Here is a 142749-nt window from a genome sequence, read left to right as displayed (position 1 = left end):
TCACTAACCCCAGATGGGTTAACTGTGCAGGTGATGGTGAAGAGGGCAGTGCTGGAGTGTGTCATTCTTGTATTTTCAGGACATCATTTTGGCTATGGCAGGACATGACCTTGGAGTCTGTGTCCTATGCTCGATATTCGAGAATACTTCTATCCCTGTGCATGAGTCACCTGCACCCAGAGGTGGGCTGAGGTCTCTCAGTCTCAGAAGGAGCTTATTAAGGGATCTTTCTCTCTCTCTCTCTCTCTCTCTCTCTCTCTCTCTCTCTCTCTCTCTTTCTTTCTTGCAGATGGGCACTATAGCTTTATTTTATTTTATTTTTATATGGTGCTGAGGATCGAACCCAGTGCCTCACATGTGCTAGGTGAGTGCTCTGCCACTGAGCCACAGCCACAGCTCCTGTTCAGGAATCTTGAGGGCCCTGTAAGCAGGAACCAAAGAGGTGAGGTGATGGGTGTCCTTCTGCCCCAGTTCAGGCTCCAAGGCACTTCAGGTTTTTTCTAAGCAGGCTGGTGAGCACACAGGGCCTCTGCAGAAACTCAGGGAAGGGGAGTCACTCAGATGGACGCCATTGCATTGGACAGGAACCCCTGTGGATCACCCTGGAGTTGCTACTGCCCCAGGTGAACTCTGCCTCTGGCCCAAGTTAAGCCATGGCCCTGGTGCTCTGCTAAACCCACACCTGCAGAGCACCCTCTAATCCCTGCCCCTTGACCTACCCAGACACAAGCTGATCCCACATGTCCCTTTCCTGATAGTCTCTGGGGAGCCAGGGTGGGACTTGCCATCCCAGGCACCCTGGGCTGATGATGGTAAATCACGGGGAAGGAAGAAAAACAATCTCGGTGGGGCCCAGCCCTATTTTTAGGAGATAATCTCTCCATGGCTGGCAGATTCTGTGGGATGGGGGCCAAGGCTAGCCAAGAGAAATAGAGCAGCATTCTGGCTGGCCTGCAGGAGCCTGAAGATGTATTAAGAGACCACCCTGTACTCAGGGACCATGCCACCCCACCATTGGAGGTTACACTGCCCACCCCAGCCCAAGCAAGGCTTTCCTGCTGCTCTCAGAGGATTGTCTGTTTGGCTCAGAAGTCTTCAGGGAACAAAGTTCCTTGGAGGTTGCAGCTTATCTAATCTTCTCATCAACTTGCTAGGGTAGATTATTGTTCCCATTTGCAGTGGAGGATCTTGAAGGTCAAGGAGGTTAAGGGCTGTAGTCAGAGTCTTGGAACCAGATCACAATGCAAAACTGTGTGGCCAAGGTCCATATTACCTCTCTAGAAGTATCCACAGCCTTCAGCTGGTCTCTGCTTCCACAGATTCCCCTAGAAAACCATTCTAGAACACCCTGGCAGCTTCTTCAGGTAAAGGTAGAAATTTGGATCACAAAAAGATAGAAGGACCATCCCAGTTTCATCCAACCAGTGAGATTTGGCAACTAAGCTAGAACCTCCCTGCTCTCTGGGTCTTTGTTCTGGATGCATGGGTAGGTGGCTGGATGAGTGAGTCAGGTGGGTGCGTGAGTAATAGTTGCATGGGTAGGTAGCTGGGTGGGTGGATAGGTTAGTGGGGGGGATGGGTTGATGAGGAGGTGGATGGGGAACCAACAAAGGAAAGGGTAGATAACCGGATGCCAGGGCAAATTGAAGCGTCTGCCCCAGTTTGAGGGTTTCTTCCTTTAGCCTGCAGACCCTAGGCCACTCCCTGTTTGCATCAGTGCTAAGGGCCAAGGCTCAATTTCCCTGAGCACCTATGGGCATACATTTCTGAGCCTCATTCTAAAGAGGAAGGTGAGGGTCATCAAGAGAGAGAAACATTTTAGCAATAGAGCAGTGCATGTTTGTAGGGATTCACACTAGTGAGGCGGGCCTCACGCTGTAGGCAGAGCTTAAATCCTAACAGAGCAAGGTGGAGTACCAAGAGGTACTCTCTGGGTAGAACAGCATGCAATCTGTGCCCCATTTCATCCTTGCTTGTGTTCCTAGGTAAATCACTTTGGTTCTCCAAGTCTCAGTTTACTTATTGGTAAATGGGCCTCAATTCATGGGGCTGTTTCGAGAACTGCATGAGAAAAATTCTTGCAAAATGTGTTTAGCAGAGTCCAGGAACACTGCAGGAGCTTAACAAATGTGGCTTTCTCTAGTCCCCAAAATGCCTGCATCTCCACACTCCCTAGAGGCCCCATAAGGTCCAGGCTTTGGGGAGGGAATATGGAGAAGGGTCCCTGCTCCAGCCCCAGCTGGCCTTGCTGGGCGACCCAAGGCACTGCTTCCTGCCTGGGCTCCTTTCCAGACCCTAGGCTTTCTCTGGCTCTGTTGTTAAGGGGTCTCACGCATCTCTGACTGGGCTGGAGCTGGAGGGGTGGAGGGATCAGCCCCAAAGTGGGGCTCATGCTCTCCTTCTCCCAGGCCCCTTCCAGAAGCACAAGGCCAGATCAAAGAGACCCAGCACTGAGGACCAGGAGGCGTACTGGGAAAGAATGTAAACATGAGGATATTTTTAAACTTTTTCCAGCCCCAGTGATAGAGCTCTTGAAGCAAGAGGCCTGGAGGTCAGTCCAGCCCTCACCTCCAAAGAATGAAACAGTCTGGGGACCCCAAAGACCCCCCCACCCACACCTATATCTACCAAAGGACTCTAGATTGGGGCCTCAGGACAGAAATTCTTCCTGGGATCTCACCTCCAGACGTCCTGCTGCTGTAGGATAACATGTTTCCTACTGAGAAGACCTCAGAGGTGTGGAAGGATTCAAGGATGCAGGCATGGTGGGAGCCCACCTGGAAAGCTAGTTGGGGAACTCAATTTGGGAGACTCCCTCGGCAGCTTTTCACTCTATCAGGCATGAGTGTGCACACGTGTGTTCCCGTGAGTGTGTAAGTGTGCGCAGCAGTTTCGCCTGTGTGCTATTGGAACGTGAGCTTGCATCCCTCCACCTCTTTCCCTAGCAACCCTGACCTCCTTCCCAGGGCCCTGTAGGTGGAGAGAAAAGAGGCAGCAGTGAGGGCCAAGGGAAAGAGTCACCTGAGATCAGGGGCAGATGGGGAGGGCAAGGGGGCTGGGGCGAGGGCAGGGAGGGGGCCTGGGTCCCTGTTCATGATGTGAGTCAGTCTGTGAGAACTGCAGGGGCCACTGATGTGGGGACCAGGGAACTTGACTCCCTGAATCATGCCCAGGTGTTTGCAGTGACTCAGGAACATGAAGAGAAGGCTCCCTGGATCTCTCCACTTCCGGTGTCACAGTGATGCCCACCAGGGGTTCCATGACAACAACCTCTTCCCTGAGTGACGACGTGGCAACCCTCTCACAGTCACAGCTGTGTCACAAAGAGACTGGTGCAGGGAAATCAGCCATGCTATGACCCTTTCCACTGTGGTCATATCATGGAGACCCCTACGCATGGGACATGGGGGCCCTCACCCTATCCATATGCCCACTGACCAGCCCTCTCAGGGTGCTGTTGCCAGAAGAGTGAGGGCCCCATCTCCTGGAGAGCCTTAGCTGGCTCTTTCCCTTGCTTCAGTGAGCCGCTTCCCCTGCTTAGGGGCTCAGAGGGGGACTGCACCGAGCTCCAGGTCACACAGCTCCTCAATGGAGGTCAGGGTGCAGTCCCCTGGCCAAGATCCAGAAGGCTACAGCGTTGTCTACCCCAGATCCCCTGCTGCCCTGCAGGGCTGAGGCTTGCCCTTGACCATACAGTGTGGGGGCACTTCCAGCCCAGAAGGACAGTGGGAGCTCGGCAGGACTGGGCAGGGAGACCCAGAGACCTGTCTTCCATCTGAGGGCCAAAACTGCCCTCCTGAAGGCATTGTTGTGTTGTCCCAAATTGTGGTGTCCCTGTGTGTGCTCCCCCCAGAGCTGTTGCTATTCTTACTCACTTGGTGGTGGCAGTAGGGTCAGAGATAGTGGCAGGGTGGGAAGGAGTCATGAGCACCCGCTCCTTATCTGACACATTCCCTGGAAACTTGGCAGGGGCTGCCAGCCTCTGGGGGCCTGGGCAGGGTGGGGGTGAGGTGGTCACAGGGCTGGGATGGGGGCTGGGCTCACTGCAGTTGAGGCCCTGCTCCAGCTGCCTCTGCTACAGCCGGGCGAGGTCTGGTCAGAACTGGTCTGGGGATTCTAATGGGATTCCTTCCCATGCGTCCTTCTCAGTGCTACCCAGTCCAACCAGAATGTACCACCATTGTTCCCGTCTCTGAGCCTCTGACACTCCAGAGGACAATGCATTGCCTGTCGACAGTGAACAGCACTGGACTGGGGGCCACAGAAGCCCAGATTGGCCATGGCCCTCCCCATTTCTTAGCCGTGTGACCTTGGGCAAGTCACCTTTTTTCTCTGAGCTTGTTTCTTCATCCCTTTCCCAGGCTCTTGTAGGGATCCCAGGGTCCAACATTCAGAAAGGTGGGCTAAGGGATGGAACTTGTATCTATGTGTGTGTGTACTCACTTGTGTGTGCATGTGCGCACACACATGCATACTCAGGGGTGAGGGGCCAGAATGGGAAGAGGGAGGCACACGGGTCCCCCACCTCGGAGACTCCCGCCCCATGAATTTTCCATTGGCACGTCGGCACTCTCTCCCTCAAAATAGGCCCTACCAGCCGTGCGCGACAGAGCCCAGACTGAGGGGCCTTTATTTAGCTGCCCTTTGATTGTCAGCTCTTGAGCCACTGCTATTTCAAGCCCCAACGCCTAGAGGAGTAGGGCCAAATGGGGGGTTAACTCAGTGGGTCTGGCTGGCTCCCTGAAGGCATCCCCAAGGGGGTCAGCCCTGCCCTCTCTCTCCTAGCACGGCTGGCAGGGAGAGCGCAGCCTCCCTGAGGCTCAACCATCCACCTCCAGGGAAGCTGCAGACCTGGCAAAACCAACCCTGGGCCACACTCCACCCTCTCACCCAGAGAAGAGCAGGCTGTGGAGATTAACTGAGATAATACAAACAAAGCCCTGTCTTAACACAGGGGCTAGCACATAATTGGCCTTCAAAAAATGGAATAGGGGCGGGCTGAGGATGTGGCTCAAGCGGTAGCATGCTTGCCTGGCATGCGCACGGCACTGGGTTTGATCCTCAGCACCACATACAAATAAAAATAAAGATGTTGTGTCCACTGAAAAACTAAAAAATAAATATTAAAAAAAAATCTCTAAAAAATGGAAAAGGAGGCTCGGGTGTAGCTCAGTGGCAGAGCACTTGCCTGGCATGCATGAGGCCTGAGTTCCATTTCTAGTACCAAAGAAAGAAGAAGAAAAACAAGAGCTACAACTCTTATTGCCACAGTCAGTCTTGGTTTGTTGTTTTAGCAACTTTTTTTTTTTTTTAATTAGATTTCCTTCCAGTCTTTTTTTCTGAGCATTTGTCTCATGCTGCTGGGCTCAGGACATGACCTTCTCCCACACTCCCATATACACAGACACAACAGTTTTCAGCAGGGAGGAACCCAGACCTGCTGGAGTGTCCCTCCACAGATCTGCCGGCTGCTCCCTCAAGGATCACCCACTCTATAAATTTAGGGTCCATAATTCCTGACATTATACTTGACCTTTAGAGTATCTGTGGTTGTACCCATAATTTATGTCATCTTCTCAAACGTTCCTACCCACACAGGATTTCAAAGCCACAGATTCTGAAAGTCAATTTCTAGATGTTGTAGCTCCAAGTGGCCCCTGCACCTGGATTCTAGAATGAACGCTCTAATTAGAACCCAAAGAAACGGGCTCATTCAACAGCTGACAGGAGAAGGAATTTTCTGGTTGTTCAGGTGCATAAGATTCGATGATGGATCCTAAGGACAAAAGCAGATGCTCTGGGCTTCCTGGTCAGAGTGTGCATGTGTATAGAGGTGTGGGCTGCCAGAGAGGACCATATGTGGGAACAAGATTCTAGGAAGTGGCTAGGAAGAGAACAGGAGTGTGGCTGAGCCAGGCCTTCCCCTTCTCAGTCAGGGTCATTTCCCAGCAGGGCAGCAATGTCAGTTGGGGTTAGGGGGTCACATGTTTTACTCTTCCACCAAATGGTTACTGGACAAGGTGAGATTTCCTTGTTACCCAAAGAACAAAAATAGGTCCCAGGTGATGATTTGCAATCCATGCCCAGAACTACCAGGGTTTATTCTGAGAGTGACAGGCACAGGGCCAGGTCAGGTGGGACAGCTGGAAGTGGCATCCTTGGCCTGTGGGTGGACACCCTGCCCTCTTGGGGATGCTGAATGGGGGTGGGGGACTGAAACTGCATACCAGCTGACCCTCAATAGTCCAATCCTGACTCAGCCATGTGACCTCAGACGAGCCACTTGGCATGTCTGAGTGTCAGATTCCTGCACAAATGCTGGAACCTGGGTCCCTACTTTTCAATGAGGCTGAGAATTTGGAGAATTTGAGAGATGGCTCAATAGATGGGTGAATCCCCACTTTAGCTGTCTCAGAGCCAGGCCTACATGTCCAGAGAGGGCAAGAACCTTATCACCCAGAAGAAGAAAAATCCTTTCCCCTCCAATTCTGAAGGAGCCAGAGTCTGACACTAGAGCACACTTCTGGCAGGGTTTGTGGGGATTTTCCAAGAACAACTCTATCTGATTTCTATTCCTAGCCCTGCTGCCCAAAGCTTAGGCTAAGAAAGAGACACTGGCTTATTCCAGTTCTGTCCAGCTCCTGCCGTTGGCCTACTAAGCCTAAGCCAAGGTGCCCACACCATGTTTTCTGGCTGAGTGCTAGGGTGTCTGAAGCGCTTGGGTTTTCTAGCTACCCCAGGTGGTCCTGTCACAGAGCAGTGCTGAGCGCACAGTTGGTCCTCTCCTGACCCCCTATCCCTTCTAGGGGCCTGCCTTTTCCTTCATCTAACAGGTCCAGGAATTTTCCCTGGATCCAACCCCTGACCTCAGATGAACATGGGCAAGCTGGCAGGATGAACACTGACTGGGGACAGATGGCATCTGACTCAGCTCAGGGTAGGGAGTTTTGGTAAAGGCAGCTGGAGAGGGGAAGGGTAGCTGGGCTGGGACAAGCGCCTGGGCAAAGGTTCAGAGATGTGATTAGGCTCAAGGATTGGGACACACTGCAGTTTCCTTGAGGCTGGAGCTCAGGTTTAGGGTAGGCTAATCAACACTGAAGCTGCAGATTCAGGGTCCGGGGAGATTGAACTGAACTTCATCTACCAGTCAGAAATTAGATCCCGATTCCTTTCCCAACTCTCTTTCCCTCACAACTACCCCCAGCAGGGTTTTGGCCAGAAATTGGCGGCTGGGTTGGGCAGGTCTCCAGGGAAGGCCAGACTGGCCGATTGGAATCCCAAGACCCACCAGGTGTTAGAGGCAGGTGTTAAGTACCAGGCCACCAGCTCTGCACTTCACAAGGTGGCTGACGTCTGGGATAGTCTTATACCCAAAAAATGCACTTTCTGTCCATCTTGGTCTCTGGGGAGTGACACGACACCCAGATCCTTTGGGAACAAAGTTCATACCGAAACCCAGTTGAGACCTGGAAATGCCCCCCCTCCCCCACTTTGCCACTCTGAACTTCAGCCCTGTCTGGTGGCCAAAAAAGCTTTAGCCACTGTCGAGAGCCATCCATGAACTACGTGTGGACCAAATCAGCATGGAGCCCATTGAATAGGAAAATCTGGTATTTGGGAACTTCCAGTGGCAATCCTGCTGGTAAGATCACTTAGGTACATGTGAGTCCTGTTCAGCTCTGCCAGGTCCCACACAGCACCAGAGATGGGGTGCTGTAGCCACACAGCCTCTCAGAGATGGGTGTGACCTACCAAGATGCCAATCAATCAGTTGACTGCAAGATATCATGAAGCAAAACTCCACCCCTGAAACCTTATCCCTGACTTTGATGTACCCCCTTAAATAAAACCACTAGAGCTATTTTCTAATTGTACTGTTCTAGCTCCTACAGGACTGGAAGAATCTATCTATCAGGTCCTCCCTTAAAATTTTAATTCTGATTTTGTCTTTTATTTCTTTGCTAACTATTTCAGACTTTATTTTCTCAGGTGGCTTATCCCCTCCTGTGCAGGAAAAATTACCCTGGGGAGGTGCTGGCCCCCTTGCAATAGGCCACCATCTTCATGCTGGGGAGGGGACACATGGCTCCACTCCTTCCTGAGACTGGCGCCAAGGTTTATGAGCCAGTGCAGAAGTCTCTGAGAGCCATATGGGTGGAAAAAGTTACCCTGTTCTAAATCAGCCAGCCTTCTGGTGATCTCATCCCCTTCCCAAGATAGTTCCACTCCCCTCCCCCACCCGCCTGCCCGGGCCAATGGGGTAAGTCACCAGGGGGGAGCCGGTGAAGGAGTGTGTCTGCAGGCGGGGGGAAAAGTGTTTCAACTTGGGGTCACACTGTATATTCTGTTGATTTCCCACCCCCACCCCCCATTTATAATATTTTACAAATAGCAGTTTCCTGTCAAATAAACAAAAAAGATCTTCCGCCATGTTTTCTTTTCACATGTCACTTTTTAAAGTGTGCCAGGATGGATGTAACAGAATCTCTGTGTCCAATCTTGGAGGAGAACGTGTCAATAATGTACAGTTTCTCTTTCTTGCAAACACCAGTGCCATGACCATTTTTGTTCAAATCCCCACCTAACACCCTCAACCTCCAATGAGTACTCACAGGTGTTGGGTGGGAGGGTAGGCTTCATTGTGGGCCTGAGGAGTTGTGGGCCCTTCCCCAAACTGCCAGGCCCAAGGTAGGGCAGGACCAGCAGACCTCCCTCCTGCTTGTTCCAGACCCACATTCCCCAACTTCTGCTTACTGTTGCCCTCCCAGCCACAGAGGCCAGGCTGACAGGGGACACAGGGAAAAAGGCATACACAAAGTCTCCTCTAGCCTAAGCTGGAGGCTGTGTCCACACAGTCCCCACCCCCGACACAGACAGTTACCAGTCTCAAGGGGGACCCCTCCTAATCCATCCCCTTCACATCTTGCCAGGCACTTACTCCTCCAGTTTTTGCTAGAACATTCCTATGGATGGATAGCTTACTCCTTCCTAGTTGCTGCCAAGCCAGTGGGGAGCAAGTGGAACTTTTCTTTTAATCAAATGAATAAATATTCAAAAGAATTACATGAGTGCTAAGAGGAAGTTTTGGAGTCAGACACCAAGATTTGAAACTCAGCTCTGCATTTACTGGTTTTGTAGCCTAAGGCATAGCATTTTACCTCTCTGGGCTCAGTTTCTTCATTTGTAAAGTGGGTTAGTAATACTTACATGATTGTGTGAGGATTAAATAAGATAAAGTCCTCCAGCACAGCACTTGGCCAGAATATGTGCTCACTCAATGTGGCCTAGTTTATTATCTTAAATTATCATAAACCAAGTCCCTGCTGTGGCTCCTCCCTGGCTGAAAGGAGATCAGAGTGGCCAAGAACAGAACTGAAGAGATAGGAAGTGAGGTGGGCAGGGCCAGATCACACTTGACCTTGCATGATGTATAAGAAAGGGACTGAGGTATTTTGGACTCTTTGGAAGCCAGAGAGGATGAAAGGGCCAGGGTTGGGAGCATGTCACTGAAGTTTTGTTTTGTTTTGTTTTTTTTCTAATAAAAAAATTTCTAGAAGCTCTAGGGAACATAACTCAGTAATAGAGCATATGATTAGCATGAGAAAGACCCTGGGTTGATCCCCAACACCAAAACAATAAATAAACTTCCAACATCAAAAATAGAGTGGGCTTGTTCATTGCTGGTGGGACTGCAAATTGGTGCAGCCAATTTGGAAAGCAGTATGGAGATTTTTTGGAAAGCTGGGAATGGAACCACCATTTGACCCAGCTATTCCCCTTCTCGGTCTATTCCCTAAAGACCTAATAAGAGCATGCTACAGGGACACTGCTACATCGATGTTCATAGCAGCACAATTCACGATAGCAAGATTGTGGAATCAGCCTAGATGCCCTTCAATAGATGAATGGATAAAAAAAATGTGGCATTTATACACAATGGAGTATTACTCTGCATTAAAAAATGACAAAATCATAGAATTTGGAGGGAAATGGATGGCATTAGAGCAGATTATGCTAAGTGAAGCTAGTCAATCTTTAAAAAACAAATACCAAATGACCCCTTTGATATAAGGGGAGTAAACAAGGACAGGGTAGGGACGAAGAGCTTGTGAAGAAGATGTACATTAAACAGGGATGAGAGGTGGGAGGGAAAGGGAGTGAGAAGGGAAATCGCATGGAAATGGAAGGCGATCCTCAGGGTTATACATAAGGACATATAAGAGGAAAGGAGGTGTAAGACAAGATAATACAAATCGAAGAAATGATTTACAGTAGAAGGGGTAGAGAGAGAAAAGGGGAGGGGAGGGGAGGGGAGGGGAGGGGAGGGGGGATAGTAGAGAATAGGACAGACAGCAGAATACATCAGACACTAGAAAGGCAATTTGTCAATCAATGGAAGGGTAACTGATGTGATTCAGCAATCTGTATATGGGGTATAATTGGGAGTTCATAACCCACTTGAATCAAATTGTGAAATATGATGTATTAAGAACTATGTACTGTTTTGAACGACCAACAATAAAAAAAAAAAGAAAAGAAAGTAATAAATGAAAGATGTAGAGACTATAAAACTCATTTATTCCGGTGATAGTATATACTATGTAATCCTACTGTTATTAAATGGAAATCATGCAAAAATTAATTTATTTATGATGCTTTACAATGTACTAATGGACCCCCTGAACAATATGGTGTTTTGGTCTGGATCTTAGATGTCCCACAAAGATTCATGCATTGAAGGTTTGGTCCTCAACTGATGGTGCGTTGGGAAGTGGTGTAACCTTTAGTGAAAGGAAGTGAGGTCCCTGGAGGTGTAACCTTGAATAAATGATCAGAGCAAATATTGAGACAAAAAAAATAGAGTGGGTAGTATAATAAAGCTACGTAAATCATGTATCAGAGTCACCAATTATCAAGACTTTGCCACACTTTAAGATTACCAACCCCCAGTGTCGCTTTTACTATATTCTCTTGGTTGTAAGCAAGTGGCTAAGGTCAGCCCAGATTAAAGGGGAGGGGAATTAGACCCCACTGCTTGATGGAAGAAATGTCAAAGAATTTGAGATATCCTTTAACCCATAACTGAAGAAACAAAAGGAAGAGGATTTCAAACTCCACCCCGGAATACTAAAAGGCTGGCCCAACTGTTGGAAGAGGAAATTCCAATTTGTGGGGGAAAATCAAGACCTTTTTCTTTTCTCACTCTTCCTTCCCTAACATTTTTTTAAAAATTCTTTTGCAACCAAAAAAACAAATAACCCAATCAATAAGTGGGCCAAGAAACTGAACAGACTCTTCTTAGAAGATAATATACAATCGGTCAACAAATATATGAAAAAAATATTAAATATCTTTAGCAATTAGAGAAATGCAAATCAAAACTACTCTAAGATTTCATCTCACTCCAGTCAGAATGCCAGCTATTAAGAATACAAACAACAATAAGAGTTGGCGAGGATGTGGGGGTGGGGAAAAGAAGACACTCTTATATTGCTGGTGGGACTGTAAATTGGTACAACCAATCTGGAAAGCAGTATGAAGATTCCTTGGAAAACTGGGAATGGAACCACCATGATCCAGCTATTCCACTCCTTGGTTTATACCCAAAGGACTTGAAAACAGCCACATCAATGTTTATAGCAGCACAATTCACAATAGCTAAATTGTGAAACCAACATAGATACCCTTCAGTAGATTAATGGATACAGAAAATGTGGTATATATTCACAATGGATATCACTCATCATTAAAAGAGAATAAAATCATGGCATTTGCAGGTAAATGGATGGAGTTGGAGAATATCATACTAAGTGAAGTAAGCCAATCCCAAAAAACCAAATGCCGAATATTTTCACTGATATAAGGATGCTGATTCATAATTGGGATGGGGGAGAGCATGAGAGGAATAGATAAACTTTAGATAGGGCAAGGGAGAGGGAGAGGAAGGGAGGGAGAATGGGGGTAAGAAAGATGGAGGGAATGAGATGAGCATCATTACCCTAAGTATGAAAACACGAATGGTGTGACTCTATTTTGTGTACAACCAGAGACATGAAAAACTGTGCTCTATTTGTGTAATATGAAGTGAACTGCATTCTGCCATCATATATAAAAAATTAGAATAAATTTTTAAAAATTTATTTACCCAGGGTCTCCTGCATGCTAGGCAAATGCTCCACCACTGAGTTATACTCCCAGGCCCCACCCTAACATTTTTTTTTAAGTTTTTTTTTTTTTTTAAAGAGGGGGGAGAGAGGGAGAGAGAGAGAGAGAGAGGAAAGAGAGAATTTCAATGTTTATTTTTCAGTTTTCGGCGTACACAACATCTTTGTTTGTATGTGGTGCTGAGTTTCAAACCCGGGCCGCACGCATGCCAGGCGAGCGCGCTACCGCTTGAGCCACATCCCCAGCCCTACCCTAACATTTTAAATGTACTTGTTGAGTGCCTACTGCATGCCAGGCACTGGGCTGATTCCTGGGGATCCAGAGGAGAGTCAGACCAGGTCCCTGCTGCCAGGAGGGTCAAAAGACATAAAGACAGGAAACACCCAAGGAGATATGATGGAGAGTTCAGTACATGGGAGGCCTAGAAAGTCAGGAACGTCTCCTCAGCAGAATCTGACTCAATAAGTAGGTATAAGCCAAGATTTGGTGAAGAATGGTGCAAGTGTTTTGGCAAGAGGAAACAGCAGGACAAAGGCCTGGTACATTCTAGGAACATAGTGCTTTGTGTGACAGTTGGGCCCATACAACTGGGGAGGAGGGGGAGAGGTCAAGGAGGCCAGTAAGAATCTGAGCTCTTACCTTAAGGGTGATAAGGAGCCACAGAAGGGTTCTGAACACAGGAGTGACAGAGTTGACTGCAGTGTGGTGAGTGGAAATGACTAGAGGAGCAGTTGTCATTTGGGGGCAGGGGAGGATAAAGGTGGTTCGGATTTTTCTTGAAATTGGGACAGGATGTTGGCAGGAAGGCATGGACCCCAGGGTTGCTGGAAAAGTGGCTGTGGGAACTGGCTGTAAGGAGTAGAGTAGGGAGGATGGGATCAGAAGTGTAAGGTAGTCTACAGAGGAAAAGCCACACTGTCACCATAGCAGCCACTCTCTGATCACATGTGATCTACCACCTTCTCTGCCGCAATCTGGGACCCTAGCAGCCCCTTTCCCATAAATCTGAGCTGGGTGATCACAAATCAGAGTCCTTCTCCCATCCCACACTTGTTTCTTGCCCCAAAGACTTCTGAGACTTTCCAAACTTGTTTCAGCTTGCAGTCACAGAGAAAGCTTGCTCAGGCTGGGGCTAGGCCTCAGGAACACACTCCTCCCACCCTGGCTGCATCTGGTGTCAGCATGGCTGGATGGTGACATCTAGAGGCAGCCTCTGGATCTCACATGGCCTCGGGCTTTCTGCTGATGTTCCACCCATCACACTACTTGCAGGATTTAGTGATCAAGCCACTGGGCAGAGGTGGGAAAAACCCCGTCTCCTCCATCCTCAGTGCCAAAACTCTGTTCAGAGTCAGCAGATTCCCTGGGACCCCAAGTGCCCCATGGACACTCTCCCCTCCCACAAGCCAAGGAGCACACTGGTTTGTTGATGATATTCTTTGTCCTCCCACCCTCTGTACCACTTTGTTTCAGAGGTAGGGTCCTCCCGGCAACTCAGCCAAGCCTTTTCTCAGAAAGTCAATACCCTGTCCTTACCTCCATCTCTCTATCCAGGCCCATCCTCTGTCGTCATCCCCAAGTGAGATTACAGAATGGTCTGCCCCTCTCCTGCAGCAAATCTTTCTTAGCTAATTATTCATTTCCATCCAGCCACATGCATGGCATTTCTGGATCTGGACCCTCTTTGCCAACTCCCCTTGCTTCTTTCTGCTTCCAGGCCACCACTCTTCTCCTCCTACTTCTCTGAGCCTCCTGTACCCTAGTTCCTCTTCATTTACTCCTCCCTTATCATCTATCCATCCATCTGTCCTTCCATCCTTCTTTACTCATTCCACATTCATTCTGAGCATGCCTGGAGCAGGACAGGGCCAGGCCTGAGGCTAAAGGGGTGGGGGTGGGAGGAGAGTAACACCACAGGATATTGGGGAGTTAAGGCAGGATTCCCAGCTCTCCTCCCTACCCCAGGCTGATGCCAGAGCAAGCCATGCCCATAGCCCTTCCTGAGGCCACTACACCACTTTTCTCATTTTCCCATCCTAGAGGTCCCCTGAGGGCTCATCCTTGCCCAGCCAGCCACATTTAGCTAGTTTCCCCTCCCCCTTCACTGCAACAATGCTCCAGGAGCTCTGTCCCCAGACACTGGGCTGGACCAGATCCTGGGCTTCAATCCATGTGCTCTCTTCCCTGGACTGGCCCTTCCCGTTCCCCACTATGGCTGTGTCATAGGCCTCTCAGCCCCTAGCTGGATTGGGCCATTCCTGGACAGCTCCACATGACCGGCTCTGGGGCATGCAAGGCTCAAACAGAGGTAGGCAGACATTCCTTCTGTTTATCTGCTATAGGGAGAACAAGGTTGGGCAGATGAGGGTTTTCCAGAATCCTGGGAAGGCAGGAAGAATTGAGATAGGAAATGAGTGGGTTCTGGAGTATCCCTCCCCAGACCATTTATTCTAGGCTGCTTATTCCCTTGGCAGTAAAAGCTGACACTGGAACCCTGGCCTCCTCAGCCCTGAAGTCCCAGCCCGGCCATTTCTCAGACCAAGACATGCTTGGAGAAGACAATAAAGCCAATGAGACAAAGACATTCTTACCCATCCTCCTAGGGGAGCCACCTGAAGTGCAGACTCCACAATTCAGAGGTTCTCCAGACTGAGGACCATTTAAGGGCACTTAGTAGCATCAAGTAAAATAGAAACAAAAACACTAAGGGTGAAAACTGAAACTTAAATTCGTAAATTTAATTTCCCTCTCTCTGGGGAAATTGAGCCCAAACAGTTTTAAAAATGTACTTCTTTTGTGTTCTTTCTATTTTTATTGTCTTTCAAAATGATTAGATATTGGAATGTCTAAGGTAAGTATATAGAGCCTAATAACCAAAGCAGTATCAAGAGTTAACAAATCTCTCTATTTTATTCTTGGCAATGACCCTAAAAAGCCTTCTGGCTCCCTTTCAGCACCAGTGACCTCTTCTCCTGGCCCCTCTACGCTGGTCCAAAACTGTGCAAAAAGAGGTTTTCCATGAAGTATTGTCCCTTTCTGAAAGTTCAGTTCAGGGACAATATTTAAAACTTGGTTCAAATCTTGTCCGTACTATGGTATCATGGGACATTTTCTAACTTGAGCCTTTTATCAAAGAAAAAAGGGGGATAATATATCATTATTCTCCAGTTTTACCTTCCATCTTTCCCTCACCAAAATCTGCTAAAAAATGATAAAATGTTAAGGTGATGATATACTAATTACCCTGATTGGATCAATACACAATGTACACATGAGCTAAAATATCAGATTGTAACCCATAAATATGTACAATACTTCTATGTCAATCAAAAATCTGTTCCTTGCCGGGTGTGGTTGCGCAGGCCTATAATCCCTGTGGCTCAGGAGGCTGAGGCAGGAAGATCATGAGTTCAAAGCCAGTCTCAGCAACAGTGAGGTGCAAAGCAACTTAATGAGATCCTGTCTCTAAATAAAATACAAAATAGGGCTGGGGATATGGCTCAGTGGTTGAGTGCCCCTGAGTTCAATCCCTAGTGCCCTCCCAAAAAATTTGCTCCTTCTAAAAGCCCAACACACACACACACACACACAGAGAGAGAGAGAGAGAGAGAGAGAGAGAGACAAAATCAATATCTAAAATCCCAGTAGGCCTTGGCCCTAAATGTATGGAGACCCTCACAGCACAAGTCTATTCCCTTTTCCACACATGGTTAACATAAATGAGGACTTCCTGGGTACTCAGCAGCCACCAAAAATTTGTAGAACACCATGCTTGTCTTTTGGGTGGACTCTTGGAGCCTAAACTCTTCCTTGGTCAGATAAAGGTGGTGAAACAAAACATAGTGTCCTAAAGGCTAGAAAAATTAGTGTTCACACCAAAGGAAGCCAAATTTCATTTTGCTTCTTTTATTTACAAGTTTTGATTAAATAGCACTAATGGTTGGAGAAAATCAGTGTCAGATATGAACATTGGTTACAATGCCAAAATACAGATGCCGGTAATTATTAAAGAACATGGTTAATAATTATTCCAAGAGAATGTTTAATAAATATTTTCTGGGAGGCAAGTTAGACATCAGATGCCCCAGAAGGAAGGGACAGAGCCTGGGTCGGCTCAGGAGATGGTTAAACAGCAACCAAACATACCTTCCCCTCAGGTCATGCACATGGCAGCTCTATCACAAGCTTATTGAGGTGTCATAAGTCTGGGTCCCCCAGCTCCAAGGCTATACCAGGGCTTTTTCTGTCATGGGGATCACATTTCAGAGACAAGTGAAGAATCATTTTCTGATGAAACCAAGTTGACTCAGTTCCAGGATGTTATGGTTTGACCTGGGAATTACTTCCCAAAAGTTGTCAAATAAACATGGGCCATTATGGGCTGATGGACTAAAGAGTCCAGCCAGACTCATTCTGAACACCTTTTTTTTTTTTATTCCACATAATTATATTCTTCTTTAACTAATTCAAGTTGTTTATGTTTCATTTATGTTTAAAAAGTGTCAATTTGTGTCTCAAACTGAACCTTCAAGACCTATAACATTTTAGGCCAAATGTACTTCAGGGAAAAATATGTTCACACATTAATATACCCCAAGGTTTATATTTTCATTATAATAAATTATCTTTAATATGCAAATAACATCTCAGAAAGCTGAATCTCAGTAACAATCTAGCAAACCAATTTGAATTGAGAATACCATCTTCTCTATCCATTTTGACCCAGAATTGACAGAGCTATATTATTTATATATAAATAATATCTAAATTACGCCAATATTATCAGTTTCATACCTAAAATAATAAATAATTTTAAGCACCAAAGCATATTTCCTTCAAAGTTACATCTAAAATATTACATGGCCAATCTCATTTAAAAAAAATATTTAAAAAGCCTCAAAATTGAAATCTCTCTATAAAAGGAATGACAGGTGCTTTGCAAAATTTGACAAAGACCTCTAACCTCCTTTCCAATTGCAGTGTCCCAAAGCAGTAGACCATGTGCTTTAGGAAGGCTGCTAATAAGAACTAAAGTCTGGAGACAGACACACTGGAGTTTAACCAGAAGGTTAGACTCCCTGGAGCACTCATAGTAAGAACTGACAGTTCACAGCAGAAAAAAAGACATAAATGGGCCATTCTTCCCTTTCAATATGCCAACTAGATAGGAGGGAAATCTAATAGGCAAAGGAAAAAAACAGGCTTGGAGACACAGGTGGGAAACCTGTGTTCTATCAGCTGTTACTCAAGCTACTGAATCAGACACATTTATGAACCATGTATCCAAAGTAGGATTCAGACGCTCTAGGCCAGTTAAGGTTCCAGGGTATAGCTGGCATGGAAAACAAAGGACAAAGAAAAACAGTAGGCAAGCAGAGTCCTCATCTCAGTTTGAACAAAGAACCTTCATGCTAACAGAATGGTAGTGATTCACATTTTATTTCTGAGTTAAGGTCTAAGAGATCTAAGAGAATAATAATGGTTTCAGGAAAAAAAGGACCAAGACTTAAGTACCTAAAAGAGAATTTCTTAGATGAAGCCATGTCACTAAACAAGTGTCCTGGATGATATACAAAGAAATGTCCCCATATTAGACATATCCCAACGGTTGACTGAATGTCAGCTGGGACACAAATAAGAGGAAAACACTCAGGTTATTAGCTTTTCGTTTCAGGGGGATGGCAGGGTGAGTAGAGAGGGATCAACTAATGCAATTTGACTACGCTGAAGAATTCTGCCTGATGCAGTACAGGAAAACCAAAATGGTCAATTTTGTGGAATTATATTTGTGTTTCTATTTAGGGACACATTTCCTGTTTAAATGCCACAGCTGCACATGACAAGAGGAAATTCATCCCCAAAAAGGATCCATGTGGGTTAATTTTTAAGTAAACAGTCTCTGTGGCCCATGGAAACCATGACAAGTTAAATTTTTATTTTTGCCTTAACTCCTATACTAAACATGGTCTAATTTCTGAGAAGTAACAATGGTGATTGATCGCATTCAAGGGTAGATGTCCCATCTAATAAGTCTCACTCCTCCCTCCTCCTCACTGCCCTTCAGGATGCAGAGTCTCGGACAATACCTGTTCTCTCTAGACCCTTCATGTTTTCACCTCTCCAGATTCAGACTAAATCTTAAGTCCACTAAATAATTCTGTCTCCTGCCTAAATGTCCATCACAACTATCACACATGCTCACATAGCCTCCTTTCCTGAAACCCATTTGAATAGAAAACAGGTGAAAGACTTTCTAAGATACTCTTGTGTAGTCAGCAGCTGCAGGGCAAGACTGGGCAGAGGTAGGACTGTGTCAAATGGAATTAACAGAAGAATGTTTGAGAGATATAATCAAAAAGGCTAAATGCTGTAAATAATCCCCTCAGGAAGTGAAGGGGGGTTATTAAATAAGTCTAGAAGGACATTTTCTAACACAAGAAAAAGGCCAGGAGTTAAGGATTAGACATAAATTACCCCCTAGTATGGCTCAAAGGTTCTGGAGTGAGACTCGTTGGAGGAGACCAAATGCTGTACAAGTAAATTTAGCTGGTCCAGAGGCCTAGACTCTCTTACTCTCAGCTAAAAAACAAAACATGCTTACAGTAGGCCTGCTTGTAAGTTTGAGGATTAATCTGTAAATAAGCTAAAACAGAACTAGAATGTAGTATTACAGAAGGTCTTCACAAGAATATTCACAAAAAAGTTAGAATATTGCATAGAAAAGTGTACTGTAGTATGCTTTGTAACCCTAGGCTTTATTAATTAAACAAAACAAAACAAACAAACAAACAAAAACTCTTCATAAGCCTAGAATGCGTGATTGTGAATTCAGAATGATCAAATCTGCAGATTTTGCAGTTGAATCTCAGAAGATCCTGAAGTTCTTTATGCTTAGAATCATGATTAAATTTGCCCTTTGAAAGTTCAGGATGACACAGTTTAACAGTGTCTTTATAAGGATTTGGGCTATATGAGCCCAGGGCCAATTCTATGGTCCTCTGCCCTCTCTGCATAGAAGAGTTGACCAGTACATTCAGACATATGAAATCACTGCTACTGTTTTTAAACCTTAGCTGTTTTCCTCCTCTTCTCATGTTAGTCAAATATTCAGCAAGCTAATATCTGCCTGTCCTTTCAACAGTGATATTTGCATAGCTCATTTAAAAGTAAAAGAAAATGTTTTAAAGAGCATTTATGTTAACTGGGCAATAGGATGGGAAACTCTTAATCCCCCTTATAATACGCATCAATTGAGTCCGAGTTAAAATACACCACAGTGACAGTGATATCATCCCTGTACATCCTTGCCAGGTCCTCTGGCAAGGTCAGCATTGCTGTCAGTCGCTCTGGCTCCATCTCTCCATACTCGTTGCTCCCAATGGCATGCCTGATCAGGTGTGTGGCTGCATTTTGGTCAGCTGCATGGAGCCCACTAACTTTCCTCTGCAGCAGCAGACTCTGCATGAGCCCCAGGTTGGCGGGTCTTTGGGCCAGGTCTGGCTTGTGGCAACCTGCCTTGGACAGGTGCCCCACCACCAGTCTTACCACATCCTCATTGTCCAGCATGTCCCACAGGCCATCGGAGGCCAGCACAAGGAACTTATCCTGGGGCCTCAGCCTGTGGTATGTAACCTCAGGTTTGGCAGTCAGGTAGGGTGGAGTATAGTAGTGTGGGGGGGTGAACTGGTAAATGTTGAGGGCCTCAGTATCAAAGCCCCTTTCTAGGACGTTGCGCTGCAGCTCTTTACTCCACTTCAGCTGAACATCCCCAAAGGCCCTGCAGGGCATGAGGACACCCAGCAATCTGTCATCTATGATGACTGTCTTGTCCTCTGACTCAGGGTGTTCCCTTTTAAGCCGGGATAGCTCAGCTGGATTCCAGGCATTGTGGTCGTGGGTAAGGGGTAGACAAGACCACATACCATTGTCCTCCTGAACACCAAGGATGGCCCGGCAGTCACCAGCATTTGCTACATGCAAGTGAACTCCGTTGACATGGGCCATGCAAGCTGTTGCCCCAGAGAAGGCAACCTGGAGTGATAGGTTCTTTGTCACTTCATCTTCCAGGGGAGCCTGGATTTCCAGTGAGATATCAGAATCCAGTCTCTGGAACGAGTACATTAATGCTTCCTCAATGCTCAGTCCCAATTCCATGTGTAGGTCAAGTAGCTCCTGCCAATAGACACGGAGGTGGTCAAGATGCACTGAAGTGATATCTTTATAGATACTGTCCCCAGGATGTTTGAGCCACTGCAGGATGGGCAGCAGGGGCTTCATGTTCTCCATTGCTCCCTCCATCTGCTCCAAGGTTTGGTGGGACATCAGGGACACTGCCACATAATAGAAGAGCCTCTCGCTCACTGCTTGTGCACATGCATGGCCACCATGTCCATCAAAGATGCCAAACATCAGTCCACTGGTCTGCAAGCAAGAGGCTATACCTCTCCGGTCCTCCACTGGGGAATTGGCAGCTAGCTGATTGCTCTCAAACCGCAACACTGAATTTGGGACTCCACTGTTGAAGTCAAGGATCTTGTGGGCTGATTCACCAGCGCGAAGCACTTCGTTTACCTGCTCAGGACTGAGCTGCAAGTGGAAATCCTCTTCCTCCGTTGATGTGTGTCTGTAAGCTTTCTGTAGAGCGAAGCTACCACAAGGGGAACTGTTTTTCAGCGTTGGTGGCACCCAGGAAAAGAGCTTCCATTTCGATTGATTCCTATTTGAAATACACCTTGAGTATAAGCGTCTTCCCCCTTGGAATGTGGCAATGTGGTTCCTTGCAGAATTTAAGATCCAGTAGGACACAGTACTTGACATTCTGAATATAAACTAGCAAACGGGAATTTTTTTTAAGCCTGAAAATTAAAGAGTTTAAGAAAGTTTCAAAATTTCTTAAAAATATCAACTTCTGAAACATTTAATTTGCTAGTATCCTAAACAAAAATGATTTAAGCAATTTAGAAGAGTTGATTAAATTCAAAAGGCTAAGTAAGTGTCCCTATTCCTCATTATAACACATAATCACATTCTACAAATTTGAGAAACAGGTTTTATATATTTTCTGCTTTTACAGGGTCACTGAAGGCCTCCCTTCTCCCTACTAGCCAACTCAGGGTCTCTTTTTCCTCTCCTTCCCAAATTCTTTCTCTTGCTAGACCCTATTGTCTAGCTCCCATGTACACAACCTCCCCAGCACTCAAAATATTCATTTAGATATCTGCTTCCTTACTAGTCTATAAGCTCCATGTGTTTAAAAACTATTAACTATCTTACCATTAGTTCTTCAGTGTCTAGCCCTGTACCTGGCACACAATAAGTTCTTAAATATTGGCTAAATGTGACATTTTCAGAGGCCCAGTAATTATCTGTCTAGCATTGGATATACTGCATAATCTGAACTCCAGTTATCCATGGGTGGGATGGTAATAATGCCAGTCTAACAGAGTTTAGTGAAGATTTAATAAAATATGATCCTTTTGCTTAGAAAAAAGCAGTTATTTTTGTCATTAAGTATATATTCCTCCATGCTGTTCTTGTAACTTTGAATCTGGCTTTCCTGTTATGAGCATTTTGTGTGTGTGTGCGTGTGTGTGTTCTAATCCACTGAATGAATATGTAATATGCCTCAATTGACTTATCTAATGCTAAGGACTTAGAGGTTGTTTCCACTAACCTGTTATTTGTAAAACACCTAACCACATGGCCTTATGCAGCAACCTTTTTCTTACTTAGGTTTTAATCTACTTATTCCCAAATGAGGATTCAGTAGATCAAAGGGCTTGGACTCATTGCCAACACTGATTTCTAAAAAGCTTCACATCTGCCTCCAGAGAGGCATGAAAGAAACAGTTTCATAGTGCCTTTTCCAGCCTTGGTGGTATTTTTCCTTGGGCAACGAGGAAAAAAAAAAAAAAAAAAAAAAACTGCTCCAGCCATTATAATTAGCTTCTCTCAGATGACCCGGGAGGGAGGAAGGGCATTTCCCACGTGTTTTCAGATTTCATTATGAAATCTGCCCTCTCTGAGTTTGTCCGGATTTCGAGAGCCCCAGCACTGAGGACAGTACCCACCCCGCTAAACTTGGGGACAGGAGAGGTCAGTCAGGAGCACAGAGGGCTTCGGACACTTCCGGGCTCAGCAGAGCCGGCAGGCAGCAGCTGGGACCCAATTTCACGTCTCTAAAAAAAAAAAAAGACAGGTCTGGAGTTCAAGTCTATGATCCCTGCCTTATAGCCCGGGCTCCAGAATCTACTAAGCCCGATGCCCCTCAAACCCGGGCGCGGCCACGTCCCAGCTAGATGCTCCCAGCCACCCCACCGACTTGGTGCCTCTGAGTCTCCACTTCCCAGGTTGTACAAGATGGGAACTCGGTCAGGACGCCAAGCTCAAAGGGTGCTGCAGGCATAAAACTGCTAGTGTGGGTGTCGCGGTCCACAGCCGAGTGAGTCCTCGGCCAGCCCGCAGGCCCATGTGGCGCGTGCGTGCGAGTGGGGTGACCGTGACCGTGGGCCCAGCTTGTCCCTCCCGGCTACGGGCCCGCCCTCTAACCTCCCCTCACCCCATTCGGCTCTCCGCCCCAACACCTAAGGCCGCGCCGAGCGCGGGAGAGAGCCAGGCGCCGGCGAGGGCTGGCAGGAAAGGAGGCGTCCACATCTCGGGTCATCCCCTTCCTTACCTCGAACCTCCCTTTTCTCACCAGCTAGCTCGCTGCCGCCTTCTCGGTCACCTCAGCTGCGCGCTTGCGCACAGTGCAGCGGCAGCAGCCTCTCGGGTCCCACTTCCCGAGAACCGGCCCTAGAAGAGAACAAGCTCCAGAAGAAAGCCCCGCCCGAAATTCCTGATTGGTTTATCTTCGGAGGCGGGTCCTTGACGAACAGTAATATTGCCCAATGACTGAAGAGGACAAGAAGCCGGCAGAGAGGCGTGACTGGGAGGAGCTAACACCGCCCTCCACCTTATCCGTCCGGATTCTGACAGTACCTGAGAGCTGGGCTACCTGACCCGGCAGTCACGAGACTGAGTCCCGCCACTACGTAACGGCTGCGCTTTGCACACCCCGAACCTAGCGGCCAATCCGGTTCCTTACTGTTAATATCCCCTGGCTTCCTATTCCTGTGTCGACCCCTCTCCTAAGTATCGCACCTGTAAAATATTCAACAACTTGGACACCTGCTCCATGGGTGCCTTAAGCAAAACTTGCCCTGAACTTAACTTCCTACCAAACCCTCTCCTCTCCTAACCCAATAATGGCCTCATCATCTGCCCAGAGATCCAAGTCAAAAACCCTGGGGGTAACCTCGAAGCCTCCTTCTTCCTCCCCACAATCAGTTACGAATTTTGTCAAGCCCACTTTCTAAATACCTGTCCACCCATCCATTTACCTCCAGCTCCTCCATCCTATTCCAAGTCCTGGTCTTCCTACCAACTTAGTGATTTTTCTTTCTTTCTTTCTTTCTTTCTTTCTTTTTTTTTTTTTTTTTTTTTTTGGACTGGGGATTGAACCCAAAGATGTTCTACCACTGAGCTACATTCCCAGGCTTTTTTATTTTTTATTTTACCCAGGCTGGCCTTGATCTTGCAATCCTGCCTCAGCCTCCTGAGTCGCTGGGATTCCAGGAGTGTTCTATCCCTAGAACACTACCACAAATTTTGACTACTCATTCTTTACAGAGCAGCCAAAATAACCCTTCTTAAAAAACAAAAACAAAACAAAAAAAAAAAACACCTGCTCCAAAATCTTCATTGGCTCCCCACCAACCACTGCCTTGAACTCACAATTACACTGGCCTGTCACTGACAAGTATAACAGCAAGATTAGTGGTTGGCAGGTTAAGAAAGGCAGAGAACATCAGATATTCCCCTCAGGCCCTTCTGGTACTAACATTGTGAGATTCCTGTCATTATCTGCTTCCTTACAAATTATTTTAATAAAACTCTACTAACTGTGGAAAGTCAAATGGAGTCCTTCCTTGCAGGCAGAGGAAAGGTTACTTAGAATTCTGAGAATGGGATCTTCAGGAAGGAAGTCACAATGGTTTACCTGAGGAGCCTGGCCAGCCTATCTGGACCCAAGGATATGCCTGCAGGAAAACTTGTCCTGGATGATATTTGTACTGCCACTCAGGCTTTTCTGGAAATACTAAGTAGGGATTTACAATATCTATCCTCTTGGGGGTGAGGGCTGCTGTTTCAGACTTGTACTAAAATAACTCTAACTCTAAAAATGGGTGTGAGGCAACCAGGAAGCACACTTTTGTTGTTGTTTTTTGTACAAATAGTTCATTTGAGGTTACAGAGGGTTATCCTTCAGGACAGATGCAGCAGAGTATAATTGCTCAAACTGCAGGCCCTGGACTGAGTCCTAGAGACACACAGATGGTCCCCACCACTTTCCTGAGAAATATCACATCACTCTACTAAGCCTCAAACAACAGAGTTTTTCTAAGTTACCACATACCCCACTTCCAAATAAAAATGTACCCTTGAGGATATTATATTGTCTTAGCTTCTTTGCTGCTGCAAATAAAAGGACCCAAGCAGAACAACTGTAGAGGAGAAGTTTATTTGAGGGCTCATGATTTCAGGGGTGTTAGTCCATGGAAGGGGCTCCATTCCTCAGGGCTAGAAGTGAGGCAGAACATCAGGGTGAAAGAGTGTGGTAGAGGGAAGCCACTCACATGGTGATCAGAAAGCAGGGAGAGCAACTCTACTTACCATATACAAATATATACCCCAAAGCCATGCCCAATTCCTGTTTCTTCCAGCCACACACTACAACTTCAGTTACCAATCAGTTAATCTCTATCAGGGGATTAATTCACTGATTGGGTTAAGACTCTTATAACCCAATCATTTCTCCTCTGAACCTTCTTGCATTGTCTCACACATGAGTTTTGAGGGACACCTTACATTCAAACCATAATATTCTGCCCCTGGTCCCCCAAACTCACAACCATCTCACAATGCAAAATACATTTAGTCCATCCCCAAGAGTCCCCATAATCTCAACAGTTCCGAGATTGCTCAAAATTCAAGTCCAAAGTCTTCTCTGAGGCTCAAGGCAATCTCCATGTGAACTCTTGTAAAATTAAAAGCAATTTACGAGTATCCAATATATAAAGGTTCAGAGTACAAACAAGTCCTGTAGCTCCACCTCGGCATCTAGGGCACATAGCCTTGTGAGGTTCTCTCCACAGGGCTTGAGTAGCTCTGCCCCTGTTCCCCTGTGGCCTTGTTTGTTGCAGCCCAAGTGGTCTTTCCGTTGGCTTGTGTCTGCTCAATTTCTGTAGCTTTCCTAGGACAATATCCCACATTACTGGCATTTCTTAATCTTGGGTGTCTCCACTGCAGCTTTGGCTTCCTCCTCACTTCTCCACACTTGGACTTCTCAGGAGGTTCCTGCAGGGACTGTAACCCTCCTGCACTTTGTCTGGCCTCCCACACCTTCCTTTGAAATCTTGGTGGAAGCCTCTTTGAATCCCTAACTCCAGTATCCAGCATTCCTGCAGAGCCAGAACCACGTGGTTGACACCAAGATCTGCTGCCATCTCAAGCAGTAGACAAGCCTGTAGGGATCCTTGCTACAGCAGCCTCTGAGTGTCTGGATAGCTGGACAAAGTCTTTAGCATTTCTTTAGTGGCAATAAGGTCTTTAACAACTGTAACTTCCTTAGCCCCAGTTTTACATCTGCCTTTCAAGTCTACTTTTTTCCAAATCTTTCTGCTTCTGATTATCACATAGTGCCCCCTTGTCTTCAAAGAGAATGGCTACCCATGCCTGCAGAGCAGCAAACTCAGGGAGTACTGAGCAAACTTTGAGGTTGTGTTAGTAACAAACACTTGGGAATTTTTGAAAAATATAAGTCCTGCCTCAGTCCCTTTCTTAATTAGGCTTTGAACCAACACTACTAACAGGTTTACCAAGGTGTTAGGAAGCCTTAAAATGATTGTGTTAAGCTCCTAGAGCTTAGAGTCAACACTTGCTCTTCCCTAGAGGAGAATGGGCAGACTCTTTTGGAAAAGATGATCTGACTTTCTCAGGCTACCACACACACACACACACACCCCTACCTTTTCCCTCTACAGTTCTGGGATTTTTCTTTCTTTCTTTCTTTCTTTCTTTCTTTCTTTCTTTCTTTCTTTCTTTCTTTCTTTCTTTCTTTCTTTTTTTTTTTAAGTTATAGATGGACACAATGCCTTTATTTTGTTTATTTATTTATATGTGGTGCTGAGGATTGAACCCAGTGCCTCATATGTGTGGCACTCTACCACTGAAGCACAACCCCAGCCCCCTGTTCTGGGGATTGAATCCAGGAATTCACAGGCAGAATATATCTCTACCACTGGGAAATATTCGCAGCCCCTACTACTTTTTACTTTGAGACAGGGTCTCAGTTGCTGAGGCTGGCCTTGAACTTGAGATCCTCCTGCCTCAGCCTCCCCAGTTGTTGAGACTACAGGCATGTGCCACTGCACCCTGCTCTCAGTCTCTTTAAGGCTTTTCAAAACATGGGGCAATCTCTTTCGCCAACCATACAGAGAAGATGCACCCAAGGCTGCACCTTCCAAGGGTCCTGGGGGCAAAATAATCACTCCCCTTGCTACTACCATCTCACATCCATCCTTACATTCAGGCCATATTTTCTGAAGGGTCCAGAATTCCCCATCACCCTGAGGATCCCAAGCCTGAGGCCTACCATTTCTGCCACCTTCTTGCTGTATGACTCTGGATCAGTCAATTTCTCTGAGATCCTACGAAACTACTTGGAAGGGCAGAGTGTGTTTGGGGGCTTTGTGATTGTCATTTACACCACAGGTTAAAAATGACTCATATATTTTCATAAAAGTAGTTTAGAGAGGAGTAGAAGAAGACCCTAGTAAACTGGTGTATGAAGAGGCAAGAGGGAGGGACCTGGGAGAGGTGCCTCCGAGCCGTGCAGGAAGCGACTGGCTGCAGGAAGGTTGCCAGTAGGAAGCGCTGGGCACCGCCCTCCCCAGTCTCCCCAGGGGCTGTGGCTGAGGAAGACCGAAGTGTCGGCTGGGTCAACAAATAATGGCCCTGGATCCCAGAATGTGCAGCCTAATGAAACAGAAGCTCTGCAGGAAACCGCAAGCGCCCAGCAGTCCCTCCCTGCACCTCCCGGGGAGGCCTTAACCGAGCAAGTGTACAGGCAACCCCATGAGAACCGAGGGACCAGCTCGCAGCCTGGGTGTGCACAGGGATGTGGTGCAGGGTGTCAGAGTCCTTCCCCTGGCAGTGACTGCCCCCACCCCCCACCCCCACCCCTGCCTTGGCCTGAGGAGGGGCCTCCCCACACTTATCAGGACGAAGAAGCATCGGGTTGAAAGTAGCCAGGACCAAATATCCAGGGTAGGACCACGACATGGGGTTTTGATAACAACAGTGACATATTTGTTTCTCCAGCGCCTCGCACCCAACAACCACCACAATTGTGCATTCCTGTTTTGCCTGAAGAGAAGTGTTTCCTAGGAGGACACAAAAGCCAATAGTTAAAAATGTTCATCTCTGGGTCATAGGACTCTGTAAGAACTTTCACATTCTTTACCTTTCCATTTATTTCTTTACTTAAAAAAAATGTAGTTATAGATGGACAGCATGATTTTATTGTATTTGTTTCATTTTTATGTGGTGCTAAGGATCAAACCCAGAGCCTCACACCTTAGGCAAGCGCTCTGTCATTGAGCTACACCCCACCCCCTATTTCTTTACTTCTTAAACAGAGAAGCATGCTTTTAATAGTCAGGGAACCCCCTCCCAATATCTCTTCTTACACACAGAAGAGTGGGAGAGAAGAAGGCCCAGCACAGGGCACTGTCTCTGGGGGCTCAGAGGCAGCAGGAAGGAGGACAGAGCTCACCCTTGGGCCTGGGGCTGGGCACTGGAGATACTGCTGTTTTAGATCAGGAAATCAGGGAAGGCTCCTCTGATAAGTTAGACTTTCATAGACATCTGAAGGAAGTTAGGGAATGAGAGAACATTCCAAGGGGATAAAACAGCAGGGGCAAAGGTCCTTGACTTGTGGGCAAAACGAAGGACTTGGAATTTATGGCCAGGGCTGCCTGCCCAGTCACCCATTGGACCAGGTCTGACCAGGACTTGAGAGCATTTTTCCCCGCTGCTTTCCTGAGTGTATTTCCTGGAACACCATCTCACAAAGTGTTCTCAGATGAAAGGGCCACAGCCCACTACCCACCCCGGAAGCAAATCACAGTGCCCAATAGCACAATTCAAGCTCTGAAAAATCCTGAAGAAAAAGGAATTCTTCCACCTTTAGTGCAGCCATTCCAAATGTTTCACGATGACTCACTTCTTTGCTGGAAAAGCTGGTCACATGTTGCAGAATTCATATGATTTGTGAGAGACTCACACGTACATTTTTTGAAATATAAAGTCCAGAGGCCTGAACTGACTGCTCCAATTTCCTCAGGGTCTTAACTTTAAGTTTGTGGCTAAGATGGGTCTGGACCCTGCCCTCTGGTCCTCCCAGGCAAGCCCTTATCCTGGAAACTCCTTTATCTACATTTAGAAGTCTGGGGGTTGATTTGGGCACCTCTGAGGTCAGATGGAAAGCTGCATGGTGGGAAAACAACTAGCCCCACTTCAGTGCTGTGTTTTTGTTTGGTCATCTTAGATAAAGACTATAAGTTAAATAGGGCCTTCACCTACTCGGTGCTAACAGTGTGTGGGTGTTTTCTGAGCCTGGTCTTCATTGGGAAATGCAGGACAAATGTGTTTCAAACACACTCCTGGAAAACCAATAGCAAGGATCAAAGCCTGCATACCCCTAGTCTCAGTGGTGCACGCCTGGATTCCAGTGACTCACTGAGGCCGGAAGATCACAAGTTGGAGGACAGCCTTGGCAATTCAGTCAGACCCTGTTTTTTCTAAACGAAAAATAAAAAAGGGTTGGGGTGCAGCAGCTCAGTAGTAGAGCAGTCCTGGCTTCAATTCCCAGTGCTGGAGGGAGAACGAAAGAAAGAAAGAAAGAAAGAAAGAAGCCTGCAATCTCTACCTGAACAACCCACTTCTCTGAAGGAGACTGAAAATTCAGACTGGATGATTTTTTTTCTTCTCTGCTGAGGACTAGGGTGGCGCTATACCCTTGAGGTTTATGTATGAAGTATCAAGTCCCAGCCATTCTTTATATCTGATTTTCCAAGAGACAAGAGCCTCCTCTGGCACAGGTACCCAGTGTAATCTGGTGCTTTCTGAGGCTGGGCCTTGAATCAGACAAACATGAGAACCCTAGCACTGCCATTGCCCAGATGTGTGACTTGGACAATGGACCTCATCTGAATGTAGAGCCCCATTTCTCCATCTGTTGAATGGGGCAGCTATGCCCATAAATGTCGTGGGGGTAGACCCCCCACCAGCTATCTGGGGACAGCAGAATGAGGGCAGTGCTGGAGTGGAGCTGGCCTCCTTTCTTTGGCTCCAGAGCTATTTCTGTCTAAAGAACTAGGACCTGTGACTATAATCAGGGCACCCCCATCCCCAGGCTATGCTGGAGACTGGGTCAAATTTAATCCAGCTTTTTCTTACACTGTCCTTCAGTTCCATAGAACTACCCCCAGTCCTTTGGCTTTGCTGACCCTCTATCTAGAATGTTCTCCTCTATCCTCCAGGCCTTTGAGGAACAGTGAGGTCTCACTGTCCCAGTCATCCATGCACACCCTTTCCCCAGCAGCCCAGTGGCACTAGTGATACTTCAGTCCTGAAGCCCTGGCCAGCAGAAGAAGCAAGAGTTTAGTGCTCCAGAGAAGCAAGAACACAAACAGCAGCAAAAATATGTTAACTAATTTAACAACTAGTAACCTGCTGGTTACTTTCCACTCAGACCCCTGACTAGGATGAACCAAACCACAACTTTGCACATGGCCACCAGAGGGCGTAAACACACCGTAGGAAGCACCTGAGCCCCTCTTGCTTCCTAGAGCAGGTGGGTTGGGACAGGGCTGGGGGGTTACTTACACAGCCTGGTTTGGCACTGTCCTAGCACCACATAGCCAGCGATAGGGAGGCTTAACTCCTTTTTTAGGAGACTAGAGAATGGTCCAAGCTAAGGCTTGGCTCTGAAGTAAACCAATCTTGGCCCCAGTAACTTCTTGATACGTGGCCTAGAGCAAGTGTCTTAACTAATTTGATACCCCCACAACAATTATAGGCATAGGTGCCCCATTCAACAATACCTCATCTGCAAAATGGGAATAAGAACAGTACCTACCTAAGAAGGGTGTGAGTCCGATTAAATGAGTGGATTTGTAAATCGCATTTGCTGATGGGTCACCCCACAGACACATGAAGCATGTTATTAGAAGCACCAAAGAAAGATACTTTAAAGTAATTTATTTTACATTTTACTAAAATAAAAGCAGCAGGAGAGACATCAGAACTGTGTTTACCTTCCTTATAGTTACCTGTCAGTGAGTATCATTTTGTACTATTTTTACATTTAATTACACATTTGGTGTGTGGATTTAGGTAGATTTACAGCCACTGGAGGTCCCTGCAGGGGACTGCAGATGATGAGGACCCCACTGTCTTTTGGGGGCATATTTCCTGGGGGGGATCCTAGAACAACGAACAGGAAATGTCTATGAAGGACTTAGAGAAGTATAGGTCCTGGAGGTTCCTCTGCAGGATGCACTGATCAATAGGCAGCAAGGCTCATGTAGGGTTTTCCTAACCCTTCACCCCCAGAGACCAGCCTGCTCCCTGGAGAGCTGGCTGTAAGGCGGCCTCATCATGAGTATTCTACCCTGCTCCCTCCTCTGATGATCTTTCCCCACCCATGCCTCTCATCCCCTAGACCTGTGGTACCATCCTAGAGAGTATTTGGGGAATCTGGGGTGGAAGTTGTCACTGGCTGGGAAAATGCGGAACTGTGTGTAGTCAGGGGTACTAGGAGACTTCCAGGGCAAATTTAAACAGCAAAGAATTGTCTGAGTCCTTCCTGATATTCAAATGTCCTACCAGGATGTTCAGACAGGTGAACTATCTATTTGTCATCATGTAAGCCTATGATCTTGCTCCATTTTATTTGGAAACAGAAAATATTTCTTCGGTTTGAATATATCATGAGTTTTCCAAGAATATAGTTATCACGTACATTGAGGGAAGATTGCCCTTTTTGTTTGCTCTGGTTTGAATATGGCTTGTCTATACCAAAACTCATGTAGAGGCTTAATTCCTCAATGTGAGGGTGTTGAGGGGTAATAATATCATGGGGCTCTATCCTCATGAAAAAATTATTAAAAATCTGGGCACAGTGGCACACGCCTATGACTCCAGCAAGTTGGAAGACTGAGGCAGGAGGATTGCAAGTTTGAAGCCAGCCTCAGCAACTTAGTGAGTTGCTCAGCCTCACTAAATTGCTAAGGCCGGCCTCAAAAAAGGTAGGAGGCTGGAGATGTAGTTCAGTGGTGGAGTTCCCCTAGGTTAATCCCCAGTACCAAAAAAAAAAAAAAAGAGAGAGAGAGAGAGAGAGAGAAAGAAATAGATAGATTACTGTAGTTTCTGGGAGAGAGGGTTAGTCATCCAGAGAGCAGACTGTTACAAGGCAAGCCTGACACCACCTCTCACTCTGATATACATACTCCCTTCCACACTTGCCTCCTTCTCCTTCCACTTTACATTGTGAGTTGAAGCGGCATGATGCCCTCAGAGGCTCTTGCCAGCAATGGAGCAAAAGCTGGCTTTGGATCTTCACTTTTCCAGGCTTTCGAACTATCAGCCAAAATAAACCTCTTTTCTTTATAAATTACTCAATCTCATTAATTTTGTTAAAGCAGCAGAAAAAACAGACTAAGATAGTGTTTGGAATTTTATTAGGAATTATTCACTATCTAGGAAAATCATACCATGGGGGCAAGCATACTTATGTCCCTTTGCCTGGGAGCTACTGAATATGGGTACAAGCATCAAAAGATTTCATCACATCTTTAGTGTCCTTATGCCTCAGCATTTTTATACTGACACATGTAGTATCTTTATTAAAAATTAAGGGGTTGGGGTTAGAGCTCAGTGGCAGAGCACTTGCCTAGTATATGTGAGGCACTGGGTTCGATCCTCAGCACCACATATAAATAAAAAATAAAGGTACATCAACTACTAAAAAATAAATTGTTTGTGCCAGGCATGGTGGTGTAGCCTGTAATCCCAACAATTCAGGAAGCTGAGGCAGGAGGATTGCAAGTTCAAAGCCAACCTTAGCAACTTAGTAGGATCCTCAGCAACTTAGAAGGATCCTGTCTCAAAATTTTTTTTAAAAAGGGCTGGGGCTGGGGATGTGGCTCAAGCGGTAGCGCGCTCGCCTGGCATGCGTGCGGCCCAGGTTCGATCCTCAGCACCACATACCAACAAAGATGTTGTGTCCGCCGAGAACTAAAAAATAAATATTAAAATAAATAAATAAATAATAAAATAAAATTAAAAAGGGCTGGATATATAGTTCAATATTTAAGCAGCCTGGTCCAATCCTCAGCGCAAGCACACGTGTGCATACACACGTGTGCACACACATGCCCACAAAAATTACATTGTTTGTATATATAAATATGATTTTAATTATGTATATATAAATAAATACATCTTATTATGCATACTAAATTACTGTCTTTGCTATCACAAATAAAGCATTAAATTGACCTTTAAAAATTGTGTACAGATCGCTGGGCCTCTTCCGGGCGTGGGCGGTGGGATTGGCTGGCGGGATTCCACCTAATGGCAGTCCCTAACCTCCCTGCTTGCTAATTAATGGCTTCTCTGAGGCGCCACGCCTTCTGTAGCTGCGGGGCAGGCCGAGCGAATCAGTTGGCCTGGATCTCCGGGGTCCTGCTGCTGGCTGTTTTGATGTTACAAGCTGTTGGAGAGTGGTGGTGTATTCTTCAGCTTTCCCGGATGGTGGCCACTGACTGCCTGGATGGAGTGTCCGCTGTTTTGATGTTGCACTCTGAAGGAGAGTGGCGGTGTATCCTTCAGCTTTCCCGGATGGTGGCCGCTGACTGCCTCGGTGGAGTGTCCGCTGTGGGGGATGGGACTGTACCGCTTTCTTCCCCTTCTGAGAACCCGAGCTCGGCCCAAGGGTCCGTGTGGGCTTGGCTGGTGGGATTCCACCTAATGGCCTTCCCTAACCTCCCTGCTTGCCAATTAATGGCTTCACTGAGGCGCCACGCCTTCTGTAGCCGCAGGGCAGGCCACGCGAATCAGTTGGCCTGGCTCTCCGGGCCCTGTTGCAGGCTGCTGGGATCCCTGGCACTCTATCACTTTGATTTTTTCTGCTTGCCCCTCCCCCAGCGCTGGCTAGCCAGGTTTCCTTTTGGCTGCTACTGGGAGGAGGGGTTGGAGGTCAGGTGTCTCTGGTTTCCCCCTAGCCTGTATGGAGGCTCAGCTTGATACTCCCTCTCCCGGCAAGCCTAGGAGAGATTTTATGCGAATTCCCGCTGTCTGGGGGGTGAGCTGAATGACACCGTCCTGTTTTGATGTCGCACTCTGAAGGAGAGTGGCGGTGTATCCTTCAGCTTTCCCGGATGGTGGCCGCTGACTGGCTCGGCGGAGTGTCCGCTGTGGGGGATGATGTTGTGTCCGCCGAGAACTAAAAAATAAATATTAAATAATAAATATTAAATAATAATATTAAATAATAAATATTCACCTTTAAAAATTGTGTACATAGATAAGTCATATTTCCTTTGAATTTCACTTCAGGGTCCTACTGAAAGGCATTGCATTTATTAGTATAAAAGTAATTTCTGAGACTCTCACAAGCACAATATGAGCAAAAAAGGCCAGAAATTAAGGAGATGAATGAATTAATGAATGATTTTGTTTACTGGGAATTCAAACTTAGGCAAATGTAATTGATGATGTTAGAAGTCAAGATGGTGGTTACTTTGAGAAGGCAGTCATTTAGCAAGGGTTTTGGGGTTTTGAGGTGCAGGAAATGTGCTTCTGTTGATCTGGGTGTGTTTAGCTGTAAGGTGTGTTCAGATTGTAAATGTTCATAAGGGTACCTATTTTTTCTGTACCTAAATTAAGCTTCAATTTTAAAAAAGTAAACGTGAAGTTAACGTCACCAGTAACGGAAAAAATCAACACTATGTACCTATTGATCACACAAAACAACACAGGATCATTTTTCTCATGTTCCTATGAAAAGTAAGTAACCAGAATCTTTTCATGAGAAAATACCAAACAAACCCAATTTGAGGGCCATCTTACTATCCAAGTGGCACTCTTCAAGGAGACTGGGGAAGTGTTCCAGAGAAAGGGCCACATAAGACCCTTGACAGCTGAATGCCCTGGGTAATCAGGGATTTTGTTGTTTAAAAAGACATTATTGGGGCAAAGAACAAAAATATGAATAAATTATGTGAATTGGATAATACAGCGACAATGTTAATTTCCTGATTTTTGACTCTTGTATTGCAGGGATGTAGGAGAATATCCTTGGTTTTAAGAAGAAACATTGAAGTATGTAGGTATAAAAAAGTATCGTAGCTGTGACTTATTCTCCATTATTTATTTATTTATTAATGGGTACCAGGAATTGAACCCAGGGGTGCTTAACCATTGAGCCATACCCCCAACCACTTTTATTTTTTAAATTTGAAACAGGGTCTTACTAAGTTGCTGAGGCTGGCCTGTATCTTTCTATTCTCCTGCTAGGGAGGATCCTGAGTCTCTGAGATTATACTTGCATGCCACCACAACCAGCTTCAGTTTTTTAATGTATATTGTTTAGTCAGCATTCAGTCACTATAACAAATGCCAGCGATAATCAATTTATAAAGAGAAAGAGTTGGGGCTGGGGTTGTGGCTCAGCAGTAGAGCGCTCACCTAGCACGTGCAAGACCCCGGGTCCAATCCTCAACACCACATAAAAATAAATAAATAAAATAAAGGTATTGTGTCCAACTACAACTAAAAAATAAATTAAAAAAAAAAAGCGAAAGGTTTGCTTTTAGCCCACAGTTTTGGAGGTTTCAGTTGGCCTGTTGTCAACCAATCCCCTGTCCCCCAGGTTGTGTGTGTGTGTGTGTGTGTGTGTGTGTGTGTGTGTGTGTGTATGAGAGAGAGAGAGAGAGAGAGAATAGGGTAAAACAAATGTGATAAAATGGGGAATCTGGGTGACTTGTCTATGGGCTTTTATTATGTTACTCTTTTAACTTTTCTCTAATTATGTTAAAATTAAAAATACCTCTTAAAAAATCTGGGTGAGGTGGTCTGGGTCTGATAGCAGAATCCTAAATGCTGGCCTTTCTTTTCTGTTTCCACAGTTGCAACCCCAGTTTTCCTGAGCATCAGTGTGAATAGGAGAGGAAAAAGAAGGAACCTAAGCCAGACGTTCCCCTACGCGGGAGGGTCTGCGTGCTACAAGTTCTGAGGGCCCATCTCTAGGCGTTTCCTTTATACAAGGGCTCACTAAACTTGGCCATGCTCTCATCTGTTGACACCTGTTTTTCACCTTTGCCTCAGAACCCCTCTGCTTAGTCTTGCTTACCAGGACATCTCCATACCCCTCCAGCATGACCTCTGACCTCAGCAAGTTCCAGTCTTGTGTCAGGCTCCCCAAAGACTACAAAGTAGGATGCACTGCCCTGACCTGAACCCTCTGGACTCTCCCTGGAGTTGCTGGAACTGCCACTGGAGCCAACTAAAAGCAACCAGGTTGATACTGAATCTTTACCCTCAACCTGGGGCCAGAGGGCTCATGCCAATATCTCTGCACCCCTTAAACCAGAGCTGCATAGGGGTGAGGAGCTCCCCTCCTGGTCCTTTCCACTGCCCCTCAGAAACCACAGGCTTCTTGATTTAGTACTGAGGCCAGGTCTTCAAAGGATTGGCTGTCCCCAAAATATCTTTTTAGTTCACCTGCCCCTGACTGAAATAATACCATTAGAGCTTTGCTCTCCAGGAAAGAAATCATTTCCAAGCATTGACTTCTCCCAAGGCACAGGCCTTATTGTTGCACAGGTCACGATTCATGAACTTGGATATGTGAAAAACAACCAACATCTTTATTTTCCGTGAATCAATTAACAGGAGCTCTGAGCCCCCATTATATCAGGCTGGTGGGAAACTCAGAACCCCTGAGTAGTCAGGCAGTCTACCCTCACAGTGATGGGCAAAGGGCTGGAGGTCTTGGCAACTCTTCTCATTATCAGCCCCCACCTGGTTTGGCCCAGCACCATGGCCCCTTTCAGTGAGAGGGGCACATGGGGGTGATTCACAGCTGAGATTCCGAGCTGTTTGCACCCAGCTTGGCTGCAAGTCTGTCTGTGCCTCTGGAAACTCTGCTTTCTCTCCAATCCCTACTGTTCAGGCCTCCCACTGACATATTTGCAAATGGGGAAACTGAGCCCTAGAGAAGAAATCACAAAGTAATCTGAAAAAGAAGTGCAGAATCATCCCCTGAGAAGGTTTTACTATGTGCTCCTCCTAAGGGCATTCATTAGAGGACCATGACTTCACTGAGAACAATGAAGCTCATACGGTAGCATTTCAGGCACTTTGACAGGCAGGCAGGGGTGTTTCTTGAAACATAAGACTCCTGATGGAGTGGAGAAGGAGTGAAGAACACCAGACAATTCAATGTATAAGGCGTTTCCCTTATACAAGGGCTCAGTGGGTTTGGCCATGCTCTTATCTGTTAACAGATGCCTGTTTTTCACCTTTGTCCCAGAACCCCTCTGCTTAGTCTTGCTTATGAGCACATCTCCAGACCCCTCCAGCATGACCTCTGACCTCAGCAAGTTCCAGGCTGTGTCAGTCAGCTTGGCCATTGCTCACTAAGATTTTCCAGAGGCACAGGCAGAATTGCAGCCAAGCTGGGTGCAAACAGCTCTGTTCCTCTTTGACCTCAGTTGTTCATTGGTATAGTGGGATCAGCTTAGATGCCCTGGAATCCCCTAAGGGGCTTATTGAGTCTTTTCCCTCTGGATGAAAAAGTTAAACTCCCCAAGCCCTCCTCCCATCCTGGAGTAGCAAAAGCAAGGCTCCATTTCGCAGTCTCCCCCACCCCCCACCCCCCACCCCCGCCTTGGTGACTAAAAAGACAGGGTAGGGTACCCTTTGGAGACACCTATGCCCAGAGCAACATAGGACTTAGCACTCAGAACAAGAACTGAGACAGGAGAAGGAGAAAGCGTCCTATGTTCTCCTTCCTGAAACTCTGCAGGACTCCTGGGAGCCCAGATGACCCTGGGGGCACATGAGCCTTTCTCATGAGCCTGTCCCCAGAGGGCAGCTCAGTGGGAATAAAGGAGATATCCTCTCAAATTCCTATGGCCTGAAGAAAAAAAATACTTAGGGTGCCACTAGAGGGATTTGTTTGTTTGTTTGTTTTTGTGATACTGGGGATTGAACCCAGGGGCATTCTACCACTGAGCTCCCTCCCTCCCCAGCTGTTTTTGAGATAAGATTTCACAAAACTGCCAATGCTGGCCTCCCCAGATAGCATCCTAGAGGTGAATGTCCACAGCCAGCCCTCGGGCTACAGAGAATTCTGGGCCTCTGCAGCAGCAGCAGCAGCTATCATGGTAATCATGAGATTGGGAGCAAATCCTCTGCAGAAGCTCCAGGGGGATTGGATCTACATAGTCACCCATCTCCTGAAAACTTGCAATCCTACCTCAGTCTCTCCAGTTGCTTGTATTACAGTAATGCATCACTTATCTAACTACTGGTGCGATTTATTTATTAGTTTATTTATTTTGGAGTACTGGAGATTGATCCCAGGGATGCTTTACCACTTAGCTATAGCCCCAGCACCTTTCATTTTTTATTTTGAGACAGGGTCTTGCTTAAGTTGCTGCCTCATCCTCTGGGATTACAAGGTGTGCGCCACCATGCCAGCTTCTGGAGGGATTTAAGCTAGATTCACAATCTGCAAAACTGGAAATTGCAAGGGCCCAGGCATGAGTCCATATTATTGGGCCAAGAAGAGGCAGCAAGAAGAGCTGGTGGATGGCATCTGCCAGAATTTGTACAGGAGCCCTGTGTTAGAAGGTAGATGTGGGCCAAGTGATGCCTGGCGTTCCCTGAGCCTCAGGAGAAGTTCCATTCCTTCAACCTAGGAGCCCTCAGCACCTGCTTTAGACCTCTTAGAACCCCTATGATCCTTGGATGCAAGGGTAGACCTCTACCTGGCATTGGAAATCTCTAGAACTAGGATTCCCTGTGTCTCCAGCCACATATTCCCATTTAGTCAATACATGCTGAGCAAGAGCCTGCCAGTCTTTCCTTCTGTCTCTCTGGTTCCCTTCGGCTGAGGCTCCTGTACCTCTCCTGGGATGTCAGCTACTTTGCTCAGGGCTCTTCCTCTAGAAAACCCTCCCAGACTAATCAAGTGCCCTTAACCCAGCCAGGGCCCTACTACCTCCCCTGACTCTTGACAGCCTCCTATGTTCGATTCCTTGCTGAGAGCCTTGGCCTTTCTAACTGCAGGTTGACCAGGGCAGGGCAGTCAGGCTGGCGTGAAACAGATTTAGGGACATTTCCTGGAGGAAGAAGGCCTGGTGGAGGAAGCCAACTTGGCATGAGTGTCGGAGACAGCTCTTTTGGAGGGGACAGAGGCTCAGAGCAGATCTGACTCCTTCCTGCCACCACTTTGCCTGGCTGCAGGCCCAACCAGAGAGCCTTCTCAGACACCTTGTCAGCACATGGCCCTGCAAAAGAGTGACTTCTGTTTAGGGCTGCACTGTCCGATACAATTCCCACTGGCCACATAGGGATCCTGAGCAATGTAATGTAGCTGGTCTGCATGGACATGTACTGTAAGTGTAAAACACTCCTGGATTTCAAAGACTCAGTACCAAAAAAAGAACGTGTTAACTTTTTAATGCTATTTTTATATTGGTGACATCAAAATGGATATATTTTAGTTATAATTGGTTTAAATAAAATGTATTATTTGATTTACTGATTGCCTGAGGCTCCGGGTTCAATCCCTCATCCTGAAACAAAAGATATTTTCTTTTACATTTTTTAACCTCATTTTTTTTTTTTTTTTTTTTGGTACCAGGGATTGAACAGGGTCACTCGACCACTAAGTCACATCCTCAGTCCTATTTTGTATTTTATTTAGAGACAGAGTCTCACTGAGTTTCTTAGTGCCTTGCCATTGCTGAGGCTGGCTTTCAACTCATCCTCTAACTCGTTCTCCCGAGGTGTGATGCTGTACCGGCTAACCTCAGTTTTTTAAAAATATTTTAGTTGTAGACATACACAATATCTTTTATTTTGTTTATTTATTTTTATGTGGTGCTAACAATGGAACCCAGGGCCTCACACATGTGAGGCAAATGCTCCACCACTGTGCTACAACCCCAGCCCCTCCTTTTACATTTTTGATACAGTCATTAGACATTTTTAAACTATGGACTTGACTTATACTATGCCATTTTCTTTTTACAGAGGAGGAAACAAGCTTTGGAGTCTTGAGTGACATGAGCTGCAATGTCTGCCCTAGAGTTGGTGACAGGTAAGGCTCCAAAAGAAATGCCTTCCCTAGGCCCTGCCTCTGGCTGTGGGACAAATGCCAGAATGTTTCATGCTCAGAGTCACATTCTTCTCCTTCTCCTTGAATCTTGACCAACCAGTCGTACATTCTGCCTTTTAAGGTGGCCTCAGTTGGTGCAGGGACCCATGTTTGTGCGAGGCACCCCAAGATTCCCAGACGGGACAGATATTCTCATCTGTCCTCACTCCCACCTCCTGGCTGCTCCAGCTGCAGTCAAGAGGCCTCTGTCCAACTCTAACCCCTGTCAGCTTGGACATCAGCTGTGACCTGCCTCCCAGGTAATTTTGTCAAGTTACCTTAGGGTTTCCTCCCCAGATAGCATCCTAGAGGTGAATGTCCACAGCCAACCCTCGGGCTGCAGAGAATTCTGGGCCTCTGCAGCAGCAGCAGCAGCAGCAGCAGCAGCAGCTATCATGGTAATCATGAGATTGGGAGCAAATCCTCTGCAGGAGCTCCAGGGGGATTGGGTCTTCATAGTCACCCATCTCCTGAGCCCCACCCCATAGAAAGGAGAGCCTGGTTCCCCCAAGAGGTACTTTGGAGGAGAGCCTGTGCCCCTAACCTGGGAAGACTCAGCATGCTGTGGTTGCTAGCCTGGGTCTCTCTAAAAGCCCTCTTGGCTGTCCAGGCTGGGGCCTCTTTGGGGTCTTGGGAGCAAGAAGAGCCCATCTTGCCTTGGATGCCTCAGATGTATCCAGCATCACTTCCAGAAGACCTTGAACTGAATGAGGATTCAGAACCCAGGCTTGGGTCCCTTGAGGCCAGGTTTGCTGGAGGCATTTGAGATCCAGCTGGGACATTCCATTTGGATATAATAGAGTCAAACCCTGGGTTGTGATTATAACATAAGGAGGCCACTTTGGGTTTTAAAATAGTTTTAAATTTTAAAAATGTATTAAGGGAAAGGATTTGGGGGAGTGAAAATTCTTGGCAGACTTGGGATAATTATTATAAAACCAGCTCCCATTTTCCAAGTGCTCCTCAGTGCCAGACCTGTGGTGCTACCATCCCTGGGAGGGGCTGGACAATGTCCCTGGTACATCCAGCAGCATTGAAGCTATTATGCCACCTCTGAGCGGCCACATTATGCTATCCCTCCTTTCCTTGGGCCCAGCTGCTCTGGCATATAGCAAGAAAGTTCCCAGACAGATCCCGTTCAACTCTAGCTCTGCCACTTACCTACTTAACCTCCCTGAACCTAATTATCCCATCTGTAAAATGGGATTAATGACAGTTCCTGGGTCTTAGGGAGAGAGCTGGATATCTTACGCAGGCCCTTCACAGGGCCCTAACAGTTCACACTGCTAGTACACTTCCCTGCTACCAAAGCCATCTGCCCCCAAGCTGAGCAAACACTATCCTCCAGACAGCTCCCCCACCTTCTCACCCCTCCTGAAACCCAGAGGAGAAGATAGCCCCTAAGTCAAGCCAGTGGGCGTGCAGAGGCAAAGTTGTCTGGTCCTGCACTGGGGCAGATTTTGCTGAGATATCCTGTCTCTCCTGTCCCCCCACCTTCACGTATTCTGGGGACAGGTTTGTCCTGAGCATGGGAATGGGAGGGGGGGACCAACAGAGCAAGACTTGCCCTTCCCTGCCTCCCTGAATTCAAAACTAGAAGATCCAGAAGTACCCTGTGGCCTGGGAGTGGACTTCTGGTTTAGTGACAATGACAAAAGCTATAGGCATCGACAGTCAGCATGCCTCACCAGCCCCTCTCAGTCATGAAGCTAGCACTTTTTCCCAAGGGGTTTGGTCGTGCCCCTGCCTCCTCACAGCTACTCAGCTGTCCCTTTCTTTCCCTTCACAACTAAACTTGCACATGTGCTCTCCTGGCTTCTCATTCCCCCTCCCTCCTCAGCCCCCCTCACTGTCTGCCTCCTGTTCCATCTGGGTCAAGTGCTCCCTGGGTCTCTAATCCCAATTGTGAGCTTGCCTCCCTGAGCTCTCTGGACTTAGGATGGGGCGAGGTGGAGGCCAGCAAGGTACTTAGGGTGCAAATTTAAGACAGCACTCACTAAAGATTTGTGCAAATGAAGGGTTGGGGCCTAGAGTTTGTGCCTCAATGGTTTTCTTCCAGGGCCCCATCAATACTATGTGTCCAACTGATCAGCTCCTCCCAGGGTTCCCAGTCCGTGAGGGGGGTCTTCCCACTTCCTCTGGACAATTCTCCCTCACACACAGCCAAATGCTGCCTTTGAGATGCACCTTTAAATCTCACCTAGTTCCCTCTTCCCCTCCTCCACTACCCTGTCCTTTTACTCCTGACCACCCACCGGGCCCCACTTCCTCCCTGCTGCCATGTTCCACAGGGATCTTCCCCATATGCACACGTGGCCCTGCCCCTCCTCTACTGCCAACCCCGTGGCTCCCCACTAGCTTAGGGAGAAAGAAAGGCCCAGGCCCTTCCCCGGGGCTCTAGTCCCACTGACCCTTTTCAGTCCCCCAACCATTCTTGGTTCTCACCTCTTCCCTCTACCTCAGCACAGCATTCTCTTCCCTCTGTCTTGGAGTACTGGCTGGAATTTCATTTTCTCACAAAACAAGGTAGACTACCCTTTTCCTCTGTTCCCATCACCTCTGTCCTGCCCTTGTTATAATCTCCCTCTGCCCATTACAAGTCCCTCCCAAATGTGCCCCACTAACCACCACCGACTCCCTAAAGCCTAGAACAGTACTTGACATAGCATAGGCACTCAGTTGTGTTCCTGCATGGATAAATGAGTTTATTAATTAATACATCCATGGGTTATCATGTAGGGAGCTTTGATGGCTGGGTGGGGACAAGGGGAGATAGATAGTGTATAAGCTATAGCCAGGGCCTGCCCGTGGCAGCAGATGGCTGGAGGGAGAAGGCCATGTCACCTCCAGCAGGCTGGGTGCTGATTAAATGGCCTGGCAGTGAGGTGCGTTCCTGGTGGAGGCCTGCAGTCGAGGTAATGCCGAGAGGGCAGCTCTGCCCACCTCTAATTATTGCTTGAGTCTTTCTGGCAGTGCCAGCTGCCTGCCCCAGGGAGCTCGGTCTTGTCCATCACAGTGTGAGCTCAGAGTGGGGCTGCTGCCACTGCCAGTGGGGAAGACAAGAGGAGGTTCCCAGGGGCCTTTGGGTCTTGGAGAGCAGAGGCAGCCCCAGGCTTGGACCCTGCTCAGCGCCTGTTCTTCTAGTCCCCAGGGCAGCTGCAGGGTGCCCTCAACTCCAGGGTCCCATCAAAAACCCTCCAGAGTGGTCAAGGAGCAAGCTGGCTGAAAGGGGGTCCACAGCACCCCCAGGCAGGGAGCCTCAGATGGTTTGGTGTCTGCTGACATGGAAGCCCTTGGGAAGATGGTGCCCTTGTGGTCAGCTGGGCAGGTGGGCAGCTCAGGCCCGGAAGGAGGCTTTGACCACGCGGCCCTTCAGTGGTTGTGGTGGCCGGAAGTTGTTCACCATGTGGATCCTCTCATCATCCTCTGAGGTGAAAAGTAGGCTCCGGAACTTCTCCATCTTGAAGAGGCAGAAGGGTTAAAATGGGGATGGTCCCAGACCCAGCAGCTGGCATATCCTCTTCAACTGGTCCGTCTCATCCCCACTCACTCTCCTCTTTGAGACCCAGCCCCAGATACTTACTCCTAAAGGGCCTGAACTCCACTTAGTTCAAGTCCCAATCCTGTCCAGCTAAGGTGTATCAACAAATGCAGCAGTTCAATTCCAACACAGTAGAGGTGGTCCCAGGATCCAGGTGTCTCCCCCTCCCCCAGTACATGTCTAGGTCCTAAAGACTAACAATCAAGCTAACCCCCAACCAAGAATCCAAACTTTACTAGCAATATGGTGGGGGGCACCCTACTTTGGCTGGGCCCTGAGTGCCCCCTTAACTGGGGCTCTGGGAGGACTCACCTGCCTCTCAGAGATGCTGATGGGCTCTCGGAGTACAATCCAGATGACACTCTCACTGAGGGGGGGTGTGGTCAGGGAGCCTGGGTAGGTCCAGTAGTGCCGGCTGGTAGGCAGGAGGCACTTGGGGTTGAAGCAGCTAAACTGGGCCTTGGTGCCCTGGGGAGCAGGGTATGGGGGACAGACCTGGAAGTCAGCACAGACCTCCCACCAAGATCAACCCAGCAGCTTCCCCACCCACTTCTATCATCGGGATTCAGGCTTCTTCTTGGCTCACTGATGCAAATTATGGGCAAATGTCTATGATCCCAGAGGCCACCTCCCCGGCAGGACTGGGCCCTCAGCACCCGTTTGCTTGTATGTAAAGGTTGTGGTTCCTGGGCTCTTGGTCACCGTGTTTACTCCCTTGCCTTCAGCTTTCCTCAGTGGCACTGTTTGTCAGACTACCATTTATTGTGACCAGCATCTCACAAATCCTACTCACTCCTGGGTTGCCTGGCAGGCACCAATGGGGCAGTGGACCCTAGTGAAGAGGAATCAAAGGTAGTGTCCTTTGCCCTTGGTGTCAGCCAGAGTTTGCTGCCAGAATAGAGGGCTGAATGGGCCCACTCATGAGCCAGCTGTTTCTTCTCTTCTTACTAAGCTGCTCAGGATCAGGGACAGGGAGCCCTGGTCTCACCTTAAACCGAACCATGTAGAGGGCATCCGTCAGACGATTCATGCTAGGGTGCTCATCCCCCGTCTGTTAGGGAGAAAGTGGTGTGAGCCCAACACCCCTGCACTCCAGAGATAGAGGCATGCCAGGCCTCCCTTACTCTTCCTGGTCCCAGGGACCCACCACTCACCTCCAGGAAGACACTGACCACAGCCAGGCCATCGGGTGCTGAGGCTGCCTCCCCAAAGGTACTATACTTCTTGGCATTCCAGTGAACTAGATGTAGCTGGAGGAGCAAGAACAGGCCAGGCCAGGCCAGGGCTTAGCACCTTGTGGACAACAGAACTCTGAGCCAGGCTTCCTTCACTTCTACCTGACTTCTGCCCCTCTGCGGGGAAGACTATCAAACTTTCTAGGCTTGGGGTCCTGAAGTGCAGGGGAGCCCCAGAAGTTCCCAGTAAGCATCTACCCATGTTTGGGCCCAACCCTTCCCCAAGCCCCAGGAGACCCAAAAGGAATCTGACTCGGGTTCTGCCTTCCAGTGAACTAGCTATGAAATGAATGATGGCCATCCCTAGTGACATTTGGAGGTGGCCCCTGCAGCGAGTTCAAAGAAGTAGAGGGTTATCAGATGAGAGCCTTGGGGAAAGGCATTCCAGGCAAAGGGACCAGGAGTATGAGGAGCAATAGGGAACCAGGTGTGGACAGGTGTATGCATTCATCACATGCAGCCCAATGGGGGAAGAGGGCAGGGGAAGATGAAGCCAAGCCTGGTGAGTCCGTGCAGGGCCATGAATGCCAGGTTCAGCTTCTGAAGGGTTTTCAGCAGGGTGTGGTAGGACTGGGCAGGACCTTCAGAAAACCTATGCGCAGACCAGGACAGCAGTGGGCAGAGCTCAGAGGGAGACACTGTGCTGGGGGCAGGCAGAAGGCATCTCACCTTAAAGTCCCCTGGTGTTCCCCTCACCCTCTCCAGAGCTCTACCCGGAAATGCTCAAGCCACTGACTGTGGCGTCCCTATCCCTTCCCCAGGCCGCAGAGGGATACAGAGGGCCCTCACCTCGCTGGGGAACGACTTGCCGTCCACAGTGTGCTCTGAGCCCGCATCATGCTTCTTTCCCCAGTGGAAGTGGAACTGCCTGAGGCGGTAGGGCCCTTCCAGGGGGCCCCCAGTCACCACTGTGGGTAGAAGTGGGGTTTGTGGCAGTGGGCATGGTGGGACCCACACTGCCTCATGGTGGCGGTGCCAGGTCCAGAGCAGCAGCCCAGGAAGGGGATATGTGTTTCATGTGGAGAGTCCACTGGACTGGCCAGGCTGGGGTGAGTCTCCACCGACCATCACAGCCCGTAATCTGGGTCAGGGCAGAAATCCTGACAGCCTGCAGTTTGGGACTGACAGAGTACTGCCCCCTCCTTGGGGCCATTCTCTTCACTCCTTCTGATTTCCTGTGGGAGCTGGGCCCCTGCCTCCAGGCCCGCCTTGGCACTAATAGTAGACCTTCCTGGTCTGGCTCCTGACCTAGGCTGGCTTGGAAGGATTCGTTTGTTTAGTCCTCATAGTAGCCCACAAGGGCCAGAACATATTATTATTCCTATTTTATAAAGGAGGAAACTGAGGCACAGAGAGGGCAAGGCATTTGCCCATGGTTACATAGCAAGGCACTGAGGTATGGTATAAACCCGTATTTCTTGAATTCTGACCCAATCTCCTGATCACCAGGCCATACTGCCTCCCTGCCACCTTGAGCCCCCCAGAACTTGGTATTGCCCCAGAACAGGAAGCCAGCTCCCGAGAGTCCTTACCCTCCTATTTGACAGGCTGTAGTGCCCTCAGTGCCATCTGCAGCACAAATGACCTCTCTGGAGGGTCCCACTTGTTCTGAGCTTGTGACTTTCTCACCTTGATGGTTGGTGAGCTGGGGCCATGCACAAGGCCTCCTGGGGACTGATAGAATTTCTAGCTGAAAGGGATCTGGCAGCAGAGGGGGCCCCAGCCAGGCCTGAATGTGAGCCCCTAGATCAGGTGACGGCCCCAGGCTCAGAGTTCCCCTAAGGCCCTTCCACGTTGAGTGATCAGGGCAGGTCCTTGTCCACATGGGGGCCCCTCAAGGAGTACAGGACAGTCCAGAGGCCCCTTCTTGCTGCCCAACCTGCCTTACTTGAGAAACACGGCCTGTCCAGGGCAAAGATGAAAGTTGAGAAAGGGAGTCTGGGGATGGGAGGCAGGAAGGCCACCCTATTCCCAGAAGTGGAAGGAACAGGGCTTGCAGGCCGAGCTTCCAGATAGGTCTGTGAGCGTCCACCTCTTTGAGTTTGCTTCACCTGGGACCCCTAAGTATCTCTAACCCTCATTCTCTAACCTCTCTCCCTGCCCACCCTCCTTCCTCCCTCCTCAGCATTCTGTTGGCACCAACCCATTCGACCTCCAGAGTGAACTGTGCTAGGTGAGTGGCAAAACCCCCCTGGCTCACTGCCTCTTCAGGTCTGGGTATTCTGTCATCTAGCCCCGTGTGTCCTCTTCCTAAAGTTTTTCAAGAGTTTTTTCCTTTCTTGGAGCTCAGTGCAAGGAAATGCTTTTCCTCTCTCTCTCCTGAGGATTGCTTGACTTCCTCCCTTACGCAACAAGAACTATACCCACTCTCTTCCCCTTTTCCCTAGCCTACCAGGAACTCAGGATTAAGCAATTTAGATCAATCGCCTCATGAAAATTCTGGCTTTCCTCTTCTTTTGTGCCTTTTGAATTTCTTTTCTTTTTCTTTTGTGGGGATTGAAACCACAGGCACTCTACCACTGAGGGACATCCCCAGTCCTTTTCTTATTTCATTTTTTATTTTGAGACAGGGTCTCTCTAAGTTGTCCAGGCTGGTCTTGAACTTGTGATCCTTCTGTCTCAGCCTCCCAGGGTGACTCTTTTGTTTTTCTATTTCAATATGTGTGTGGAAGGGTAAGAAGTGGGGGGTGAGGGTTCAAAGAACTGGACACTTCCTAAGAAATTCTAAGAAATTCTCCTCACCCAACTTCCTATCCCACAAACCTAGTCATAAGGACAAAATCTCTTCATTGAAGAGTACTCCTAAAGCCTCTGCCTAGGAATTTATCACGAAAGGACCTGGACTCTAATCCCAGGGCAAAGAGATCTAAGAAGGAGCTTCTGTGAGTTCCCATGGGCCTATCTGTGGCCCAAGGGAGTTGAGACCTTTAGTGAGTTGGAGAGAAAGACTTTGGGGAGCAGAACCAGCTTGTTCTGGCACTCCCCAGCTCATTGAGCTTCTGTTCGCCCATCTGAAAAGTGGACTCTTGAGAGGAACAAATGAGCTAGCCCAATAGGGTTAAGTCCTAGCAGGGACAGGTTCCAAGTTTTGGCAGGGGCCACTTACCTGTTCGATCATCGCTGTCATTGAAGTCTACCTGGACAGAATGGCCATTGTTGGTGATGCTGAGGGATGTGCAGACCTCATAGGAAAGCTCCAGTGGCTGCAGGCTGGGTGAGTACACAGCCTGGCTGGATATGATGTTGATGGGTGACTGTCGGTCTCCCTGGGCAATGGGATACAGCTTGTGCCAATTCAAGGGGCCTGCAGACAGGGATGTGGCAAGGACTCAGGATAGCCAGGATCTCTGAGCTGCAGGCTGAAGTAAGTCCTGGGGGTCGATTCCCAGGAATCCATTCAGTGAGCCTCTGCTTTCCCACTCTGCCAATTCCCCTTCAGCCTTCATTTCCTTGTCTGGGAAATGGCTTCACTAAAACTCCCCTCCCAGCATGCTAGGAGGCCCAGAGAGGAAAATGAATGAAAGGGAACATCGTGCAGCTACAGACTCAGAGGTGGTTCCAGGTAGTGCATCTCATAACCTCCAGTCCCCAACACACACTCAAGGAGGCCCCAAGCATCTGAAGTCTCTGATCTTAACAAGTATTTAACCTCTTCCTGCATCCTGAGTAACTTAGTGCAAACTTGATGTTTGTGATACTGATAACAAAAACTCACATCAACCTAACTTTGGCTCTGTGACATGTATTTGCTCCTCACAACCATCTTGTGAAGTAGAAACTAGCATGATGCCCATGTCACAGATGAGAGGAACAAGGGCCATGCATGCATGTTCACACACACACACACAGTATAAACACAAGGTATGTACCTGTACCATCTCTGGTTTCCCTCTCCAGGCACATGCCCAGAGGTCCACTGAGATCTTCATATGTGTGCACACATGTGTACCTGGGTCACCAGGACAAGCTCAGAACAACGCATGTGCTCAAACACACACACAGCCCTACTGACTACATTTGACACACATCTATGCACCCTCACACACAAACACCTCCTGTTGGAAAGCCAAGTTCGCACAAGAGGACCACAGCAAAACACATGCCCATGCACACACATGCACTCATACACACACCTGCATGCACACCCACAGGCGCCCACCACCTGCCTCCCAGAGGCTCCATCTGCAGCCGAGAGGCTCAGCATCTCCCTGGGGAACATCCTGAGATGCAGCCTATTTTTAGAGCCACTGCCGGCTGGTGCTTCTCCCCCTTTTTGGCTTCTTAAGTTTTCCTGAGAAAACAGCAGCAGGTGCCGACAGAGCTGTGTCCCCAATGGATGACTCAGAACTCCAAATCGTGGCCCGGCCCCACTGGGTTATTTTTGAAGCCCTTGAGAGTGCTGCCGCATGCCGGCACCACTGTCTTCTGTCCTTTGCTTCTTCATTGCCCCTAGACAGAACAACCCATGTCTAGTTGGGTGAAGGGCAGCTGCCTGTGGGTAGCAGGGCCATGGGACAGGCCATTCAGGACCCTGGATGCTCAGAGCTGGTGGGCAGGATTAACAGGAAAGGCTGATGTCAGGGGACTCAGACTCTGGTAGAAGCACCCAAGAGCTAACTGCTGGAGGAAGATGGTCTCCAATGTGTGCTGTCAATCTGCCCCTTTTCTGCCTTTTCCTCCATCTTTGCTAGTCTCAGTTGCTTTTTGTTTGTTTGTTTGTTTGTTTTTTAATGTCTCTGTCCAATTCCTGCATGTCCAGATCTAGGGTTCCACTTCCAAAATAGGCTCCTTTATCCTTGGGGGTTTGAGGGGACCAGAGACTCTGAAGCACCTCCCTGATTCCCTCTGTTCCACTGTAACTTCATGGCCCCAAAGACTGTGGCCAGGGACCCCTACCTACCCTCATAATGGAGCTGGAGAGTTGGGTGCCCCTTCCAACCTCCATCTGCCCTACTTGGGTTCCCCTACCGACAGCCTGGATCTTGGGGGTACATCGCTCATTTTAGGGAAATGAGGAAGCCCTTACTCCACACCTCCCTCCCTGCTTGCTAAGAAGTAGCCTAAAAGGGAATTGTCGTGTCCCAGACCCACACAAAAGCCGTATGGCTCATCTTCTGCGTCTTTCTCGGTTTCTGCATCCTATAGCAACTGTGGCAGGGTACATCTATTTTCCCGTTAGACCAGGAGGCTGGTGTCGGCCAGCTCCCACCTCACACCGGACGTGCTCAGACACCCTGCTCAGTGTGGACACTCGACACATGCATGAGCACCCTAAGTGCCCCTTTCCATCACTTACCAGTGGCCACAGCAGCTTGGACGCTTCCACCGGGAAACTCTTTCCCCGGGGACACGGCGCCCTTGCCTTCGCGGAGCCCAGTTTCCCGGAGGTCCCCGCACACACGCCGTGCGCGCACCCCGTACAGACACCCGCGCACAGCGCTCCGCCGCGACCGCCCCCCGCCGCTGCCCTGGGCCATCTCCACGCGCGGTGCACGCCTGGGGCGAGTCAATGAGTGCCCAGCCGAGTCCCAGGAGCGCGCGGCAGTCAGGGGCGGCGCGGAGGTGGCGGCAGGACGCGTGCCACCACTGGATCCCTGGCTGGTGGCAGGGGACCTCCCGGCTCAGCGCGGACTTTGCACTGCCTGCAGGGGAACCAGGGCTGGGGCCCCGTAAGGAGGTCAGGTTCTGGGGGCTGGACAGGAGAGGGGTCCAGGTCGATCTAGGAGCATGGGAGTTGCGCGCTCGGGAAACCCAGCTGGGCGCGCAGGTCTGGGGCGAGTCCAGCTGGGTCAGGGCTGGCAGGGGTCTGCGCCTACCGTCGTCCTGGCCGTAGCCCCAGCCGTGGTGGCCGGTCATGCCGCTGCTGTCCCCGCAGCCGTGCACCTGCCGGCTCGGCTTGGTCCGCTTGCTTGGTCGGGCTGCGGCTCCAGCCCCGATCACTGCCGCGGAGCAGCCTCTTAAAGCGGCGGCGGGCGGGAGGAGCAGTTCCCCGGGGACCCGCCCCCCACCCCCCAGCAGGGCGAGAGAGGCCGGCCCTGCTCTGCCCCCGCCCGCCCGCAGGCCTTTAAGTCCCCAATCGAGATGGGAGGTGTGTAGGGGGTTGGGGGGATGGGGGTAAACCTATCCTCCTATCTTCACTCCCAGACCTGACAAGTCTCCTTCTTTTCCCCCAGCACGTGTATGGACTCTGGGACAGGAGAAACCACCCACGCAGAGGGACTTCTCTACTTTGCATCCCCAACCCAGTCTTGTCCCTGAGCTGTAAATGCCACCAATGAAGAACTGGACTCTGGGCTTTGAGTCTTCTGGGGGTGAAAAGTCCCTCTTCGAAATGCAAACTGCGCTGACCACCAAGGGTCCAGATCTGGAACTTTCCCTGTTGGTCAGATACCCTGGCAGTTGCTAAGCCAAGCTTTGGGTCCTTCCTGTGATATAACCCTCCACTATAATGGTGGAGGGCTTACAATGACTCTATATGACAGAGCAGGAGACTGAGGTCAAGAGAGGTTAAGTAATTTGCCCAAGGTCGTCTGATCAGGGAATGAGGGATTTATTCCCAGTTTGTCTCACTTTGGATGTGGTGGGCTTTACCACTTCCTCCTTGGCACTGGGGGTCAGTGAGGGTCCAGGAGCTCTGGGGTAAATGGGGGTACAGGATGGTCAATTCACACCCAGGTGAAACCAGAGCACTAAATTGGGAGTGGGGCAGAATGGCATCAGCAATGGGCATGGGGTCAGACAGACTCACCTTAACTAGCTTCCCCCACTAATCAAGTCTGAGGCCCTGCCTCCCACCCTCCTTTTCATTCTCTCTGCTGCTTCCTTCTTCCTTCAGGGACCCTTTGCCTGTGCCTCCACAGCCTGCTGTTTGTGTCTCCTCTCCTTGCCTCCCCATGCCCCTCAGCACACCTGCCTTCTACCCTGCACTCAATCTCAGTGTCTGGTTTGCCCAAACATTTCCCCACCCACGAGCCCTGGACCTTGCTTTGCTGTGCCCTCCTCCTGGTGTGTCCTCTGTCTTCCACCCACCAGCTCCAGCCGGCCCAATCTGATTCATCTTAGCATGTGGCCTTGTGCCAAGGATAGGGCTTGTCTCTGGCTAGGCCTCAGCAGGCAGTTTTGGGAAGATAAACAGATGGATGGATGGAAGGACAAGACAAATGATCCCACCCAGGGCCCTCTACCCAACAGGAGCTGAAGAGCCATTTGTGGAATGTCTGCTGATCAGACCTTGACCAGGGGACACTATTTAAGGTCCTGTCCTTGGGAAGGAAACTCATTCCTTCTACCTAGCTCCCCTGTATCTCTGGGTCTGTCTGTTTCCCTCTCCCAGTTCCCCAGATAGAATAGTGGAGATTAATTGACAGCTAGTTAGCTTGGCCAACACCAGTGACTTTCCAGTCCTGCAGAGACATCCTTCACTGACTCAAGAGCAGAAAGGCCCTCTCAATATAAATCTGACCTTAGAGTAGGGTCAGAGGACTCATGATAGAGATGTAGGGGGTGTTCATGACCAGCAAGTGAAAGAGAATATATCATTGCCAAAGCCCCAGGTCTCCAAGCCAGAAACACCACCTCCAGATCAAAAAAACAAAGGCATGCCTCAGGGAAGGCCTGGAGCCTCTCTCCTGGTGGATCCAGCCACTGTTCTTGCAGGGGAGATGCAGCACCTAGGGATCTAGGAATGGCCCAAACTCCATTGACCCACATATTCCTCACAGCAACCCAGGCCTTTTCCTTATTTTTTAAAAAAATAGTGCTTAAAAATAAAATTTGAATTCTTAATATAGTTTTGCATCCAGCTTCATCCACACAGCAACCCTAGGGACATTTGGGCCCCATTTTACAGAAGACAAAAACAAGGCTCAGTGAGGTTGAATGTTGGGCTCTAGGATTCACAGTAAATGACAGAGCAAGGATAAAAACCTACGGTTCACTCAACATTGTCTAAAATCACAGACAGGGGAGGACGCGAATTTCAAATGTGTTTCTCATTTGCATGTATATTCAAGTTCTCTCAAAAAGGAATTAGAGAAACAAGGGAGAATGTTGTGCTTCCAGAGAGGCGATCAGAGACTAGAAAGGGCAGGGGAGGGTACTAAATGTGTACTCTCTACACTTCATCTTAGCCAAAAGGTCTAGAAGCAATCAGAATGTATATTTTTTGAAAGAATTAAAGTATATACAGTGTATTGCCTCCTCAACAACCATTAAAAATTGATTCAGTTCTTCCCTTTCTGCAGCCTGTCTTTAGCAATTTTCCCTGGGTGCTGGGAACTCAGGCAAGTGAAAGGAGCCAGTGACATCTGCCCTTATCAGGCAAAGCTCCAGTTGCCCCAGCAGCCCACTCAGGTCAATTTGGGCGGAACTATACCCCCATACAGACGCCTCCACTCTCAATTACATGCTGTCTTTCAGGCTGAAGTGATTTATCTGCTTGAGAGTTTACTCTTTGGTCTCACTGATATCAATGGCTCTTGGTTTTCATTATTTATGGGGGAGGAAAGGGAATGAGGAAACTATGATGAGTAGCTTGAAAAGCAATGGGCTCACTTATCAAATAATCTTGGCCAGATTTCAATTCCTTTCAGAGGACAGTGGTTTTGCTCTACAAAACAAGGTGATCAGGGGGTTGTCCCTGCCTGCTCACTTCATGGGGATCCCTTTGCACATCCATTGAAATGACAGGTGTCCAATGCAGAAACAATGGGCAGAATCATGCCTCCTCCTTGCTGTTATGAGTAGGGCCAGTGGGTCGGGCTAGAAATCTTGTTCCCTGTACTTAAAATTGTCTATATTGAGTTTAATACCCATTATCATATGTGCACACATGTGCACGCGCATGCGCGCAAATGTTCCACTCCAAGTATATATGTGTATGTGTACATGCAGGGATGCAAGGAGACTGAACTGTGGATTCAGAGAGACCTGTGATTGACTCCTAGCTAGCACCACTGGTTGTGTGACCTGGGCAAGTCTGCTTCACTTCTCTGAATTTTGGGGTCTTGTTTTTTTTTTTAAATCTATGGGATAGGGCTGGGGTTGTAGTTCAGGGGTAGAATACTTGCCTAGCACACGTGAGGCACTGAAACTAACAGACCCGTAGGATGGTCAGATGAGGTGATAATCTGTGAGACTCCTGGGACCAAGAATGTAATCCTCTGATCCTAGGTCCTCTACTCTTTCCCCTTCCCCTTCACTTCTTGGCCACATGTACAACTTTAAACAAATAGACATGGTGGCACATGCCTATAATCCCAACTACTCAGGAAGCTGAGGCAGGAGAATCACAAGTTAGAGGCTAACATGGGCAATTCAGCAAGACCCAGTCTCAAAAAAAAAAAAAAAAAAAGTCCAAACATTCCTGACTATAGTAATGATGGCTATTTGTTGTAGGGGGAAAAAAATGTAGGAAACAACTTAAAAATACAATTTAAATCACTAGTTATGTCACTAACCAAGAATCATCACTGTTACCACTTTAGTAACCATTCTGCCAGGTTTTTCCTGCTATGTACAGAACAATCAGTACTATATATATAGCTTTGTGACCAGTTTTTTTTTCCCCCTTGCTTGATTAGACTTGGAAAACTTGACACAATTTTCTCACATTGCTCTGGTACATGCATTATTTCCAGTTTTCACTAATGTAGATAGCACTGCAGTAAACATCCTTATTTATACATCTTTGTATCTGATGATTTCCTTATCCTTGGGATAAATGCTAGAAGTGGGATTATCAAATTAGATTGTATACAAATTGTCAAGTAACTTATTTTATTTTGCAGTACTAGGGATTGAACCCAGGGACATTTTATCATTGAGCTACATACTCAGCCCTTATTTATTTATTTATTTTTAATTATTTTGAGACAGGTCTTGCTAAGTTGCCCAGGCTAGCCTTGAACTTGGTGCTCCTCCTGCCTCTGCCTCTCAAGTTGCTGGGATTACAGGCATGTACCACCATGTCTGGTGCCAAGTAACATTTTAAAGTGTAGGATATATGGTGGAATTAATTTCAGAAATTTATTCTTTCATTCAGTGAGCATTTATAAAAATTTATTAGATGTCAAGTGCTGGGCCAGGCATAGGTAATACAACTCTGAAGACTATAGACTCACTGCTGCCTCAGGGAGTTTATGGGACAGGGGAAAGAGGTGAGAATCAGTCAATGAGCACAAGAGTGACAAGGGCTAGGTTGGTCAAGGACCGGCAGGGAGGGCTATTGGTCAAGGCCCTCAAAGTGTTCTGGGTCATGACTCATTTTTCCTGACTTGCCTCCCATAGCCTATGCAAACTTTTGGGATCCCATAGATCCAGGTTTCCTTGGATGAGACCATAAGGATGGATACAATATCAGACCTGAGTAGGGGTCTGGCCAGATCTGTTGGAGTATTTGTTTCTCATCCCTTAATTTTTAATATTGCCCTCCTCTACTTCATGTCTCTGCTGTCTCTGTAAAGCAGGGTTAGCAGCAGTATCTATTGTATTGGGTGAGCACAAGAGTTGATGCAGGTCAAAGGCCAAAGGCCTGTTTGATATATCTATGTACCTATATCTATATCTATCTATGTGGGGGGAGAGAGAAAGGGAGGGGGAGAGGAGGAGGAGTGGGGAGAGGGAGAGAGAATGAACTACATATTCCTGGGCCTTAACCCAGAGTTTCTAATTTAACAGGTTTGGGATAGGGCAAAGAATTTGCATTCCTAACAAGTCTCCAAGTGATATGTTGATGCTGTAGGTCCAGGATGACACTTTGTAAACCAATGACCTAAATGAATTAGGCCATGGGGTCCTGGCCTGATACCTCTGGTTTGCTGCACTCCACAGCAGGAGAAACACACAAGTAGGCCCTGAATTCCCAGATGGAAGTGGTTGTATCTAATCAGCCTCCACAGCTCCAGTGAAGAAATCTTTAAATGCTCCAGTGGATTGAATTGTATATCCCACAAAAGTTATTTAAATAAGTCCTAATGTCTCAGTGCCTGTGAATGTGAACTTTTGGAACTAAGGTCTTCACAGATGTAATCAAGTTAAGATGACATTATTAGATGAATCCTGATCCAATATGACTGGTGCTCTTATAAGAAGAGGCATAGAACAAGACACAAGGGAAAAATACCATGTGACGAGGGATGCAGAGATTAGAGCGCTACAGCAGCAAGCCAAGGATTGCTGGCAAACCCCCAGAACCAGGAAGGGGCAAGGGCTGCTCCTCTATAGGTTTCAGGAGCATAGTCCTGCCCACATCTTGATTTCAGATTTCCAGCCCCCAGAACTATGAAAAATACATTTCTCTTGTTTTAAGCCACCCAGTTTGTGGTACTTTGCTATGGCAGTCCTAGGAAACAAATTCCCTGAGGTATCTTTTTACAGACACCACCAACACAACCCTTTTCAAAGTCATGCATTCCTTCATAGGCAGTATGACTCCCCCTGTCCCCTCCTCCCTCACTCACCAAATTAGGGAATGTTTCTTCTCATGCTTTCCCTGACCGAACTGAGCCTAGGAGGCTAAGTGGTGGACTTCCACCTGTCACCTTTTTGACCTTCCTTCATTCCCTGAGTGTATTTTATTATCCTTTATATTTTACCTGTCCAAATGGAGAAGGAAATGTGATTACATAAGCATATGATGATCTGGGAAAGCTTCACGTCTCTGTCTCTCATCAGTTGTGCTCCATGAGGGTTGGGTAGGGACAAGGGAAGTCATGGGAGGGTGTGCCCCAGGGAAGGACATTCATCATCTTGAAAGATTACTGTCAAAACTGTGCCCTTCCCCTGTCCTCAGTGGGGATCTGTGCTCATTTTCTTCTTATTTCAGGCAATTATTAACCTGAAGTTGCCTATAGGGTCTGGGATACAGAGAGGGAAGGATCCTTATCTCCCTCCCTGCTGGTCATGGAGCCTCTAGCCCCCTCCCTCTACCAGTTCCTCATGTCCCACAGCACAGCCAAACTCTTCCTGAAAAAGTTTTTCAGGAAGTAGAGCTTCTCTTTCCGTGGTCCTTCACTTGACTACATTTCACTTGTACCTAAAGCCTACCTTGCCTACTTTGTCTCGTACAGATGACACCTGCTGTTCCTTCTGCTTAAAAACACACTTCCATCACCACACCACAGGAAGAATTCCTGGAGAGGAGGAGTGGGGTGGGACTCTTCTGTGCACCCCCATCTTGCTTCAATGGGAGGACCACATTTTCTGGTGAGCGCTTGTTTTCTGTCCCTCCCTGCTCACAGGATTGTGCACTCTCCAAGAACAGGACCCGGATTTATTATTTTCTTTGCTTTGCAGCCAGGAGCAGCTAGTTTGTGGTTCAAAAACCTGTCCTCAGGTGTGGGCTTGTTGAATGACAGGTTGAAAGAAATGGGTAAACCATGACGTACATTATAATGAAAATTATTTTTCATACAAGATTCTTTGTGAGTCTGGTCCTGTGTATTAAAAAATTTTCATTTAAGGCTGAAAGACCCCTCTCTCCAAGACCCATTCATTCCCATTGCACAGGTGAGCAAACTAAGGACCGCAAAGAGCAATGCTCACAGCAGGAAGTGATTAAAATCCAAGTCCGCCTGATTCCAAAGCCCGAGTTCCCCACAATTACTGCACCGACAGAGGGTTGGGCTGGCGTATTAGCGGCACTGGGGCATCCAGGCAAAACCGACCACCAGGTTCAGCCCGGTTCCCTGCAGTGGCTGCGGTCGCACGGGCGTTCCGGTGACGCGTGCGCAGTGCAACGGCGGCGCCCCCTGCGGGCGACGCGCAGGAGGCGGTGGTGGCGAAGGGCGCTCGGTGCGCCTGCGCGCGTGTTGAGCCGGCGGCGGCGCTTGGCAGCGGCTGGGCTGGTGGCGCGGCGGGCGCGGCCATGGCGCAGCCGGGGAAGCTGCTCAAGGAGCAGAAGTACGACCGGCAGCTGAGGTGAGACGGGACTCACTGAGCCGAGCGGGAGGGCCGGTGGGCTGCCCCGCGTCCGGGCCGGGCCTGAGCGCGCGGACCATGGGGGCGGGCCTCTGGCCAGGCCCGGTCCGGCCGTGCGGGGCGCGGGAAGCTGGCGCCCTGGGCCCTGGACCGGGGTCGGAGTGTTACTGCAAGGCCAGGACTCCCCTGCTCTGAGGGGTGCGCCCACTTGCCACGTGGTCTGCGGTTCCAAGTGCGCGGTCTCCAGGTCAGCTGGCTTCCCAGCCTCTCATTTTGCAGAATGGGGTGGGATCAATTGTACCCCGTTCCGATTCGCCGAGAGCAGCACCGACTGTCAGGCATTGTCCTAAACTAGCTCTGTCCAGTACCAATATAATAATAGTCTCTCATGAGGGCCACTTATAATTTTTTAGTAGTCACCTTAAAGTAAAAAAAAAAAAGAGAGAAATAAATTATTATAGTGTAGTTTATTTAACTTAGTATGTCCATAATATTGCCCTTTCAACACGTAATCAATATAAAAAAATTATTGAACTATTTTACTTTTTCTTTCATATTATCTTAGAAATCAAATCAAAATGCTATAAATCAAGTATTTTGCTGTTAGAGCACACCTTAATTCATGCTAGTCTCACATCAGGTGCCAAGTAGTCATGTATAGCCAGTAACTGCCTTAATGGATAGGGCAGAATTAAACCATCGGGCTCCTTCTTCATCCTCCTGTTTTCCTTATTGCTTTCCCACTTCTTATTAAGTATCTTCTATGTGTTGAGTCATTGGAGGTAATAAAAATATGTGTCCTCCCCTTCCTGGAGCCCCCAAGTCAAAGAGAAGTTAGGACTGAAACTTCCATTTGGACCTACAATCTAGTATTAGGGGCTTTGGGCAGTTCTGAGAGTGTTCTTGAAGGTAGACATTCTTGTGTTTTTACAGAGGGGAAACTGAGTATTGGAGACATTAAATAACTTGCCCAGAGTTCTCCATATTTTAAAACTCAGGCCCTCTGACTTTTTCAGAGCTTGTACTCAGTTTTATCACTACTCCCAAACTTCTGGGGGAAGAAACAAAGTGGCAGAGCCCTTGTAACCAGGTGTTTTCTTTCAAATTCTTGGAATACCTGTGTTTTGAATGCAGATGTCATCATATATAATCAAGCACCAAAAGAGGGTTTTTAATCAAGTCCATTCCTTGAAAGGACCAAACTTTATTTTTTATAGTGAGAACTGCTTATTGGTTTACAAGTCTCAGAGGGAAGCAATTAGAAGCAAAGTTATGTATTAGTCATCAAGGTCCTGGCTCTCAGGCCAACTGAGATAAAGAGTGTCTTTTTGTTTGGTTCCTTTCTTCAAACATAGAACCTAGAGATACACCATTATTCTTAGACCCATTCTCCAATTACTAAGGTTCTATCAATTAAATATGTCTTTGTGCCCTACTTTCCTGGAAAAAACAGATGTTTTCCAGTCTGTTTGGTTCTTCAAGGCTATTCCTCCATTCATTTGACAGATGTTCTGTGATCTGTGGTAGGCGCTGGATTACCAGTAGTGAACATAGAGGGGTGGTCTGGGCTCTTATGGAGCTTAGGATGGAGAGATGGATGCTAAGCAAATAAAAAAAAGAATGGGGCATTGGTTATGATTTGCTCTAAACAGTAAGAGGAATTTGCTTTATATCAGGTGACATGGAAGGCACATCAGTCTTTCTCAGTCCTCTGGGCTGCTAGTACTTACTTGTTTGACTTATGGCATTTCTCATGGTTTGACCTCCCCCATGTTGACAAAAAAAGGATAAATTAATTAATAAGAGTTTTTAATTTTTTTTGGTGGAAGTAACCAGGTTGGCCTGGAAGCCATGACACATGTGTGATCATGTACCTTGCCCTGTTAATGATATGCTGGTGTACATCATTTCATAACATACATTTCTAATTCTTATTACTTATTTGTTTGTTAATGCATCTACTAACCATTAAAGTGTTTGTCAGGTATTGTATTTTAAAGCACTTTGTAGAAGTTGGTGTGAAGCTTTTCAGATAGTAGGTTAGCTTTCTTGGTAAAACTTTTGCTTATTTTTGCAGATGTCCGGTGATAAGTCATATATTAAGATCTTAAATGTACTTGGATCCACTTTCTCCACTGGGAGAAATGACTAGGGAACAGATTAGGCTTTAGGTGCAAGATGTATTTTACTTTTTTAAGAAATGGCATCTTGCTGTGTTATCCAGATTATTCCTGAGCTTGACTCAGGGATCCTCCTGCCAGTCTCCTGAGTAGCAGGGATTACAGGTACTCATCATTGCATTAGGTTACAATACATTTCTTTAATGTTGATGAGTATAACTATAGACTTTCTGTACTATAAGTTATCTCACTTGAAAAACTTGATGGACAAGGAGCAAGGAGACCCAAGTTTCTAGTTCTGATTTGATGCTTCTCCTTGAATTATGCAAAATATAACCTGTCTGAATCTTCAGTTACTCTGCCATATAATCCTGCAATCCATTTCTGCCTGACATAGTGCTGTGGTTATCATATCAGTTATTCTGTGTAAAAAACATTTTAAATCACTGTTCAAGTGAGAAAGGTTTATTTTTGTGAAATTTTTAAAATGTTGAATTGTGTCTTGTTTTAGGTTGTGGGGTGATCATGGGCAAGAAGCTTTGGAATCTGCTCATGTTTGCCTAATACACGCAACAGCTACAGGAACTGAAATTCTTAAAAACTTAGTACTTCCAGGTAATGTAATTGGGTAGTTGTGTTCTAAATTGAGAACACAATCTTCTTTTAAGTTCTGGTCTAGAAATATATATTCTTGATTAACTTGATTTTATCTCCCAGGTATTGGATCATTTACAATTGTTGATGGAAATCAGGTCAGCGGAGAAGATGCTGGAAATAAGTATGTTCTTTTCTTTTCAAACATATGTATGTTAGGGAAAGGAGTGACTTGATCAGTGATTTGACTATATGGTGGAAGTCTTCTATGTGTTTAGGATTATAGGGAGGAGGAAATGAGTTAATACAGTTCAAGTGCTAGTTAGCACAGTGTCTGGAAAGTAGACCATTAACAAAAGATACCCATCATCACCACTTTTGTTGTTATTAATTCAAAGGAATAGTCATTATTCCCTTATTTGCGAAATCTGTGCACTTTCTAAATCTTCACGTTGATTCTTAGGTATTAGTATATAATTCACAACCACTGTATTTGGGGATTATGAGAATAATGAAAAATAATACTGTTTTGGGGGGATGTCTTCTGAGTTTAATCCAGGTAAATCTTTCACCATAATACACTACCTCTATAAAAATAGTTTTAAATATGGTCTGTATATCATTCTTTGCAGATTATCATAGTTAGACTTTCAGAACCTTCCCAAATTATATTTTAAGCTCACTCTTTCAGGGAGTCTGGGATGTCATATTGTATTTGTTGGTAGACAATAACAATGAGACAATACAATGAAAACCAGAATTTAGTTCATATTTAGCATTGGTATCATTTCTTTGGGTAGTAGTTTCAAGTTTCTGGCTATCCATAGCATAACTCTTTATTGGTATAGGTTAAAAAAAAAAAAAAAAGTCCTGTTTTCTTTCTTATTTGGTTGATCAGTGATGTTTTAGTTAGCTTTTTGTTGCTGTGACCAAAAGACCTGACAAGAACAGTGTGGAGGAGGAAAAGTTTATTCTGGCTCACAGTTTTGATAGTTAAGTCCATGATTAGCCAACTTCATAGCTCTGGGCCTGAGATTAGGTAGAACATCATAGTGGAACAGTGTGGCAGAGGAAAAGTCAGGACATGGCAACCTGGTAGCACAGAGAGAGAGTGCTGCTCCTCAGAGACAAAATATAAATTCCAAAGTCACACCCTCCAGTGACCTACTTCTTCTAGCCACACCCTACCTGCCTACAGTTACCATCCATCTAATCCCTCTCCACTGATTAGATTGCAACTCTCATAATCTAATCATTTCTCCTCCTCTTGTATAATTTCTTGCATTGACTCACATGTGTGCTTTTGGGGGACACCTCCTATCTAAACCATAATAACCAGCCTCACATCGGGCTTTGGGACATGATGGGAGTATGTGTGGGAAGAAGCCAGAATAAATCTGTTTTAGTTTCTTGCAGAAGCAAATGGTTCGATATAGCATTTTCCCAGGGTGGTCTCAGGAACATTGGTCTAGGAAATGTTAATAAGTGTTAAATGGGCCAGTGGCTTCTATGGTCAAAGAATTTTGGGAAGTGGGTCCAATGAAGTTAAAATTTCTTTACTATAAAATTTTAATATTATGTGTATAATGTATTTTATGAATTTCTAAGAAGGAAATACAGCATATAGTATCCCCCCCACACCATTTTCTTTTTCTTTTTTTTTTTAACCTGGGAACTCTTTTCTCTCAGAGCATTTTGTGAAATTTGTATTCTGTGGTACACACTTTGGGAAACACTGATTTATTAGCTCAATTTTGTTTTTAAGTTTCATCTGATTTTCTTCCTCCAAGAAGACTGTTAACAATGTGTTGTCAAAATAGTGTTTGTTTGGGGACTGGGGATGTGGCTCAAGGGGTAGCGGGCTCGCCTGGCATGCGTGCGGCCCGGGTTCGATCCTCAGCACCACATACCAACAAAGATGTTGTGTCCGCCGAGAACTAAAAAAAAAAAAATATTAAAAATTCTCTCTCTCTCTCTCTCCTCTCTCATTCTCTCTTTCAAAAAAAAAGTTAAAAAAAAATAGTGTTTTTTTGGGCTGGGGTTGTGGCTCAGTGGTAGAGCGCTTGCCTAGCATGCACAAGTCACTGGGTTAGATCCTCAGCATCACATATATGTAAAATAAAGATATTGTGTCCACCTAAAAAACTTAAGAATAAATATTTAAAAAATAGTGTTTGTTTTATATTATAAATGCAATATACATGTTATTATAACTAACTTTTCCTTTATAGCCATATAAGCCTTTAATTGTTTTTTTTATTCTGTCCACTTTAGTTTTTTCCTTCAAAGAAGCAGTATTGGCAAGGTAAATACTTGTTACAGAATACAGTTGTGTATTAGCATCTAATAATGCCACTATGTCTTGATTACCTGAAAAGTTTTGACTTAAAAAGAGCTTATTTTCTGAGAAAAAAGTTAGCTTATTTTTCTAATCTGATAAGTCTTTTTATATATTTGGTAGTTTAAGAATTTAGAAGTATTGTATTAGGTATATATGACAGCAGAATGCATTTTGATTTATTGTACACAATTACAGCACAGCTTTTCATTTCTCTGGTTGTACACAGTATAGCATTGCACTGTGTGTACAGTCATACATGTACCTAGGGTAATGATGTCCATCTCATTCCACCATCTCTCCTGCCCCCATTTCCCTCCCCCATCCTTCCCTCCCCAAAATTTTGTTCATGAACTTAGTTTAATATTCTGAATGGAAGTGACATTTCTTTGAAGGATTGACCACTTGTATAGGATTGCAGATGTGGGTGGATAGAGTGAGTCTGAACTTAATCCGGGATATCCCTCCCTGCTACCTAGGGTTTTTGGTTATTTGCCTAATCAGAAAAGTCAAGGGCAAATAATGTGGTTATTTAAGAACTCTGGATAAGGACAGTTTAGCTCTCTTTAAGTAGTATTCAACTTGAACTGTAGTTTTAAACACTGTGAGGAGCAGAGTTGTCATACTATGCATGAAATTTTGATAGTTTCACAGTCTGTTTTGCCTGATCTGTAAATAAGGGGTTTACATTGTAAATAAGTATTTTCTAATTGAAGCCAAATGCTTTGTTTTTAAAAAGAACCGAGCTGAGGCTGCCATGGAATTCTTACAAGAACTAAATAATGATGTCTCTGGAAGTTTTGTGGAAGAGGTATGCACATTACTATTTCTGTGCTGGAAAATAATTTTTAATAGTTCAAAGCCATAGAAACTTAGAATTTTGAATCTTTGTATCATTTATGTTAGTTGGAATTTGCTGCATATTTATTCTACAAGAGCTTGTGTTTCTGCTATGTTTAATATGATTGTGAAATTATTGGATTTTTTTCCCCTGTCTCATTTAGAGTCCAGAAAATCTCCTAGACAATGATCCTTCATTTTTCTGTAGGTTTACTGTTGTGGTTGCAACTCAGCTTCATGAAAGGTAAATTTTGATGTTAAAAAAAAAATATATATATATATGTATATATATTACATATATATTTTAATTTCAATCTTACTAGATTTGTATAGTTTTATTTTCTCTATACAGTCTAAGATGTGGTTTCTGAAATTCTTAAATTTGATGGAAATCTTCAGTTTGAAGCTCTTATGTATATTTTAGTGTAGAAAAGATGGAAAAGAGAAAATGCTCAGATATGAAACTTTTTGTAGATGTATTTAGAGCACTTAAAATGAACATTGGTTACTTTTTAGTGATTAAAAACTAGTTAGAGCTGATTATAGAAATTACCAGAGGTGTGTGTTCCTTTTTTTTTTTTTTTATACTGGGGATTGAATGTAGGGGTACTCTACTACATCCCTAGCCCTTTTTATTTTGAGACAGGGTGTCTCTAAATTGCCAGGTTTTATAATTTTTTTTTCTGTCATAGAAATATTTAGGAAGTGTTTTTCAATAATATTCTTCTTAATACAAAAGACTAGGGTTTCATATCCCTCTAGTTCAAGGTATACTTTGACTCTGCATCCTTGTGAAATTGCTTGCTTTTTAGTGTATTCTTGACTCGCTTATGCAAATGCAATGTGTCTTTGCATTTATTATTTCTTAAGAAATTTGCATTATTTTAATGTATTTTCATGTTTCGCATGTTTTATATTTGGCATATATTCATTTGCTTATGTTCTATTTTGTTTTCCTTTATAGTACATTGCTACGTTTAGCAGATGTCCTCTGGAATTCTGAAATTCCTCTTTTGATCTGTAGGACATATGGACTGGTTGGTTATATGAGGATCATTATAAAAGAACATCCAGGTAAAATTGTTGAGCATATGGGGCTTGCTATTGGTTGCTTTAGTTATGGTTTTAGAAACTTGATAATTTAGAGAGTCTATTTTAAATATGAAGTAAATTTGTAGCAGCACAAATTATATTTATATTATTTATATTATTTATAGGTTCAAAGTGGCAGTCTGACTCAATATGCTTGTTTTTTCCCCAGTATGCTCTAATCTACTATTGCTTTACATAGCGTTACAGAATGATACAAAGCAGAGATACAATTGTATATCTGCTGCTTGTTAGGAGGTCCAGCAATTATACAAGTACCTAAATTTTTTTTTGCCCCCTAACCCACATAGGGCATGTGTGGCTGCCACAAGAGATATGTGAATCACCCTGACACAAAGAAGACACACCACCTTTTCTCCTACCAGTCGTCGTCTTTTTTTTTTTTTAGTACTAGAAATTGATCCTAGGATTTTGCACTTGCTAGGCAAGTACTCTGCCACTGGGCTACATCTGCAGCCCAGCACCAACCTTTTATTCCATTCTCCTGCAGTTTTCCCAGTTTATGAGCAATTCCATATGACAAGAAAGGCATTTACCTGACTATTGTTTCCAAGGAAACAATATTATATGAGACCAAAGTAATTCATAGGTAGGTTTACATTGGTTTAGGGCTGATCTTAGCCCTTTACTTATAAAAATTGTAACCTTAGATTTTCTAAAATTTTCTTTCAGTGCTCATGCAATGTTCCATATTTACTCAAGAAAAAGTTTTAATCCTATGCCAATTGTGTGCCCATCTATGGGCAGTTAGGGAGTGGTTTGTTGATGGTGGGCTATTTAAAAGTTACAAGTGGGAGAGTGACAGGGTAAAATTTTTTATTTTAAATGAATCACTCTGAAGTTATGGGGAGTGAATGGGCTTAAAGGGGGCAAAGATTGGAGACAGGGATTGATGTTTGTAAATGTGTGTGTGTGTGTGTGTGTGTGTGTGTATTTATAGATGGTATTGGAGATTGAACCCAGGATGCTCAAACACTGTGCTATATCCCCACCTTTTAAAAAACTTTTTTATTCAGGTTCTAAATTGCTGAGGATAGCCTCAATTTGTGATCCTTCTGCCTCACCCTCCCAAGTCACTGAAATTATTGGCATTGCTGTCAGTGAATTTCCAGTGGTCTAGGAAAGGGAGAGAGAAAGAATGAGAACCCCTGAACTTAGGGAAGATGTTATAGGGTAGAGAAGAGGGAAATAGGAGGTAAATAATAATGAAGGTTAACATTGCTAGTTGTGTGCCTGCCTTCATATGGATTATTTCATTTACTCTTTCTAAAACCTTTATGAGATAGAGTCTATGTTTTTTATAGTTGAGACACAGATTGTTATTTGCCTAAGTTCACATAGCTAAGCTGTCAAGTGACAAAATTGTACCTTGTTCTAAACATGCACTGAAATTGAACACTCTTGTACTTCCCCACATAGAGAGCAGTGTACAAAGTGAGGTTAGGAAGTGGGTAGCAACTGATGTTGGGGCCAAGGAAACAAAAACTCAAGTTGACCATTGGGTTTCTAGGGAAGAGACATAGGTAGATAGTAATGTTATCTGATTTTTAAGACTACAAGAGGGGCAAGAGTAGGTTGTCAGGTATTTGTACATATACATTGTCAGTTTTGAGTTTTTTTAGTCATCATAACAAATTCTGTTCTAAAGGAATCTTGGTTTTACTTTATTAAAATTTATATTCCACTTAAAATTTGTGCATTTTACTATTTATAAATTGTGATCTCCAGAGCTGGGTTTGTGGCTTAGTAGTAGAGTGTTCACCTAGCACATGTGAGGCACTGGGTTCAAACCTCACCACCACATAAAAATGAAATAAAGAAATTGTGTCCACCTACAACTAAAAAATTAATATTTAAAAAAAAAATTGTGACCTCCATAACATGGTGAAAAAAAATCTGTAGGTTCTATGACCATTTGAAAATTATAGATTTCTTAAGTTCTTATAAAGAATGAAGTTTTTCTTTTTGGATTATTTGTTTCACAGTAATAGAATCTCATCCAGATAATGCATTAGAAGATCTACGACTGGATAAGCCATTTCCTGAACTGAGAGAACATTTTCAGTCTTATGATTTGGATCACATGGAAAAAAAGGTTGGTTAGTATTTATAAGGTTAGTATGTATAACCTTACATTTATAGGTAAACTTAAGACTTTTTTTTTTAATCTAAGGTTTTTGAATTATACCAATGTGAGACAATACTATAAACCTCCATATTCCTGTCATCCAGATCACACAATAACATTTTATCTTACTTGTTACCAATAAATTTATTTTCCACAAAATAAAAAAAAAAAACTTCTTTATTGAAGAAAAGAATATAAACTGAACATCTTTGTAATTACCACCTAAGTCAAGAAATGGGACATTAACATCCCAGAAGTCCTCTGGGTTGGGGTTGTAGCTCAGTGGTAGAGAACTTGCCTAGCATGGCTGAGGCACTGGGTTTGATCCTTAGCACCACATAAAAATAAACAAAGGTATTGTGTCTTATCTACAATTAAAAAATTAAAAAAAAAAATCCCAGAAGGCCTCTTCATAACCCTTTCCTAAATAAATATTTTTTAAAAATAGTTTGAATTTGGAGTTATGTTTGTTGAAATTGAGCCTCTTGAGACTTATTTTTGGTGTCTGAAAATTACCAAGGAAACTATATAATATTTATAACAGACTATATAATTTAAAGAACATATAATTTAAAGAACACCTACATATTAATTAAAATGTAGGTGTCTATTTGGTTCATCAAAAAATACAGAGAATATTCCATTTTCTTAGTCTAGGATTGGGATCTGAAATTTGAGATTTGAACTGTTGTTGAGCGGCAGCCTCTGAAGCTTTTTTTCTTGCTAGAAAAACAGGAACATAATACCTACCTGACACAAAAGGGGTTACATTGGACACGGCCTCTAAAAAAAATTTCTAAAGTAGCCAGGCATCCAAGTACACGTTTTACATTTCTCAGGAAGTTGAGGCAGGAGGATCACAAGTTTGAGTCCAGTCTCAGCAATTAATTGAGGCCCTAAGCAACTTAGTGAGACCCAGTCTCAAAGTAAACAGGGTACCATCAACCAATCAATCAATCAAATCAATCAATCAATAAATAAATATTGTTGAAAACAAGATGGTAGAATAAAGACTTGATATTAATAATACTGATATTTTCTTTGATTTGTCTCTTATTTTTAGGACCACAGCCATACTCCTTGGATTGTGATCGTAGCTAAATATCTAGCACAGTGGTATAGTGAAGTATGTCCTTTAAAAAAAAAAAAAAAAATTCCATATGTGACTAATTTCTATTTATTATAATGGGTTTCCTTGGAGGGAATGGGAGATTAATTTTTTTCCTCATGGGGTATTAGGGCAAGTGGGAGCTTTTAAATTTAAATCTAACAGTTCCTCTTTTAATATTGATATTTTTATTAACAAATCAAAATTTGAATAGATGTCATTTTGAAACTGGCAGGGGGAATGCATATAATAGAGGAATGGCCTGCAGTTTCTGTTTTCTATCAAGTGAGCCTCTGATTTCACTGAGGTATATATTTGTCAATGAAATCTCATGGCAAATGGGGGAACTTTAAACTCTCAATTTCCATATTTTGAGTTTTTATAACTAGATTTTTAAAATTTTTAACCAATTTAGACAAATGGACGAATACCTAAAACCTATAAAGAAAAAGAGGACTTCAGAGATTTGATTAGACAAGGTAATATTATGGGGTGTGGTTAAGTATTGTATAAAGTTTGGGAAGCAAATTGCTTGAAATAGATGTTTAGTGGATTTCTTCTAATACTTTTATCAGATGATATCATCAGAACTTTTATTTTACTTTTCCTCTGGGGAGGTGAAGGAGCCCATTCTTTGTATAGTTTAAGGGAGGACAAATGATAAGTCATATTTTTACTTAAAGTTCGATATGCTAATTCTCCCTTCAGACTCTGACAGGATTATTTCTGTGGTGTTGGTGGAGGGTGGACAGGAGTGAGAAGAAAAGGGCTATTGTTTGTTAACCATTTCCTATTTTAATAGGAATTTTAAAGAATGAGAATGGAGCTCCAGAAGATGAAGAGAATTTTGAAGAAGCTATTAAAAATGTGAATACAGCACTAAATACAACTCAGGTATTAAAAGAATCGCAGAGTGATTCATATATGAAAGATGTTTTCCCTACTCAGAAGGCTGAGACAGGAGGATTGCAAGTTTGAGGCCAGGCAGGCAACTTAAACCCTGTCTGGGGGAAAAAAAAAAAAAAAAAGAACCATCTGGGGATGTAGCTCAACGGTAGAGTACTACTGAACTTTATCCCTGTTACTGTAAAAGAAGAAAAAAAGGATAGAAAAAACTGTTTCCCAAAGTCCTCAGATGTAAAAGTTGATTTTAAACAATTTATTTAATTAATATTTCCTAAATGTATAGTTAAAATATCTATAACACGACTTGAGGCTTGTTTTAATAAAAATTTTGTGGGTTGGTGGTAGAACACTTGCCTAGCATGTGGGAGGCCCTGGGTTCAGTCTCCAGCATCACAGGGATAAAGGGAAAAAAAAGATTTTGTATTGTACTTGTTAAAATGTTATGTGCATACTTTATCCTTTAATAGTGATAAAAACATCCATACAATAACTTATATAAATTATGTGAAGTATATAATTTGTGAATATCAATCGTTTTGGGGTAGGAATTATATGACTAAGGTGGTATTTTGCTGGTCCAAAATAGTGTTGCCTGAAGAGTTAAATTTTGTTACCCTGCATTTTCTTTCTTTTTCTTTTTTTTAACTTTATTTTTTATTTAGTTATTTTTATGTGGTGCTGAGGATTGAACCCAGGGCCGTACACGTGTTAGGCAAGAGCTCTACCGCTGAGCTATAACCCCAGCCCCTACTCTGCATTTTCTTCTGACAGTAATTAGTTGGATATAATGGAATATGTTCTAAAATAACATTATAGACTTTAAAAATTATTTGGAGGATAACTTAGGGGCTTTTTGTTTTGCTGTTTTATTGTTGAAGTCTGGCTTGTGAAGTTTTTGGGAATCTTTGGAATGACAAACCTGCTAAATTAAGTTAGAATTTTCTTATAGTTTAAAACAGCAAAAATGCTGCTTTATAGCATTAGGAAGGTCCTTAAACTATCATTGCAGACTTTTTGAAGACAATGAAACAGTGTTGCTGAGTGATTAAAGTTTATGCTTTGTGAATCAATATTCTTGAGTAAAGGAAATTTTCTATTTCCTTTTTGGTGGCAGGTGGATACAGAGGATTGAACTTGGGGGCACTCAACCACTGAGTCACATCCCCAGCCCTATTTTGTATTTTATTTAGAGACAGGGTCTCACTGAGTGGCTTAGTGTCTTGCTTTTGCTGAGGCTGGCTTTGAAATAGCAATCCTCTTGTCTCAGCGCCAGCCCCCACCCCCCACCCCTGGGATTATATGTATGCACCACCATGCCTGGTAAAATTTTCTATTTCTTAATTTCCTAATTGGAGTGATATTGAAAATACATATGTATAGTTATTAAGATACATCAGATTATACATAATCTGTGCATTTCACTGAATAGAAAATGAACTGCAATTAAAAGAAAAATAAAGTTCTAGTGGTTGGGAATACAGTAAATTTAATAAACAGATATAAATGTACTGGTTGCTTTTAACAAAAATAAGAACAGAACAAAGGGCAAAAGCATGATAGGCCAGAGGTGGTCTGGGTTCAGGAGGCAAATTTTAGATGGGGGTCAGGAAAACTTTTGAAGAGATGCATTTAAGCAGAAATATGAGTGAAGTGATATGCAGAGTTCTGGTGGAAACTTTTCAGGCAGAGGAAACACATATGCAAAGGCCCAGAAGTAGAGAGAAGCGTGGCATTGTTCAAGGGTCATTAGGAAAGCCAGTGTAATTGAAGTGAAGAGGGGGAAAGTGGTGGGAAGGATTGAGTTTGGAGAGGCAGAAAGAACTGGATCACAATAGGGCCTTGTAGTCCACTGAAGGATTTTGAGTAGGGAAGTGGAATGATCTGCTTTGTATTTCTTAAAGTTCATTTTGATTCTTGTGAGCAGACTAGAATGGAAGGGACTGAGGCAAGAAGCAGAAAGATCAGTAGGGGGTTTCCATCAAGAAATTTCTTTTTTCCATATAATAGTAGAATCAAAGCCTGTAATTTGTATAGTTTTATTAATATTTGATGATCTTACTTGCAAATAAAATAAAACATCTTAGTTTTTTTCAGAGTGGTTGTCTCTTTTAGTAGTCTCTAGTTAAGGTGCAAGGATTTCAAATTTTTTTGACAAGCAGGAAAACCATGAAGAACTATAAATCTGATTTAGTACAGATGTCTACATTATCTTTGTCATCTGGAGATGTTAACTACAAAAATGGGCTCCTTTACTCCATTTCAGATGTAGGAGAATAGACCAGCCTTGAATGCTAGCAGTGGGCAGGAGAGGACTTGGTTTCATTCTTTCTTCCCCATCTGAGCTCCAGCAGGTTCTGATTTGTTTATTAACTAAACAAATCAGAAGTTGGTATTTTCTACACTCTGAGAATTCAAAGTACTTGAATAAATAACATTGAAAATAAGGTGGGCAAGTTCTTAGTTTAAATAAATGTTTCATGTTCTTTTGTTAGATTCCAAGCAGCATTGAAGATATATTTAATGATGATCGCTGCATAAATATCACCAAACAGGTAACAAGTAAAAAATAATGCTATCTTAACCTCTAGGTCAAAATAAAACACTACTTAATGTTAACTTTTTTCTTATTCTGTTAGACTCCACCATTTTGGATTTTAGCCCGTGCCTTAAAGGAATTTGTGGCCAAAGAGGGTCAAGGAAATTTACCTGTTCGAGGCACAATTCCTGATATGATTGCAGATTCGGGCAAATATATAAAACTACAAAATGTGTAAGTCACTGTTTCCAAACTATGTAACAGTTTAACCTCTTTATATTAGAGATAAACATTTTATCAGAAATCAAATGTAAGTCTATTATAACCTTGCTGTTTTAAAAATAAAGAATTTAGGGAACAATTTTTTTTTTGTTTGTTGCTTGGTTGGTTTCTTGATAAATTTTATTTTTAGAGCAATTTTTGGTTCAAAACAAAAGTAAATGGGAAGTACAGAGTTCCTTACTGTGGGGACAGATTATTTTTCTTTCAAATTTCAATATTAAACCTACCATTTGATTACTTACTCTGTACTGTGAACTATTCTATGCATTGATTCATTTAAAACAATGATTCACAACAACTTTATACAGATGAGGAAACTAAAGCCTAGGAAAGGTAACTTATTGAGAGTCAGACAGCTGGTAAATGACAGAACCATAGATTCGAACACTATGAAACCCAATTTCGGAGCCTTAACTCTTTTTTTTTTTAAGAGAGAATTTTTTTTTAATATTTTATTTTTTAGTTTTCGGCAGACACAACATCTTTGTTTGTATGTGATACTGAGGATTGAACCCAGGCCGCACGCATGCCAGGCAAGCACACTACCGCTTGAGCCACATCCCCAGCCCCTCGGAGCCTTAACTCTTAATCATGGCCTTCTGTCTATAATTTTGAACTGTGAAGTCCTTAATTTTGATTTTTTTTTGTAATTACTCTTTCATAATTTAAGGAGTCCATAATTATATATAGATATCTGCTATCCAGTATTACTAGCCTGACCTAGATAAACTATTATAGGAATGGGTCTACATGGATATTACCTTTGTGTAATTGGTGCTAGATGCCAGTGAATCCAGACTACTGGCTTGGTTTCCTCAAGGGTCAAATTATGTCACACAAGAGATGTCATTCATTGTTCAACAAATCTTAGTTTGTTGTCATAGTCTAAGAGTTCAGAGTATTCAAAACCTGAGAAATGTCAATTGAGAAGTGTGACCTCACATGGCAAGTAGTCAGCTTGACCACTGATCATTTTTAGAGGGTGAAAAGTAAATAGACCTAAAGAAAAATTTTGTATGAATTTGTAGATGGACAGTTTTGAAGTCTAACTTTTCTTGACTTCAAGGAGGCAAGTCATGTTCTTTAGTGATATATTTTATCAGGTCCTCTGTCAGAGAACCCTGGGTTCCAAGAGGGCAGAAGTTGGATGCTCTTAATTATAGTGGGAGCCTCAGTTTTAGTGGGCTTCAAGAGTCTATCATCAACACTGGAAAGATCCTCAACCACTAACAGGTGTTGCTGTTAGCATTTCTTTAGCATTTTTGTATTTCATGTTGCTAGGCCAGTATTTTTTCATGAAAAAGAAAAAAGTTTTTTGTTTGCTTCACAATAATAATTTAAATTTTGCTAACTTTAAAGTTTGTTAATTGTAGGGGTTTTTTGTTGTTGCTGTTGTTGTTTTGTAGTTATCGTGAAAAAGCAAAGAAAGATGCTGCTGCTGTGGGCAATCATGTTGCCAAATTGCTGCAGTCCATTGGCCAGGTATGCTGTTGGTACACTGTGCCTTTGATGGTACATTTCCCTACACACCTAACTATGTAACTCCACCCAGAAAGGGGTTAGAGAGGGAGGGAATGCTTACTTTCCTGCCTAAGGACACCAGATGTAAGGAAACAAGGTGTTTCTAAAGTCCTCTCCCAGTCTTGGAGATAGCCAGTCTCCAAGCCACTTCTCACAGCCACTGGCTTTGTGCTATACCCTCTGTTAATCTTCTCATTGTACTGGAGCAGACCTCCTTTTATCTCTTTACAGGCACCAGAGTCCATTTCAGAGAAAGAATTAAAATTACTCTGTAAGTCCCCTTGAACTAATTTCCTTATTTTGTTTGATAAAAATGAGCTACAGGGAATGTTCCTAGAAATTTTAAATGGCTAAAATTTTAAGTTTTATAGTCTCAATGATATAGATGTATATTTTGCACCTTGTATCAATATTGGTGTTTGTTCTATTAGAGTATATGATACCAGATTAAAAGCTGAATGTCGGGTATTTGAAAGTTTACTCTGTTCTGTTTTCTTTAGGGTATGTTTGAAAATTTCCATAATACAAAGTTTTTTTTTTTTTTTTTAAATGCCTTAATATAGCTGGGTATAGTGGCACATACCTGTAATCCCTGTGATTTGGGAGGCTGAGGCAGGAAGATCCTAAGGTCAAGGTCAGCCTGGGCAGTTTAGTAAGATCCCATCTCACACACATACAAAAAAGGCTGGGATGTAACTGAGTGGTAGAGCACCTCTGAGTTCAATCCTTTGTACCACCACTCTCCTTTAGGACTACTTATCCATAAAAATGAGGATTACTATTTATTGAGCCATATCAAGCATTATGCTAGGTATGCACTTATATATATGCCACATTTCATCTACAGAAAAACTCTCAAAAGTACATATATTATCCCCATTTTACAAATTAAAAACTGAGGCTCAAAGAGGTGCCACCTTCTTACTCAGTGCTAAACTAATTGTTGTGCCATTATTATGCATTTAAGATAACTTGTGTTTTACTGCCTTCTCTGCTAACCATTAAAGCCATATAGAATGCATGTTGTCTTATTCCCATGTCTGTGAAGTGTACATAGAAAAATTTCCTATTCTTAAGGTGACCTGAGATTTGTAGTAATCATCTGTCACAACCATTATTTCCATAAAGTCTTTCCTATGTTCAGGCAGCAATTCTGCATTTCTTCGAGTGGTAAGATGTCGATCATTAGCTGAAGAATATGGTTTGGATACAGTTAACAAGGATGAAATTAGTAAGTATAATAACCTCTTGATGCTAGGTTAAAAGATATAAGTATTTTGTGTCAAGTATATGGTAATAATATAAAAATAATATAAATATTTACACTAATTTTATTCTATAAACCTATCCCAGTAATTATAATGTATGCATATTATATAAAAACTTAATATATACAAAAAATAATAGAGGTCACTGAGTCCATTGTATGCTATGTAGAAGAGCTAAAGTCATGTTACTACTTCAGTAGATACTGTATGACTCCAGTTGTTAGTTGTAAGATCACTGAGTAACATCTTAATGCATTTCCCTTTATTATTTTATTTACCATTTTCATTTTATTGTAACAAAATACTTAATTTGTGGTAATATTGTATCCTGAAACTTGAGTATATAGTAAATTTGGCTCTTTGTTGTTTATATGTTGCAAATTACCCAAATTATATTCATTTTTTTTCTCTTTCAGTTTCCAGCATGGACAATCCAGATAATGAGATAGTATTATACTTAATGTTACGGGCTGTTGATAGATTTCATAAACAACATGGTAGATATCCAGGTAAGAATAGCAATGAAATTACCAAATGTAATAAAATGTTGAATAAACATTTAAGTCAAATTTAATCTTAAAAGGTTCTCTGGATACTTATAACAGTAGTATTTGAATTTCATGTTGTAAACAGATTAGACCTAGCTCATCTCAGAGAGGATATAATTTTGCAAGTAGTGTTTGATTCTAAACTGTTATAGAGGAATGTTGATTGGATGTGAATAAAAGAAAACTTTTTTTGCCAGGTGTGGTGGCCAACATCTATAATCCCAGTAATTTTTAGAGGCTAAGGCAGGAGGATTGCAAGTTAGGCCAGCCTCAGCAATGTAGGCCCTCTGCAATTTAGTGAGATAGTGTCTCAAAAGAAAGAGGGCTGGGGATTTTTTTAGCCTAGCATCAAAAAAAAAAAAAAGAAAACTTTTTCTGTTAATTTTCATAATTTTGTTCTAAGACTTACACTGGTTTTAATCCAGTAGAACAGGAAAGCCACAAGAAGTATTCCAGTGATTTCTGAATTCAGAACACTGAAGAGGTTGGAATTTCTTTGTTTAGCATTATTTGTCTGCAAATGTAGTAATTACAGAATTGGCACAGTCTTAGAGATCTACAGTTATTAAGAATATTTTTATTTTTGATAATTTTAATTGCGCAGGATTATTGCATAGCAATATATTCTAGATCTGTCATCAGCTAGTTGCCCCATCTAATCTAGTTAAACCTCCAGATTACAGTCACAATGAGCAAATTTACCAGAGGGGGGAGGAAAGGGGAATAAATGCCAAATATGTATTGCTTTATACATATTATTTAATTATAATATATTTTGGTTAATTTATTGTATAACAAAACACCCCAAAACAGTGGTTTAAAACAAATTACAATCTCATGATTTTATGGATTAACTGGGCTTAGGCAATTGTTTTTTGAAGAAAGTTTATTTTATTCTATTTTTTATTTATTTAAATTTTTTTTTTTTTTTTTTAGTTGTTGGTAGACCTTTATTTTATTTACTTATATGTATTGCTGAGAACTGAACTCAGTACTTCACACATGCCAGGTACTGAGCCACAGCATTTTTAGTTGTTGATGAACCTTTATTTTGTTTATATGTGGTGCTGAGAATCAAACCCAGTGCCTTACAAATGCTAGGCAAGTGCTTTACCACTGAACTACAACCCCAGCCCTATTTGTGTGTGTGTGTGTGTGTGGTGTGTGTGTGTGTGTGTGTGTGTGGTTGGTTGGTTGGTTGGTTCTGGGATTAAATCTAAGACACTGAGCTACATCCATAGTCCTTTTTATTTTATTTTGAGACAGGGTTTCATTGAATTGCCCAGACCTTGAATTTAATAATCTGTCTGCCTTAAGTCTTCTGAATAACTGGGATTACAGGTATGCACCATGCCCAGCTAGGAGAGGGGTTCTCATATAGTTGTATGATGCCTGGGCTAGAATCATTCTGAAGCCTTGTCTGAGTTAGACATCCAACAAGACATTTCCTGACACCTCAGTCAGGATGGCAGGAACAACTGGGGAGTGGCTAGGCATCTATTTCCATGTGGCTAATTTGAGGGTTTTTTGTGGTTGTTGTTTTTTGTGATACTGGGGATTGAACCTAAGGGTGCTCTAATTCTGAGCTACATCCCCAGCATTAAAAAAAAAATTTTTTTTTTAGACAAGGTCTCACTAAGTTGCTATAGGTTGGCCTCAAATTTGCAGTCCTCCTGCCTCAGCCTCCTGAGTAGCTGGGATTATAAACTTGAACTTCCTTTTAGCATGGAAGTCCAAAGGTAGACTTTTATGATGTCTGACTTCCTATAAAATTCCACATATGGAAGGTACAGAGCTATTTATGACCTCTTAGAAGCCACACTGCATCGTTTATGTTGTCGTATTGGTTTCATAGGGCCAGCTAAGATTAAGGATGGGAAAGGACTACGTGAGAGCTTACAGTGGGTGTTTTGGGAGCTGTCATGTGAGACTAGATACCACATATAGCATAGGCTTTGGAGTTAAATATGGGTTCTAGTCCAAGATTTGTCACTATATCTGTGACCTTGAGTAAGCCACTGTTTCTCTCTGTGTCTCCATTCTCAATGAATGGCAGATGCAGTGATCTCCTCTTACTAGATTGTAATGGTTAAATATGTGAAATACAAAAATCACTTAACACATTGCTAGCACCTTTGCAAGTGCTCAGTAAAGGGTAGCTATCACTATTATGAAGAAGAATAGTGATAAGTTTTTAATAATAATTGTATTTCTCCTCCAGTAGTAACAACCATAACTTACCTTTGGAGATATTATAGTTTAATCATGAAGAACTTTCTTGGTTCATATCTTAAGTTTGCTATTTATGAGCTAAGTAGTATAATCTGAGCCTCAGTTTTCTTTTCTGCAAAAATGAGGATAAATGCTAACTTCATCTGTCCATGTCTCAGTTTTCTCATCTGTATACTACCTACTTCATAGGGTTGTTGTGAGGATTAAATCAATTAATATAACTGAAGTACTTAGTATAGTGTCCAGCATCTATTGGTATTAAATAAATGTTACCTATTATTAAACTTTATGTCCTCGGTGTCATTTAGTTTCTTAGAAATGAATAAGGAAGACTATTTTTTATAAATGATATAAATAGAATGTTTTCTCATTTAGTTCTTTTTTTTTTAAAGAGAGAATTTTTTTAATATTTATTTTTCAGTTTTCGGCAGGCACAACATCTTTATTTTTATGTGGTGCTGAGGATCAAACCCAGCACCCCATGCATGCCAGGCAATGATTATTGCCCCAATGTCCAGGTACTCTTCTAGATGCTGAGTAGGGAGCAGTTGATAAGGACTTAGTGAACTTGAATTTTTAATAGATTTTAGTTGGTTTCTTCGATTATAAGTTTCCAATATTTGCAAATAGTTGGTTTCATTCTTGTTGTTTTTGTTCTTCAGTTTCAAATCTTACATTTTGACTAGAACATCTGAAACTGATTAAGTAAAAGAGGTAGTCATTAATTTTGAATCACATTTATTTTAATGAAAATTAATTTTTATGTGTGTGTGTATACACATACATTTATATATATATGTATAATTTTTTTTTTTTTTTTAGGTGTATCTAACTATCAAGTTGAAGAAGATATAGGAAAGTTGAAGTCCTGTCTCACTGGCTTCCTTCAGGAATATGGGTTATCTGTAATGGTGAAAGATGATTATGTCCATGAATTGTGAGTATTCTTTAGGGCACATAAAAGAGAATACCCCACCTGTCATAAGGCTAATCTAAGTTTATATCTCCATCCTTTCCTATAGCTGCCGATATGGAGCTGCTGAGCCACACACCATTGCTGCATTCTTGGGGGGTGAGTTCCATAGATGAGATGACTTATCTGTTGATACATAATACAGTTGCTATTTTAATATGAACTTTGTTTTCTCAGCTATTTTAATTATGGAGGTCAGTGTAGCAGGATGTTATTTAGTACTCCCTGCCCCATACTGCTGCTTTCTTCCTTCTGTCTCTCTCACTGTCGTCCATGTTAAATTTCTAAAGAGTCACTAGTCCTTCTAAGGCATAGTTTTGATCATGTCCTTCACTTAACTTTCTGTACCACCATTACACACACATATACATTCTCTCCTTCCTTCTTTCCCTTTCTCCAGCTGTTCCCATAAACAAGTCCACGGACAATAGGTTGACATTAAAGACCCTGTACTTTTGTTCCCTCAGCTTTTCTGGTTAGTTTTACTAAATCACTTGCTTTTACCCTAGACATTCACTTTTATTGCTCCTAGATCCTCTCTCCTCTTAGGTTCTATACATGTAGGAAATATATTTTTAAGGCCTATCTGTTCTTCAAGACCCAAATAAAAAATGCCAACTCCTTCATAAAAACTCCTTTTACTTGTCTCACTGTACTTCTTCCTTCTCTTGGTTTGGGCTACAGAATATCACAAACTAGGCACCTTGTAAACAACAATTCTGGAAATCTGAGATCAGGGTGCCAGTGTGGTCAGTGTCTGGTGGAAGCCCACCTCCTGGTTCATAGATGGCCGTCTTCTTGCTGTGACCTCACCATTTTTCCATGGTAGTTTTTTTCTTTTGTGTTTTGTTTTGAGTAGTTATATCAGACTGGCAACATTTAACATAGATCCTTTCTAAATAACAAATGCACTTTGAACAAACATATCTTTATATATCCTTCGTTGGTATAAGACACACACAAGTAAAAATCAAATACAAAAGAAGGGTGTTCTTTGAGGATATTTTATGCATCTGTATCCTTTAAAAAAGTTCCCTTGTCAAACTACTATTTAAATTTTGTTCCCTCAATATATCTTGCCAATCTTCCTAAACCACAATAATTTAAAATACTCAATTCTTTTAATTTGTGATTTAATATCCTATTGTGTAAAAGTCTACAAAAAGTTTTATTTCCTTTAATAATATAGTAATAAAGAATTGAAATCTTAAATTCTTGAAATTTACTCTTTTCAAATATTTGCTTTTCTCTTTTTTCCTTACAGGAGCTGCTGCTCAAGAGGTTATCAAAATAATTACCAAGCAATTTGTAATTTTTAATAATACTTACATTTATAGTGGCATGTCACAAACCTCAGCAACTTTCCAGTTGTAGAAAAAGCATTCTGTGAAGAGTGTCAACTCAAACTGTAATTGCCTTCAGGTTGTGCTCTAGTCTGTAAAATTCTGCTAAAGGAGAGCTGTTAAATTGTTTCCTCAATAAACTTTTTTTCTCATTTGTAATAATAGTAGTCTTATTCTTTGAGGTGGGAAGAGGAAGCAATCATTTCCTCAGAGAATAAAAGCTATTTCTAATTGAGTTCATTAATACTGGTTTACTGTTTCAGGGATACCCATGATAAGTAACCCTAAGTTTTTTTAGAAATAAAATATTTTTTCTTAATATTGAACAGATTTTAGCTATGGACATTTTAGGACCACTGTTATTTGTTTAAGTGAATAAAATTTAGAAATGTTTCAGGATGTGTAGTTTTAGCAGAAAACAAAACCTTCCCCCATAAGTATATGAGTCATCATAACTAATTTAGGTTTTGCCACCTATACCTCCTTGAAATTTTAGAGTTGGTCCATCCACACCACATAAAATCTTTTTTTTTATCATTTACTAGATTTCTTTATTGAGAAATGAAATTCTCTTAAAATAAGCCATGCTAGTTGGTTTTTCCATAATGTGCAGCTTGATCTCATTTCCAACAGACATAAGGAGCACTTTTCCAGAAAGAAATCAACAAAATTCACAATCATATTTAAAAAGTATCACATCTCTTTCAGTAAATGATAATCCTAGCAGATGACACATGTCAGAATATAGATTATTTGAACAACACAATTAATAAGCTTGATCTAAATGACACACATGGAATCCTGAATTCAACACTTTAAGGAACCATGGAATAATTATAAAAGGTAACCACATATAAGACTACAAAGCAAACTTTTGTAAAAAAAAAAAAAAAAAAGGTGTTCCTCAAACAATATTCTGTGACTAAAATGCAATGTGTAAAAATCTTAAATTTCATTTTGAAGAATACTACAGTGAGAATGGGAGTCGTTTAGATGGATCTAACGGTGAACTGAAAATCCAGAAGGGAGAGCAAGGCCGAGTTTCCGACTTACAGCTGAAGGGTGTGTTATGATTCAATATCTCAAGGCCCCCAAACTGCCTGCAAATTAGTTTCTGAGGCCAGTGTCCCTAAGCAAGAACTTGTGTTAGATGAGGTGCGGGGGGTGGGGGTGGGGTTCGTTTTTCTTGGATCCTAATGGGTCATGCATGCCCTTGCTTGGCTGTTCTTCATCTTATGGGTTGCCTTTCCCACAGCAGGCAGGCACTGACCCTTCGCAGTAACTCACTTCCCTCCCCGACGCTCCCGTGATGTGGATTTTATTGTAGAGGCATGGAGCAGGACCATTAGATAAGTCGAGGCCTTAACTCTAATTGGAGACCCAAGAGTCCTGATCTTTTGGTCTAGACGGAGGGAAGTACACCAGGCCTGAACTGAGGCTGAAGCCTGACTGGGTGGCTGTGTGGCAGGACTGTCCCTCCACGAAAAAACAAAACAAAACCAAAAAAACCCAGCACTAGGGAAATAAACGCAGAACACTGGCTGTGGGGCAGGCTGGGAAGATCTGGGTTGAGGCCTGCGCATGCGCAATACTTGCGTACGTGCCCAGCGATGGCCCAGGCCTCATCAATCCAAGCCCACTCTTTTCTGGAGCAAACGCCCCTCCGGATAAAGGAAACCATAAAACCTGGAGGCGGTGAGATTAAGGAACAGGACATACCCCCTAATTGTGATTTTCCTCCATTCAAAATCTTGATGACCACACATTGGTTCCTCCTGTTCTTAAGAACGTCGGGGACTAGGGGAGGCAAGGCTCCGCGTGAGGATAGGCGTTCCTGCCGGAAGTCCCGCCAGCGGAAGTGAATCTGGCCCTTGAGCGGGAAACTCAGTCAAGGCAGCGCTTAGGAGAGCTCAAGGCATCCTATCCTCTTCAAACTGAGGGTAAAGCCCGCGGACTGCGCTCCCACGCATTGGGGTCGTTTTATTCCAGCCTGGGGTCTCGTCCATTACCTCCTGTGGAAGACTGGCTGCCCAGTTCTGCCCTCAGTGTGCCTGGGATGCTACACTCCCCCGAGGGTCTTTACTTACCGGCCCACCGCGAGGCGTTGAGCTGAGGCGGCGCCTTCTAGAGCAGGCACTCAGACCCTTCTGCAGCCCCCGCAGCTCCTGGTGGGAGAGATCCTTGCCTTGTTTCCCTTAGGCGTCTGTGCACAGCAGCGCCAGGTGCCTCCCAGGTGGTAGTGGCTGGTGAGATAGCGGCTCAGACCCAGGGCGAGGCCGCGTGCCCGAGGCCCTAGCGGCGCCGGCGGTAGGTGGGCTGGGTGCTCGGCTAGGCCGCCCTCTGACTGCGCTTGCTCTCTACCAGGAGCCTGGTGGAGAAGAACCCTGGGGACCGCCTGTGCTCTTCAGAAGGAGGCCTCGGCTCCTCAGGTGAGCCAGGCCGCGGTATCATTGAATGGCATTTGAGGAAGCAGGGTGGTTAGGATCCCCTTCTGAAAAGATTCCTGGTGTTAGCTGGGTGAGGCGGCGAGGGGTCGTGCAACCATCTACCGTTAATATTGTGGAGCCAATTGATCCCTAAGGCGTTTCCTGGGACCTGAACGATTGTTATTTCACAAACCATTTGAACTGTTCTAACAGAAAATTCCTATTTCATGTTGCATGTTTGCCCTTCCTCCTAGCCTCTCCATTAAGAGGTCATTTTCCGCCAGGTGTGAGTCAAAGCTAAGTAGCCACTGTTAATGATGGCAATTAGTGGCAGGATTTTCAGCCCTCTCTGCCAGCCTTATGCGCGGAAAAATGTCATTTTTCTTTTCTGATAATTTGGGATAATATGTAAGTTCCAAAAAAGTTTTTGATCTAACATTTTGTAAGTTAGGTGAAAGGGGCTGGACATGGGTGTAACTCCATGGTAGATCACCCTGGATTCAATAACGTTGGGGGGAGAGAGTGTGAGAGTGGGGGCCATAGGTTAGACTAATTAAAATGAGGAAATAGTTCTTAAGCTCCCCCACAAGATAAAAACATCATTATATGATACAGTTGTCCATTTATAACAGTTTTTAAAATCTTTTTTCCAAATGTTAGCCAGTTTGCTCAATGGTAAAAAATCTATATAGAGAGAGTCAGTCTAATAGAGGATAAAATCTACTGGCTTCAGATCTTCTTGATTCCCATTCCAACCCCTAGCTGTTTGAACTTGGGCAAATCATTTAACCTTTTGTCATCTATCTTCATCAATATGGCACCTTCATAAAAATTTTTGCAAAGACTAATAATATAATATTAATGTAGTGTAAAGAACCTAGAGCCTGGCCTACAGTAGATATGTACTGAATATTATAAGCCATTATATTATAAATAAGAAGAAAAATAGGAAATAGTAGAATAAAATAAAATAGAACCACCCTAAGACAACTATTAATATATTTCTGTCTGTTTATTCAATCTTATTTTGCCTTTTATACCGTAATTTTTAAGTGTTTTTTGTTCTTGTTAACTTTGTAACATAAGTGTTTTTCCTAGCTATTAGAATTTTCTAGTAAATGTCAATGTCTCATCCTGAAGATGTACTAGTGTAATAATCATTTCTTTTTTTTTTTTTTAGTTGTAGATGGACACATTTGTTTATTTATTTATTTAGATGTGTTGTTGAGGATCAAATCCAGTGCCTCTCACATACTGGGCAAGCACTCTACTGCTGAACACACACCATTTCTTTTTTAATGTGATAAGAAGTTAGAAATAGCAAAACTAGTATAAATTTTACATTAGTTTATAAAAGATTCTCACTTAAACTTTTTTTTTTTGCTTAGGAATTTTATTTTCATTTTGAGAGTAAGAATGAAAAATAAAAAGGATAATTGGGTATCTTTCTTTGACAACATATTGGAGTAAACAAGAATTTGAATTCCATAAGTCCTGATTTGTTGTTTTAAATTAATTGAACTCTGTTTTTGAAATAATTAATTTAGCATTCTAAAGTAGAACATGTAAAATGCCATATCAGAGTTGCTAATTATTTTAAAACTTCTTCCTGGGTACACACCTGTAATCCCAGTGACTTCAGAGCCTGAGGCTGGAGGATTGAAAGCTTGAGGCCAGCCTCAGCAACTTATCGAGACCCTGTCTAAATAGATAGATAGATAGATAGATAGATAGATAGATAGACCCTCTGACCTGGGATGTAGCTCATGGTAAAATATCCCTAGGTTTGATCCCTGGTTCCAAAATAAATAAATTAATTAAATAAAAAAATTCTTCTAACAAATGATATATACAAAATTTAAGCATAGTGGTAGAATACCATGCTGAAAATACATGTGTTGTTGGAAAAAATGTTTAGTATTTTTTCTTATTTCCAGGGACTGAACCCAGGAGTACTTAACCACTGAGCCACATCCCCGGCATTGTCCCTCTTTTTTTTTTTTTTTTTTTTTTTTTTATTTTGAGTCAGTGTCTTGCTAAGTTGCTTAGGACCTCGATAAATTGCTGAGGCTGTCCTTGAACTTGTGATCCTCCTTTCTCAGCCTCCTGAGTCCCTGGGATTACAGGCGTGTGCCATCATTTCCAGTGAAAAAATGTTTTTTAAAATATATATATATATATATTTAGTTGTAGATGGTCACAATACCTTTATTTTGTTTATTTTTATGTGGTGCTGAGGATCGAACCCAGTGCCTCACATGTGCGAGGCAAGGACTCCACTCCTGAGCCACAACCCCAGCCACGAAAAAATGTTTTATATTATTAAACTTAGCTTGTGAAGAAAAATGGAGATCTAAAGAGAGTATCCTGGATCTGTGTTTTAAACCTCTGATTCCTGGAAGGATTTTCAACTGAAACTGGGATGGAGATTTACAGGAAAGAAAATAAGGAAATAGGACCCAAGGAGGACTAGTTAGGTTTAATCAGTCAGTCATTTGTTTAATAAAATTTGTTGGGTGCCTATGGTGCTTCAGAACACTAGATGTATTTATGTATGTTTTCAAATTTAATTCTAGTAACAACTCCATACATAGAAATATCAGTCCTATTTTACAGGTAAGGAAACTGAATCTCAGAGAATTTAAGCAATGTGCCCAGTATCATACATCTATTAAATTGAAGATTAAATCCCTGGTTTTCTGGCTTCATGAAAACTGTTTTTGCCTACTTCCTTTACATTTATATTTCCGGCATTCTTTAAAATGGATTTAAATTGAGAAAATTACTCTACCTTACAGATGTAATATAAGGAAAAAGAATACAGACAAACATGGAAAGTGAGGATACAAAGAAAATACAAGGTGAGAAATTCATGAATCATATCTGCAGTCAGTTCTATAATATATTTGTGGGATATACTTCAGATTATCTGACTGGATCCAGGAAATGAGTCATTTAGCAATTTACAGAAATATTGAGCACCTTCTCTGGTTCTCACATTATTCCTGCCTTCAGGAAACTAACAATGGAGAATAATGTTCTGAATGCCGAATGATAGTTGATTTAATGATAGTATATAAAAGTATATACTTTAACAGTGGGAACCTGAGAGGACCACTGTTAAAGTATGCCTGGAGGTGTAGATGTCAGTATTATTCTTGGAAAGATAGAAACAGAATCCCTAGACATGGAGGAGGTCAACCACAGAGGAAATAATAATAATAAAGTATGGGGAGTAACATTCCCTAATGCATGCCATCCCATGGTTTTAGCTGAAGAAAAGGACCCTCAGAAAAGACAGAGACATTTCAGAAAGGGGGAAAGAAAGAGTCAAGAATTTGATGTCTTGAAAGTCAGTCTTAGGAGAATGCTTCATGAAAAAGATTGCTTAAGAGCATTAGTGTCAGATGTCACAGATGAGAACTGAATTATCCCCTGGATTTTGTTAGTTTTATTAACAATATTAACAATACATTTGATAAAGTTCAGTATGTTTAGAATATATATATTAGAGTGGAGTATATTTAGGTCTGTGTGGGAAATGAAGATGTTAAGACAGTATTGAATAGCTTATTCTTTTTAAAAACTTAACTGAAGATATATAGTAGTAGTTGGATGTTAAAATGTCAAGGGAGTCTCTCTTTTTTTTTTTGTTAGTGTTGGGGGGGATAGAAACCAGGACCTTGTGTTTGCTAGGTAAATGCTATACCGCTGAGCTGTACTCCCCAAACTCCTTTGTGTGTGTGTGTGTGTGTGTGTGTGTGTGTGTGTGTGTGTGTGAAATGCTGTATTGCCTGGACAGGCCTCAAACTTCTGGACTCAAGGGATCCTCCTGACTCACCCTCCCAAGGAAGTGGGATTATAGACTTGTACCACAGTGCCAAGCTTATCAAGGAAGTCTTACCAGGTCGTAGAGACAAAGAATTTTTGAAGAGGGAATGGAGATTCCAGAGAAAAAGAAATTAAACAATCTGGAGAGATAGGAGTTAATTGTTGGTAATGCCTTTCTCAGACTACCTATCAAACTTCATTTGTCAACCCTTCAATCTAAGTTCCATATCTCACTCTTTCATTTTATGACTTAACTTGGTTGCCCCCAGAAGTAGACCTTTTAGACAAGGATTTGAGTGTAAGTACTTTTTTTTGAAAAAAGAATCTCAGGAAACACTGGCTGCAAAATGAGATAGAAAAGGGAAGGCAGACAGAAGAGTACATTATCATGGGTTCTAGAGCAAAACTCCACTAGGAAATTCTACGAGTTGTGTGCCTAACTCATCCCAGCCAAAGGGTGAAGGTATTTATCCATCAGTTCCCATTGGTCATTCATTTATTAACATTGTGAATTGTATCTAATTGTGATTTTGGTTTGCATTTCCCTAATAGTTAACAATGTTGGGTGTCTTTCCTCTTACTTATTATTAACTTATATTTGGAGAAATGTATTTTCAAATCCTTCACACACTTTTAAATTGCCTTTTTGTTATTGAATTTTTAAGAGTTCTCTATATATTCTGAACATACGCCTTTTATTGGGTATATGATTGGGAGGTCTCTTCTTCCAGACTGGATTATCTGTTCACATTCTGGATGGTATCTTTTGAAGCTCAAAAGTTTTCCATTTTTTATCAAATTTTCTTTTATTACTTGTGCTTTTGGTATTATATGTGCTTCAGTTTTTGTTTGCTTGTTTTCTTCAGGAATTATTGAAGGAACTTGGTTGCTCAGCCTAGAGAAGATAAATCCAAAATGAAACATGATAGATATAGATGTCATTAGTTGCTTTTACTGGGAAGGGAAGGCATATGATAGGAGATTTTAAAATGAGATGGAAGTATGAAAGAGAGTGGAGGAGTACATAAGGAAGTTGTTTCTCTCACCCCACCTTGTGTCTAGACTTGAAATTCACGTGTCCCATCAACACGTTGTTGATGTAACTTATTGATATCCATAAAAACTTACCATCGTGTAGTTTTTGTTAATATATAAAATGATCATTAAATACTTTCTGTTCCCAAAAGAAAACTTGGTGATAGACTTTGTACTGTGTTTTTCTTTGATGGCACTAGGAACTTTTCCACTGAGCTACACTCACAGCCCTTTTTATATTTTATTTTGAGACAAGTTGCCCAGGATGCTCTAAGCTTTCAGTCCTATTATCTCAACCTCCTAAATTACTGGATTACAGGCATGTGCCAGCCCACCCAGCTTGTGCTATGGTTTTTTTTCACTAACAAACTAGTGACAAATTATTCCATTGAAACAAATTGCCAGCTGGATTTCTTTCAAGAGGAAGACTAAATATTGATTGATAATAGGAATTAGTTAATTTTTAGTGTGTTTCTCTGTATTTTTATGTCCTCCCTTCATTTTATGTCCTCCCTTCATTCTATGTCTTTCAGAACTTTGAATGTTAATTCAGGAATTATGCCAGAGCCTATATATAATTGTATTTAAATCCTTAAAGAGAAGAAATTGTTTAAGGACTATAGTATTATTTGCTGTTTAGTTACAACAAAGTGTACACATTGATTAGTTTTGACACATGTATAACCATGCAAATATCATCATATTCAAGATGGTGAATATATCCTCCAATGAGCTTTAGTAATCCCTCCCTATATCCCTTCTCAGGCTCTCTTTTCCCAAGCAACCACCAGTCTGTTTTCTGTTACTTTATATGAGTTTGTACTTTTTTAATACATGGAATCATATCATGTGTTTTTTCTCTCAGCATAATTATTTTGAGGTTCATCCTTATTTCATGTTAACAGTAGTTAATTCCATTGTGTGGTTATACCATGACTTGTTTATCCATTCATCTGCTGATAGATATTCTAGTTGATCTGGTGTTTTTTTGGCTATTACATATAATGGTGCCATGAGATTTGTATGGACATATATCTCCTTTTTTTATGTATGTATGTTTGTTTGTTTAATTATTTATTTATTGGTACTTGTAATTGAACCCAGGCATACTTTAACACTGAGCTACATCCCCAACCATTTTTATTTTTTTATTTTGTAAGAGGTTGTCACTCAGTTTATTAGGGCCTTGCTAAGTTGCTGAGGTTGGCCTCCAACTTTGTAATCTTCCTGTCTCAGACTCCATAGTCACTGGGATTGTATGCCACCATGCCTGGCTATATTCCTTTTTTGGGAGATACACCTTTTATTTCTTTTTTTCTTAACTGATGGCACTAGCTAGACTCTAGTATGATGCTAAAACTAGACAAATCTGTCTTGTTCTTGGTCTTAGATAGTATTCCCTGTTAAGTATGATGCTAGGATTTTGTTTCATTTTGAATTCATAACTGCCAGGGTTGAAGAAGTTCCCTTCTATTCCAAGATTGCTGACAGTTTTTTTTAATCAAAAATGAATGTTGGATTTTATCAAATGTTATTATACATCTATTGAGATGACCAAAAGGTTTTTATTATATTGTTTGATTTTTTTTTTCAAATCTTAAATCAACCCTCCATCTGGGATAAGTCCACTTGGTCATGCTGGATTTAGTTTGCTAAAATTGTTTAGACTTTTTGCATATATGCTCATGAGGGATATTGGGCTGTAGTTCTCTTTCTAGTGGTTTTGGTATAAGGGTAATGCCAGTTTCAAAGAATAAATTGAGAAGTATTCCTTCTCTCAAACTTTTGAAAAAGCTTGTATAGAATGGTATTATTTCTTCCTTAAATGTTTGGTGGAATTTACAAATGAAACCATCTGAACCTGGTGTTTTCTTTATGAAAAGGTTTTAAACTATGATTTCAGCTTTCATAGATGTAGGCCTATTCGGGTTATCTGTTTTCTCTTGAGTTTTGGTGATTTTATATCTTTTAAGCAATTTGTGTATTTCACTTTTTAAGCAATTTGTGTATTTCACCTAAGTCATGGACTGTATAGATATGAAGTTAAACATAATACTCTCTACTCCCTTTTTATCTTTGGAATATCTATAGAATCTATGGTAAAGCCATCTCTTTCATTCTTTTTTTTTTTTTTTTGGTTCAACAAGATTTATTTTTTGAATTTGTTCTTTTTTTTACATGACAGTAGAGTATATTTTGACATACATACATGGAGTATAACTTATTCTAATTAGGATCTCATTCTAGTGGTTGTAGGTGATGTGGAGTTTCACTATCATGTATTCATACATAAACATAAGAAAATTATGTCCAATTCATTCTATTGTTTTTCCTCTTCCCATCCTCCTGCCCATCCCTTCATTCTTCTTTGTCTAATTCAATGAACTTCTATTCTTTCCTCCACCTACTTTATTGTATGTTAGCATCCACATATCAAAGAGAACATTTGGCGTGTGTTTTTTTGGGACTGGCTTATTTCACTCAGCATGTTTCCAGTTTACCCAATACTGGCAAATGCCATAATTTCATTCTTCTTTATGTCTGAGTAATATTCCATTGTGTATGTATATTACATTTTCTTTAGCTATTCATCTGTTGAAGGGCACCTACCTTAGCTTCTTTTTTTTAATGTCTTTTAGTTGTGGTTGGACACAATGCCTTTATTTTATTTATGTATTTTCATGTGGTGCTGAGGATTGAACCCAGGGCCTTGCATATGCTAGGCAAGCACTCTACCAGTGAGCCACAATCCTAGCCCTGGTTCTTTCATTCTTGATAGTGGTAATTCAGTCTGTACTCTTTTTCCTAATTAGTCTGGCTAGAAGTTTATCTTATTGTTCTTCTCAAAGGACCCTCTCTATTGGTTTTCTATTTTACTCATTTCTGCTTTCATTTTATAATTTCCTTGATTACTTTGGGTTTTTCTAGTTTTTTAAGGTGAAAGCTGAGGTTTCTGATTTAAGACCCTTCTTTTATAACATAGGTATTTATAAATTACTAATTTATAGATAATATAAATATATAGGTAAATCTATAGATGCTATAAATTTCCTTATAAATACTGCTTCAGGGGCTGGAGATGTGGCTCAAGTGGTAGCGTGCTTGCCTGGCATACGGGCGGCCCGGGTTCAATCCTCAGCACCACATACAAAACAAAGATGTTGTGTCTGCCGAAAACTAACACACACACACACACACACACATACACACACACACACTCTCTCTCTCTCTCTCTCAAAATAAATAAATAAATAAATACTGCTTAAATAGCATTCTACAAATGTTTATATGTTTTCATTTTCATTCTGTTCATTTCTAAATGGCAGATTTTTAAACCACTGTAGCTTCACTTGAAGAGAACAATATTTGTACATTCTATTTCTGTATGCCATGTTAGGGTAAAACCAAAGAACTAGAAGTTCATTTTAAGTGTTTTTACTTAAAGAATGTCTTTCTTTTTATACATTTTTTGTTTGTTAGCTTACATTCTAGGGCTGAGGATTTCGCTTCAGTTGATAGAGCTCTTGCCAAGCTTGAGTGGAGCCTGGGTTTAGTCCCTAGCACCATACACACACACACACACGTCAAAAGTTAAACATTCCAAAGATATGTAATGGGAAAATGCAATTGAATCATTAGTCTTTGAAAGTAAACTTTTAGTTCAAATTAATCAAATTTTTCTTTTTTAGAAATGAAGACTGACCTGAACTTATTATTGGAATGTCTAAAGTATCAAATGGACAATCCATTTTCACAAAAAGAAGCTTTGGTCACTATTCATTCAATTTGTCAACAAAACAGTAAGATATTATAATGAATTTTATCTGATTCTAGTTACATAGTACTGTGATATCAAATATGCATGTTTTTTCTCTTCTACTCTTTTACTCTGTATGTTATATTACTTTCTTCAAATGATTTTTAAATTCTCAACAGAATAATGGAAATAAATATCATTTCTGTTTTGTTTTGTTTATACCCAACAGATAATGCAGGTGTTTATTTTCGGGAAATTGGTGGTTTGATGTTTGTAAAAAATCTTGCAAAGTCAAGTGAGCATAGCATGGTAAAAGAAGCAGCTTTGTATACATTAGGAGCAGTTGCAGAAAAAAATGGTAATATGTAAAATTTTATTTATTATCTTTAAAGTGTTATATTTTACCAAAAAGTAATTGTAGAATTAAATTTCTGTTTTACATGTTTGATTAGCTTTATCCAGGTATTTAAATCAAAAGATGTAGATAGTTCACAACCATCTTGTATGCTTTGGATATAACTCTTCATGTTGGCAAGAACACTTTTCTGCTGTGTTCCTGAAAAAAGGTTGAATGTGAACCATCAGTTTACCAAACCAAATTTATACTTTTATATTTCTAGTAACTAAATATGTCACCAACAAATATTAAGGACCAAGTTTTGTGCTAGGCATTGAGGATACAGGGATAACTAATCTTTGCCCCTGAGAGAGGGGATAGTAGTTGGTGTAGGGCACTAAATAAAATGCCTACTATATTACTGTGTTCAAATTATTATTTTTTTGTGAAATTCTACTTATTGCATGAGTGTCTATAAAAAAATAAATAACCACTGTTAGTTATTTTATTTTATTTTTGAAAGACTTTGATTTCTAGAAAAGTCTCCAAAAATGCACAAATATAATTTGTCCCTTTGTTTTCCAGAGCAGGATTTTTTTTATTACTTCTTTTTTAATATTTTTAGTTGTAGATAGATACAATAGCTGTATTTTATTTATTTATTTTTATGTGGTGCTGATGATTGAACCCAGTGCCTCACAGGTGCTAGGCAAGTGCTCTACCATTGAGCTACAACCCCAGCCCTAGAGCAAGTTTCTGAATTTTCTTAAATTGTTTTTCTTGGTTTGTTTAGTTATTTATCCTCTTAAGTTTTTGTCTGATTTTATTCAATTTTTTATTTCGGTTTTTACTGAAAACTGTAAAGGATATTAATACATGTTTGGAGCCTAGAGCCCACTTTTGGTTAAGATACTACTGTTCTAAAGTGTGATACTTAAGTATGATATATCAGTTTGTCAGGAATTTTGTTGTATTTCTAATAAGTATCAAATGAGTTCAGGTGAAGAACCTCTCACAGTTTGGCAGCTTTGTATTTTGTTCAGCATTCTTTAAAACTAGTTCTCACTAATTAATTGAAATTAAAATTATATTTTATATTTCAGTTTACTGTCAGCAAACTTTGTGTACTTCAGAATTATTTGAAGACCTAACTTTATTCTTATCTAATGATGATTCAAACACAAATTTGAAAAGAATGTCTGTATATGTTATTTTGGGTCTGGTTTCAAACAATAGTAAGTATATTCTTTTATGAATGTTTAAAAACCTTTTAAATAATAAATTGGAATAATCGTTGTTAATCTTTTTATTCTAGTCCTTATATCAGTGTCCTTTTTAAATCTCATTAACTTCTGAGAAATACTAGCTTAAAGAAAAAGGAATTAATAGGATACATTTAATCATTTGATGTTTAATTTTAATAAAAAGAAAGTGATTTGTACTATTTATTGAACATTTGAGATATAATAACTTTTTTAAAATATATTTATTTTTTAGTTGTAGTTGGACACAATACCTTTATTTTATTTATTTTTATGTGGATCTAACCCAGGGCCTTGTACATGCTAGGCAAGCGCTCAACCACTGAGTCACAACTCCAACCCCAACCCCAGCCCAGGATATAATAACTTTTACAAGAAAAAGCATAGCCTTTAATGAATTTAATTGATTGATTTTTTTAACTGAATTGACGAATTAGTTACAGAGTTTACTGTATCAGCCAGCCATGGTTTTTATTTTAGGATAATATTAGATTTATAGAAAAATTGCAAATAGAATGTAGAATGTTCTAATACATCTATTGTTCAGTGTTATTATTATTATTACTTTTTTTTTAAATTGTAGATGGACACAATACCTTTATTTTATTTATTCATTTTTATGTGGTGCTGAGGATTGAATCCAGGGCCTCACACATGCCAGGCACTTGAGCCCTCTACCACTGAGCCACAACCCCAGCCCCTCAGTATTTTTTTTTTTAACATTGCTTTATTTAGTTCTTCAATTTGTCAAGCATTTTATGGTCATTTAAAGTACTTCTAGATTTTATCTTTGTTTTTTTGTAAAACTTATAAAAGACTGAATTTATTTATTTCTACTTTGGAGCATATTTTGGTACTATAATAGAGAACCATGATGCAAAATCAGTGTTTTATGATTTTTAGAGGAAATTTGAATGTTGTCAATCTCTAAGTATAAATAGTGTCTTTGCCATAACGATGTTAGTTATAAATTTTTATCTCCTATAATTCTGTTATATTTTGTAATGATATATTCAGCAGACATGGTGATGCATGCCTGTAATCCCAGCAACTCAGGAGGCTGAGGCAGGAGGATGCAAGTTCAAAGCCAACCCCAGCAACTTAGCAAGGCCCTAAGCAAGTTAGAAATACCTTGTCTCAAAATAAAAAATTAAAAAGGGCCGGGGGACTGGGGATGTAGCTCAGTTGGTAGAGTGCTTGCCTTGCATGCATAAGGTCCTGGGTTCAATCCCCAGCACCACCCAAAAAAAGGGGGGAGGGTCCTGGGATGTGGCTTAGTGGTTAATTGCCCCTGAATTCACTCTCCAGTATCCCTCCCCCCCAAAAGTCATATTTATGTAATACATGACTTTTTTTTTTTTTAAGAGAGTGGACAAACACTTGTGAGAGAAACAGGTTGTATTACAGTTCTGTCACAATTATTCAGGTAAACAAATAGAATTTTTTTATCGTTATTCATTGCTTAAGACCTTAACCTATTTATATTAATTTACTTTTCTTTTTAACCTAACAGGACAGTTCTTTCAAAATATGAGTTGAATTTGTCAGATAAAAATGTTTTCCAGAGTTATCAGTTATGGTCTTCAGTATGTAGTACTCTGTGTGTCTGTGTCAACAATCCTCAAAATGGTAATTATCTCAAATATTTAAATATAAAGACAGTAATGAAAACTGGTATTTTTCAAATGTCAAATAAAAACTGATTGTCTTCTTTCAGATGAGAATCAAATGTTTTGCTGTTCACTTTTTTCACATGCTAATGAATGGCTAACAAATTGCATGAAACCTGAGATAATTCGCCCTATTTGCTCATTCATTGGACTTACTCTTGCAAATAACAGTAAGTGTTTATTATTCTCTAGGTCATTCTTGACGAAACATGTTTCAAAGCATAACAAAAATATTGTTAATAGAATTGAGTTGATTTTATTCTAGTAATATGGGTCATTTTGGAAGCATTCAGAGTTTTGAAGATAAAACTGTCTTAAAAGTAGATATTTTGGGGCTGGGGCTGGGGCTCAGTGAAGCACTGAGTTTGATCCTTAGCACTACATATAAATAAATAAAAAATAAAGGTACATCAACAATTAAAATATATTTTTTAGAAAATTAGTTATTTTGGGGAGGATATTTAGAAGATGGTGGCAAAAACAGTTTGTTTGTTTTTTTAATCCCACCACATAGCCTCATAAAACAGAGCAACTAGGTGGTAAATCTAAAAACAGGAAATGTGTATTTTTGGCCACATAGAATTAAATTAGTAATGAATAAAAATAAACATCTAGAAAAGCCCCAAATATCTGGTAATTAAAGGCCCCAATTGTCAGTGGTGGTATGAGAGGTCACATGACCATAACAGATATTAAAAGAATAATAAAGGAATAGTAGAACAACTTTATGTCAAAAAAATTGATGACTTAAATGAATTGGACAAATTCTTTGAAAGATACAACCTACCAAAGTTCACTCAAAAGAAATAGATAACTTGGGGCTGGGGATGTGGCTCAAGCGGTAGCGCGCTCGCCTCGCATGCGTGCGGCCCGGGTTCGATCCCCAGCACCACATACAAAAAACGAAGATGTTGTGTCCGCCGAGAACTAAGAAAAATAAATAAATGTTAAAATTCTCTCTCTCTCTCTGTCCCTCTCTCTCTCTCTCACTCTCTCTTTAAAAAAAAAAAATAAAAGAAATAGATAACTTGAATATTCTTATGTCTATGAAAGAAATAGAATTTGTAGTTTAAAACCTTAACACAGAGGGAAATCCATACCCTGATAATTTTACTGGTGAAGCCTACCAAGCATTTCAAGAAAACAAAACATTGTATATAAATTATTCCCAGAAATAGAAATGGAAGAAATACTTCCCAAAATATTCTGTAAGGCCAACATTATACCCATACCAAAACTACCAAAAAGCATTATAAGAAAACTGTAGGTCAGACTGCCTTATGAACAGAGGTGTGAAAATTCTTAACAAGATGTTAATGAATCAAATGTAGGAATAAAGAGAAAGGATAATATATTATGACCAAATGACACATGTCCCAAGAGTGCAAGATTGGTTTAACAGAAAATTTACAGCATTCACAGGAAAAAAAAAAAAAAGAACTATAGAACAATCTCAAAAGAAAAGATTTGCCATAATTCAACATACATTCATGACAAAACCTCTTGGTAAACTAGGAATAGAAGGGAATTTCCTTGTTGTGATAAGGGGCCTCTCCACAATACTATAGCTAACATGTATAATGGTAAAAGACTTTAATACTTACTCTGTGAGACTGGGGAAAAAGAAAAGATAAGGACGGTCACTCTCGCTTCATTTCACTTTTTACCATATGTCTTGTCTAGTACAACAAGAGAAGAAAATGAAGAAAAGGACTAGAGCTGGAAAAGGAATAAGATATATTATTATTATTATTTTACAAATGACATGACTATCTATAGAACATCCAAAAAAGCTACTAGAACTAATAGTGATTTAGAAAGGTTGCAGGTGGTAGAAACCTTGCTTAGCTTGTGCAAGGCCCTGGATTCAATTTCCAGCACCACAAAATAAAAGGTAACAAAAAAAAAATCGGCGGGGGGGGGGGGGGGGCCGCAAAAGATTTGAACAGGAGCTACCTTAAAAAAAAATTGTATGTTAAATAAGCACTTGAAAAGATACTTGATCATTAATCTTTAGAGAAATCTATAACCCATGTGCACTACCACTAGCTATGCACTAGCATGACTAAAAGTAAAAAAAAAAAAAATTGGCAATGTTAAATATTGGTGAGAATGTGGAACAATTAGAACTTTTATACATTGCTGATACAGTCTATATTCAAGTGTTTTAATACTCAGAGGACTGTATTTCTAGAATTCTGAATATTGGAACCTATTTCTTTGGTACCTTGTCATTTCTTATTTCTCTCAATGCCAGCTTAAAAGATTGATAAAAAAAATTAGTATGAAATATAAATTAGGGCTAATGATGTACTCAGAGGTGAAATACTTGCCAAGCATGTGCGAAGCCCTGGGTTCAATCCCCAGTAGCTTGTAAAAACAAAAACAAATATAAATTAGAGGAAATTTGAAATATTCTGCATACAAGTATATAGCAGAATGTTTCTCTACATATAAGCTTGAATTTTTGTTACTTAGGCTATAAATAAGCATCTTTGTGGCAATAGAGAGCCAGTTTTCATCTAAGCATTTAAAAATACTTCATTTTTTTCTGAGTACAGCAGCACTTGTCTGTAATCTCAGCTATTTAGAAGTTGAGGCAGGAGGATCTCAACTTCTAGGCCAGCCTGGGCAACTTAGTGAGACCCTGTCTCAAAGATTAAAAAGGGCTGGGGGTATAGCTCCCCCAGCTACACCCTGGTGGTAAAGTGCCCCTGGCTATGCACGTATACGAACATACACACATACATATGTACATACATACACACATGGTTGTGTCTATACTTAATACATCCTTTTGGAGAGTTCAAAGTTTAACTCAGTAGTATAACCCTTGCCTATCATACGTTAGGCCCTGGGTTTAATCCCTAGCACAAGAGGAGGGGGCCGTGATGTGGGGAGTTGGGAAACTCCTTCCCTCTTTCTTCCCTTCCTCCCTCTTTCCTTCCATTCATTCCCAGCTCTTTTTATTTTTAATCTTTCCTTCCTTCCTTCCTTCCTTCCTTCCTTCCTTCCTTCCTTCCTTCCCTCCCTCCCTCCCTCCCTCCCTCCCTCCCCAGGGATATTTTACTACTGAGCTACATCCTCAGCCCTTTTTATTTTTTATTTTGAGACAGAGTTTCATTAGTTGCTTAGAACCTCACTAATTTGCTGACACTGACCTCAAACTTGTCATCCTCCTAACTTAGCCTCTGAATTACTGGGATTTCAGGCATGTACCACCGCACCCAGCTAGAATTTACTCTTTGAAAAAGTTTTTAAGTTAAATATACTCTTTATTTAAGCCATGCACATGCATGTACAAAAAAAAAATACTCTTTAAGCTGTTTTGGAGTCTCCATGATATTGAAAATGCTTGCTTGTCCTTAAATAATATTTCCTTGCAGTTTCTTTCTCAGATGTAGAAAATTCTGGATGTAATATTTTTTGTATTAAACAATACAAAAATTAATTTTTGCTTTAAATCATCTTGGCTTTATTTTATGGAACTAGGCTAAACTGGAAAAAATATTTGTGACAGAATTATATCCATTTGTTTTAAGTCTGTTTTGGGGATAGGGGCTGTGGAGACTATTGAATCCATAAACCTCCCAGGGACATTTCCCCTTCAGAATCATTTGCAACAGGGAAAGAATGGACTTTAAACTTAAAAATATGTACGTGTCATTGAACTTTTGTCTAGAATAGTTGTTATAGCTCAGTAATATAGTTTTATGCTCCAAGAAGTTAAAAAAGTTTTGTTTATAAGATGGATGAGATATGGTTTTGGAACAGTTAAATACTTTGCCCTGGGGCTGGGGATGTGGCTCAAGCAGTAACGCGTGCTCGCCTGGCATGCGTATGGCCCGGGTTCGATCCTCAGCACCACATACCAACAAAGATGTTGTGTCCGCCGAGAACTAAAAAATAAATATTAAAAAAAATTCTTTCTCTCTCCTCTCTCACTCTCTCTTAAAAAAAAAATACTTTGCCCTTTGTAGATTTGAGCAATCTGCAAAGAAATTGTGTTATGTTGGAATTTCAGAAAATGGTCTCTTGCTATTTTTTATTCTAAGCTAAATTATTAAGTCTAGTCCTTAGAGCTCTATTGAAAGGCTTGTTTAATACCGTTGAAGGATAGTTTAATAATGTCTTTCTTACATTATTACTAAATAAAATGAAAAACTTCTTACACAGAAGAAAGCAATATTGTACAATACACGTGTTTATACTATGTCAAAGTGAAGTGCTTGCATAAATAAGTAATTTATCATATGATTATGTATATGTACAGGTAAAGACTAGATGTTTAATTCTTGGAAATTTTTAGTAAGTATTTGAAAAGTCAAGTTAATGTTGTACAAATTAATTGAATGAAACTACATGTTTTGTTTGAGATATTAATAGTTCTGCTACTTTATTCCTTAAGCATATGTTCAGAAATACTTTATATCTGTGGGTGGACTGGATGTATTGTCCCAAGTTCTTGTACAACTGGAATCTGATTCTCACAAGGCTCTTTCCAGTGCTAAACTTGCAGTGGTGGTGACAAAGACAGTGGATGCATGTATTGCTGATAATCGTAAGTAAAAATGCTTAGTAAGTTTTCTACAATTAAATTTTGTTAGAATTTAGCATGGTGAGGGTTGAAATGGGAGATTAAACACTAACATGGATTAGGCTTCTAGCTTCTCACAAGTGGAAAGGAATCTTAGAAATTATCTAATCTAATACTTTATTTTCCCATGCAAATTACAATTTCACTAAGAATTCATATAGGTCTCTGACTTCAAGCCTAAAGATAGAATCAAAAGAAGATCCTGGGCTAGGATTGTGGCTCAGTGGTACAGTGGTTGCCTGGCATATTTGAGGCACTTGGTTAGATTCTCAGTGCCTCATATAAATAAATAAATAAATGTCCAACAACTAATATTAACAAAAAAAGAGAAGAGCCTATCATTCCTAAACCTTTATTTCACTGAAAAAAATCAGCATTAAATATTTTAGATGAGAAATCAAGGGCCATTTTTGTGACTTAAGGAATGGAAAACCCAATTTACAGTTTTTTAAAAAATATTTTATTAGTTGTTGATGGACCTTTTTTTTTTAAGAGAGAGAGAGAATTTTTTAATATTTATTTTTTAGTTTTTCGGCAGATACGACATTTTTGTTTGTATGTGGTGCTGAGGATCGAACCCGGGCCGCACGCATGCCAGGCGAGCTTGCTACTGCTTGAGCCACATCCCCAGCCCTGTTGATGGACCTTTATTTGTTTATATGTGGTGCTGAGAATTGAACCAGTGCCTCACACATGTTAGGCAGGCGCTCTACACTGAGCCACAACCCCAGCCCCCCAATTTATAGATTTTTAAGAATTGTTATAAAGAATTAAGAATGCCTTTTTCTAATGAATATTTGGCCTGACTTACCCAACACTCCATAGCTAGTAGAAGAGCCAGACTTGTACACATGACTGCTTCTCATTTATACAGACAGCAAGGCATTGCTAGGTGTGGTAGCACAAACCTGTAATCCCAGCTACTCATAAGGCTGAGGCAAGAGAATTGCAATTTTGAAGCTAGCCTCAACAACTTAGTAAGACACTGTCTCAAAATAAAAAAGGATAAGGGTATAACTCAGTGATAGACCACCCCACAATTCAATTCCCAGTACCAAACACACACACAAAACCCACTGAGGAATGATTTCTGTATAGCTTTGTAGTAAGAAACTCTATTGTCATTCAGAGAGAACCAAAAAAATGTAGATGGTCTTTTAAAAAGAAGTTATTGAATGCCTGTATATGCTGAGCTCCAAAGAGATAAAAGGATTAAAATATAGTCCCTTAAGGAATTCCCAGCATTCTTGTCTATACCAGTATTGTTAGACTCTGGGTGAACCTTATTAAAATTCCCATGAGAGAAGTATAACTTTAAAGTAGACTTTTGAATTTTGTCATTTCTTCAGTACAGGTTTACATATGCTTCATTACATCATTAACATCACTAGAACTTTGGTCAGTTAAGAGAATATTTCAATGTTAGGATAGGATTAGATGAGATTGTCTTTATTATCCAATGAACACAAGAGGCGATATGTCAGGTGACAGTGGGCATATTCAGCTTTTAGGAAAGCAGAATGTACATGCAACATTATGCAGAATAATTAAGAAGAAACCATTCTTCAAAAAATTTGCTTTAGAAGAATTAATGAAGACTATTACAGCAAATCATCATCTTATTACAGTGAATTCAGTTATACATATACATATGATATATGATATATGTATAACTAAATTTATACATATATATTATATATTATATTATATTTATACATATATATTATATATATTTTAGATATTTATAGATACAATATTCTTCCTGGATAAGCTCTTCAAAACATAGCATATGTAAAAAGAAGTATCATATGTATATTTCTAAGTTTTAAGTTTGTACTTACTTTTTTTCCTCTATTTTATACTAATAGCTGCTTTTGGAGTAGTACTATCCAAATACCACATTGTTTCCAAACTTTTGACATTACTGTCTAATGAAAGTCTGGATTCAGGAGAAAAATTTAGCATTATACTTGCTCTTGGTCATTGCACAGAGTATTGTGGTAAGTATTGAATTAGTGTGCTATTTTTTTTTTTTGAGAGAGAGAGAGAGAATTTTTTAATATTTATTTTTTAGTTTTCGGCAGACACAACATCTTTGTTTGTATGTGGTTCTGAAGATTGAACCCAGGCCGCACGCATGCCAGGCGAGCGCGCTACCGCTTGAGGCACATCCCCAGCCTAGTGTGCTATTAAAACAGTGGAAATACACTGGTGTTTCCCCCCCTAGTCATAGGAAAAGCTTAAAATATTACCTTTTGCTGAGTGTGGTGGTGGTATAGGCTTATAATTCAAGGAGGTTGAGGCATCTGATCAACTTAATGAGGCCCTGTCTCAATCTAAAAATAAAAGGGACTGGGATCTACCTTGGTGATAGAATGCTTGCCTAGCATGCACAAAGTCCTGGGTTCAATCCACAAATATGAATATGGCAAATAAACAAATTATTGCCTTTCTCCCAGTCATTAAGATCTCTAATCATTTTAGTTCTTCATCTTCCTTCAGACATTATATTCAGTCATTCACTGAGACCTGTGGTTCTACTTTTCTTTCCCCTTCTTATCTCTTTCTGTATATCGCCAGTAGTGCTACCCTCCTAATTTAGGACTGCACCTCTTCAACATCTTTCACACAGTAGCTACCTCCCTATGCTCCTTTTCTTTTTCTTTTTTTCTTTTTTTTTTTTAAGTACTGGAGATTGATGCCAGTCGCTGTACCACTGAGCTATATCCCCAGCCCTTTTAATTTTTTATTTTGAGATAGGGTCTTGCTAAATTTCCCAGGCTCACCTTGAACTTGATCCTATTGCCTTAGTCTCTAGGTTAGCTGGGATTATAGGCCTGTATACCACACTTAGTTTCCCTAACTCCATTTTCAGTCCCCTTTTCACATTGCTGCACAAATTTGATCCTATATTACTTGTTGAAAACCTTTGCAGGTTCTTTCTTCTGCTACCTGTTACTCTATCCTGTCTATTCCCTTTCTTCTTCCCCTTCCATTTTCCTCCCTTTCTCCACTTTCATCCTATTATTAATATCCTCTCTCCAATCTATTCTTTCTTTCCAACCCTATCCACTTCTATTTCTCTCACTGTCTTCAAATCTTCCTCCTCTTACCCCTTTCCACTTTTCTACTCTTCTCTTTTTCTCCTCTTGCTTTTTCTACTCATTCTTTTACTCTATCCATTTCTCTATTCTTTCTGTTAGCCTCTATGTAATTAGTATCAACTCTACTTTTCTTTAATCCAAAGTGAAGACAGTTTACTTTTCTGAGGTATGATACTACTCTGTGGCCGCATTTCAGAAATCATCACTCATGAGTCAGGCTTTTTGTATAAGCGAATTATTTCCTAAATTGAAAATACTTTTAAAATTGGATTTTAATCTACTTTTAAAAATTGTAACTATTTTGGCACATACCTGTAATCACAGCAGCCTGGGAGGTTAAGGCAGAAGGGTCACAAGTTCAAAGCCAGCCTCAACAATTTAGTGAGCCCCTAAGCAATTTAATGATACCCTACCTCCAAATGTAATAAAGGTGGGGGTGGCGGCTAGGAATGTGGCTCAGTGGTTAAGCAACCCTGGGTTCAATCCCTGATACCAAAAGAAGGATTATGATCTGTGCATTTAGTTTTTTGATAAAATAATTGTCTTGTTTTAATTTTTTATATATTTTCCAGAGGAAAATCAGTATGACCTTTTTAAAAACAATGGGCTTCCACTCATGATACAAGCCTTAACAGAATCTCAGAATGAGGAACTAAACAAAGCTGCCACTTTTGTACTTCACAACTGCAAAAAAATTAGTAAGTTTACTATTGCTATAAGAGGGTACCAACCAAAGTTTATAAAGGGGGAGTTGTACATGCTTTAATAAGCCAAGCCCTATTAGCTTCCAGGTTCCTCTTGTACTTGCAAAGCAGAGTATATAATTTGGTTGTGATAACCAAGGCATTTTCAGCATATACAAACCTATATGTAAGAGAACATATAGAGAGCAGTAATAGACATAATTCACTTACTTTATATAACATAACAAATTTAGTTTGTGGGACTTAAATTTAAGAAACTAGTGTGATTATCACTTAAGTCCTAATAAAAATTACATTCATTTATTTTAAAAAATATTTTTGAGTTTCTATTATGTGATAGATATTGGGGATACAGTATAAGAAAACATATAACCTTGTACTCATAGAACTTAATTAGAGGAATAGACAGTAATTGAATAATCTATCCAATGGGATTATATATTACTATAAAGTGACATAGGGTTATGATGGGGTGGACAGCAGATATTTGATAGCCTTTAAGAAAGAAATCTGACCAGGACTTGAAGCAGAAAGGCTTTGGAGAAGGTGATTCTTCATCTGAGATCTGATTATCTAGAGTTAATTAGGTAAAAAAGAAGGGAATTTGTTATGGGCAAGTCTCTCATCCCAAGCAACAGGCACACAGGCCCTGTGGTAGAAGGGAAGCTAGTATGTTGAAGGAATTGATGACCATGTGGCTGGAGCATAGAAGCCAATAGCCATGATAAGGATTATTGTCCTTGTAGAAGAAAAACTGTATATAAGATGTGAAGAAAGGATTTTAAAGTTTATATGAAGGAACAACATCGTGAACACTGTTTTAAAAGTAACTATTTGGGGATTGGAGAGGTAGCTTACTTAGTAATGTGCTTAGCCTATATGGGACCCTGGGTTTGATCTCCAGTACTAAAAAAAACTACTTTAAAACCAGTAGGTATTTATTGTACCTGGAATAACATTTTCATGTTCTTCTTTTTCCTGTAATTCTGAAGAATTATGTTTAATTTATGACTGTTTGAGTTCTGGGCCTCTGCCAGACACTCTTATATTTATTTTCAGTACTGGTTGAGTACCTACAGTAGTCTGAATGGACAAAATTTACAGAAGGGGTGGGATGGGGCAGGTGGTTATCCTTTAAGTGTTGCAGTTACTGGTAATGGATAAATTCATCATTTTCCCCCCATTATTATGAAGCTGAGAAATTATCTCTAAGTCTAGGAGAGTATTCTTTTGATGGAGATGAAGCAGAACAATTAAAGGACATAAATGTGAAAGAGAAGAATCTTGAAGAGCACTGGAAGAGAGCAAAGGAAATTCTATACAGAATAGAACAGCTTGAAAGAGAAGGAAATGAGGTTGGATTTTTTTTTAGTTTCCAAGAATATAGAAGTTTTTCCAAATATTTTTTAACAGAGTTGGAGAGTAAAATTTTTTTTTCTTCCCAAGTCTAAAAAATATTTTAATGACTTTAAATGTAAAATTTAATAGTAGGGGATTTGGGATATAGCTCATTTGGTAGAGTGCCTGCCTTACATGCACAAAGCCCTGGGTTCAATTAGCAGCACCACCAAAAAAAAAAAATAATAATAGTAATAATTGAGGAATCATCCTTGGATACAGAAAAAAAGATATTTTTAAGAAGTAGAAATGAGGGGCTGGGGATGTGGCTCAAGCGGTAGCGCGCTCGCCTGGCATGCGTGCGGCCCGGGTTCGATCCTCAGCACCACATACAAACAAAGATGTTGTGTCCTCCGAAAACTAAAAAAGATAAATATTAAAATTCTCTCTCTCTCTCTCTCTCTCTCTCATTTAAAAAAAAAAAAGTAGAAATGATACAAGGCGCCTTAGCATATGCCTATAATCCCAACAACTTGTGAGGCTAAGAAAGAAGGATCACACATTTGAGGCCACTGTTGGCAACTTAGAACCTGTCTCAAGATAAAATAAGGACTAGGGATGTAGCTTAGTAAAGTCAAGTCCCCTGGATTCAGTCCTCGATACCAAAAAAAAAAAAAAAAAAAAAAAAAAAAGCAGAAATGATGACTAAAAGTTAAGAGATATTGAAGAAAGAGGCAACAAATCTAACATCTGAATTATAGGAGTTTGAGAAAGAAAAAAAATCAGTCAAATAATTTACCCCCATTCACATACACACACAATGTACCTTCACAGGGATATGTTTTGAAAAATGTGTAGTTAGGCAGTGTCAGCATTGTGTGAACATCATAGAGCATAATTACAGAAACTGAGATGGTGTAGGTCATTCACTCAACATGATTTCTTGATGCAGTCAAGAGATGCAATAAACTTGAGTTTGTGTGGGGTTGCTGCCAGCCTAAAAGAGCACATTGTTTTATAGTAAACTTGTTTTTACTAGGTGTGGTGATACCATGTCTGTAATCCTGGCAACTCAGGAGGCTGAGGCAGGAGGATTACAAGATGGAGAATAGCCTGGGTAACATAGAATTTTTTATTGTGTATCAGAATAAAAAATAAAAAGGGATGATGGGAATGTCTCTCAGTGGTAGAGAGCCCCTGGGTTCAATCTCCAGTATTATTAAAAAAAAAAAATACAAGATTTGTGTGTTTTTTTTTTTTGTAATTTTTGAGACGGGGTCACACTATATTGTCCAGGCTGGCCTCTCTTTTACCATTTTTAATGCCTCAGCCTCCCAAGTACCTGGGATTATAGGTGTGAGCCACCATGTCTGACCTTTTTTTTTTTTTTAAGTAGAAGGAATAACATTCTAAAATAGTGATTAAAAAGTATGATAAATAAATATATAAACCAGCAACATTGTTATCAAATATTATGTACTTTTGTTTTTATATAACTAGTAGTACAGTAGATTTATTTACACTGGCATCACCATAAGCATGAGTGATGTGTTGTGCAAAAGTGGCTCAGTGGTAGACTCCTTGTGTGAGGCACTGGGTTCGATCCTCAGTAAAATAAAGAAGTAAATAAATGAAATTGTTATGTCCAACTACAACTAAAAATATTTTAAAAAATGGTTATCAATCTCACCTGTTATGCTATATACTTAGTGGGATCTTTTAATATGGAGAATTATGTTCTTTAATATGAGGGAAAATTTTACATTGGTCTGTGATGCTATGTACTTCCTTCCATTTTCTTTAAACTTTTTTGAAGCAGTTGGACTTGCAAATTGGTTTTCCTTGTTATTTCTCTTATTTTCCCTCACTTCATCTTTTTGTTGTGTATCTGGGAAAAGTTCTCACACTTATTTTCTAAATTAACCTATTAGAGTTTTTACTTCTGTTATATTTTTAATTACCAAAGTTTCTTTTTTATCTCCTTTAAAGAATCATGGATTTAAGTCTTCGTTTAAATTGCCAGATTTTTCTTAGCTATATTAAGGGTAGTTTTCATTTTTAAAGGTTTTTTTTTCTCCTTCAATTGGCATTTTTATTTGTATTTCTGGTGGTTTTAGGTTGTGGCTTATATTTAAGAGTAAGATACTAAAAGTCTCCTTAAAAGTATGTTGATTGAGGATTCATTCAGTGAGTCTATTTCATTGTTATTTGGTTTTGGAGAACCTCCAGTGCCCAATCTCCTGCCTAGAGATTGGCAGAGAGTATTTTGGAGTCAAAATGGAAGAAGAGAGTGTGGGTGTCCTATTATACAGTATGTAATATTTACTGAGTCTTAATTCTTGACTAGCATTTTGCCTTCAGCTTTGCTTAGTGCCCTTCAGTGCAGAGATTTAAGTTTTAGCCCCCTGACTAAACTGCCAGCCTTGGGAAAGAAGCAGAAGAAGGATGACCCCCTGTTAGGAGTTAGGATCAATAGTTCCCCAAAAAACTGCTCTTTACCTGCTTGATTGAACCCAGGGGTGCTTTACCACTGAACTATACCTACAGCTCTTTTTATTTTATTTTATTTTTTTTTTTGAGGTAGGGTTTTGCTAAGTTGCTTAGGGCTTAAGTTGCTGAGGCTGGCCTCCAACTTGTGGTCCTTCTGTCTCATCCTCTCAAGTCACTATCACTAGGATTACAGGCATGTACCACCATGCCTGGCCCAGCTGCTTTTTAAAGACTTTCATCCAATCTTATTTTACTTTTATAATTATGTATGTGCATATGTATGTATGTGTGTATGGGTGGATACTGGGCATTGAACCCAGGGACGCCTTACCATTGTTCTGCATCCCTAGTCCTTTTTACTTTGACTCAGGGTTTTGGTAAGTTTCTGAGGATCTCCCTAAATTGCTGAGACTGACCTCAGATTATCCATTTGCCTTAGTCCTCACCCCCAACTCACTGAAATCACAGGCAGAACCACACCCAGCTCCACTCTTGTTTTAACCTGCCTTCACATCCCACCTTGTAGAGTTTCTTGGTAGTTATAGTTCATAAGTCTTTTGAGGGTTTGGTCGTTTATCTTAGTTTCTTGGATTTTCCCTTTATCAACTTTGGATTCAGCTTTACCAGATTTGCTGAGTAGATTGTCACTTATGTATCTGCTTTCTAGTTTTGAATTTTTTTGGATGGGATGACCAGGGATTGAACTCAGAGGCACTCGACCACTGGGCCACATCCCCAGTCCTATTTTGTATTTTATTTAGAGACAAGGTCTCACTGAGTTGCTTAGCACATCACTTTTGCTGAGGCTGGCTTTGGATTCCAGATCCTCCTGCCTTAGCCTCCCAAGCTACTGGTATTACTGGCATATAATGCCCAGCTAGTCTTGATATTTTTGTTGCCTTTATTTCTTCTTCCATTGCTCCTTGCTCTTGTGGGTTTATGCCTTTATAAAAATTGTTGTTTTAATGTTTTTTTAAGAGGTCCACAATCAAATATAGGTGTTCAATTCATCTTTCTTTAGAAATCTGTTATTTTATATTCTGTTGAATAGATTTACTGGCAGTTCTTCTAACATATTAAGGTTCTTTCCAAATTTTAGCTATTACAAATATTGTTGTAGTTAATAACATAATATACATGTGTAAAAGTAATTTATAGAATTTTTTGTACAAATAGGCAATTTTTATTACGAAAATTTTTGTCAGATTATTTCTTCATAGAAGTTATAACAGTTAATACTCTTACCAGTAGTGTTCATGAGTATGTTTCTCCATACTCTTTTTTTTTTAAAGAAAGAGACAGAGAATTTTAATATTTATTTTTTTAGTTATCGGCAGACACAACATCTTTGTTTGTATGTGGTGCTGAGGATCGAACCCGGGCAGCACGCATGCCAGGCGAGCGCGCTACCGCTTGAGCCACATCCCCAGCCCTCTCCATACTCTTTTAATCTTTACTAGATGAGGAAGATACCTGAATGTAGCTTTAATATTAATTTATCATTACAAGTGGGATGGAGAATTTTTTCATGTGTTTAGGAGATACATGTTTCCTATCCTATGAACTATCTGTTTATTTCTTTTCCCTACTTTGCTATTTCATTTTATTGTGTTTTATTTTTGGGCAGGATTCAAATCCAGTTTCTTTTTATAAAATATTTATTTTTTAGTTATAGTTGGATATAACAGCTTTATTTTATTTATTTTTATGTGGTGCTGAGAATCAAACCCAAGGCCTCGCACATGCTAGGTTAGCCCTCTACTGCTGAGCTACAACCCCAGTCCAGTTTCATTTAATTTCAGTGATGCTAAACCATCTTTGCAGATTCTCCTCTTAGGATTCTCCATGATCTTGTCATAGTTTATATTCAAGTCTCATCTTTGCTGCTTCCCTATATACCATTTACCTACTTTTCTATACTACCATTGATTTTTAATATTTCATTATAATAGCTTGACCAATATTATTTCCTGGTGTTTTGATTGCCATTGGGTGGGACATACTAGCACACACCTATTTATCCCAATGGCTCCGAGGCTGAGGCTCCAGTATCAAGAAAAAATTTGATTGCCATGGTTTTGCTTCTGGCCTTTTTTCCTTTGTGACTCCCTCACTCCTCATTGTTCATGTTTCTGAGAGAGCTTTCAAAAACATTTTCTTTAATGATGCCAGGTGTGGTGGCACATGCCTGTGATCTCATTTACTTGGGAGACTGAGACAAGAGGATCTCAAGTTCCAGACCAGCCTCAGCAACTTAATAAGACTCTGTCTCAAATTTAAAAAAGATTTGGGGATGTAGCTAAGAGGCAGAACACTTACCTACCAGGTGTGAGGCCCTGAGTGTTCAATCTTCAGTATTGATAAAATAAATTATGTGATAAGCATATTGGTTTTCTTGTGTTATGATTTATTGATTTTGTATGGTGCTGGGAAAGATCTTCACCCCTTAATAATATTGAAATATCATAGTTTCTTTTAGAACATACATGATTTTATTTTTTAAATTTAAAAGTTCATTTTTACCTTATTTTTATGTAGACTGTGAGATATCTATATTTTTCCCAGATGTCTCCCCAGTTGTCTTAACATCATTTATTGAAAAACAATTCCTTTTTTCTCCTAATATAAATTGTTCCTTTTATCATATATGTTCTATTGACAATTACTAACTTTCTCTACATTATTTAAAGGAAATGTAAAGTGGATTATAAAAATTGATTATTTAAAAACTCTTGTCATTATTACATTATAGGAAAAAATACCAAGAGGAAAGTATAAGAGTAATATTTCATCTATGAACATAAATATTCAGAATACATTGAAACATCTCCATGCAGATAAGATTGGAGGCATCAAAGCAGAAGATATGAATAAAAGCCAGTCTAGACAGCTCCAGAGTTATAAATCCTGTGGAGTGATGTCTAAACCTTGTGCAAATGATGACCAAATGAAGACAGTCTTAAAGAATACTAATCCAGTTAATGCTTGCTATAGGGAAAGTTGGCAAAATAAGACTTTATGTAAAGCTAATTCAAGCTGCAATCAAAACATATGTGAAGAAATGACTTTTGACAAAAAGAATTCTATTTCTCAATCAAGGTATAGTACATTTATTCAGCCGACATTTATTATGCGCTACTCTGTGCCACACTGTTAAATATTGGGGATATACAAATGAGAAATGGTCTTGGGAGGATCCTAAAACAGGAAATTTTGGCAAAAGAGATTGGATGAGGAGGTGGGCCAATTCATGTAGCACCTTGCATGTCATACTCAAGATTTTTTATTTTAACTGATAAGGTATTAGGAGCAATTGAGTGACATAATCAGATTGAAATTTTAGAAAGTATACTAATAAAAGAAAACCTAAATGAGGCAATCTACTCAAAGTATTAGTGCAAGCATATCTGATGGCAATGTGGCAAAAAAAACCCAGTTTGTAACAGTATGATAAAGGGAATAGGCTGTGGTGAAAATCTAGTTTGGCATTGCCCTTTTGTTTCCCATACTTCATTTCCAATACATACCCTTTCTCCCTCAAAGTTTAGCCTAGAATTGTAGCTTTTCTTCTTAAACCCTTTTGTATTGTCCAATTCTGATGGTTTCTGTGCTTAAGAAGATGAAGAAGTTGTGGTCTGGGCAGGGTGCAGGATAAAACAAGTATCAGGAAGATGAATTACACCATAACCACTCCCTTTGGGCATGGTGGCACATGCCTATAATCTCAGTGACTCTGGAGGCTGAGGCAGGAGAGTCACAAATTTGAGGCCAGCCTCAGCAATTTACTGAGCTCCTGTCTCAATAAAAATTAAAAAGAGCCAGGTGCAGTGGCACATACCTTAATCCCAGCAACTTGGGAGGCTAAGGCAGGATAATTCCAAGTTCAAAGCCAGCCTCAGCAATTTATTTATTTTTTTTATTGAGGCCCTAAGCAACTTAATGAGACCTTGTCTCTGAATAAAAAATAAAAAGGGGCTGGGAATGTGGCTCATTGGTTAAGTCCCCTGGGTTCAGTATGTGATACCAAAAACAAAAATAAATGAATAAATAGGGGTTAGGGAAGTAGCTCCCTGGTAAAGTGCCCCTGGGTTCAAGCCTCAGTACCAAAAAACGAAAGCAAACTCACAAAAAAACTACTCTTGATGTTAGTTTTTTTTTTTTTGTTTTTGGTATCAGGGATTGAACCAAAAGGTGTTTCATACTGAGCCACAGCCAATGTTAGTTTTAATTTGATTTTTTAGGATGTGGAATTTCAAAGCAGTGAGATATGTTTTGAGGCCAATTCTTGCCCTCTGGCCCAAACCTTCTACCCATACCCTTCTTCTTCCTTTAGGGTTGACTGTGTTTCTGTGTTATTAATGCTATAATATTAATGTCAGCTGAGTTATTAATGTTTACACTTCCCCTCCTATGTAGTACTTTCTACAAATACATATAATAGATATTATAGTGGTACTCTTGCTTCATCTGTCTTCTATCTACTCTTGACCTTTTTGGTATTGTTATTGTGACAGTATAATCAAAACTTATATTTATTCATTAAGGATTTATTCGTCACTGACACAAATGTTTTGGCAGTCAGGAATAATTTTGTTTAAATGTTTATTTTTTAGTTATAGTTATCAATACTTTTATTTATTTTTATGTGGTGCTGAGGATCGAACCCAGGGCCTCCCACATGCTCAGTGAGTGCTCTACCGCTGAGCCACAACCCCAACATCCCCGCCCCAGAATTTTTAAATGCAGGTCCTTAAATGATTATTTTTAATATACTTTGCTATTCCTTTTTTTACTCTCGCTAATTTTGTTTTCTCCTTTTGTACCGTCCTTCCTTTCTTTCTTCCTTTTCATAATCTTATTCTTCTTTGTTTCTGCTGACATCAATACTATTAGCCTCTGAAGGAAGTCTTGTTTAACTTCATTTCTAAAAACAAGGCTATGACTGTTGCAGACCCTACTTTGGCAGAAGTATTAGCTTTTTATTGCTACTACAAAATAACTAAGGCAATTAACTTAGAAAAGATTTATTTTGGCTCATGGTTCTAGAGGTTACAAAATCTAAAATGGTAGGGGAATGAAGTACCTATTGCTTTGGGTCCTTTGGCAAGGGCAGCATATTATGGTGGGATCACCTGGTAGAATAGACCACACCGCATGAGCCACAAAATAAAGAGGATGGGCTTGGGTCCTATAGTCTCCTTCAAAGGTACACACCAATTGACCTAAGGACGTTCTACAAGTCCCTTACTCAAAGATCCATTGCACCTCCTAATAATGCCAATCTGGAGACTAAGCTTTTAACACATACACTTTTGGGGACATTGAATATCCAGAGCATAGCATAGTATATTTTGGTAGATCCTGGCTCCATACTCCTGCTTGCCCAACACCCAGAATCACATCACTGCTTACAGAAATATTTGTCCACCAAACTGTTACCTTTATTTTTAATGATCTCTTATCTATTTTCTTTTAGTGACAGTTTTTTTAAACATCCTACTCATACTGTAAAAAATAGAAAGCAGCAGGTACCAGTAACAGGTATGTTTTAAAATGTTTCTTGTTTTTCAAGAAAACAGATATTTAGGTGATGGATATAGCTAAAAATTTACATTGGTATGTCTGCCCTATGAACTATAGGCCACACCTTTACCTTTCTGATGTAAATGCCTGAGAAATCTTTTACTGACATCCATAATCTTTCTGTTAATCCAACCAAGATGACTGGTTCTATAGTACTGATATAAAGTTATGAAAATCTTGAGATTTAATAAATCTTATAAATTTTCATGTATCAAAAAATCATGCATTTTATAATTTTTTACAGATCCGTTTGTATTATGTTCAGACATAATAAATAAGGAAGTTGTCAGTTTTCAAGCAACTGAAAATTGTTCCAAAATATTGAAGTATAGGTGTTCAGGTAAGTATTTTTTAATTGTAATTATTTTATAACTGAAGCATTATATGATATTAAATAATAACTAGAATTTATAATAGTTCTATCTTTGTGACTTAAACTTCATTTCCTTTGGATAAATGACAATCTGGAGCATCAAACATTCAAATTACTACTCTTATTACCTATATCATGCTGAGCTCCCAACATTTGTTTACACAAAACAATGCAGTTAATACCTCTTTATAATTTTTTTACTGTCTTGTCACAGTATCATCTTTAAATTTAACTTGATTGAGCAAAACACAGTTTTGTCTTCAGAGAGCAAATATGTATGTATTCTGGATTATGCTGTAAACATTATAGATATTAAGAATTAAACAATGCCCATTTTTTATTTATAATAAATACATTAATGTTTCTACTGTCCCATGCCCCATTATTATTTTTCTGAAAATGCTCCACAGTACTTATCCATTCCTTCTTTCCTTCACACTCCAGGATTTTCTCTTTATTCACATTTACTGCACCCATCTGCTCTATGAAGAAAATTGAGGTTCAGCTCAGAACATCACTATTCTTCTATTTCAGATGAAGATATTTACCTCTGTTATGCTAATGCTGATGGCTAGCCATACTCTAAATCCTGTATCATCTTTTCTTCCCACTCTAATAATTATAAAATCTTTCTTGTCATTTCCTTTCTATCCAATAACTTTATTTGGGCCATTTAAACTACGCTTATTTTCCCTTATCTTAAAAAGTCCAAATACTTCGTGTGATTCCCTATACCCTAAAAAGCATTCATCCACTCACTTTTCTTTCCACTATTTATTGCAAGATTCTTCTCTTGCTGCTTTCAAGTATTTATTCCCCTCTTAACTCTCTGAAACCTGGATCTTTTTTCCTACTTTCTCCTGAACTTTAAATGTTAAAGCTTATCTGAAACCTTTTTCCCCCTAAAACCTGTGATTTAAAAAAATAAATTCTTATCTTCTTTAGTATCTCCGCATTGTTAACTACTATTCCTTTAAATTTCTTCTTCTCAGGAGTCTAAAGCTACATTTTTCCAAAATTTTCCACCCAGGCTCCCTGGAGCTCTGTAATGAACTCACAAGAGTACTACACAATATTTTTGACTTAATAAGGGAAATATAACAATAATCAACATTTGATGGACAACTCATGAACTCCTAACTCAAGGTAGTTCATAGTTTCAACATTAGATTGTGTCACATTCCTCTAGAGGATGCCAAGTCTCTCCCTGGCCCTACCCCACAACTGGGGATTGAATCCAAGAGCACTCTGTCACTGAGTTATACCCCCAGCCCTTCTAATTTTTATTTCTTATTTTGAGACAGGGTGTCACCAAGTTGCTCATGATGGCCTCCAACTTGGGATCCTCTTGCCTTAGCCTATCAAGTAGCTAGGATTATAGATGTGTGCCATAGGATCTTTTATATTGCCCAGGCTGGGCTTGAACTCCTAGGCTCCAGTGATCCTTCTGCTTCAGCTTTCTCCGTAGTTTTGGACTATAGGCACATGCTTATATGCCTGGTATAATAATACCATATGAAGCTAGGTTTTTAGAGGTTGTTGTCATGAAAAGCAAACACCACATGAAAATCAATGTGGAGGGCTGGGTATGTGGCTCAAGTGGTAACACGTTCACCTGGCATGCGGGGGCACTGGGTTTGATCCTCAGAACCACACAAAATAAAATAAAGATGTTGGGTCCACCGAAAACTGAAAAATAAATGTTAAAAAAAGTCCTCCCCCTCTCTCTAAAAAAAAAAAAAAAAAAAAAAAGCAATGTGGAACAGGAATGAAAGTTATTGAATCATTAATTTACTCCTTCCAGTGTTTGAGAATTTATGCTGTCCATAATAAGTATAATTCATAAGAATAAAATACAAATTATAGTTTTCTTTCAATTTAATTGTATTATTTTTTTCAAATGGCTGCTAAGTCATTAGAACACAAGTAATTAGGAAGCTGTTTGGGACCTAACAGAATGGTTAAACATTTCTTTTGGCCTGGGAGTACCATGAACCAAGAACCTCTGATCAGAAGTATCTACTTGGTGGAGCGAATGCTCTGTAACTATTAACCCCATTTCTTTCATCCCTTAGTTTGAGTGATTTTTTCCTGGTTGTTTTCCTCCCTAGTGACCATTATTCATATCAACAAACATTATGTGGCAGATACTAGGATAAAAGATGTACAGAAGTTGGTTCTTTTTTTTTTTTTTTAAGAGTGAGAGAGGAGAGAGAGAGAGAGAGAGAATTTTTAATATTTATTTTTTAGTTCTCGGCTGACACAACATCTTTGCTGGTATGTGGTGCTGAGGATCGAACCCCGGCCGCACGCATGCCAGGCGAGCGCGCTACCGCTTGAGCCACATCCCCAGCTCCCAGAAGTTGGTTCTTACTGCTTTTTTTCTTACTGCCAAAATTCTGTAGGTGTTCTCCTAAGGCATGATCTGTAATACTTGCTTAACTCTATGACTTTTGTTCTATCATGTCTCATTTTACTGATTTTTCTTTTTAAGAAATTATATTTAATTAATTTTATTTTTGTGTGTGATATTATGTTGTAACCCCAGGGCCTTGCACACATTAGGCAAGCATGACCAGTGGTCAGTGTCCCCAGCCCTTTAATGATTATTTTGAAATTTGAGTCAAGATATTTGGCTTCTAAGGGCTGGGGATATAGCTCAGTTGATAGGATGCTTGCCTTGTATGCACAAGGCTCTGAGTTCAATCCCCAGCACTGCAAAAAAAAAAAAAAAAAGAAAAAGAAAAGAAAAGAAATATGTTTGACTTCTAGCCAGATACAGTAGTGCACGCCTGTAATTCCTGTGACTTGGGTAGCTGAGACAGGATCACAAATTTGAGGCCAAACAGTGAATTAGTGAGGCCCTAAGCAACTTAGTGAGACCCTGTCTCCAAAAAAAAAAAAGGCAGGGGATGTGGCTCAGTGATTAAACACACCCCCTGAGTTCAATCCCCAGTACAAAGAATAAATAAATAAAGTTTTAACTTCTACCTTAGTTTATAGCATATTCTTCCACTTTGAGTTGTATCTGGGACATACCACTTCAAGCTTAATGTATCCTAAACATCTTTCTTCCTCTTAAAGTTACCCCCAGCAACTCAGTTTCTGTCAATATTATTACTATTCTTCAGGTCTCCCAGACTATAACCCTTGAATCATCTATGACTATCCTTTCTCATTTCCCAATTTCTGGATTTTTTTTCCCCTAGTACTGGGGCTTGAACACAGGGCCTCACACATGCTAAGTAAGCATTCTACCACTGAGTTCATTCCCAGACCAGCCAATTTCTAAGTCTATCAAATTTGGTTCTATATTCTTTCCTACATGGGACTTTTGGCTTCACGCTTAAATTATTTCAGCAACTTTCTAGCAGTCTTTTGTTCTCAAATATCTCTAAACACCAACTATAGTATCCATATTGCTGTTAATTTCTTAATATGTGTTTTTTATCTTATCACCATGCTAAAGAACCCTCAGCAGTTCTCTGCAACTCACTGACAATCAGCTCCCCCACCTGGCTTTCAAAATTGTGTAGATTTTTGTCCTGCTTCCACTTGCTAAATTGTACTGAATATTTTCTTGCTTTCAGTGCCAGAAATATGCTATGCTCATTCCTGATTTAACTTTAGTTATAATCATATAGATATTTATTTTCATAGATGTGTTAGTGCATATTTTGTAACATCTGTACATCACTTTGATTTGTTTTCTTTTAGGTTGCATAGCAGTAGGAAAACCCCTGAATAGCCGAAATTTTAGCAAGCTCTTGCACTCTTGCCCATACCAATGTGATCGTCACAAAGTCATTGTGGAAGCTGAAGACAGATATAAAAGTGAACTAAGGAAATCACTTATCTGTAACAAAAGTAATTAATCCAGCAGCTTTAAAACTGTAATTATGACTATACCTTCAAAGTGTCATCTAAAGCAGTATGTATATTAAAAGCTAGATGGTAAAATAATGTTGAAAATCTGTCTAAGTAACTAGTAATTTAAGATGTACCCAGGGAGTAGACATAGTCTCTTGTGGTTTAAAAATTCTTCCTTGGCCCACCTAAGTATTTCTACTAGAAGGGAGAAAATGGAAATATACTAATAGATTAATATGCTATTTCTCAGATTGAAACTCTACATATGCTAAATGTTTTTTTTATATTTTTCAGAAATTCTGCTGACCCCACGCAGAAGACAGAAACTCAATAATGAATCTACTACTCCTGGACAAATAAGTGAATATATTTAATTTTTAAATAAACTTAAATTTTGTATATTTCTAAGATGAGAGCAGCTGAGTCATTATTCTCAGTCTCATCATTGTTGGGCTCTTAAATGATAGCCCTGGGCTCTAATGAGGGTTATATACCTCTGAAGAAAAAAACATCTTTTTTCCCTTTTTAATGGTGTTTGCTAACCTACTGCCTGCCAGCTGGGAAAGGAGCAGAGGGATATGTACATGTATTAAGCACCTGTTCTGTATTTGGTATTTTATAGATATTATTTCCTTTAATTCTTATAGTATAAGTTAGTAAATAACAGAACTTAGACTCAAATGCAAGCCTTTCTACAGAAACCTTGTTCTATCCTTTAGGTCACATTTCTTTTTTAGGAACAAAATTGCTCTATGTACAGGTGCTTTAGAGACTTTGCAGAAGGTTTTTGTTCATAATTATAGCACTTCAAATGATCAGAATTGAAGAGACAGCCCAGCGCTGTGGTGCACGCTTGTAATCCAGCAGCTCAGAAGGCTGAGGCAGGAAGATCGCAAGTTCAAAGCCACCCTCAGCAATGGTGAGGTGCTCAGCAACTCAGCGAGACCCTGTCTACAAACAAAATACAAAATAGGGCTAGGAATGTGGCTCAGTGATTGAGTGACCCTGAGTTCAATCTTCGGAACTCTCCCCACCAAAAAAATTGAAGAGACAAATAGCATAATCCTTTACTACCCTATTTAAAAATCAAAATGCTTCTTTAAACAGTAAATTGATGGAAATTTTAACTAAAGTGTTAATGTTTCAGGTTTATCACCATTCAGCATATATCAAAGAGATTTAAAAACATTATCATTTTCTTCTTTTCATATGAAGCTAGTACCTGCAGAGTAAGAATAAGTAGTTGAGTACATTACTAGTCAAAGTAATGTGGAGATTAATAACATCAACAGAACCACTCTTATTTATTACAGAGACATTTGGACTTTACATCTAGGTAACATTTTGCCTCCCATAACACTTATTTGGCTATTTTCAATGCCAAAACCTTAAAAGAAATTTCAAATTTACCTTATAGATCTGGGCCTTTTATTAAGTTAAAAGTTATACATTTAAATAAAATTTAGTATAGTAAGGTGGGCCTGGTAGCACGTAACTGTAATCCCAGTAATTTAGGAGGCTAAGGTAGGAGAATTACAACTCAAGGCCAGCCTTAGCAACTTAGTGAGACCCTGTCTCAAATAAAAAAAAGGGCTAGAGATGTGGCTCCGTTGTTAAGAGCCCCTCCCCCAAAGTATAGTAGCACTATAGAGGAGCCCATTTTTTAAAATCATATTTTCTATAGACACTTAGAATATGTGTATTTTTATTCATAAAGACATTTTTTAATAATTATTTTTTTAGTTGTAGGTGGACACAATATCTTTATTTCATTTTTATGTTGTGCTGAGGATTGAACTTAGTGCCTCACATGTGCTAGATAGTACTCTGCCACTGAGCAACCCCAGCCCCAAGACATTTTTTACACTTGAAAATCTTATTCTTGATAAGGTCTCAACACCAAATTATTATTATTATTATTATTTATAAACATTTTAAATTGTAGATGGACATAATAACTTTATTTACATGGTACTGAGGATCAACCACAGTGCCTCACACGTGCTAGGCAAGCATTCTACAACTGAGTCACAACCCCATCCCTTATCAGCAAATTAATAGTAAGTTTTTCAACAATCATGTCTTCAAATATGTAACAAAAAATTTTACAAAAAAGAATCATCTGTAAACCCTCATGAAATGGGCAGAGATATAATTATACATTGATTAATCAGAGTTATCCTAAATACTGTAACATTCCACTATAAATACTGTGTATCTGTGTTGTAGGTCAGACTTACTTTAGCTGAAACCAGTTGATAAGTTGGTCTGCTGTTTTAGATTTCTAATAAGAGCACTAAGCTGTGGGTAGTGGCACATGCCTATAATCTCAGGCACTTGGGGGGCTGAGGCATGAGGATTGCAAGTTCAGGAGTAGCCTGAGCAACTTAGTGAGACCCTGTTTCAAAAATGACAGAGGGCTGGGTGCTGTGGTGTACGCCTGTAATCCCAGCAGCTCAGGAACCTGAGGCAGGCAGATTGCAAATTCAAAGCAAGCCTCAGCAAAAGCAAGATGCTAAGCAACTCAGTGAGACCCTGTCTCTAAAAGAAATACAAAAGAGTGCTGGGAATGTGGCTCAGTGGTTGAATGCCCCTGAGTTCAGTCCCTAGTGCCTCTAAATAAATAAATAAATAAATAAATAGCTTTACTCTCAACAAATATTTAGTGATCACTGACTATGTTTGAGATACTGTTCTAGACACTGGGGATGCAGTGGTGAATAAACTAAACAAAAATCTCTGCCTTCATAGAGCTTGCATTTTAATTTATAATATTAAGTATTGTTACTTACATTGATTTCTCAGCCTGTGGTAAAATTTTATTTTCTTTTTTTTTCTTTTTGTAGTAATGGGGGTTGAACCCAGGGGTGCTCTACTACTGAGCTAGATTCCCTTTATTTTTTTATTCTTATGTGGTGCTGAGGATTAAATCCAGTACCTCACATGCTAGGCAAGTGCTGTACCACTGAGCTACAACCCAAGCCCTCTCTAGCCATTTTTATTTTAAGAAGGGTCTCACTAAATTGTCCAGATGGGCCTTGAACTTGTGATATCCTACCTGTTTCCTGAGTAGCTGGGATTACAGGCAGGTGCCACCACACCCAGCTCTTTTCTGTCTTAAAAAGTATAAACTGTGGCTCTTAGAAAGGTGGATGGATGGCCAACAGTCTTGTCCTGCAAGGGTAAGAATTTCTAAGGATGACCCAGCACTTTGATACCAGTGCCTCCTAGATAGCAGCCTCAAGGTGAAATACAAAACCTCCTCCTTGGATTGGGGGTGTAGCTCAGTAATAGAGCATTGCCTAGCGTGTGCACGGCTATGGATTTGATCCCCAGTACTGCAAAACAAAACAAAAAACTACTTTCCAGCATCTACCTACAATAATTACATGACTTATGATTATATGAGTTACTAATGAATTAGGTTTGAAGAATACTGCTTCCTAGTAATCATCACCAGAATATATTTGTTTACCAACTATGGATTCTTTGTTTTAGAAAGTATCCCTAATCCAGATAGTCAGGCCACATAATGGTGAAGGAAGTTTCTGTCTTTTTGAGTTTTGATCAAGCTGAGCACCCATATTGGTAGTGAACATGTTTTGTAAAATAAATTTCAGAAGAACTTTATTTTTAGGACCACACACACCAAACAAAACAGCTCCTCAGGAAAAACCCTCAGAGCCCAAATGCCACCACCGGCTTCCCACAAGCCTCTCCCACTCCCACAATCCTCCTGCTCTTGAGGCCGACTGGCTGGGTCGCATGGGCGGAGCCAAAGAAGTCCCCCAATGAGCAGCTCCGTGGTCTGAAAGGGCAGGGAAATAGCCCAATGAGCATCACTGCAGAGGAGCCAAAAATGTTAATCAAACCTTCTCTGATAAGTGGATGCTAATTCATAATAGTGGGGCATGTGATGAGTGGAGGAATTTTGAATGGGGCAAAGGGGAGGCAAGGAGGGGTCATGGAGATAGTAGGAAAGATTGTGGAATGAGACGGACATCATTACCCTAGGTACATGTATGATTGCACGAATGGTATGATCCTACTTTGGGTACAACCAGAGAAGTAAAAAAATTTTGCTCCATTTGTATATAATGAATTGAAGAGTGTTCTGCTGTTGTATATAACTGATTAGAACAAAGAAATAAATTTTATAAAAAAATCAAGTCATCTGTGAATAAACGGATTTAATTTTTTTCTTCAAAAAATATCAAACCTAGTATTTAACAAGTATTGATATTCTATTCTATAAACTTATGGAGTCCTTTGGGAAAACTGCATCTATAAGATAGGTAAACTGTTAACTATCCTTACAGGAATGTTGAATTAACCAAATGTTTTATAACCTTTTGTTTCTTGATAGAAAGATGTTACATGTGTCATTATAAAAAATTGTTATAGTAACTGAAGAAGTACCAATAGTAGCACTTAAAATAGTAGGCCCTCAGATTTTTAAAAATTGAAGTGGATTTTCATATGATGAATATCCCAGGCATGAAATACTCTCACTCTAGTTTATATCCATAAGTACACATTCATTTGGGTTTCGAGAAGACTCCTTTTTTTCACCAAGTACTAATATGTTCTACAATTCTCATTAATTACAGAAAAAAGAAGAATTCGTAAAAACTTTACTAAAGAAGAAGTAAATTACCTTTTCTGTGGAGTTAAGAAAATGGGAAATCATTGGAATTCAATTTTGTGGTCTTTCCCCTTTCAGCAAGGACGGACAGCTGTAGACCTTGCTCAAAAATACCACAACCTGATCAAACGCCCCATGTGTACAACTCCTTGATTGGAAGAGACTTTGTCAATTTTTAGTTTAGACTATAGGTATTGTGCCTTGAAAAATAAAATGTTAAATATTATTCTAAATCCCCATGAGGCAGGGAATGTAGAAACAAGTATAAGTTTAATTAAACAGTTTTTGTGATGCTGGAACTCTTCAAATTATTACAATAATTTTTAAAGCAAATACATTTTCACTGTGCATAGTCATATAAAATTCTTCCATAAGGTCAAACATATGTTTAGGAATATGACTTAATTCTTAAGCTCAGAGAACGTGGCTCAGAGGAAAGAAGTTATTGGCTTTTAAACATTATTTCACATTATACTGCAATGAACATTATGTGGATTTTAGTATTTTTGCTCAGTGCCAAAGTGTCCCTCCCTAGAACTCAGAATGTTTTCTCAAGCTGTTCAACTGAGGTTCCCACCCACTAAATCAATGTTTTACATTTGTTAATTTAAAAAATTGGGAGGGGGGACACTAGGGATTGAACCCAGGGGTTTCTATCACTGAACCATATCCCTAGCCCTTTTTATTTTTTTGAGACAGGGCTTTGTTAAGTTGCTGAAGCAGGCCTTGAACTTTCAATCCTCCTGCCTCAGGAGGGGATTATAGGCATGCAAGTAGCCAAAATGTTTCTTCTAAAAACTAATCATATATTGCTTTGAGTAGTTGGATTTACTTTTGGTGTATGTATTTTTGCTTTAGCTTTTTAAAAATATCTATTACTTTCCCCTTCTGACCCTATACATCTTTTAGGCTTTGTGCTAATGGGATAACATGCTGCATCATAACAGTGCTTTGTACCTTAGTTACTGACCACAGGCCATCTGTTTGTAAAATGTGTCCAAAGAGAAGTATAAACCTTAAGAAATGTGGCTTGACTATGACCCTGTGAGGTTTATGAACTGGACACTTCTTGGCGTTCTACATGATCAACTCTCAGATTATAGTTAATGCAGTTTCAAATCTTTTTTTTTTTTTAAAGAGTGAGAAGGAGAGAGAGAGAATTTTTAATATTTTATTTTTTAGTTCTCGGCTGACACAACATCTTTGTATGTGGTGCTGAGGATCAAACCCGGGCCGCACGCATGCCAGGCGAGCGCACTACTGCTTGAGCCACATCCCCAGCCCCATCAATTCTTAATATTATAATTTTATTTTCAAATAATGATTATCTTTATTTGCTAAGGCATAAGCTTATAGTGATGATAGCACCATGAATTGGCTGGGGCAGGCATCATCATCAGTCCTTTCTGGCCTGTTCTTTGACAGTCCTTAATGATATCATCTACTTTGTTTTTGTTGAGAATGGTCAAATGCTCCTTTGAAATCTGCATTTGTTATGTTTGCAGAATCCTCCTACCTGGTGGTATTCCTCCAAGAAAAGAAAAGATATTGTGTAAATTTAATGCTGTTTTCCAACTACTCATATTAGAGTATCACCTAGTGCTATTTAAGCTCAACTGGCTTAACAGTTTTCAACTCCCATCCTCTGCCTGTGAAAATATAGACACTGCTTACCCTTCTATAATTTCTAACACTTTGCTTGATCTTCCCAGGCTTCCAGAGATGTAATATATTTAATGTTTTTTTATTCCTGATCTTTTGCTTAAAATATATTCAGGTTTGCAGATGATATGCTCATTTGTTGGGTGCTATAATTTACTATGCCCAGTTTTTTGGCAGAGCCAGGATCACTATCATGTGAAACCCACTTAAATGGTTGCTCTTCTGTCATCCCATTTACTTGTGATATTTAGCAGTGCCTTGTAAAGGGTAGTCTGCTTCCATCAAAACATTGAGAACACTCAGGCCACACCTAACTTTACCCTTGTGCAGTTTTCTTTCCTCCTCTTCCTTCTTCCTGCACCTTCCTCTTTCACATCCCCTACCCCTTTTCTTATGCGCCCCCCCCCAAAGGAAATGAAAGTTTAATTTTGGTGTCAAAAGCTGGATGCCTGAAAAAAAATTTTTTCCTCTCAGGTGCTGATGACTGAACCCAGGAGGACCTTGGACATGTTAGCCAAGTACCAAGCGCTCTAATACTGAGCCCATGTCCAGTCCGCTGAAAATATTTTTTTTTTAACTCTTAGTAAAGCAAACCCAAACATATGGTTCACTGGGGTGAACAGTCTTAATAAGATTTACAAAGGTGGAGATGAAAAGCAGGATATTTATGAGGATTTGAGGATCTTGATTAAGGCCGATCTTTCACTGCAGGGATTGATGAAGATTAGGTTAAATTCACGATATAGTAGTTTCAGATTAGTGAGTACAATAAGTACCAAGACGCCACCTTCTAGCATCCAAATTCTGAACTTCAGGTTCCTCATCGGTCAAGGGTTAGGTAAGTTTTTGTTTTGGGCGGGGGGGGGGGGGCGGGGGGGGTTGCGCGGGTAGTACTGAGGACTGAATCCAGAGAGTGCTTTGCTGCTGAGCAAAATCCCCAGCCCCTTTTATTTTTTTTTTATTATTATTATTATTATTTTAATATTTATTTTTTAGTTCTCGGCGGACACAACATCTTTGTTGGTATGTGGTGCTGAGGATCGAACCCGGGCCGCACGCATGCCAGGCATGGCGCGCTACCGCTTGAGCCACATCCCCAGCCCCCCTTTTATTTTTTGAGACAGGTTCTCGCTGTCTTTGGGGCCTGAAATTTGCAATCCTGCCTCAGACCCCAGAGTCCCGAGGACTACAGGGGTGGGCCGCCGTGCCTGTAGTAAGATTGGGATAGTGTGTGGCCCTGGCACACTGTGAGGGCTAGCTACGTGGTGCGGTCGAGCATCAGTCTTACTCCAAAGAGTGGGTTGCTGCGTCAGTCCCCGGGGCTCCCTAGCACTAGATAGACCCAGGTACCTGGAGCCGGGCTGGGTCCTGGGGCGGGCGCTGCGTCGCGCCCCTCAGCCAGCAGAGGCCGCCACCGCGTTCTGAGTCCGGGCGGCGCCCGCCTCCCTCCTACCTCCTCCTGCAAGGCTGCCCTAGCAATTGCCTGACTACCGCTACCGCAGCGGCCGCGCGACCCGTAGGAGCCCGCAGACATCGCCTGTCCGGCGGGGCGCGTTGAGCTGAACGGCCCCGGTGGTGGGCGGGCGGCGCGAGGACGACGGGCGGCCCAGCCAGGGTCCTCACGGGTCCTTGCGGGTCCTCGGCGGGCCCGGGGGAGGGCCCTCTTTGTGGCTGCAGTTGGCAAGATGGCGCCGGTGGGGGTGGAGAAAAAGCTGCTGCTGGGCCCCAACGGGCCCGCTGTGGCTGCTGCCGGCGACCTCACCAGTGAGGAGGAGGAGGGCCAGAGCCTGTGGTGAGGCAGCAGGCTGGGTCGGGGAGGGCGCGGCAGGATGGAGAGGTGCCGGCCGGACCCTGGGCAGACACAGACGGCCGTCACGGCCGGTCTTGGGCGGCCCCGGAGCTGACCGCTCTTCCCCTTGTCGCTGCAGGTCTTCGATCCTGAGTGAAGTGTCCACCCGCGCCAGGTCCAAGCTACCGTCGGGCAAGAACATCCTGGTTTTCGGTGAGCGGCGGGGCGCTGTCCGCGGCCGCCCGGGTGGGCAAGGCGGCGCCTCTCCCACAGGTCCCAGCGTTCCCCTCCTTCCCTGCTGCCAGTCTGCCGTCCGGGAGGGCTCTCTCGGCGCTGGCATGGCAGCTGGAGAATCGCCAAGCCCACCACGCCTGACGGTGGGATGCTGGCCCTTTGGGAGTCCAGAGGGGCTGTGTGGGGTGGTCCGCACATTTCCTTTAGTCACTTGGCCGCTAAGTCAGCTTGACTTCCTGCGCCCCTATCTTCTCTGTTCAAGTTGAGGGTGGAGAGAAGGGAGAGAGTAGTTGAGAAGACTAGATGGAGTAGGCGGGAGAACAAGATGACCTGGGCTCCGAGCTGCCGCAGGAGCCTTCCTCGGTTATTATGAGCAGTGCACAGTCGGATGATTTAGAGAGTCTGCAAGGACAGCAGGCTTTGCAGTCAGTACCCTGGACTTTCCTGCCATTAGTCCTGCCCTCAATGCTGGGTTACTTGAGTTAGGCCCCTTAACTTATGTGAACTCAGTTTCCGCATACAAGTAAAGGTGGTTGTCCTTCGCACAACACACACATTTGTGTAGTGGGACCTGCGGGCTGGGACAGCACAGACAGCTCTGATGCTCCACACAAGAACCTCAGTCTAGCAAAAACAGATATGTTGGTGATTGCACTACACCATGCCTGTCATGGGCAGATTCTTGTGGGAGCATCAGGCTGCTTGTTCTGTTGAGAGAAATTTGGGCCTGTTCTGAAGGATAAGTGTCAGGATGCAGGATGCAAAAATGACAGAAGGATTTGGGGTTTGGAAACTGTTTAAAATTTCTTGTGGTAAATGCCACTTCAGGAAGTTGGGGGCAGATTGTGAAAAGCTGGAAGAGTTAATGCTTCTTGAAGGCTTCTGATTTTTATAACTCTTTTTATCTTACCTCCATCTATACTTTTGGGCATCGTTGTCTTCATGGTTTCCCCATAGTTTCTTAGGGGACTAAATGGGTTTCAGATGATGTTCATTGTGGTAGGTTAGCAGACTCTTAGAGATCTTCAAAAACCAAGGGTTAAGAGCACTAGATCTGTGTTTTAGAAAGAGAACTTTGGCTGTAGAGTGGAAAGTAACTAAGGATGAGTGGGTACTGAAGTTAGGCTAACTTTTACAATGGTCCAGCTGGGATGTAGAGGACAAAAAGGTAATAATAGCATTGTGGATGGACAGGGAGTCTCATCTGTGGAATGCCTTTCGCTCCCTCTATAATTCTATATTATTAAGTCCCAGGAATGCCTAGTGATGATTATTGCTAGTGGTTCTACCTGCTGTTTAGAGAGGTGGTTGGTTTTTTGTTTTGTTTTATTTTGTTTTTTCTTTTTCTTTTTGGTGTGGGGAGGAGATATCAGATTGTTGGAGATGAAAAAATGTTAATTACTCAGACTGTACCCATTGCTTAGGTCTGTAATTATTTTCTTTAGTTTCTCAGCCTTCAGAATGCTTTTGAAGGATATGTACTAAAAGCAAGTGAGAAAAATAACATCCATTCTTCATGATGGTGAGGCAGGATCAGACTAAAAAAAAAAAAAAAACATTCAGAGTTCCTAGACTTTGAGGTTAGTTGTGTTTTGAAGATTTCTTGCATTCTTGTGGTAGAAATTTATTTTGTGAGAAACTAGTCCCACCTTTTCCTTTAATTTCTCCAAATGCATGTCTTAGAAAATCTAGCTAAGGCTGATGGACTTGCCTTATGCCTTCCCTTGTGGAGTAAGGAAAACTGCAATAGAATGTCAATGTGATCTTGGAATTTTCTGCTTTTACCTGCCCCCACCACCAGTCATTCTTAGAGCAAAATCTCCTTTGTTTATGAAAGCAAATGAGACCTCAGCAGTGGTCGGTGCCATTCTTAGTTGTTCCCTGTTGTGTGAATGTCATGACTTTGATATAACATGCCATCCTTGTCCAAAATAAACAGTACATTTTTGTCTTTCTTGCAAACATCATTTGTAGGTGAAGATGGTTCTGGTAAAACAACTCTTATGACTAAACTACAAGGAGCAGAGCATGGCAAAAAAGGAAGAGGCCTAGAGTATCTCTACCTCAGTGTTCATGATGAGGACCGAGATGGTGAGTGAAGCGTTGATCCATGGTAAGGGATACATGCAGGACTCTGACTCCTATGACATGTCAGGGGTTATCAACTTTTCTTTTTGGTTCTTAAGAGAATTAATAATAAGGGAATAAATGAAATATGTGTCATTCACAGGATTTTGTATAGAGCATGTTAGCAAAATGAAGAATGGGGCCATTCATTGCTCTTCTATTTAGCCTCTATTTAACAGGAGATACTGAAGATAAAGTTTCACATGCATATAAAAGTAGTAAGAAAGATTTTTTTAAAGCTTTGGAGTATGCTTGGCATACTAATCTGGCAGTATTGTTTCTCTGCCTGGTTCTAACAGAGAGTCTGTAATTGGTGTTGTTCAGAGTGTGTAATTTAATGTATATTCACTCAGGAGGATTTCCTGAATCTCTATGTGACTATTAAGAAATGCTAATTTGTATTTCTTTGGTGGGAGGGAATAAAGGCGCAGGGGTGATAATGTTCTTTAATTCACAATCTCTAAAATGCAGAGCATAATGGTTTTTACCTACACAGGGTATTTAAAAGCATGTGGTAAACACTCTTACAAGGATTAGATATCATTTTAAAATTCTTTTAATTGTGAGATGGGTAGACTAATGATTTTGGTTACAACTAGTTAGTAATGCTTCCTTTATAATCATTTAGATTTTATTTTAGGGTTTTGGGGGGTGGGAATTGTTCCAGGGATTAAACCCAGAGATGCTTTATCACTGAGCTATATCCCCAGCCCTTTTTATTTTTTATTTTAAGACAGTGTCTCACTAAATTGTTGATACTGGCCTCAAACTTTTGATCCACCTGCCTCAGCCTCCTGAGCTGCTGAGATAACTGGTGTGCTGCACCATTGTACTTGGCAGTGTTAGTTTTTTTTTTTTTTTTTTTTTTTTTTAATAACCATAAAATAAGTAATATGGATCCCTGGGTCTTTTTTTGTGTATGTTGGAAAATTACCTTTGTAGCCTAAAGATGATACATTCTTTCCTAGGTTCTATGGCACTCATCTGTAATCCCATATATTCAGGAGTCTGAGGGAGGAAGATTGAAAGTTTGAGGCCAGTATTGGCCACTTAGTGAGATCTTGTCTCAATAAAATGAAGGCTGGGAAAATAGCTAGTGGTAGAGTGCCCTTAGGTTCAGTCCCCAGTACCAAATAAGTTCTTTATAGACTTTACCATTTAAGCAGGAAGGATCATGATGTAAAGGTGATTAATTTTATAAGGGAGAACTAATCCTACCACCTCTGGTCCCCCACTTCCTTATTGCTAAATTGAAGTCTGAACCAAGGTTCTTGCCTGCACTATAATTCTGCCATCTCAACTTCGAAATTGTGTTAGTCAGCTTTCTGTTACTGTGACAAAATACATAAGAAAATCAGCATAAAGGAAGAAAGATTTATTTGGGCTCATAGTGTCTAGAGTTTTCAGTCCATGGTCGCTTGACGCAATTGCTTTTAGGTTGCTCCTGAAGCCTGTGGTGAGACAGCACGTCATGGCAGGGAGTGTGTGGCAGAGCCAAGCTGTCCGGCTCAAGGAGGCTAGGAAGCACACAGAATAAGCAGTGGTGGGTGACAAAATATACCTTTCAAGGACATTCCCTCAGTGACCTACTTCCTTGAACTAAAGCCCCACCTCTTAAAGGTTACACCAACTACTAATAGTGCCACAAGCTGGCAACCAAGCCTTTAGTATCTGGCCTTTTGGGGGGCATTTCAGATCCAAACGGTAACAAAACCTTACGTTGTATAAACTAATTTTAGAACCCCAGGGATTTTTATTCCTGCCCCCGTTTCCTGACTTCCTTTCTCTTGCTGAATATTCCCTCAACGTCTTGAAAGCAGGCGATTGATCTGGTGCCAAGGTCTTTGTTGTCAGATGAACAGGCATCAGGTATCCATCTAGGCCCAGTGGAGTTGGTAGCTGTAGTGCTGGGACTTTGGGGCCTACTGAGCCAGGCTTAGAGGACTTCTCATGTCTGTGTTACCTGTTTTGCTTCCTGTTTTTGTAGGTCACCATGGTTATTGTAGAGAGATCTTGTGTTTTGGAGTTTGAACTGGTTCCTAAGGCTTCTCCTATAACCAGCAGTAGAGTAACCTTGGGCAACTGACTTAACCACACTACATTTCAATTTCCTCATGTATAGAATAGGGTTATAGTGCCTATTTTACAGGTTGACAGAATGAAAGGACAAAATATGGTGTAGATATTCTGTGCATCTTCATAGCCTCTTTTTCAAGATGGCACAAGCACATTTCAGGTCAAAGCATCACATAACCATATTTACTTGACTTTAAGTACATGGTAACTTCTGTTTCAGATCCCTTTTACTCATTTTGTCCCATTATCCCAGATAAAGAACACTTATTAAAATGTAAATTGAGCAACAAATATACTACTTAGGGTGGTAACTTTGAAGTAATATGTTTTAAGAGGTCTGTTTTTGTTTTATTTTCTGAGAAAAGTAATAGGTAAATGATTAGAGCTTTTGAAAATAAAACCTGTTTTAATGTACCTGTATTAATTTCACTGAAATATTTTTTTTTTTTAAAGAGAGAGTGAGAGAGGAGAGAGAGAGAGAGAGAGAATTTTTAATATTTATTTTTTAGTTCTCGGCTGACACAACATCTTTGTTGGTATGTGGTGCTGAGGATCGAACCCGGGCCGCATGCATGCCAGGCGAGCGCGCTACCGCTTGAGCCACATCCCCAGCCCTCACTGAAATATTTGTAGAATTAAAAACTGGGGACTAATGGATTTTGATTACTTTAAAACCTTTTTTGTTGACTATCTGTGAGTTCCTATTTGATGAAACAGTTGTCCTTACCCGTGGTTAATTATATATCTTTCAGCCCTGGTCTTTTTTATTATGCGGTGTGACTGGGTTATAAATATACATTTTGCAGGCAGTCACCCAGATAACGAAAATAGTCTCTGACTTGTACCTGGTTTGTGGTGAGACATGACATGTCAAAGGATCTCTGCATCTGGATTGGGAGATCCATCTAATGCTATGTGGGGTGTGTGTGATCTTCATGCACATGGGTGAGTTATGTATAGTGAACAGTACCAAGAGAGGCTGAAAAAAAGAATTGTACTAGCTTAGCTGGTAGGTAGGCATTCAAACCTGTGGATTTTGGGTACAGAGCAGTATTTTTTTAAGGCATTCACAGAATCTAAACTAAAACCACTAGCTAAAGTGGTAGAACACTTGTATAGCAAGCTCAAGATCATGGGTTCAATCCCCAGCATAAATAAATATATATTAGAAGCTGGGTGTGGTGGTGCACGCCTGTAATCCCCATGGCTCATGAAGCTGAGGCGGGAAGATTGTGAGTTCAAAGGCCAGCCTCAGCAAAAATCGAGGTGCTAGGCAACTCAGTGAGATCTTGTCTCTAAATAAAATACAAAATAGGTCTGGGGATGTGGGTCAGTGGTTGAGTACCCCCAAGTCCAATACCTGGTACCCTCCTCCTACTATATATATATGTGTGTGTGTGTGTGTGTTATATTACTTATATGATATTATATATATTACATATTATGTATATTATACATTATTTGTATAATAACATATCTAATATATAATCTATATAATATGTACATTAGAGTTTAAAAGTAGAACTAGATTTAGATACCTTATACTGTTGAAATAAAGTCATAAATGTATATTTTTATAGCATATGAATGTATTAATTATACCAAAAAGATAGTTAGTGAAAGATAGATTGTAAGTTTATGTTGGAATTGATGCAAAATTAAGTTATTTTTGATAGTAGAAGTGTCTTTCAAGTTACTTTTATAAAAAAAAAAAAAAGTTACCATGAACGTGGTGGCACATGCCTATAATTCCAGCAGCTCAGGAGGCTGAGTTAGGAAGATCATGAATTCAAGGCCAGCCTCCACAGTTTAGTGAAGTCCTAAGCAACTTACTAGGGCCCTGTCTCAAAAAGGGGGCGCGTGGCTAAGGGTATAGCTCAGTGGTTAAGCACCCCTGGGTTCAGTCCTCAGTTAAAAAAAAAAAAAAAATTACCAAGAAAAATGTATACAATTTTTTAAAAAATATATTATCAGTTTGGAGAATTGTTGTATACAGTTTGATCATCTAAATATGATTTTTTGAACTATATTCTTTTAAATGTCTGTATTCATGCAATTATGCATATAGGTTTTAAAATTTACTATAGAAAACGAAAGATATATATGAAGTAGAGAGACCAGTATCATGAACCACAATGTAAATATCACTTGTCTTCAATAATTACCATTCTTGGTCAGTTTTATTTCAAGTATAACCCTTTTCTCCCTTCACTTCATAATGGATTATTTTGAAGCAGATTTTAGATGTTGTATCATTTCATCTATGAATACTTCTAAGAGTGTATCTAAAAGATAAGGATTTTTAGAAAATGTAACCATGTTATTACCACAGGAATATCTGTAATTCCTTAATCTCATCAAGCATCCAGCAATTCATGTCTCAATTTATATCAGAAGTGATTTTATCTTGACATTTAAATACAAAGGACCTGTCTCTTGGTACCCTTCGTGGAATGTGAATGCACCACTTAATGTGACTGACACAACAAGGCCTTGTTTAACCACAAGCTCTAAGCATTACTCGCCACCTCACAAGATTGCTGATATCTTAGGACAAAAGATTATTTAGACCATGTCATAGTTGACCACTGAACATTAGATTTTTTGGTTCTTACTGAAAGCTATTTACCTTTACTCTGCACCTTAGATATTGCTGAAGGCTTTTTAGTTGTGGATACTTTGATATATGATAGTCTTAAATTTTTTTAAAGTCTAAATAGTTCATTAACCACAAGGACCTAGGATTGCTGTCCACTGAACATTTGTACCTTTTCAGTTAGGTTTGCATTCTGTGTGGAATTCGTGATCTTCCTATATCTGCTCTTCAGATAACTTGTTCCTGACTGTTGTTGGCTTCATTTCTTTTCTTAGATCACACGCGTTGCAATGTATGGATTCTGGATGGAGATCTGTACCACAAAGGCCTGTTGAAGTTTGCAGTTTCTGCTGAATCTTTGCCAGAGACCCTGGTCATTTTTGTTGCAGACATGTCTAGACCTTGGACTGTGATGGAATCTTTACAGAAGTGGGCTAGTGTTTTGCGTGAACACATTGATAAAATGAAAATTCCACCAGAAGAAATGAGGGAGCTGGAGCGGAAGTGTAAGTAAATTAAAATTTTCTTGGAAAATTCACTAGTCTTTTGGGATGGTTGGAACCACCTTTACAGTTGAGGTTTCCCTTGCATATTTATGTTTTATTTTTGCACCATTGATTCCAGAGTTGTTTTTGTAAATATCAATATCAAGAATACTTTGAAAAAAGCATTCAAAGCAGTCTTTAAGTGTCAGTTGTTGAATAAGAGGAATGACTATTATTATCTTCGTTGATTCTGTTTTAGTGTAAGACTTCTTCTCTCATCTCCTAAAACTTCATCAGTGTTGTAGGCCTCCAGGCTTTTATGTCACTTTTGTCTGCTGCATTAGCATCAGGATGTGGGGTTCGCTGTGGTCTCTGCAGCTTGAGTCAACAGCCCTGGAATTCCATGAAGGCCCTGTGTACCCTCTTGTTGGCAACTTTAGTGGGAGCCCTGAAAAAGACAGATCTTTCAGCTCCTACCTTACTTCATTTTGGAGCCCAGCAAATGTGGCTTTAGTTAGGAATAAAAAGGTTATCTGGGGGGGGGCAACTAAATGAAAGTCTATTTTAAGGCTTAGGATGTTAGAGTTCTTTTGAGAAAAAAAGAACTTTCAAATTAAAGGAAGTTTTTTGTTTTTTTCCTTAATGTGGTTCAGAAGCTTGTTTTTCCTTTCCTTTGCCTCTGTGCAGTTACATCAGCTTCTGTCCTCTTGCCAGGGAAATGGGAGGAGCAGGGACTGGAATTGTGGCAGTAGCAACTGTCTTGGTCAGGACAGGCTTGGCCTAATCTGGCTTGATTCCACAGGATGACATCACTCCTTTAGTGAATAGATGAGAGCTCTGTAGCATGGCACGTGGGATCATCACACTTACTGGCAGAAGGGTTCAGAAATTTTGATGTGCTATTCAAATTAAATTCCTGGTGTGTGTCTTCCTGTCCCACACTTCATCTTGCCCTGTTCCACATTAGCTAAAACAAAGAGTTTAGCTTTTTTTCTTTGATGCCTGTATTTCCTGGGTCATCCACATGTGTGCTGTAGTGATTGTTATGCAGCTCAGCTTGTCTGTCATCAGCCACTGACCTTTGTAGATAATGTCTCTTTTTCCTCTGAAATAGAAACCCTGAAGACAGCTTCTTAGAATAGTTCTGAGGCTGAATAACTGTTTTCAGTCCGCTGTCCAGTAGCTTTGTACCAGTTCTCTGAACCTGTGTTATTAGTGATAACCTTGTAAAGATTTTTTAAAACAGAGGAAAAGAGAGACTGGCCAAGGACACTGCTCTTTCCCGGATAGGGAAAGTACCTGTTCAATATTCGGTACAATTCTAGGTGCTGGGGACATAGCAGTCAAGATACCTATTCTTGGGAAGCTTATTGCATGAGACACTGAATTTGTTTTGTACGCTTAGTCATTGATGTTTTTGTCAGTGTTAGATTCAGCTGCTTGTGACACAGAACCTGGAATGGTGATGGCGTAAGCAAGACTGAGGTTTATTTTTCTCTCCTGGAAATGAAGTCTAGAAGTAGGCAGTTTAGGACTAGGGAACAGCCCTGAACTCAGAAGATGGCTCAAGGATCCTGGCTCCATTGTGCTTTTTGCTTTGTCATTTCTAGGGTGTGGTTCATTTCCCTCTGACAACTAGAGCTCTAGCCTCCACATCTGTATTCCAGACATCAGGATAGAGAAAGAGGAAGGGCTGATGGGCATATGCCTATTCTCTTTCTCTTTCTCTCTCTCTCTCTCTCTCTCTCTCTCTCTCTCTCTCTCTTTTTTTTCTTTTGGTACTGGGGATTGAACCCAGGGGTGTTTATCACTGAGCTACATCCCCAGCTGTTTGTTTGTGTGTTTGTTTTTGAGACAGGGCCTCAATAGTGCTTAAGGCCTTGCTGGCCTTCAACTGGCTACCTTCCTGTCTCAGCCTTCTGAGTTGCTGGGATTACAGGCATGCACCGTGGTGCCCAGCTCTGCTGTCTTTTAAGGAAAGGAAAATGTCTTTATTCTGTATGGCTCTGTGTTCTGAAAATCAGGGTTTTGTTTGGTTATAAGGAGGAAGAGGAGGAAGACACTTGAGAGCAACTAGCAATTGCTGGAACCAAGTCCGTGTCTCTTGACTCTGGTTCACCTTCTGAAGGCTTCTGCTTTTACCACCCATGCCTGAGATGTTGGGAATGGTAGCCATGCCTTTATGCTGCATGCTGAAGGGGTGCCTTTGTAAGTGCTGAGTTTAGATTATCATTTTAATAAAGTAGCTGGACATACTCTTGTGCAGAGGACTCTTGATTTCCAGATTATTTGGACTCTGAATTGTATTGAACTAGTGAAAGGTTGTGTCGAACTCAGTTTCTAATCCAACCGACCTTCAGTCTTCTGATTTTGGAGAGTTCCTCTGTGGCCAGCCACTCTCTTTCAGGGTTAGGGTTTCAGGGTTAGGGTCTCCAGTGATTCAGAGTCTGTGATAACTGGCTGCAAAAACCAGAACTAGATGGGAAGCAACTCTCAGAGCTGCCAGAAGGTGGTGCTCATTCGTAGTTTACTCTGTTGCTTATGTAGGCCTGTGGACTCTCAGGTCTGTGGATCTAGTGGGGTGATCAGTGGGGTATTAGGGGAAATATAGGAGTAGGGAAGGTAGAGTACTTTGTGACTGTCTTCTTGAACCTACTCTGTCTTCATGCTAATGCATTCCAGTTGGATGGCCCCCGCTATAAAATTACTGGCCATCCCACCAGGCAGAGAGAATTGTTAACACTGCACTATGTATATCCCCTAAGGAATATGCACATATTATGTTTGGAGTTACACAGTCCTCATTATTTTAATCTTCCCTTTTCGTCTACCTATATGTTATACACATTTGTTCTGCCTTCCAGTATGCTTTCTAAAATGCTGAGTTATTTTAAAAGATGTCAATTTCCTACTCTTGTTGAAAAACCACAATTTAAGTCTTTCCTTTATAGTATGTCTAGGTCTTACCGAGAGATTCCAGGCTATTCTCACCTCGTGGCATATCGTATAATCAGCAGAATTTGGGCAGCACTCTGGGTAATGGAGGCACCTGAGCTCTGCCTCACCTCACTTCCTGCTGTAGCCTAGTTCACCTGTTCCCCGACTCCAGGCTCTGCTCTGCTCACTGTCAGGGAAGCCCTAGCCAAGGGCCTTCAGTGATACCTAGATTGTTAAGTCCCTGTATTTTTCGTTTATTTAAAGGTTTGTTTAAATTTCTTTAAAGAGAAAATATGAGAATCTGTGATTTCTTCTGATGTCCTTCAATAATCACCTCAGATTTTTCTTTGTTGTATAAAATGGAGTGAAGTTCACTCAACTAGGTTATTTATGTTGAAAATGAATTATATGCATGAACTTAATTAAAGTGAAAGTTGTGGATATGAAATATTATCACATCTACAATTGAGAGCTTAAGCAATTAGCTTTCAGTTTGCCTAGTATTATTTGAAATATGATGAGCTTGCAGATAATTTTAGAAGCTCATGCAAGGATAACCAAAATCTCTGTAAATAAAAACTTACTGTTTTAAACATTTCTGTGGGGAAAGAGAAGACTCTGCACCTTTCTCTAGGGCCCTGTGTAATGCTGTTATTTGCATTTACTTGGCGAATGTGTTGTTAATAATAGTAAAATACCTTGTGGTTCCTAAGTCTTGTTGGGCTTGTTAAAAGGGTAGAGCTGCCTGTTGTCTCCTCTGGCTCAAAATAGCTTTAACCATCATGTCTTTGTTATCTGCCTGACATGTGAGCTTTGAAGTGCCCCACATCCACGTGCAGGTCTGTGGGTCTGTGGTCGCTTGGTTTGACTAGCCATCAAGCACTTGGCTTAAAGGCCCTCCTTAGCTAGGGTAGTCAGTGTGTACGCCAAGAAGCAGATGTGCCTTTGACCCTTTGTTGTGGTAGTCAGGGAGAGGCCATACACATGACATGTGTGACTCAAGATCTCTAAAATGAGACCGAGTTCACATGAGTGAGAGCAAGGAGGAAATTGGGCTGGTGGTAAGCAGACTCAGTCTTATTACTTAGTGCTGACACCCTTCAGCCATGTGGAAACAGCATGCTCTTATGGAATTCAGTAATTTAGTAAGCATTTCTAATAAGGATTCTGGGTTTTATTGGTTATAATGATTCCCAGTGGTCACCTATGTTGAAGTAGCAGTTCAACTAATTTGGTATTTTGAAAAGTAGGATATTTAAGAAAAGTGATTCTTTTCATAGTTGGAACTAGAAAAGCCTAAAATAAAAAAGAAAAAAAGAAAAGAACTGTTTAGGAGTTGGTGCAATTGAAGACACCAGAGAAATGTCTTTGCTGCTCAGAAGTTATGAAGCTCAGACTGAATGTCAGAATTGTCATTTTGCATCACCATTCCCAAATCTCTGATTCTGCAGTCAGATGTAACTGGGAAGGTTGGTGCACACAGCTGCTTGTTTTCTGCCTATTACTACATTTTTCAGTTTTCTACAGTTAATATATATATATTTTTTCCCCTTTTTCCTCTGTAGTTGTGAAAGATTTTCAAGACTATATTGAGCCTGAAGAAGGTTGTCAGGGTTCCCCACAGAGAAGAGGGCCTCTGATCTCAGGCTCAGATGAAGAAAATGTTGCCCTGCCTCTAGGTGACAACGTGCTGACTCATAACTTGGGGATCCCAGTGTTGGTGGTGTGCACAAAGGTGCGTCCAGGAATTGTAAGCTTTGCTGGGTTTGGCCAGTGAACAGTCACTGTCTCAAAGAAAGATTGAGAGGCTTTGAAGAAGTTTCTTCCCTAGGGAGAGTTGAGCTTATTCGGGAACCATTAAGGTTTATTGAATGTTTCAGGATAGAACAAATTGTCATTTAACATTGTAGCTGGAAATGTGACATCACTTGGTTCACTTTTATTCAGTTAATTTCCACGAAACACTGTAGACTGTATGGGAAACTCAACTAAAAGCAGTTTTCTTAAGGCCGTGTTAACCAGTTCATCTGGTCCAAATTGATGGTGAAAAAATAGAATGATGAGGTTAGGATGGAAATTGAGTTCAATTATAGAGAAATAAAGTGTCATTTACACAAGAATAAAAAAATAGTTTTAAAAATGTTTGAGATATCAAAAGTACGATATTCCCATCAGAGCCACCCTGGTTGCGATCAGCAGGGTGTGCCAGTCTTATCCTGTTGAGAGTGGAGCCCTGTGGAGGTGGTACCCAGTGATGTACAATGGACCTCATGTGACCTTGTTTAATGTTTAGAACAACTGTGAGGTGATCAGGCATATTGTATATGCACTTTATAGATGAAGAAGCTGAGAGGATGAAAGAGAGAAATCTCCTGTTCCTTTTTACTATACTCTGATTAATACTTGGACCCTTTATAATGGCTTTCTTCTTTGAAGCTATGATACTTTATTTCTGCAAAAGGTGCTTTTCCTATTCTCCATGGGGACAGAGAAGCAGAGAGATGACTCTTTTTCTTTTTTCTCCCCTGCAGTGTGATGCAGTGAGCATCCTGGAGAAGGAACATGATTACAGGGACGAGCACTTGGACTTCATCCAGTCGCACCTGCGGAGGTTCTGCCTGCAGTGTATCCTTGGGGCCCAGGGACATGGATTCCCACTAAATGGGGCATCTTAGAAATCCCTCCTGAACTCAGAGTAGTCTTCTCCTGGGAGAACTTATGTATATCTTTTTACTAGTTTTATATTTTTACTGTATTGGGATTTGAGGCTTATTAACTTGTGCCTATCTTTGGTTACTCTTTGTTTTTAAGGCTGTACATTTCATAGGCTTTCATATTAAGGAGCTGATATTCATATTAAGGAGTGATGATTTTGTTATTAAAATAATTGTACCATGCTTAAAAATTTTCTTAGACTTTGCTTTTGTTCAGGAAAGGACAGTTAATAATCTGGTGCTACAAGTATTTCTCATGTGTTTGTGTTTTTTTGTGCTACCTATGAGAGAGATGCTATGTCACCAGTCTCTGAAGTCTTGTTTTTGTGAAGAGCTAATAGTTGTTGGTGCCCTACTGTCACATCCTGGAATATGAGGACAAATGGGTTCTAACCGTCTCCTTTGAGCCCATTAGCTTGTTAACACCCTTTCCTGGAAAGGTATGCTTAATGACAAACTTGCTCACTTGAGAGCTTCTGGCTAGGACAGAATCCACACACCTTAACTGGTTGAGGGTGTTCTCTTAAGCCAGCCCCAGTGCCATTAATACTTTGCTTTCTGGGAAACAACCTGAGAGAGCAGGACAACAATAAGGTGTTAAAAAAGCAACTGTATAGCCTGCTAGCGTCAGCATATTTCATGCTTTTGACTTGGTTCATCTGTTACAATTCCCTTTTTAGTTTTTAAAATTGTAATATATTTTTGATGTTCATATATTAATCAAAACTGATAAGACTTGTGAGTAGTACTGTAAGGATTGTGCTTGTATGTGATTTTGTCTCTGCTTGCAGTGAATTGGTTTTCCTTAAGCAAATTGATTAGATGGAGCTGCCTTGATTTATACATCAGTGAAGGAGGAGAAAAATCTCGATTTGTTGTATAAGTACATTGTTCATAAAACATACGGTTTCCACTTTACCACGCCTGCCTTAGTAGTGGAAAAGGATGCAGTATTTATGTGAGTTCATTAAAGGTGATGCTTTTAACCCCTTCCCTTTTCATAGTACATTTGCTATGCATTTTACCCTTTCATATAAAGTGCCTTTGGTCCGTGTCTTGTGCAGGCAGCTCTCGGGCTGCCATGGGGAAAATGCTGGGGCTGGGGCTGGACCTCAGAGGTGGTAGATACACCCATCTTTCCCTCTTCTCTTTCTGGACTATGAGACAGTCTGCCTGAGGAAAGTGAGTGGTGAGGCCAGGGGTGCTGCCTTTCTTCAATGAGACCAAGTTGCCCAAACATAATCAAGCCATACATGGCACTTATCAACTGGTGAAGTACTGACTGGGGGAGGTAGTTGAAGTATAGGTGATTTCATTTAAGGATCCTGAATGTCTTCTGTTATGGCATCTGGTTCCTCTGCTATCTGATAAGGGTGATCCTCCCACATCCCTGCCAGTGTGGATTTGGGCCACACTCAGTACTTATTTAATTTCCAGCATTTCACATTTTGGGAGCTACTGGGATTAATTGTCATGCCAGCAACTTGTATACCTGTTTTCCTGAATTTGTGTCTTTCACTGGAGAACTGTGTTTCTGAACACATAAATAATGATGAAGCTGTGTTCTCTCTGAGAGGACTTGGGCTAGCAGGTAGATGTTCAGGCTCAGGTGGCCTTTTGACTTAGCAGTTGTATTTTTTCATTCAGCAGTTCTTACTCAGCATCTCCTTGATGCCCAGGTTCTCTGTTGGGGTCACAGAAATGTATGAAATGTGCTCCCTTCTGTGGGACTGAAAAAGATATAGGAACAGCCAAAGAGGGGAAGAGCAACAGAGAAGGGCAGCGGGAGTGATGCTGGAAGATGAACAGTGTTTCTTCAGTAGACATGAGGGCCAGGGGCAGCCATGAGAGGCTAGAGAAAGTGGGAGCCTGGTTGGACTTGGGACTGGTCTGGAATAGAAAAACATCTTCTGGCTTTTTTTTTTTTTTTTTTTTTTTTTTTGGTACTGGGGAATTAACCCAGGGAAGGTTTATTACTGAACTATTTTTTATTCTTTATTTTGAGACAAGGTCTTAAAAAATCCCAGCAGCTTAGGAGGCTGAGGCAAGAAGATCTCAAGTTCAAAGCCAGTCTTATCAACTTAGCAAGGAACTGTCTCAAAATAAAAGGGGTGGGGATGTAACCCAGTGGTAAAGTGCCTGGGTTCGATATCCTCAGCACCAAAAAAAAAGAAAGAAAGAAAAGAGAGTCCTCAGAGAACCCATAGGAGGGAGGACTCCATGCCAAAGCTTAAGAGAAATAGTCCCCACCCAAGCTTTGTCCTCTCTTTTACTCTCTACATTCTTCTTTGTCAAGACAGGGTCCCATTGTGTCCTTGCTCCTATAAGGGCAGTTGGGGGAGAGTTCTGAATGCTTCCAATGGGGGCCATATGTGGTCAGTCAGATCTCAGACTGACCTCTTAGGCCTGGGGCTGGTGAGCTCTGTATGGAGCAGGACCTGCCACGCTGATCTGATGAGGTATACATGCTGCGGAAGCTGCAAACCATCCCAGCAGCTGCAGACCAGATCTTATGGGATAGGATCTCATCCAGGAATGCTTTCTAACCTATGTGCTCTGTATTTTGTAAGGCAGTCCCAGGAAAAGCAATCCAATCCCTCTTTGCCTTTAGACCTGCAGGTTGGGACAATGAAAAGAAAATAGCTATTTTACATGAAAATTTTACAACCGTGAAGCCAGAAGATGCATATGAGGACTTCATTGTGAAACCTCCTGTGAGAAAGGTACCCACAGCAAACACTTTTAATGGGGAAAGAAACCTAAAAAGATTCAGGTTTTGGGTTGGGGTGTAGTTCAGAGGTAGAATGCTTGCCTAGCATGCATAGGATCCTTGGTTCCATCCCTAGCCCTACAAGGGAAGAAGAAGAAAAGGATCTTAATTGTACTGCTCTGAAGAAATAAGTAATCCAGGGACCTTTTTGTTAGTCTTCAGGTGAGGTCTCGTGGTTATGTGGGTGGCTCATTATGGTGGAGCATGAGTAATGGTGCACCTACATAGAGCTAGCTGGCATGTCTCAGTGAGTCCTGATAGTGCTGCTGCCACCTCTGGATTATTGTTGCTAGATCTCCTCTCTGTTGGGATCTGAAGACCCTGATCTGCCAGACTTTAAAAATGTCAGTTGGCCCAATGCTATGGCTAATTTTGGGACACTCTCTGTACCAGGCAAGAAAAATGTACCGTCTCAGGAATGATCTTCCAGATCCATGTGGAGGCCTGAGCCCAAGACTCCCCTTATAGCATGAATTTTCAGTTGTTTGAGAGTGTTCTTGACCCATGGCCACAAATGTGTATGTCTCTTCACAGCTGGTCCATGACAAAGAGTTGGCAGCAGAGGATGAGCAGGTGTTCCTAATGAAGCAACAGGTAAGAAGACTGGGAGATTAAAACAGAGGCCCTCTCATGCTTGGAATGCCAATTCCTTAGGGTGAGGCTGGGGCTGCGTACGAGTGAGAATCCCAGAGAACTTGCAGCATTATAGGGATGTGGACCAGGTGTCCTTTTCACCCCCTTTTCTGAGGGTATGGGCAGGTCCAGGGTTTTGATAATTATTTTTCCAACTCTTCCTCTTTTCTATGCCCTGCTTGCTTCCTTAGCTTCAAAACTGGTTGGTTGGAAGCATGTGTGGTGGTGTGTGCCCGTAATCCCAGCCACTCAGGAGGCTGAGGCTGGAGGATCACAATGTCATTGCCAACCTTGGCAACTTGGTGAGACCCTGTCTCAAAAATAAAAAAAGGGCTAGGGTGTGGCTAGAGCACCCCTGTCTTAAAGTTCAATCTTCAGGACCACCAAAAATAAATAAATAAAAATTTAAAGCCTGGTTACTTGGATCTTTTTCACTATATACCAAATAGGTTTTTTTGCCAGTAGAGTAAAATACAGTTTGGTGGTTGTTAATGGCGCCCTCTAGTGGAATAGTAAGAGTAAGTTTTTCTCCCAGCCCAAGTGCACTCTGCAGGCCTTGGTTAATGGCCAGTTTGTCCCTCTCTTTGCAGTCACTCCTTGCCAAGCAGCCAGCCACGCCCACGAGAGCCTCCGTGAGTACTTTATACAACACAAAGGGTCATGGCCTGTGTCACGGGTATCTTCAGAATTTATACCATTATTTATGAGAGCTTATATTTAGGTGGGCTTTCATGTTCAGTGGGAATTTGGTCTTTCTAAAGGACCTCTTAGGAGAAACTGAGGCCTAGGAAGGGGCTGAACTAGGAGCAAACTCCTAGTTCTTCACCTAGACTCTGGAAAATTTCTGGCAGAATCAAATCTTCATTTTTGAGATTTGTATTTTTCTGTTATTTTTGTGTTATTTATGTGTGTCACCTGGACTGGTTTTGGACTTAGGAATCCCCTGCGAGAGGACCTTCTGGCTCTCCAAGGACCCAGGGCCGGGGAGGGCCAGCCAGTGTACCAAGTGCCTCCCCAGGAACATCAGTAAAGAAGCCCGACCCAAACATCAAAAGTAAGTATTCTGTTTATGGAGAATTGTTTAGTTCTAGGTCTGTAGGAGTGAAGATCTAGGAAAGCTTGGGGCTATGCTCTCCCAGAAGAAGAGCTTCTTTCCATTTCCTAGAGGGAGGGATTTTTGGATGGCAGCAACCAAGATCTGTTCCTTTGTTGGAATTGGTGACCCATGAACCTTTTTTTCTTTTTTTTTTTTTCTTTGTTTTGTAAGACTTCAGGTCCTGCAGATGCTTTCAGAAAGGAATGCAGAATAGAAAGTTTCTTTAAAATGTGTATTTTGAGTTTTTTATGTCTCATGTTTATATTATTACTATTTATAAATTGTGAGATTTTTTTTCTCCTTCACTGCTCTTGTCAAGCTAAATTACTTATTAGTTTAAGTAGCTTTATTTCCAGCAGCTTATTGATACCCAAAGTTATTGGGTAAAACCACCAAAACAAAAACCTTTTTAATTCTCAAATGTTTGATGGGTATTTTCTACTTAGGATATGAGCTTTTTGTGGCAGGCTGAGAGTGTTAAGGGCTTATAAAACTTTGAAAAACACTGCTTTGAGGACAGAGAGATGGTGTGGAGCATGTGTTATCCTTATGCTTAGGTAGGAATTATAATGTGTTTCCACATAGTAACCATGCCAACACATAATTAGCCTCAGCGTTAGTGTTGTAAGGACTCTGAGTAAATGAATTTGATCGTAGGATGGTGATGGCCACGAATGGCTAACTGCAAGTTGAGAACTACTTTTTTTGTTTTAAGTCATCCAGTTCATGTGATGCTTTCTTTGCTTACTGTTTCCTCAGATAATGCAGCCAGTGAAGGGGTGTTGGCCAGCTTCTTCAATAGTCTTCTGAGTAAAAAAACAGGCTCTCCTGGAAGTCCTGGTGCTGGTGGAGTGCAGAGCACAACCAAGAAGTCAGGTATAAAGGGGTCATTGGAGACTGACTCATGGCCCTTATGGCCAAGCTGTACTAGAAGGATGGGAATACATACAGGATTATGTACCTTCACCTGGCCTGCAGACTCATGGTGTTCTGAACAACCACATGTGGAAGTAGATCTACGTTTCATAGTGAGCAGGGTGCTTTCTGTGGGGTTGCCTTATTACCAATAGGTTTCCCGGGCACATTTAAAGTGGGATGTAGCCAGGCGCCGTGGCACACACCTCTAATCCCAGCAGCTTGGGAAGCTGAGGCAGGAGGATCACGAGTTCAAAGCCAGCCTCAGCAATTTAGCAAGGCCTTGAGCAACTTAGTGAGCCCTATCTCTAAAACACAAAAAAGGCTGGGGATGTGGCTCAGTGATTAAGCACCCCTGGGTTCAATTCCTGGTACCAAAAACTAAATGAACTAAATAAATAAATAAAGTGAGATGTATATGTATTTAG

General features: G+C 41.5%; 5 protein-coding genes and 1 non-coding gene across 8 annotated transcripts in view; 4 read left to right on the top strand and 2 right to left on the bottom strand.

Moving 5' to 3' along the window:
• Positions 1–18904: 18904 nt before the first annotated feature.
• On the bottom strand, positions 18905–22948 carry Pdp2 (pyruvate dehydrogenase phosphatase catalytic subunit 2). 2 transcript variants are annotated; one of them, XM_026392642.2, is made up of 3 exons: positions 22841–22948; positions 22236–22343; positions 18905–21020 (listed from the first exon to the last, which is right to left on the bottom strand). In XM_026392642.2, the coding sequence occupies exon 3, from the start codon at positions 20980–20982 to the stop codon at positions 19390–19392; it is 1593 nt and encodes a 530-aa protein (XP_026248427.1). In that variant the 5' UTR covers positions 20983–21020; positions 22236–22343; positions 22841–22948; the 3' UTR covers positions 18905–19389. The 2 variants fall into 2 exon arrangements, with proteins under 2 accessions (XP_026248427.1, XP_026248428.1); XM_026392643.2 differs by lacking the exon at positions 22236–22343.
• Positions 22949–42563: 19615 nt separating this feature from the next.
• On the bottom strand, positions 42564–50412 carry Ca7 (carbonic anhydrase 7). The gene is made up of 7 exons (XM_026392644.2): positions 50317–50412; positions 47607–47804; positions 45290–45408; positions 44420–44515; positions 44254–44316; positions 43578–43733; positions 42564–43184 (listed from the first exon to the last, which is right to left on the bottom strand). The coding sequence occupies exons 1-7, from the start codon at positions 50354–50356 to the stop codon at positions 43062–43064; spliced, it is 795 nt and encodes a 264-aa protein (XP_026248429.1). The 5' UTR covers positions 50357–50412; the 3' UTR covers positions 42564–43061.
• Positions 50413–57322: 6910 nt separating this feature from the next.
• Nae1 (NEDD8 activating enzyme E1 subunit 1) lies at positions 57323–79394 on the top strand. 2 transcript variants are annotated; one of them, XR_003301133.2, is made up of 21 exons: positions 57323–57418; positions 60050–60153; positions 60256–60316; positions 62407–62437; positions 63210–63281; positions 63475–63554; positions 64275–64384; positions 66406–66515; positions 67612–67674; positions 68072–68135; positions 68459–68550; positions 71055–71114; positions 71199–71332; positions 72787–72862; positions 73133–73172; positions 74046–74132; positions 74586–74678; positions 77772–77886; positions 77972–78021; positions 78607–78747; positions 79187–79274. XR_003301133.2 is itself a non-coding variant. In XM_026392623.2 (20 exons), the coding sequence occupies exons 1-20, from the start codon at positions 57366–57368 to the stop codon at positions 79294–79296; spliced, it is 1605 nt and encodes a 534-aa protein (XP_026248408.1). In that variant the 5' UTR covers positions 57323–57365; the 3' UTR covers positions 79297–79394. The 2 variants fall into 2 exon arrangements, 1 of the variants encoding a protein (XP_026248408.1); XM_026392623.2 differs by lacking the exon at positions 78607–78747 and having other exon boundaries at positions 79187–79394.
• A 5127-nt stretch (positions 79395–84521) lies between these two features.
• On the top strand, positions 84522–120440 carry Terb1 (telomere repeat binding bouquet formation protein 1). Its single transcript, XM_026392654.2, has 17 exons — positions 84522–84552; positions 90247–90357; positions 90544–90672; positions 91755–91886; positions 93279–93339; positions 93427–93542; positions 93631–93753; positions 97992–98144; positions 100049–100180; positions 101857–101982; positions 103183–103343; positions 108569–108915; positions 111293–111357; positions 111644–111739; positions 115490–115639; positions 115937–116002; positions 120253–120440. Exons 1-17 carry the CDS (start codon positions 84522–84524, stop codon positions 120438–120440), a joined length of 2187 nt encoding a protein of 728 aa, XP_026248439.1.
• On the top strand, positions 93084–93157 carry Trnaa-ugc (transfer RNA alanine (anticodon UGC)). The gene has a single exon. It is a non-coding gene; the product is annotated as a tRNA-Ala (tRNA).
• A 2972-nt stretch (positions 120441–123412) lies between the features above and the next one.
• Dync1li2 (dynein cytoplasmic 1 light intermediate chain 2) overlaps positions 123413–142749 on the top strand; it is a 23672-nt gene continuing 4335 nt past the window's right edge. The window contains exons 1-12 of the mRNA XM_026392622.2: positions 123413–123741; positions 123878–123951; positions 125947–126063; positions 131047–131277; positions 135759–135928; positions 136725–136818; positions 137730–137865; positions 139519–139630; positions 140212–140271; positions 140901–140942; positions 141247–141364; positions 142166–142282. Coding sequence (XP_026248407.1) covers positions 123635–123741; positions 123878–123951; positions 125947–126063; positions 131047–131277; positions 135759–135928; positions 136725–136818; positions 137730–137865; positions 139519–139630; positions 140212–140271; positions 140901–140942; positions 141247–141364; positions 142166–142282 — 1378 coding nt within the window. The 5' untranslated portion in view covers positions 123413–123634. The remainder of the gene's footprint in view (positions 123742–123877; positions 123952–125946; positions 126064–131046; positions 131278–135758; positions 135929–136724; positions 136819–137729; positions 137866–139518; positions 139631–140211; positions 140272–140900; positions 140943–141246; positions 141365–142165; positions 142283–142749) is intronic.

The sequence above is a fragment of the Urocitellus parryii genome, chromosome 15 (assembly GCF_045843805.1).
Source record: "Urocitellus parryii isolate mUroPar1 chromosome 15, mUroPar1.hap1, whole genome shotgun sequence".
In the NCBI taxonomy this organism is placed as follows: domain Eukaryota; kingdom Metazoa; phylum Chordata; class Mammalia; order Rodentia; family Sciuridae; genus Urocitellus; species Urocitellus parryii.
Note: the sequence above shows the minus strand (reverse complement) of the source record. Positions and strands in the feature narration are given on the sequence as shown.

What these genes read in the sequence shown, in the direction of transcription:
- Ca7 (XM_026392644.2), bottom strand. Translation starts at nt 50,356, where the DNA reads ATGACCGGCCACCACGGCTGGGGCTACGGCCAGGACGACG. An exon ending in TGGTCAGTGTCTTCCTGGAG is followed by an intron (nt 44,317 to 44,419) that starts GTGAGTGGTGGG and finishes TCTCCCTAACAG; the next exon opens with ACGGGGGATGAGCACCCTAG. An exon ending in TCTACATGGTTCGGTTTAAG is followed by an intron (nt 43,734 to 44,253) that starts GTGAGACCAGGG and finishes CCTGCTCCCCAG; the next exon opens with GGCACCAAGGCCCAGTTTAG.
- Nae1 (XM_026392623.2), top strand. Translation starts at nt 57,366, where the DNA reads ATGGCGCAGCCGGGGAAGCTGCTCAAGGAGCAGAAGTACGACCGGCAG. An exon ending in TGGATCACATGGAAAAAAAG is followed by an intron (nt 66,516 to 67,611) that starts GTTGGTTAGTAT and finishes TCTTATTTTTAG; the next exon opens with GACCACAGCCATACTCCTTG. An exon ending in CAGCACTAAATACAACTCAG is followed by an intron (nt 68,551 to 71,054) that starts GTATTAAAAGAA and finishes TTCTTTTGTTAG; the next exon opens with ATTCCAAGCAGCATTGAAGA.
- Terb1 (XM_026392654.2), top strand. Translation starts at nt 84,522, where the DNA reads ATGGAAAGTGAGGATACAAAGAAAATACAAG. An exon ending in ACTTACTCTTGCAAATAACA is followed by an intron (nt 93,754 to 97,991) that starts GTAAGTGTTTAT and finishes TTATTCCTTAAG; the next exon opens with CATATGTTCAGAAATACTTT. An exon ending in AATTCTATTTCTCAATCAAG is followed by an intron (nt 108,916 to 111,292) that starts GTATAGTACATT and finishes ATTTTCTTTTAG; the next exon opens with TGACAGTTTTTTTAAACATC.
- Pdp2 (XM_026392642.2), bottom strand. Translation starts at nt 20,982, where the DNA reads ATGTCAAGTACTGTGTCCTACTGGATCTTAAATTCTGCAAGGAACCAC.